A 144,179-nucleotide genomic window follows, 5' to 3' on the forward strand; every position below is an offset into this window, starting at 1 on the left:
AACAATTATAAATGTCTATGCGCCGAATAATGGAGCCCCCAAATATATAAAACAATTACTCATAAACATAAGGAACCTTATTGATAAGAATGTGGTCATTGCATGGAACTTTAACACTCCACTTACAGAAATGGATAGATCATATAGACACACAGTCAATAAAGAAACAAGGGCCCTGAATGATACATTGGATCAGATGGACTTAACAGATCTATTTAGAACTCTGCATCCCAAAGCAACAGAATATACTTCCTTCTCGAGTGCACATGGAACATTCTCCAAGATAGATCATATACTGCGTCACGAAACAGCCCTTCATAAGTATACAAGAAATGAAATTATACCATGCATACTTTCAGACCACAATGCTTGAAATCAACCACAGGAAAAAGTCTGGAAAACCCCCAAAAGCATGGAGGTTAAAGAACACCCTACTAAAGAATGAGTGGGTCAACCAGGCAATTAGAGAAGAAATTAAAAAATATATGGAAATAAACGAAAATGAAAATACAACAATCCGAACGCTTTGGGATGCAGCGAAGGCAGTCCTGAGAGGAAAATATGTTGCAATCCAGGCCTATCTCAAGAAACAAGAAAAATCCCAAATACAAAATCTAACAGCACACCTAAAGGAAATAGAAGCAGAACAGAAAAGGCAGCCTATACCCAGCAGAAGAAGAGAAATAATAAAGATCAGAGCAGAAATAAACAATATAGAATCTAAAAAAACTGTAGAGCAGATCAACGAAACCAAGAGTTGGTTTTTTGAAAAAATAAACAAAATTGACAAACCTCTAGCCAGGTTTCTCAAAAAGAAAAGGGAGATGACCCAAATAGATAAAATCATGAATGAAAATGGAATGATTACAACCAATCCCTCAGAGATACAAACAATTTTCAGGGAATACTATGAAAAATTATATGCCAACAAATTGGACAACCTGGAAGAAATGGACAAATTCCTAAACACCCACACGCTTCCAAAACTCAGTCAGGGGGAAATAGAAAGCTTGAACAGACCCATAACCAGTGAAGAAATTGAATCGGTTATCAAAAATCTCCCAACAAATAAGAGTCCAGGACCAGATAGCTTCCCAGGGGAGTTCTACCAGACGTTTAAAGCAGAGATAATACCTATCCTTCTCAAGCTATTCCAAGAAATAGAAAGGGAAGGAAAACTTCCAGACTCATTCTATGAAGCCAGTATTACTTTGATTCCTAAACCAGACAGAGACCCAGTAAAAAAAGAGAACTACAGGCCAATATCCCTGATGAAAATGGATGCAAAAATTCTCAATAAGATACTAGCAAATCGAATTCAACAGCATATAAAAAGAATTATTCACCATGATCAAGTGGGATTTATTCCTGGGATGCAGGGCTGGTTCAACATTCGCAAATCAATCAACGTGATATATCACATTAATAAAAGAACAGAGAAGAACCATATGATCCTGTCAATCAATGCAGAAAAGGCCTTTGACAAAATCCAGCACCCTTTCTTAATAAAAACCCTTGAGAAAGTCGGGATAGAAGCAACATAGTTAAACATCATAAAAGCCATTTATGTAAAACCCACAGCTAACATCATCCTCAATGGCGAAAAACTGAGAGCTTTTTCCCTGACATCAGGAACACGACAGAGATGCCCACTCTCACCGCTGTTGTTTAACATAGTGTTGTAATTTCTAGCATCAGCAATCAGACAACAAAAGGAAATCAAAGGCATCAAAATTGGCAAAGATGAAGTCAAGCTTTCGCTTTTTGCAGATGACATGACATTATACATGGAAAATCCAATAGACTCCACCAAAAGTCTGCTAGAACTGATACATGAATTCAGCAAAGTTGCAGGATACAAAGTCAATGTACAGAAATCAGTTGCATTCCTATACACTAACAATGAAGCAACAGAAAGACAAATATAGAAACTGGTCCCATTCACAATTGCACCAAGAAGCATAAAATACCTAGGAATAAATCTAACCAAAGATGTGAAAGATCTGTATGCTGAAAACTATAGAAAGCTTATGAAGGTAATTGAAGAAGATATAAAGAAATGCAAAGACATTCCCTGCTCATGGATTGGAAGAATAAATATTGTCAAAATGTAAATACTACTCAAAGCTATCTACACATTCAATGCAATCCCAATCAAAATTGTACCAGCATTCTTCTCGAAACTAGAACAAGCAATTCTAAAATTCATATGGAACCACAAAATGCCCAGAATAGCCAAAGTAATTTTGAAAAAGAAGACCAAAGCAGGAGGCATCACAATCCCAGACTTTAGCCTCTACTACAAAGCTGTAATCATCAAGACAGCATGGGATTGGCACAACAACAGACACATAGACCAATGGAATAGAATAGAAACCCCAGAACTAGACCCACAAACGTATGGGCAACTCATCTTTGACAAAGCAGGAAAGAACATCCAATGGAAAAAAGACAGTCTCTTTAACAAATGGTGCTGGGAGAACTGGACAGCAACATGCAGTAGGTTGAAACTAGACCACTTTCTCACACCATTCACAAAAATAAACTCAAAATGGATAAAGGACCTGAATGTGAGACAGGAAACCATCCAAACCCTAGAGGAGAAAGCAGGAAAAGACCTCTCTGACCTCAGCCGTAGCAATCTCTTACTCGACACATCCCCAAAGGCAAGGGAATTAAAAGCAAAAATGAATTACTGGGACCTTATGAAGATTAAAAGCTTCTGCACAGCAAAGGAAACAACCAACAAAACTAAAAAGCAACCAACGGAATGGGAAAAGATATTTGCAAATGACATATCAGACAAAGGGCTAGTCTCCAAAATCTATAAAGAGCTCACCAAACTCCACACCCGAAAAACAAATAACCCAGTGAAGAAATGGGCAGAAAACATGAATAGACACTTCTCTAAAGAAGACATCCGGATGGCCAACAGGCACATGAAAAGATGCTCAACGTCGCTCCTCATCAGGGAAATACAAATCAAAACCACCCTCAGATATCACCTCACACCAGTCAGAGTGGCCAAAATGAAGAAATCAGGAGACTATAGATGCTGGCGAGGATGTGGAGAAACGGGAACCCTCTTGCACTGTTGGTGCGAATGCAAACTGGTGCAGGCACTCTGGAAAACAGTGTGGAGGTTCCTCAGAAAATTAAAACTAGGCCTACCCTATGACCCAGCAATAGCACTGCTAGGAATTTACCCAAGGGATACAGGAGTACTGATGCATAGGGGCACTTGTACCCCAGTGTTTATAGCAGCACTCTCAACAATAGCCAAATTATGCAAAGAGCCTAAATGTCCATCAACTGATGAATGGATAAAGAAATTGTGGTTTATATACACAATGGAGTACTACATGACAATCAGAAAAAATGAAATATGGCCTTTTGTAGCAACGTGGATGGAACTGGAGAGTGTGATGCTAAGTGAAATAAGCCATACAGAGAAAGACAGATACCATATGTTTTCACTCTTATGTGGATCCTGAGAAACTTAACAGAAACCCATGGGGGAGGGGAAGGAAGAAAAAAAAAGACGTTAGAGTGGGAGAGAGCCAAAGCATAAGAGACTCTTAAAAACTAAGAATAACCTGAGGGTTGATGGGGGGTGGGAGGGAAGGGAGGGTGGGTGATGGGTATTGAAGAGGGCACCTTTTGGGATGAGCACTGGGTGTTGTATGGAAACCAATTTGACAATAATTTTCATAATTGGAAAAAAAAATTAGAAACAGGCTTAATGCCATGAACATCAAGCTGGAAGAAGCAAAGGGACAAATTAGTGGCTCCGAAGACAAAGTAATGGGAAAAAATGCAGCTGAATAAAAGAGAGAAAAAAAGAATTATGCACAGGAGAATATACTTAGGGAACTCAGTGACCATCAATTGTAGTAACATTTGGATTATAGGAGTCTCAAGAAGAACAGAGAAAAGGGGGAAGAAAATTTGCTTGAGGAAATAATAGCTGGAAACTTCCCAGATCTGGGGAAGGAGACAGACATCCAGATCCAGGAGGCACAGAGAACTCCCATCAAAATCAACAAAGTCAGGCTAAGTCATATTCTAATTAGATTTCCAAGATATAGTGATAAAGAGAAAACCTTAAAGGCAGCAAGAAAAAGAGGTCCCTAACTCATGAGGGAAGACTCAAAGGAGAAACTTGGCAAACCAGAAGGAAGTATCATAATATATACAAAGTGCTGAATGAGAAAAATCTGCAGCCAAGAATATTGTCTACAGCATGGCTATCATTCAGAATATAAGGAGAGATAAAGAGTTTCCCAGACAAACAAAAATAAAGGATCTTGTAACCACCAAACCAGCCCATCAAGACAAAATATGTCCCCCTTTAATATAAAGGGGACTCTTTGAATGCAAAGGAGACACCCAGAGTGACAAAAACAAGAATAGATCAGAGAAAATATCCAGAAACAATGGCAAAACAGGTAATAAAATGGCAATAAATACATATCTATCAATAATTACCTTGAATGTAAATGGACAAAATGCTCCAATCAAAAGACATAGGGTGTCAGAATCGATTAAAAAAAAAAAAAACAAGATCCAAGTATATGCTGTCTATAAGAGACTCATTTGAGACCTAAATCCTAAAGTGATGGGATCGTGTAACATTTATCATGCAAATGGATGTCATAAGAAAGCCAGAGTAGCAATACTTATATCTGACAAAATAGACTTTAAAACGAAGACTAACAGAAGACAAAGAAGGACACTATATAATCATAAAAAGAACAATCCAACAAAAGATTAACAATTGTAACTATTTAATCACTCAACATGGTAGCACCCAAATACATAAAGCAATTAATAATAAATATAAAAGAACTAATTAATAATGTTAGAACTTTAAATCCCCACTTACATCAATAGATCATCTAAACAGAAATAATCAAGGAAATAATAGCTTTTAATGACACACTGGACCAAATTGACTTAACAAATACATTAAGAACATTCCATCCTTAAACAGCAAAATAAGCATTATTTTCAAGTGTACATGGTCACAAAACGGGACTCAACAAATACAAGATTGAAATCATACCAGGCACCTTTTCTGACTAAAACACTATGAAGCTAGAAGTCAACCACAAGAAAAACTCTGGAAAGACCACAAATATATGAAGGGAAAACAACATGCTACTGAACAATTAATAGGTCAATCAGGAAATCAAATAGGAAATGTGGGGCTACTGGGTGGCTCAGTCAGTTGAGCGTCTGACTTCAGCTCAGGTTGTGATCTCACGGTCTGTGAGTTTGAGCCCTGCATCAGGCTCTATGCTGACAGCTCAGAGCCTGGAGCCTGCTTCGGATTCTGCGTCTTCCTCTCTCTCTGCCCCTCCCCCACTCATGCTCTGTCTCTCTCTGTCTCAAAAATAAATAAAAATTTAAAAAAATATATTAAAAAAAGAAATAAAAATATATGGAAACAAATGAAAATTAAAACCGAACGGTCTGAATCATTTGGAATGCAGTGAATGCAGTCCTACGAGGGAAGTATATAGCAATATAGGCCTATACCAAAAAGCAAGAAAAATCTCAAACAACCTGATGTTATACCTAAGGGAGCTAGGAAAAGAACAACAAACAAAACCTAAAGCCAGCAGAAGGAAGGAAATAATAAAAATCACAACAGAAATAAGTTATATAGAAACAAACAGAAACCCCAAATATAACAGATCAGTGAAAGCAGGAGCTGTTTCTTTGAAAAAAAAAATTAATAAAATTGGTAAACCTCTAGCCAAACTTATCAAAAAGAAAAGAGAAAAGACCCAAATAAGGAGAATCACAAATGACAGAGGAGAAATAACAACCAACACTCAGAAATACAAACAGTTTTAAGAGAATATTATAAAAAACTATATGTCAATAAATTGGACAACCTAGAAGAAATGGATGAATTACTAGAAACATATTAATTACCAAAAGGAAACAGGAAGAAATAGAAAAATTGAACATACCAATAACCAGCAAATAAATTGAATCTTTAGTAAAAAATCTACCAACAGAATGAGAGAAGAATATTTGCAAATGGTATATCTGATAAAGGGTTAGTATTCAAAAAATATAGGTAATTTATAAAACACAACACTCAAAAAACAAATAATCCAGTTAAAAAATGGGCAGAAGACATGAATAGCCTTTTTTTCCAAAGACGGCATACAGATGGCCAACAGACAGATGAAAAGATGCTCAATATCACTCATCAATAAGGAAATACAAATCAAAACTACAATGAGACAGTATCTCACACTAGTCAGAATGGCTAAAATTAACAACACAAGAAACAACAGGTGTTGGTGAGGAGGTGGAGAAAGGGGAACCTTCTTGCACTGTTGGTGGGAATGCAAACTGGTGAAGCCACTCTGGGAAACAATATGGATATTCCTCAAATAGTTAAAAATAAAGCTACTTACAATCCAGCAATTGTACTAGTAGGTATTTACGGAAATAATTCAAAAGTACTTATTCAAAAGGATATATGCATCCCGATGTTTATGGCATTATTATAGCCAAATAATGTAACAGCCCATGTGTCTATTGACCGATTAGTGGATAAAGAAGATATGGTATATATACCAAATCGAATAATACTCATCCATAAAAAAGAATCAAATTTTCCCATTTGCAACAACATGGATGGAGCTGGATAGTATTATGTGAAATGAAATGAGTCAGTCAGAGAAAGACAAGTACCTTATAGTTTCACTCATATGTGGGATTTAAGAAACTAAACAGACAAAAGAGGAAAAAAGAGAGAAGCAAACCAAGAAACAAACTCATAACTTTAGAGAACAAAATGATGGTTATCAGAGGGGAGGCGAGTGGGGTGATAGGTTAAATAGGTGATGGGGACTAAGGAGGGCACTTGTGATGAGCACTGTGTGATAGATGGAAGTGTTGAATCACTAAATTGTTCCCCTGAACCTAATATTGCACTAATTATATACCAGAAACTAACCTGTATGTTAACTTGAATTTAATAAAAACTTAAAAAATAAACTTAAAACATTTTCATCACCATAAAAATAAACCCTGTGTATCTTATCAATCACTTCCCATTATTATTACAAAGATGGGTATGATATTGTCCCCACACTCAAAATATTAATTATCCTATGGGGAACATAATCATGAAAACAAATAATTAATGTCAATCTAGATTGCTGAGTGGAGGAGGCATGAACCATATCCCAGACTGGGGATAGAAGATGGTCAGGAAGATTTCCCAGTAAAGGTGTTCTTTAGCAAAACCCTTAGCTTAGCTAATCAAAGCAAAGAGAGGGGTGACATGGATGTATTTCAGGCAGAGAGTAAATACAGATTATGGTGGCCAGAATTTTAATATGGCTGTAGGCCAGGGATATAGAGGTGGAGAGAAGCCAGAGTCTGGGGAGAATGTGATAAGGGATGAAACAAGGACTTATATACTACAAAAAGGAGTTTAGAATTAACTTCATAGGCACTGAGAGCCATGTAAGCGCCAAGAGTAACATTTGGCCAGGTTGGAGAATTTCATGGTGCTCCACCTCTCAGGGATTCCTGCTCAGGCTTCTAGCAAAGACTGGCTACTTCCTGGGTCCCTGGTAGGCTGGCCATGCTCCCTTTTTAAGGGTTTCTTTTATAAAGAGCCTTTTACATATTAGATATATTTATAATTCCTCTCTAACCCATCACCAAACAAAGCCCAATAAGGCCATAAAAATTAATTACATCTCAGTTCTTATTAAGACAATAAAGTCATATTTCCATTTTTTAACTCTCTGCTTCAGTTTCCCCTGTTTTTCCCCAGGCTTCTCTGAAGCTTTCTTGCTCTCTCCTCTTATTCCTGCCCTAGTGAAATTCATAGAGCCTCATTTATACCAGGAGTCGTGTTCCCCTTAATGGTCCAACATTTCTTAAAGCGATTTGTAGTAATAGGAAATATTCTCACATTTGTAGTTTCTAATAGCTTATTCTTCTGCAAACCTCATGAGAACTCCAGTACAATGGGTAATAGTTCCATTTTATTAAGAAGGAAGCTGAGTTTCAGAAAGTTGAAGTCAGAACCCAAGGTCACATGGCATTTCAGGGGCAGAATTGGGCCTTAAATCTATGTGGTCCAATGCATTACCACCAGACCAGACACCCTTTATTCACCTTCTTGGACTAATATATTTGCTTTCTTCCCAGCTGGCCCTCACAACCCCCAAAAGAAGTTTGGCTAAAAAAAGTTTCTACTTCTTGTCCAGGACCCTGACAAAGAAGACAGAGAAGCGGCAGAAAGCCATTCAAACAGGCCCAGAAGGGCAGCATATCCCACCTTACCCTAATACCAAGAACCATGGTAGCAGGTTAGGTGAAGACCTTCAAGGCTGTAAATGATGAACATGTTCTAGTGTCCCTGCTCCTATGAAACTAAAAATAAAAATAATAAGCCATTGAAATCAGAGTAAAGAAGTTCATTAATATTCTGATATCTCTTAATATAACTTTTTATTTTATTTATTTATGTTTATGTTTATTTATTTTTAAGAGAGAGAGCATGAGTGGGGGAGGGCAGAGAGAAAGGGAGAGAGAGAATTCCAAGGAGGCCTTGTGCTGCCAGCACAGAGCCCCATGGGGGGGCTCGAACCCACAAACTGAACCGTGAGATCACAACCTGAGTGGAAATCAAGAGTCGGACGTTTAACTGACTGAGCCATCCAGGAGCCCCTGAAGTCTTTTTAAATATCAAATATAAGGGTGCCCAGATGGCTCACTCAGTTAAGCATCCAACTCTTGATTTTTCAGTTGGAGCCCTGCATTGGGCTCTGTGCTGAACCTGCTTGGGATTCTTTATCTCTCTCCCTCTCTCTGCCCCTCCCCTGCTCTCTCTCTCTCTCTCTCTCTCTCTCTCTCTCTCTCTCTCTCTGTTTAAAAATAAATAAACATTAAGCACTTGCTTGGAGGGTGACTATTTGTTGGCCTATCTTCAGTACATGGTGGGTGTGTGTCTGGTGACAGCACCATGCAAATATGAGGGTTGCTTGGGCTCAATGCCATACTTACCTTGGTCCTTGGTCAGGCCTCCAGGGGGCCCTGCCAGCTCCCACCCCTGAGGAATTGGGTTCAATAGGGGCTACCTCCAGGGCCCAATTCAGGCCTCATTCACAGGCTGTTGGCTTGATACAAAGGTTTAGGACAAAACAAGGAACTGAGGATCCCTCTCTTTTGTCTGGGTCCTACTGTCCCATTTCCTCTGCCTGTTTCTGATTCTATATATGTTTTACTTTTTCTTTTTGCTTTTTTCTTGCCCTCTGTATTTATTTCTATCTCTGAGTCTTTCTCCTTCTCTACTCCAATCTCAGACTCTGTTTCTCTTTTAATCTTATCCTTTCTGTTTCTCTTCTTATTCTCATTCCTTCTCTATTTTTTCATATCCCAGTGTCTCTTCCTTTGTTTCCTGACCTCTGTGAGCACGTGTCTTGGTTTCGTCTTTTCCCTGTCTTATTTTCTTTCCTATCCCAGAACCCACAGGGACTTCTAGAGAGCATAAACTTCTGTATTTTGAGCTTTCTTTCCAGGACAGTTAGGGATGGAGACTTAGGGCTAAATTTGAACTTTTTAGGCTTGGGTGGAGCCTCCAAAGAGACAGCTAAGGAATGAGGGAAAACTGACTTATTTAGTAAGAGGATGGAGCCTAGGGTGGGAACTTGGCAAAGACTGTGAGTTCCAATGTTCAGTTAGTGTCCTAGCCCTGCCTTCTCTGACTAAGGCCTTGAGGCTATTTTTAGATGCTTTCAAAATATCCCAGAAGGCTCCTACCCCTCCATTCAGCCTGAGATGCCAAAGGATTCATTCATGATAAAAGAACTGAGGCCTACTTTCTATTCTTCCTCAGCTCCTACCAGCCTTGATAAAACAATAGTAATACTGCCCCAGAGTGGGACATGGAGGGAGAGGGGAGAAGTGGCAACCGATGATGAGCCAGCCAGAAAGCAGGAAGGAGGTGAATAAAGCACCTCACATTCCAAGACCCCAAAGTGTCCCAGCTGGGGGGGATCCTAGAGGTCAGTTGGTCTTTCTCCCTCAATATGTGTATGTGGGGAATGCTGAAGAGGGTGCTATTAATATCTCTCAAAAGGAAGGGAGAAAGAAAGAATATCTTAGATCCATCTGCTTCACCTCTACCTCAGTTTTGTATTTCTGGCATGGATTCTGGACTCTCCCTGGGAAATCTAGTCTCTACTAGTTTCTCTACTGGCCAGAGAAAACTTTCATATTTTGGGGTGGGGGTAGGAGTGGAAATCCAGCTCTGACTGTGTCACTTCTGCTTAAAGAGTTCACTAGCTCTCCAGTACATATTGGATAAAATCCCAAACTCCTTAGCTTGACACAAAAGTCTAAACCTCATTGTGATTTAGTTCCCACTTATCTTTCCAAATTCTTCCCTTACTTGCAATGTTTCCCTTTGCAACCTTCAAAACTGACATTCTCCACATTCTCCTGACCTTACATTCTCTCTCTTTCTCTCTCAAACAAACAAAAAACAAACAAGCAAAAAACAATCCACGATAGTTAACACATGCCTACATGTAGAAATTCAAACAGCATAGTAAAATGAAAAGTAAAACCCCTCACTTTCCATGCCCTAATGCCATCCAAAGGCAACCATCTCTCCAACCTAATCCTTGTTATTCTATCCCTCTCTGATCCAGCGATAAGGGCCTCCTTGTTGTTCTAAGAGCACATGAGCTACCACCTCAGGACCTTTGCCCTTGCTAATCCCTCTGCCTGGAATGCTCTTTCCCCAGATATTTTGCTTGTCCCTTCAGTTCCTTCATGTTGCTACTTAACTGTGGCCGTCTCAGTGAGGCCTTCTCTGACCTCTTTATCTAAATTTAGTACTGCCCTCACATCCTTTATTTCCTCCCCTGCTTTATTATTTAGTACTTATTGCCATCTAATTTACTACCTATTAGACTGATTTATTTATTTGTCTGTCTCTCCCACTAGAATGTAATGGCATCATGGCAATGATTTTTCTACACAGCTGTATCCTCAGTACCTAATAGAGCACGTATCAAATCATAGGTCTTCAATAAATATTCATTGAATGAAATTCAACAGGTGATAAACATAAATTCTCTTATGCATTTGAGACTATGAATAAATTCTATGCTGACCAACTGAATTTTTGTTCTTTCTTTGGTACCAAAGTGTTTTAATTACTGCAGTTTTTATGGTTGATATATGCTTTCACACTTCTCACTTGTGTACTTGCTGTTCCTTCTGCCTGGCATGAGCTTCCCTCTCCCTGGTCTATGTGGAGAACTGCTGCTTACTCTTCAAGTCTCAGCTGAAGCTCCACATTTTTGTGAAACTTTTCTGCTTCTGCAAGGCTGGATTAGATGCCCTTCCTCCATTCTCCCATAATCTCTCTATCGTTTTATTTGTACCCTGTACCTTGGTCATCTATTTACATATCTGCCTCACCTACTAAACTATAAGCTCCCTGAGGAACTACGGCTTGATGATGATATCCTTAGTGCCCAGCACAGTGCCTACCATTCAGTAGGAACAGCTGTAATCAGATCTGAATTTAAATCCAACTGTGCCAATTTATTGCTGTGTGATCTTGGGGAACTTACTTAACCCTGCTGAGTCCCAGTTTCATGTCCTGTAATACAGGCATCTTGATACTCACCACATGGGGTCATGGTGAGGATGCAATGAAATAACTCTGCATGTATAAAGTGCTGTAACATATATGTGTACCTCTCATTAACTCGCTTGCTCTTTATGAGGGAAGTAGGGAAAGTATTATGAGCTCCATTTTCCAGAGACCCTGAGAAGTGGAAGTGAATTTTCCAAGGTTGCAGAATAAATAAGTGGCAGAGCCAAGACCCCCATATGAATCTCCCAGCTTGGAAGCTTGCTGTCTGTCTGGGAAGAAGGTTATGGGCTCCAGGGTTCCTGGATCCTAAGGAAGCATGTGAATATGGTGTGCTGCCCTCAGAAAAGACTGGCACATCCTTGGCAGCATGCTTTGCCCCACTGTGGCAAATAGAGAGTGGTCCCCTTTTGCCCCCAGATTTGTCTTAGCTTAGATGTTCTTGGCTATCTTCTTAATCAGGGAAAAGGAGGCCATTTTTTACTGTCTGAAATAGGAGGGGGTAGAAATATGAGTTTTTTCCCATGAGGGGCAGCTAAAGGCTGGGCCTGCTCTGGGAGGATTCTGAGAGGGAAGGAAACCACAAGAACCTACACAGTACCTACACAGAAACCTACACATTACCTACTATTTGCCAGCCACTTTTCCATGGATCCATTCATTCAAGTAATAAACATTTGCTGTGCACCTATTATCTGTCAGGTGCTGCACTGGATGCCGGGAGTTTAGTGGTAATGAGACCGGAAGGGGAGGATACAGATGACAAACAGGTAATAACTAAAAAGAACACATAGTAGCCTTATCATTTTATGGATGAAGAAATTCGGTCTCAGAGAGGGAATATAAATTGGCCACAACACACAGCTAGTGCTGGGATCCAAAATGCATAATTTTCTAACTTTAAACCTGGTACTATTTCCACTATACCACCTACATCCCTGAACCTGCTGCCTCCAAATCATTTCCTTCACCCATCTGTCTTAGTACTTAGAATGACACCATTAGAGAGGTATTCCTATGGGGTAACAGTTACTTCCAAGAATTTCTATCAACCTGTCTGGATAACATACCTGCAAGCCTGAGAACATATATGCACCTATTAGCATATCTCAGTTTATGAGTTTTAACCTAGCAGTCACCTAGCAGAAAGCAGAGGAGAGTAGATTCCAGGTGGTGAGTTCTGATGGTAAGGCAGAGGTGGGAGGAGGAAAAGTATAGTAGCTGGAATGAGGGTCTGAATGTATAAAAGTAAATATGGATTGTTATTTTTATAACCTTGGTAGTACAATACATAAATAACAAAATGAATATTGATAAAGTCTGGTGACCTAAAAATTAAGAAAATTGTGTTGCAAAAATTAAAATCAAAACACAAAGGACAAACTAGGGACAAATCGGCAAGATATTTGACATAAAAGGGATTGACATCCTTAAAATATAAAGAAATTTTATAGATCAATAACTAAAAGATAAAACCTCAGGAAAAGTTGAACAAATAATATGAATAAATAATTTATAAAAAAGAAATATAAATCACTAACTTAACATGAAAAGATGTTCAAATTCATTAGTAATTAGATAAATGAAAATCAAGATGAAAGAGATTGTTTTTCTTCTGGCATATTGGCAAATATTAAAATGACTAATACCCAGTATTGTTGGCATGTCAAGGTAAAAGTACTTGCATGCACTGTTTGTGGAAATGAGAGTCAGAACAATTTCTCTAAGGATTGTTTGGTGACATGTATTGAAATTTAAAATTTGCTTACCCTTTGACCAACTGAGGAATAAATGTGTACCAGTGTGCAGAAATATATGCATAATGTTGTTTGATCGTACACAACAGGAAACAGTCCAAGTGTCCTTTGATAGCAGAATTGTTAAATAGGCCATGGTATATCCATTCAATGACACCACTTAAAATGTTAAAATAGACTCATTTTAGTTGACATACCCAGATGCCCATGAAATACTGTTGAGTGTAAAAAGCAGATTATATATCAATATGTAGAGTGTAAATTATGGTGTGTGTGTGTGTGTGTGTGTGTGATACCCTGGACTATATTAATAGAAATATCATTTCTAGAAGAAGTTCATCTCTTTATTAGGCAGAATCCAGGTCCAGCTTGGGACATGGCATGTTAACAGGCACACAGACAAATGACAAATTGGATCCTGTCCAAGAAGGAAGTGGGCTAAGAAAGAGTGGACCTAACTCAGAGAAATAGTTGAAGGAATTGGAGCCAGAGGTTAAAAATTCCAGGGAAACCAATTTTGGCTTAAATAAAAGAAGCCCTAACTCTCTTGTGATCAAGTAGACTGTCCAACTAAGGATTGGAGTGAGTTTATCACCAATGAAGGTATGTAAAGAGAGGGTCACAGAGTCAGTTAGGTGGCCTCCAAGTCACTTTTCTTCTAGTTTTTGTGTCTCAGACTTGACAAATGCTGTGGGCCTACACTGCTGCCTGGGGCTGATGGGGAAGACAAGGGCAGGGGCCTAGCAGTGGGACCTGCAGTGAGTTAGAACAAAAAAACAGTCACCCTGGCTTTCCAGCGAGACCCTTGCAGAGATCCTTTTTTATCCTTGCCTGGCTTCCCTGCCCCACCAGCCCCTTCCTTTTCCTACAACATCTGACCTGTGAGAGCTTCTGGTAAGGAGACTGGAACTTCCACAGCTCTTTCTCCTACTGGGTCCTAATTTAAATTAGCTCCATTATTAGGCTGATAAGCAAGAGGTAACCTAGGTAGTGTGATTCCAAGGCCTGTTTTAAGAGACCTCCCCAGTGTCTAATTTTTCACCATTAGTGCTTTGTTGTTTGAGTCTTGAATGCTTTCCAAAATTCTTTTGCAAAAATGCCAATAATTTCAGGAGGGAGCCCACCGTAAGCTGCTAGGAAAAGGAGAGGGATGGGGAAGGGCTTCTGTATTCTGCAGAAGGCCTCTTGTGAGTGTCTAGAGGAAATTTTGTATGTTGGAAGGCTAGGAAATGAGAAGAGGGGAGAAGGCCTTTGGGGGAGAAATTTTTCCATCCAAAGACCTAATCTATTGTGTGGTTAAAACTTAGAACAGCTAGACACAGTAGTTCCTAGGCTTGACTGCACATTAGAATCACCCAGAGAGTTTATAAAAATACTGGTGAACAGACTTTATTCAAGCCAGAGGATTCTATCTAATTGATCTGGCTTGGGGTCCAAGCATAGTAATTTTTGCAAATCTCCCCAAGTTTTTCTAACATTCAGCCAATGCTGTGAACCACTAAGCTGTGAGAAGCCCAGTCAGATGTAATCCAGATTAGGGGAGAACAAACAGGGCTAGATTAGCCTCCTGGTCCTCAGTAGGGCAGGATCATAGGGGAGAGATGATACTACTCCACTGCTCCCCAACTACATCTGCTTACTTCAAGAATGATTAGGAGCAGGAGGGTTAGTTAATTGTATAGATAACCAAACTTTCTGGTTTGCCTGGACTTTTCTCATTTTAAAACTGAAAGTCTTACATCCCTAGCAAACTGGAAAGGTTGGTGACTCTACAAAGGGTGACTGCAAGTATTTAAACCTTAAGTCATTTGAGCACTGATTGGGACAACCACTTCTTTCTCTCTCTTAGTTTTCTCTTCGAAGGAACACCAACAGCTTTTAAATGCTTGTTATGCCTCTCTCACTGGCTGCTATAAAATGAAACAATGCAAGTGAAAGAACTCAGTGATCTGTAAAACAATGCATACAATACTGGAAAGAATGTTATAAATAATAAGCAGTACCTGCCAGGCTGGAAAGGTCACAGGATTATTGACAGTTAAATCTGTAATGTACCTTGTGATGATGGAATGGCTCTCATTTATCCTTTTCTTCTCTTCCATGAGTTAATTTATCTCTTCCTCTCTTTAAAAAATTCTAGGATATCAGAGCTGAAATTGACCACTGACATCTTTCAGTCCTATACCACAATCAAATGGAGAGATGGAGGCCTAGAGAGGTAAAATAACTGATAATACAGATAACAAGATAATGCAGCTCACTAGTGGCAGAGCTAAAACTCAAACTCAGCACACCTTGGTGCCTAGCTCCTTCATTCCAGAGTCACAAAACATTGTAAAATAATATTCTTGACTCCCATAAGCCCATATATCCTTTTGGAAGGCATCATATTTAATTTCTCCTACAAACACTGTCTGAGTTCAAAGAGAAAAAGAAGCCCAAGGAGCTGTGGGAGCTTAGGACAGGGGAACAAAATCCATTCTGGAGAAGTGGCTATAGTCAGGGAGGACATCTCAGATAAGGTGAACTGAGACTAAAAGAAAATTACTAGTTTTTTGGGTAAACAGGGGCAGTGGGGGAAGGAGGAAGCAGAAGGGGAAAGGTATTTTAGATAATGGGAACAGCATGCCCAATAGCTGAAAGGAGTCAGAAAATATGGCTTTTCAGTTCAGTCTCAGTTTTTTATGACTGGAGAGCAGGATGAAGGTTAAGTGGACAGATTAGGCTAGTCATATATGTCTTGCTAAGGAGTTTGGACTTTAGCTTGTAGGTGTCAGAATACCACTGAAAGTTTTTTGTTTTTTTTTTAACTTGAGTCAGATATTTAACTCTCTTGAACCCAGTTTTAACTCCAGGGCAAATAGAGAAGGATTAACAAAAATAATGCAAAAGTTAGTTATCCTGAATCTCAGAACAGCACTAACACTTTCCTGGCCCAAGCTACCACTAATGGAGCTGAAACTAAGCCATGACTGACTCATTTCTGTGATACTGGGCTGGGAGGAACCCAGCTCCTGTGTGAAGGTTTAGCCCCATCCTCCCCAATGTGGACAGAACCAGGAAGAGTCTGAGCCCAGGCTGGCTGACCTTCAGGTTGTCTCTCCCAGAGTATGTTTCCCAGGCTGCTCTGGGGGCAAGGTCCCAGAGCACCTGGCCCCTCTACCCTTGGCAGATACTGCTCCCTGGCAATGTGTCCCCATGGATCTCTTCTCTGGTCCTGGTCTCATCTGCACTGGGGGAATTTTCTCCATCTGTCTTCTGGGCTTTATGTAATGACCCCTCCTACTCTCAGGTCACCATAGCATGAGGTTCTCTTTTTTTCTTCTATGTGGAGTTTCCCTAAAGCATGTTCATTTAGTTGACAGTCTAATGGGGAATGACAGTCTAACGGGGAAGTCTAATGTACAATTACAGACAATTGTAATTAGAGGACAGTGGGCAAGTTTGGTGTCCAAAGCATAATGGGAGCACAGAAGCAGGAAGGGAGTTTCTGTGGGTCGTGGGGCAGCTTCCCAGTGAAAATGACTTTTGCCTTGGGTTAGCAAGGGTGAGTAGGAGTTGGCCAGGGAGAGAAGGATTATAAACCTGAGGGAACAATAGGCTCAAAGGAACAGAGCTGAGACCTACTCAGGGATGATTAGGTGCAGTTCCAACAGAGAGGAAACGAATGGTGGAGCAAGGGAGGGTAGGGAATGGGGGAGGAAATGTTGAGATGAGACAACTCAACTACTGTTGGGCCTCTTCACCTGGATGTTCATGGATACCTCAAGCTCACCATACCCAAAAACTTTATCATCTTTTCCTTACCCCACAAACTGGTTCTCTTCTAAGGTTTCTAATTACCTAGTCCTACCAGTTCTACCTCTTTAATCTCTCTCTAATTTATCCTCTTCTCTCCATTCTTAATACTACCTCCCTACTCAGAACTGAAGAATAATGCCTTTCTTTTTCTATAAGGAAAAGTATGTGGCTGATCACATCTCCCTTTCCACATGGATTCCAGAAAGCTCAGGGCTAAATTCATAGCTCAACTGTGTGAGCTCTAGTGGCTTCCATATCTTCCATATCTTATTAATTTCTTCTTCTCTTTTACCTTCATCAATAGGGTTCCTCAATTTTGACTTCCTGATTCTTACATTTTTCATTTTTATTTAAAAGTGTTATTTATTTTTATTATTATTATTATTATTATTTTAATGTTTATTTATTTTTGACAGAGAGAGACAGAGCATGAACGGGGGAAGGGCAGAGAGAGAGGGAGACACAGAATCCGAAGCAGTCTCCGGGCTCTGAGCTGTCAGCACAGAGCACGACGCGGGGCTCAAACTTACAGACCGTGAGATCATGACCTGAGCCAAAGTTGCACGTTCAACTGACTGAGCCACCCAGGCGCCCCAAATTGTTATTTATTTTTATAATTGTGTTGCTTTTCTGAGGTAAGTTGCCTCAGATCATTTGTGGAATGAGTGCAGAGATGGATAAATTGAGAGATGGTTGGCCTACAGGAGATAAAATAGCTCAGATCCTCATAATTTTTGTCTAAATTATTAAAGTGGCTTCCAAACTGAGTTCTATACCCCACACTCTATCTCATCCCCTCTTATCTGTCCTCCTGTCTTGGTAGGAAGACAAAGTTAGTATTGCTTTCTAACATAGTATTACTTTCATAAGCAAAGTTAGTATTGCTTTCTAACATTGCTTTAGAAAGCAATGTTATCCTTTCTAAAAGCAAAACTTTATTGCCACTCATGTGTTTTGAAAACATTAGCAGTTTCTCATCCTGAGAATAGCATTAAAAACCCTTATCATGAGGTTCAAGGCCCTTCGCAACCTTACCACCTCTCATTTATTTATACTTACCAAGTACCAACTATACCATGTGCCAAACACTGTGCTAGGCACTGGTATTCAATAGTGATTAAAAAATAGACACTGTTCCTGTTCTCATAGAATTTATACATTTCTTGGGGGAGGCAGATATTACTTAACACTCAAATAAATGTATACTTAAAAACTGTGGTTAAGTTATCTGGAGGAAGACTGGCTAGTTCTCTGAGGACATATGGCAGGGACCCTTACTAAGTTTTAGAAAGTTCCACAAGAAGTAATATTTTATCTAAAGGAAGGGTTGGGTTGGTGCTAACTAGGTAAGTTGTGAGAGTGGAGAAGCATGTGCCCCCTGCAGAATAAATAGCATGAAAAGATTTTTGTAGGGGATGGATTAGAGGAAGAATGATACATTTTAGAAACAGAAAGAAGGCCAGTGTGGCTGGGAGCCAAATAACAACAGGGAGAATTTTTTTTTCAATATATGAAATTTATTGTCAAATTGGTTTCCATACAACACACAGTGCTCATCCCAAAAGGTGACCTCCTCAATACCCATCACCCACCCTTCCCTCCCTCCCCCGCCCATCAACCCTCAGTTTGTTCTCAGTTTTTAAGAGTCTCTTATGCTTTGGCTCTCTCCCACTCTAACCTCTTTTTTTTTCCTTCTCCTCCCCCATGGGTTTCTGTTAAGTTTCTCCGGATCCACATAAGAGTGAAACCATATGGTATCTGTCTTTCTCTGTATGGCTAATTTCACTTAGCATCACACTCTCCAGTTCCATCCATGTGGCTACAAAGGGCCATATTTCATTCTTTCTCATTGCCATGTAGTACTCCATTGTGTGTATAAACCACAATTTCTTTATCCTTTCATCAGTTGATGGACATTTAGGCTCTTTCCATAATTTGGCTATTGTTGAGAGTGCTGCTATAAACATTGGGGTACAAGTGCCCCTAGGCATCAGTACTCCTGTATCCCTTGGGTAAATTCTTAGCAGTGCTATTGCTGGGTCATAGGGTAGGTCTATTTTTAATTTTTTGAGGAACCTCCACACTGTTTTCCAGAGTGGCTGCACCAATTTGCATTCCCACCAACAGTGCAAGAGGGTTCCCGTTTCTCCACATCCTCGCCAGCATCTATAGTCTCCTGATTTGTTCATTTTGGCCACTCTGACTGGCGTGAGGTCATATCTGAGTGTGGTTTTGATTTGTATTTCCCTGATGAGGAGCGACGTTGAGCATCTTCTCATGTGCCTGTTGGCCATCCGGATGTCTTCTTTAGAGAAGTGTCTATTCATGTTTTCTGCCCATTTCTTCACTGGGTTATTTGTTTTTCGGGTGTGGAGTTTGGTGAGCTGTTTATAGATTTTGGATACTAGTCCTTTGTCCGATATGCCATTTGAAAATATCTTTTCCCATTCCATTGCTTGCCTTTTAGTTTTGTTGGTTGTTTCCTTTGCTGTGCAGAAGCATTTTATCTTCATAATGTCCCGGTAGTTCAATTTTGCTTTTAATTCCCTTGCCTTTGGGGATGTGTCAAGTAACAAATTGCTACGGCTGAGGTCAGAGAGGTCTTTTCCTGCTTTCTCCTCTAGGGTTTGGATGGTTTCCTGTCTCACATTCAGGTCCTTTATCCATTTTGAGTTTATTTTTGTGAATGGTGTGAGAAAGTGGTCTAGTTTCAACCTTCTACATGTTGCTGTCCAGTTCTCCCAGCACCATTTGTTAAAGAGACTGTCTTTTTTCCATTGGATGTTCTTTCCTGCTTTGTCAAAGATGAGTTGGCCATACGTTTGTGGGTCTAGTTCTGGGGTTTCTATTCTATTCCATTGGTCTATGTGTCTGTTGTTGTGCCCATCCCATGCTGTCTTGAAGATTACAGCTTTGTAGTAGAGGCTAAAGTCTGGGATTCTGATGCCTCCTGCTTTGGTCTTCTTTTTCAAAATTACTTTGGCTATTCGGGGCCTTTTGTGGTTCCATATGAATTTTAGGGTTGCTTGTTCTAGTTTCGAGAAGAATGCTGGTGCAATTTTGATTGGGATTGCATTGAATGTGTAGATAGCTTTGGGTAGTATTGACATTTTGACAATATTTATTCTTCCAATCCATGAGCACGGAATGTTTTTCCATTTCTTTATGTCTTCTTCAATTTCCTTCATAAGCTTTCTATAGTTTTCAGCATACAGATGTTTTACATCTTCGGTTAGATTTATTCCTAGGTATTTTATGCTTCTTGGTGCAACAACAGGGAGAATTGATTGAGAGGTTAAAGAGCTAGGCAGGAACCAGACCACAAAGAGCTTTTAAAGACCATAACAAAGATTCTGTTCTTTGTCATAAGAGCAAAGAGAAGAAACCATTGAAGTCTTTTAAGCTGGAGAGTAACATGATAAGATTTTAATATTGAAAAGATTACTCTGACTGATTTGTGGAGAATAGATTAAAGGAAAGCCAGAAAGGATGTGGGGAGATCAGTTAGGAACCTGCTACAGCTATCCATTCAACTTGGCTGGGACCAAAGTAGCAACAGTGCAGATGGAAAGAAGTGGACAGATTTGAAAACTAGTTAGGAGGCCCTTTGATAGCACTTGGAAGTAGACTTAACTGGCATGGGGTAAGGAAGAAGGAGGTGTTAAGGATGACTCTTAGGTTTCTGAAGGAGAACGGGTTTGATAGGGAAGATAGGAAGGGTTTTTGGAAATGTTGAATTGGAGGCATCTATGAGGTGGAACCTGTTTGCCATATGACCTAATGCTCCAGCCTCATCCAGATCCAACTTGTAGATTTCTAAATTTCTGTGATCTCTTTTGTTCCTTGACTTTGTTGATTCTGTTCCTTCTATTTGATGCAACACTTTCCTTACTCCTCCCCTCCATTCCCACTTTCCAGGAGGAGGAGGAGCTACAGGAAAGTCTTTAAGGTGTGACTGTACAGGGTGTGTGCGTGTGTGTGTGTGTGTGTGTGTAGAATGAATATAGTAGCTAAAAGTGTGGGTCCTGCATAGAGCATCTGGGCTGATATCCTGTCATCTTCAGGTGCCAATGGCCTTGAGCAAGTTACTTAATCTCTCTCAGCTTCAACATCCTCATCTATAACATGCTGATAATAATACCTATGATTTGAGGTTGTGAGGATTAAATGAGATAATAATGCATGTCAAGTCCTTAGCAAAGGGCTTGACACATAATAAGCACTAAATAAATATTGACTGTTGTTGAGTGTTTGTGTGGGTGTGTGGTGGGGAACAGATCTGAACAATGAAGACATAAGCCTGACTAGAGAAATTCAGCTGCACTTAAAAAGAAATGCAGTTGTAAGTGAAAGGTGGGTCTTGGCTGTGGATGAGGAGAGAGTGCCAAATATCACTGTCATCAAGTGAGCACCAAACCTAGGCTGGGAGGCCAAACCCTGTGATCTTTCTACTCAGTGATATCTTTCACCGGGAGAAAATGGAGAAAAAGTAGTTGCTAAAATGCAGGGTGTATTACTTCCGCAAGGAGAAGGTTGGAATGCTCAGAATGTGGTATAAGGGAAGAGATAAGATAGGTTCAGTATATGAGTTGTGTTTAAGGGAGTGGTGGCAGTAGGTTGTAGTTAAAAATATAAAATTATTGGATTTAGTGTCTGGAGAACTGGATTCTAATCTGGCTTTTATACTCACTGGATTTATGGCCTTCAGGAGGGCTCATACCTTTGAGCCTTTTTATGAAAAGCCCTACTATGGTAGGGCTAGTAATCTACCTTGCCACGGCAAGGAGTAAATGAGACAATAAGATATAACACATGACAAACATACCACCACCACCACTGCAAATAACATATGAGTAAGCTTCCACCCTTGTACATGGCACATAGAAGGTGCTCTAGAAAATGTTCTTGGTTGAAAATCATCATCTGTATATATGAAAGTATGAAAAAGAATATCTGTCATTATAGTCTAATGGGGAGTGTAATAGTTTTCTATGACTATTGTAATCAATCACTATGAACTTAGTAGCTTAAAGCAACACTAATTTATTCTCTTACAGTTCTTGAGGTCAGATGTCTAAAACGGGTTAGTAAGGCTGCATTGCTTCTGTAGACTAGAGGAGAATCCATTTCCTTGTCTTTTCCAGTTTCTTGGTTGTGAATAATCTCTCCATATCAAGGTCAGCTAATCAGTAAACTTAATTCCATCTGCAATCTTAATTCCTCTTTATTATATAATATAACACATCTCCAGGTCCTGGGGATTAGGATGTGGACATATTTGTTGGGACCATTATTCTGTTATTCTGCCTACTGTAGGAAGGTAGATATTAAGTAAACACATAGATAAAATACATTATTACAAATGATAGTAACTGCTGTGAAGGAGACAAACATCTGGGATTGAGAATGAAGTGTTTTTTTTTTCTTGAAGGGGGGTAGAGGGCATTCTATTTTATAAAGAATGGTTAAAGAAAGGAGTTATATTTAAGCTGAGATCTAAATGAAGAGAAAGAGCCAGTCATGCAAATAGCCAGAGAAAGAGTGTCCCAGAAAATGTGTACCAGTCAGAAGGAACAGTACCTGCAGATACCCTAAAGTGGGAAAAGTATGATACTGAACAAGAAGTGGAAGTATCTCTAGTCCAGCCTTGCCTAGGGAGTGGGAGAACTCAGATAGGGTCAGAATACCTTCAAGAGGTAAATGAGATGATAAATGGGTAAATATGATGAGTGATTTCATTACTTCCATCTCCATTTTCCATATAATCTATGAGACCAGAGCCTTTAGGAATGAGAAGCAACCCCCCTAGACCATCAGGCAACCCTATGATCTCTAGGGTATACTGTGCTGATCCAGCTCCCTAGAAAATGGAAACAACCAGAGTGTGGAGCACCAGAGAACTGGTACACTTACAGCTCTGGGACATAGCCAGTCAGTGGGTGGATCCAGACAGAGGTCCCTTTGCTAAGGAAGCCAGGATTATTTCATTTCTATGACAAACATCATCAATCAGGAAAGCCTGGAGCTGTGCAAGTTTCTGGGAGATGAAAAGAGAATTAAAGCCACAACCTTTGATTTTAGGAGATTTTGTTGGAGATCTGTAACTCATTTTGCAAGGGGAACAAGACCTCCCCAGTTTTCGGATCAGTTGCTAGAAGTATTTTTCCTGGGTCTCAGATCCTGCCCTGAGTCATTGTAGATACTCTGTCCAGGTTTGCTCTCAGCAGAGACACTTAACAGTCAGTCTCTATTTTTATTTTCCTCCCTTCGAATTATTCAGCTTCTGTTTTTAAGAGATGTCTCCACAGCAACAGAAGTATAGGAACTTTTGTTTTTTAACTAACTGGATTAATCCTTACTGCTCTTGAATCTGGAGACCCAGCAGAAGAACATTCACATGGGAATCATGAGAGCTAGGTTTTCCCTGAACAAGTTCATTGGCTCCTCTTGGACTTAGTGTTCTTTATAAAATAGGGCATGCAGCCTAGCTAAAGGTGTGATATTCTAGGATTCTGATTTCCCTTTTCATCATTTCACAAGGATATGGAAGAGGTGGGGTTAGGCAATGATGAAAGATGAGGCTAGCTCTAAGATTCAGTGTTTCTATGAGTTAAACACAGAGTGCTCTCTCCAGGCTCTTTCTTCTCCTAAAAATTCTGACACAGAAAAATTGGCTGGATATTTTTGAGCCCAGTAATCTGGCAGCACATTTGAGGTTTTGTTGATCTGAGTAAAGTAGAGCCAGACCTCTCAGCTTCTAATCCCAAAGCTTTGGAGAAGAGGAGGCTGAGGGGGTTAGGTAGGGATATGTGTGTGAGAGGAAGTAGAGAACAGTTCTTCCTCTTCCCCTGAGGTATTACACCTGCCAGCAACACATCCTCTGGAGCCACTGAGGAGGTCCAGGGACACATGATGTGGCTGGTTCTGAGGGGCATGTCAAACTTGGCGGAGGGCTCTGCATTTTCCTCACTGAGACACATCTGGATATGACCTCTCATCTGCATGTATACACATGGCTGAGTTGATCATAAGCAAAGTGCCTTTGGGGGGATGGGAAGATGAAGAAGGGCTCTAAAAACATAGCTTGAAACCTGTGTTTCTCACAAACTGAGAGTTGATGGGGGGTGGGAGGGAGGGGAGTGTGGGTGATTGTTATTGAGGAGGGCACCTTTTGGGATGAGCACTGGGTGTCGTATGGAAACCAATTTGACAATAAACTTAATATATTGAAAAAAAATTCTGTGTTTCTCAGATAAAAGATATTAGAATGTTTTTTGGTCTGAGACTGGAGGTTAAGGAATGAGAAAATGTGTTTCTGAGGTGAATTTACGTATCAGCAACTGGAAAATACAATTTAGGCCCATCAACACACATACACTCAAAAGGACACATAAACAAGTATGGGAGCTATAGACATCACCCATATGGACAAACAGAGGCACATTTAAACCCCCGAAGACCTTGGAATTTACATTTCCATTCACATAGCTATGATCATCCATTTACCATATGTAAGCACTTCATGTTTTGCAAAAACGCTTCTCATGTTCAACTTTATATCTCCTTTGACAACAATCCTGGGAAGTATCAATTATTATTACCTCAGTTTTTACAGATGAGAAAACTGGGGGTTGGGGTTAATCAATTGATTTGCCTAAATTTTTGAACCAGTAAATGACATAACAGAGGCTAAAAATAGGTCTTCTGGTTCCAAATGCAGTGTTCTTTATGGTGTCTTGTCCAAGTGGCACTTTCTTTCCTTCTTATGCACATACAAAAAAAATCATGCAGATATCTTGCTGCATATACATATATGCATATGAATAAACCGTCTACAATTCTAGCCATCAGCAGAGGGTATTGGGAAGTATTATTAAGGAGGCCTTCAGTAATGGGGGCAAGAGTCTGCCCAAACCCTTGAGCCATTCTTCCTCTGTTCCTTGTCCATTTACCTACACTTTTTCAGAGCATTGGAAATGGTTTCAATTGGCTTTGCTGAAATGAAGACTTTGATCCCCATATCTCAACACTTAGGATGTGAGGAATGGTAGAAAGAACACAATATTTCCGTAATGTTTCTTGCCTGTCTCTTCCACCAGGCAGGGAGCTCTGTGAGAGTAGGGACTTCTGTCTTTTCATGTCTATATCGCTAGAGCCTAGTAGAGTGCATTGTGCATAGTAAGAATATACATACACATTTTCTGAATGAATAAAATGAGTGGCTGGATAATTAATAAAGTCAGATGGTTTAATTTCAGGTTCTTACTTATAGTATGATCATGACCAAGTGACATCACTTTTTTGAACCTCAGTTACCTTATCTGTCAAATAAAGATTAATACCTAATTTTCTACCTAAGATGTTCTTAGGAGTAAATGAGATAATGATTTGAAAGTGACTCTGTTACGCCACCATCTTCTCCATTTTTTCAAGTGGGTAAGAAAAAGAAAACACAAGAAAAATGGGAAATAACAAAAAAAAAGAAAGAGAATTTTTCATTTGAGGGTTTTTAGCATATTGTTTTTATAGACTCTCAGAGTATAAGAATCTCTTCTTCAACCTCCCAGAATGTGAGCTCCTCCAACCTTTGCTCACATATCTCCTATTGTGACTTCAGTACTTATTCAGTGACAGTCTTCAGTTTTAGACAGATATGATAAGAACATTCTTCCTTGAATCTCTTTATATCTTTTTGCCAGCTCTTCTCTTTGGGGCCATATAGAGACCCTTTTCTTAGGGTGACCACTTTGAAGTCCAAATACATAGACAACATCCCCCTGAATCTTTTCAGAGTCAAACAACCTCAAGTCCTCCAACTGTTTCTCATGAATCCTGGGTTCCAGGCCCTTGAGAGCTAGCTCACTCTCCTATGGATATATCCCAATGTATGTGTCTCCCCTTAGAGTGGGGGGACCACAACAGTATACACTTCTTCAAATGGGATCTGACCAGGGAAGAAAAAGGCAGAACTCTCTTTCCTTCTGGACCTTAGTCTTTTAGGTTTGAATTAACTCTCCTGGAAACCACAGCTCACTGCTAACATTTATGAAGTTTATTATCAAGTAAAACCTCAGAGGTCTTTTTTTCCAATATTTTATTTTATTTTATTTTATTTTATTTTATTTTATATAGAGTGTTATATTAGTTTCAGGTGTGCAATATAGTGATTCAACAATTCCATACATTGCTTCACAGGTCTTTTTAGCCATGCTTCTGCTAAGTCACATTTCCTCATCTTTACCTCTTGAGGTTGACTATTTGAACTCTACCACAAACCTTACATTTGTTCTACTTTTAAGCTTTACCATTATTTGTTCTCATCATAAACCTTTGGATTCTAATTCTATTACTTACATTCTCTCCCAGATTCTTCTTTTCATTCTTTTTTGTTCTCTTCTTCCCCTTTTCTTCCTCCTTCTAGTCATGTTTCTCTTTTTTTAAACAATTTTATATGATTAGAAAGTAATTCAGGCTCACTAAAAAAAAATAAATAATATAGAAATATATATACATTCTTAAAGAATTCTCTCTTCTCTAATCTCAGTTCTCTTTCTGGAGATAACAACTGATATGAGTTTTCTATGCATATTTCTCCTTTTCTGGGGACTTACAAACATATGTGTAAACACATGGATATTTTAATTCATGAATAGTATCATATTATTCATATTGTTCTTTAACCTCACAATATAGTAATAGTAGTTCTTTTCGTGCTAGTTTATGGTTTTAAAATGCTGAACAGCATCCTGTTAAATGAATATACCATTATACCATTATATATATATATATATATATATATATATATATATATATATATCCCTAGTGAGGGATATTAAAGTTGTTTCCTTTAATTATCATAGTATCACAGTTCTTGTTAATTCCTCTTCATGCACAGTAGAGTGTTTACCTAAGGTAGACTGGTAGCAGAGCTGGCACACACACACACACACACACACACATCTCACACACAAAAGGAAAAGAGTGTATTGTAAGTGGGGGAAGGAGTAATGGGGTAGGAATAGGAGACTGTGTTCCATTAGTTTTGTCTCCTAACAGGAGAATTTGAGACAGTGTAAGTGGAAACTTGGGACCTTCCAAATCTGGACATAATACAACTTGATAGGCCAACAGTGCTGGACATGAGAATGGTAGATCCCTCTCTTCCAATGGCTTAGCTGAGCAATTTGTCCTGAGCTCCAAAGATATGCCTGGAAGTGTGCTGAGCTCCTTCTGCATGGATCACAAAATTTTATCACTTTTCAGGAACAACTACAGCCAGCCTGGAATGGAGGAAAAGGGAAAAAAAAGGCAGCAGTTGACAAGACAAAGCAAGATGTGTGTGTGGTGGGGGGATACATGAGCACTGCAGACCTTGGGCACTGCAGGAGCTGGGGATAAGCAGAGAGCACAAGGAGGGCAGGAGAGATCAAGGGAGGGATTTGTACAGAGATAAGAGTGAGCATGCTCTACTGTGTACATGTAGTGGGAATAGCCTGGCTCCAGGGGAAGGGCTGTGCTGGGGAGCTGTGGGAGAAAGAGAAGGCTACAAAGGTTAAGTGTGCATGTTGGGCACAGGAGGTCACCTGACGACTGTATGCACAGGTGATGGCTTCACTTCTGAAGATCACCATGATGCCTGTGATCCACAGATCCTAGATGGCCATGTGGAAGATAGCGTAGGTGGGGCATCTTGAGGGCAGGGAGACCAGGGAGCCACTGAAGGTTGACCTAGGGCACTGAATGTGAAGATGACAGGGAGAGAAGCCATGAAAGACAGACAAAAATCAGGGTCTGGTGGCTGGATGGTAGGAGTTGGGCAGAGGGGAGTTAAAGATGATGACAGTGTGCACATAAAGGACGGTGCAAACTGCAAAACCATCAACAGACACAGAGCCAACAGAAAGGAGAGCTCCTGGAGAGAAAGAGGATCAATATCCCTTGTAGAGCCTCATATAGAACCAGGCACCTGGTCACTGCAGAAGGCATAGATGGAGTGGACAAATAGTTTCCTTCTAGGGGTATTTAGTTTGTGAACTGCGGGTCATTCATGGAGGTTGCCATATGTTCAGCAGGCTATTTGACCACATATGGTCTCTGGTCACTAGGGGTAGGACTGGGAGCTAGTGACTCTACTGGGAGACCCTTTCTGCAGGGCTAATTTCGTATTCCAAGAGGACACTGGCTCAAACTGAACTGATATTAGCTGGCTTGGAGAAGCTCTTAAAAAGTTTCCAGGCTTTTGGGGGGAAAGGCCAGAGAAAAACTTGCTATGGTCCTTTGATATGGTTAATAATAAATATTCCCAGGCACTTGATCTTGGCAAGATGCTGTATCATCACTGTTTATTATTGCCCACCTGCTATCTCAAGCTGTCTAGTCTGTCCACTGAAGTGCAGGGGTGAGATGAATCTTAAAATACATCTCCCTCCTCAAGTTTGCCTGGTCACAGGTCAGCTTGTGGAAAGGTTGTGGGAAGAATGTGGACTTTGGACTCACAAAACATGTGTCCAGATCCTTGTCCCATGATCAACAAACTGTGTGACTTTTGGATAAGTTGCTTCACTTCTCAAAGCTTCAAACTCTTCATTTGAACTTCTAAAGTTCCTTACTAGATATTGAAGTGCCCTCCCCACTGCTCAGCACTTGATAGGTACCTCATTAATGTTATCATGTCCCCTTTCACCTAGGTGCCTCATTAATGTTATTGTGTCCCCTTTCACCCAAATCCTAGCTTTTGCTTCCAAGAAGTGGGTAGAAGTTTAAGGATGATTAAAAGCAGTATTTCTCGACTGTGGAAGTTTGTATTCTCAGCCATATTGTACCAGAAGGACCTATTTTCTTTGGGGAGACAGGAGTATATTCTTTTGCTTATTCTGTATTTGTTTAAAGGGTACAGCTAGCCTAGTGCTTAGGCTACTGACTCAGCAGAAGGAAGAGAGAGAGAGAGAAGGCTCCAGAGTTTGTGGCTTCAAGCTAATGTTTGCTGTTGTCTCTGTCATATTTCTCTTCTATGAATAGGAGAGAAGATCAGCTTCAGAGGCTTAGTTAGTTACTTCCCTAACCATCAGCCAAGAGCAATTGCGCTGAGTGAAGCAGAAAAGATCTAATTTAGATGTAAAGAAGGACTTTCCAACAGTGATGAAAATGAAAAGCAGCCCTCAGAATGTTCTAAGTGATGGGGATCTTTCAACTATCCAATAAATGAGAGGGGGGGTTGCTTCTTTATTCAAAATATCACTGGATTCAGGACTCTTCCCTACCCAGTTCCTCTCTGGTATTGTCTCTCCTGCACTATTGTGTCTTCTGAAGGAGAAATACCATTTAGAGTGTAGGCTTCTTTATTGAAGTGAGTTTAAGTCTTGGGTAGGAGGTGATTGAAAGTCCAATCTCATTTTTCTCTTTAGCTTGGCATAGGCTTTCACACAAATCTGCATTATGCAATTCCTGCTTTCAGTTTCCTTGACTTTAGTATCCAGACTTGCCGCTACTCCAGAATGGTCTCGGCCTCTCAGGAATGCTGAGCCTTTCCATCTGGACCCCTTTCTGGCCCTAAGCCTCAGTCAAATTTTTCCCTTTGCATCTTTTATCCCTTGATTCAGATGCTCCCAGTTTCCTTGGACTCCAGCTCCAGAAATTTTCTGTGCCACCTTCTGTTCATACTAGCCCTTACCTACCTTTACTGTTTGAAAAATACTTCCCTATTCCTCACTGAACCTTTTGAATTCAGATTTTCTGAAAATTCAAGTGTCTTTATACCTTTTACTTTCCTCACCCAGGGTAACCAATATGTTAGCCCTTATTCACATGTCTTCTGTCTGCAAACAGTGGCATATGTCTCATCATATCTAAACCTAAGTGTGGAGATTACTCTGATCCCAGGAAGATTGAACTAACTCTCAATTCACATGGGATCATTACAGGGAATGGGGTGGGGGAGATCAGAAGTTCTGACCATATAGGTAAAAAGTGTTTTATAATGAGGTAAGAAACAAAGGTGTGTTTCTCTGACCATCTTGAAGAACAAGAGAGCACCTCAGCTGCCTCTACTTTGCTTTGGAGATGGGGGGATAGCTGAGCTGGGTCCCTTCTAGACATAGGGTTTTGAATGTAACCTTCAAGTATGTCCAGATGCTTGACCATAATCGCCATACCCAGCTTCTGTCTGGTGAAGGTGGAGGGGTGTGGTTGGGACTACTTCCCTTGTTCTAGCTTTCAAAATTTCTTGCTTGTATTATCACAACAGCTTAACTGAGCTCTTTGTCCTCCCTATTATCCCTGAATCTGTCCTCTATGCTTGTTGCCCAATCTTGGGTAAGTTCTTTCCTCTTTTTGATCCTCAGTTTCCTCAACATGCATTGGGGCTGAACTAAACAGTTTCTGATCATCTATGCTTTCCTCCCTTTCCCATCCTTCTCCTCCTTAGTTTCCCCACTCTCTGACCTCCCTTTTTCCATTTAGACTCCTGTGCCCCTTTTCCCTTTTAATAGTGTGTTCAGCTGCTTGACATTCCCCAACCAGATTTCTCTTGTGTATTACAGGGAGTGTTGACATGGGACATGGGGAATGACACACAGGGGGTTTCCACTCTCCAGAATGGATAATGAAAGTTGAAGTCTCCAATCAACTTCCCCTCCTTTTGGCACTTAGCCTAGTTCAAGGCCCTAGTGGGCTTTAGGAGAACATAAATGAGTGAGTCAGTGAGTTCCTTGAACTTCTGGGGGAAAAGAGGCATGGTAATGTCAAGGAATGTGATTGGCCATTATTGCTATCCCTGCTACTAAGGCTTTCTGGGAAGTGCTGCTCTTCCTTGGAGGGTCAACTGCTCAGCTCAAGGAAATAGTTTGAGTAGATAACTTTTTTTTTCAATTCTTTAATACATCTAAAATACTTTTATTTTTTTAATTTTATTTTAAATTCCAGTATAGTTAATGCACAGTGTTATATTACTTTCAGGTATACAATATAGTGATTCAACAATTCCATACATCACCCAGTGCTTCTCACAAGTGCACTGCTTAATCCTCATCACTTGTTTAACCCATCTCCTCCATCCCCCTTCTCTCTGGTAATTATCAGTGTGTTCTCTATAGTTATGAGTCTGTTTCATGGTATGACTCTTTTTTTTCACATATGATCATTTGTTTGTTTCTTCAATTCCACATATGCATGAAATTATATGGTATTTGACTTTCTCTGACTGACTTATTTCACTTAGCATTATACTTTCTAACTCCATCCATGTCACTGCAAATGGCAAGATTTAATTCCCTTTTATGAATGAATAATGTTCCATTGTGTATATATATATCACATCCTTTTTAACCATTCATCTATTGATGGACATGGGCTGCTTCCATAATTTGGCTATTGTAAATAATGCTGCTATAAATATAAGGGTGCATGTATCCCTTTTTTTAGTGTTTTTGTATTTTTTTTTTTTTTGGTAAACATACAGTAGTGCAATTACTGGATCATAGGGTAGTTGTATTTTTAACTTTTTGAGGAACCTTCATACTGTTTTCAAGAGTAGCTGCACGTTTGCATTCCCACCCCCAGTGCAAGAAGTTTCCTTTTTCTCCACATCTTCACCAGCACTTGTTGTTTATTGTGCTTTTCATTTTAGCCAATTTCTGACAGGTGTGAGGTGATATCTCCTTGTAGTTTTGATTTGCACTTCCCTGATGATGAGTTGGGCAGGGAACTTTGTATACCCTAGCACACATCAATGAATCTTGACAGCAGTGAGAGAAACTGAGGCACACTGATTCATTAACATTGGTGAGTTGGGAAAGCAGAGGAGCAGGGAATAGGACTGCTGATTCCTGATTGAAAATGCAAGGCCAGTCTTTATACAACCCTGCTAGATTCATCTATTGTCCTAGGGAATCTACTTCTTTTCTCATCCTTTTATAATGTCAGAGTGGGAAAGGAACTTGGAAGCCCAGAACCCAGTCATTTCTTGTTCCAGAAAAGAAAACTCAAGCTCAGATGGGGAAGGGAGTTACACAAGGCCATATAGTGATCACAGAGTGAATTAATGGCAAAGCTACAACTAGAGGCCAAGTGTCCTGACTACCCCTCTCAAATATCCATTCCACTGCTCCAAGTTGGCTCATCATCCTTGAGGTATGTGATGCTTTACTTTGTAAAAGATACTCAGACTATACTTTCACATGGTTGCCTATGGATAGGAGAAAAAATAATTATGATCAGTCACTTTCAAAGTAAAACTCAGACTTATCTAGATAACAGCTGTAGTCTTGAACTCTGTTGTCCTGGGATTCTGTGGCCTTAAGAAGTATAATGAGTGCTGGCAGACTGACACATCTCAAAGGAGTGGACTGGGGGTGCATCCAACTTGAGCAATGATAGCCTTATTAGAAAGTAAACACATAAATCATGAATATGTTGGGGGAGAGGATGAAGCATCAAGGCATTGATTTGAAGAAGGTGAAGGCTGGGATTTGAAGGAAGGAAAATGAGTAGGGGACAGATATAGAAAAGAAGCCCAATTCTGTTGAAAATGAGGATTGAACAAGAATGAGGAGGAAATATGATGGGAAAAAGGATATAGAAACCTACAGAAGAGAATGAATGAAGTGTAGGAGGAGCTGAGATAGTGTAGCCAAGAGAAGAGAAGTTTGGGAGGGTGGCATGTAATCTTCAGACGTCTAAGGAATTATTAAGGACAGTAGATGATTTGTGTGGCCACAGGGAGCAAAGCTGAGATCCACAGGAGAAAAGGAGTTCGACTACACACAAGGACTTTCTGAGAATCAGAGCTGTCCTCAGAGGGCACAGACAGTTTTGGTAGGTAGTAAGCTCCCCATTAGTGGACACTTACTGTCAAGGGCTCTAAGCCTCTGCCAAGATTCAGCCCAGGGCCAGTCTCTGCTTGGGGGTGGGGCCAGATGGCCTGGATTCAAAGAGGTAGGGGCTGTGAAAGGGACGGGAGAAAGAGTGGGGCTGGGTCAGGGGTAGGAATCCCCTTTGGAGCTCCCAGGCCCAGCCTGAGCCCCACGTGGCTGCTGTGACCAGGCTGGGTTGGGCTGGGCTGGGCGGGGCCAGCGGCCGGCGAGAAGGCGGGCGCGAGGGCGGGGAGCATCACGGAAGCCCGGCCACAGAAAGAAGCGGGCGACGCGACAGGGGCGGCTCTTTCCTGGGTGGGGTTTCTGAAGTCGTGGCCCGTTAGCAGGAAGCCGAGCAGTTGCCCTGACGCTAGCGAGGGACCCAATCCGAAACCCCAGTCCCGAGTCCGTGCTGTGTGTACTGTGTGCTCAGCGCTGCCCGACAGCTCCTAGCCGAACTTCCATCAACTCTGCCACTTTTGCAGCCACCATGCCTAAGACGGTGAGTCCTGAGGATGTATGCTGCCACCTTGGGGGCTCTAGCTGACTCTAGTAGCCCCTTGCTGGTGGCTAGGAGCTTGGCCAGCCAACCGCCCACTCAGAACGCCGAGCCCTCCGCCAAGACCTGGGTTAGGGAGGGGCGAGAATGGAGTCCTGGTCTGGTGCGTCCTGGGGTGTGAGTGGGTGCTGGGCAAGAAGTGTGGACTAGGTGGGACCTGCCTCTTTCTCAGATTACAGTTTCCTCCGTGTGGGATGAGGCAGTAAGGAGGGTTCCTTGGGAGCCCGAGGTCTCTTCTTGCCCCTGATGTGCTATGGGGGCAGGGGAAAGGAACACTTTTCTCCAGTTCATGAATTGGTGCCTTTCTGAGGGGCAAAGCTGCCATGGTCCAGGAGGGGTCAGGGGAACTGAGAAAGAAGGAGGGGGTAGGGAGCTGCAATGGGCTGATCCCCCACCCCCACTCACCTTTCTCATAGCTTCCCCTGGCAGCTCCAGCTGTTTCTCACTAGTAGGGGAAGAAAGAGTTGGTGGAGGAGAGAGTTGTGGAGGGACACATCAGAAACTGTTTGCTTTTACCCAGGATCACTAATACTTAACTGGGCACCAGTCTGAGGAGAGGTCTGCTTTACTTCTAGGGTAGAAGTCTGGTTTCTTCCTCCTCTCCACCGACAGATCCTTGCCCTTCCCATTGCTTAATGGGTCTCTATCTCCCCCTATCCCCTCCAGACTTTTCTGTGAGGTGTGGATTCTCCCTTGTGGGGCTGCACCTTTCTAAAATGGTGGTAGCTTCTAGGATTTGGTCTCCACCCCGCTGGCTGTTATGAGAAGAGCAGAAGCGTCCTGGGAGTGGGGCCTAGGGAGGCCGGATGCCCAGAAGGGAGGGGTAGGGGAGGGGTGTGCCTGAATAATGAGTCCTGCTTGCTTTTGTGCAAGTCATGCCAAAAAGCTACTAGGGCCCTTTTCTTGTTCAGGAAGGCCTGGTGACCACACTGACAAGCAGCTTGTTGTGCTTACAGACCCCTCTCCTTAGAGGACTGTCTGAGCCTTGTAGAGCTGACATAGTGACTAGTAGCCTTGAGAAGGGCCAAGGGTCCCTGGAGGAGAGGAGTGGGGTGCCTGGTTCTTCGGGTGTATGCTGAATTTGGTTGCCACGTTGCTGTATTCCAGCCTTTCTGTCAAGTCATTCTTGCCTTTCCAGAACGCTGTCCATCAAAACCACCACGTTTTCAACAAGTATGTCCTTTTACCTTCTCTCCTTTAAGTTGCTGTGGTGGTTTTATGACACGGGGTTTTCCCACACTTGGCTTCCCTTCCCCAACACACATAAAGTGAGAGAGAATGGTTTTGAAAAGAAAAACATGGAAAAAAAGCCCACTGTCTCTGCCAACACAGAGGATTATAAAGATCCTTTCAGGAGCCTCTTCTTGAGTTTAGCTCTCTGTGGGTGTTTTTACCTAAATAGATGGGTGGATCTCTGGGAACAGACTTTACCCTATGACCTCTCTTCACTAGTGGCATATTTCATAGTCAGTTCTAAGGTAGCTCACCTTTAAATGTAACTCGATGGGCCTAGAAATTGCCTCAGAGTTGCCTTAACCATCCCATCTCAGTCAGAAATGGCAAAGAAGATAGCGTGGTGATCCTTTTCCTGGGCATGGAGAGAGACTGGAGAATGAGCTGTTTGAGGTCCAGGCTAGGGTACTGAAGTTACCTAATACTGAAGGTATTTTTATGCAGATTGACAGAAACTTAAATCAGATTGGAAGAAGAGGGCTGAATTTTGATAGCCTGAAAACTTTGGAGAATTTTCCATGTTGTTCTGTTCAAGTAATGGTCAAATTTAGGAGAAACAACTATATCATGCTTATTAAGACCATAGAATCTTGACCTGAAAGGGACCTCTGAGACTGTCTAGTACAACTTTCTCCCCCTCCCCACCCAAATATTTCTTTTTTTAACTAATGAGGATATTAGGCTAACAGAAAGGAACCTACCTAAGGGCACATGGTGACAAAACCAAGATTGGGGTCCAAGGTTTTTGATGCTTATCCCATTGACCCTCTGTTCTGACTCAGTGATTGGGTTCTTGAAATTGAATCCCCTCTCCTGCCCAAAGCAAACTGGCCTCTGTTCTTAGGACTTCCTGGTCCTCAGATAAAAGAAAGTGGATAATTTAGGCAAAGTAACACTGGAATTTGTGTGTTCTCCTGGTGAGAGTTGAGGGTTTCACAAGGTGCCTCCTGTTACTTTTCTCATTCCTCATCACAATTCTGAGGCATCCAGGGACTTACACTAGTTCACTGCATGCCAGCTAGTAACTTTAGTGAAGGGAGAAAATTCCCTGTTTTCTGCTCCTTCTTTACTAGTTAGGCTATTAGGCTATTTCTGGAGTATGACAGATAGGAAAGGGTAATGGAAAAATCAAATCTGTTCATTCATATGAACCATGTCTGCAGTCTGTCAAGGCTGGGTTTCATTTTTACAGCCAATTGTCTCCCTTAGCCCAACTTCCGTTAAATCTGTTAAAACATGCTCCTCTGTATCCTCTTTCTTCCAATTCTTGGATTATGCTTCTAGTTGCCAGTTTCCTAAGTCTGCTTTAGCAGCCAGAATGAAGAAGCTTATTAACTTGCTATCTACACTTTCTGCTGATAAGACAGTTGTAAAAACAAAGTCTTTCTCCTTCCCTGCCCTCTTTAAATTTTTTTTTGGTCACAAAGTCTTTAGGACTCCCTAAAAAGAGATTGTTTTTAATTTTCAAGGTTTTCTTGAGTTTTTGGTTTGTTAGAGTTGAAAAGGCTCTTCACAACTATCAAGTCTAACCCTTCTCATTGTATATATGGGAAAACTGAGACCACAGATAGGGAGGGGCTGACCTAGAATGATGTAGCATGTCAGTAGTAAAGCCAGGACTTGAATCTAGGTCTTGAACCAGTCTTGGTAAAACCTTTTTATTTTGCTGGATTTTTAGCCCTAGCTCAATAGGTCAGGGGAAAGGTGATCAAGTGGTCATTAATGTGACCATCCATGTGAGCAGATACAGAGTCCAGCTTCTTGAAGTATTTGAAGGCTTCTGGATCTGCATTCAGCTAAACTTTAACAGGGACTGTGTGGACTATTTATTCTTCTGCCATTCCTAGCATTGCTTGAGCCACTCGAGTGGCACTAAAATGGTACTTCATGAATAGGAGGCAGAATGTCAGTTTTTCAACCATTGAACCAGCCCTGCATACAGACTTTAGGGAAAGGAAAGGGATCAGGAATGGAAGTTATACATGAGAGAAGGTGATTCTTTGGATCCTGCATCTCTCCACTTCTTTATTTCCCCAGTTTACTCTACCATTTGTAAAAGTGTAGATGATAGAGCAGGAACTATCTTGGGGATTTCCTTTAGGCTTCTCCTTGAATAGCTTTCTGGACAGAGAGGGGCTGGTTAGGCAAGAGGATCCTTGAAGGCAACAAATAATCTGTACTTAGGCTTGGAGCGGGGAAGGTTGTTCTGTGAGTGGGTTGACAGAGGTGGTATTGACCACTAGTCTGCTAACTCTCCATTATTCTCTAGCTTCCCATAATAGTAGCTTGTTTTAAGGGTGTTATTTTTACTTTTCCTTCTTTCTGCTCTCAAGAGAATGCTTTACTGGTTGCTGAAGGGATATTTAGAGGTCATCTGGTCTATCTCTCTAGCTCCACATCCAATTCTATGGATGAGATAAGATGACAGCTACATTTATTCTGAACTCTGTTCTAATAGTGTTGCTTGGCAACTGTCTGTCTAGGTTCCTTTGTGTCTTCCTTGGAGTCCCCCTTACTTGAATTTTCAGAGTCAAGATCCCCAGAGGGGAGAATATCTGGTTACCAACATGACCATGGTTGGGCCTTTATGGCTAGAAGTTGCTGGAAATTGGCATTATTACAGGTTGGGAACAGTGTGTTTCTGATTTTTCAGAGATACAATTGAATTTATCATGTACATCTTTCCTAATTCACAATCTTTTCTTGCTGCTACCATACCCACTCTTCTGCCCCAAAAGAAAAAAACAAAAAACAAAAAACAAAAACAGAGTACAAAGATGGTCTCCTTTGGGACAGTTTAGTGGTCAAGTAGAGAGGTGGTCTTATCATGACTGGCTGGCTTTGCTGTTCATCCTTCCCATTTCATGCTTGATAGAGCTGAAAAACTTTTCAATTCCAGGTTCTGATTTGTGTCATAGGAGCAGTCACTTGAAGGGTAGCTCAGGACTCCATTGGTTTGGAAAGTGGCAAGTAACACTAACCGGAGAATTTTTCTTCTCTTTTCATGTAAGAAAAACATCTTCCCTGTCCTTAATTAAGTGATCCAAATGAAGTGAATAGTTAGGCAAGTCCTTTATTCAGTCTCTCAGTCTCTCCAATTTGTCATGAGGGTACTGCATTAGTAATAAATACACTCTAGGGATCTTGATGTCCTTGAGAGCCTTGATGATACAGCTTAAAGCCTCCCATTTATATGTTTTTTTTTTCCTTAAGACATTTTTTCCCTCAAAATTTGAGTGCCTTCTTTGTACCAGGCAGTGTGCTAGAATTTTCTGGATGTAAAAAGTTCAGCAGCACTTGCTAAAATGTACTTTTTTGTCCCCTTACACCTCTGGGGGGAATGCGTTTTCCTGGGTACTGAGTTCAGAATGGAGAATTTTTAGCTTGGGAGTTGGTTTGTTTCATTAGTAGCTCTGACAAGAACACTGGTATGAGTGTTCTTGGCTGCTTCTTCTTAAGTCTATGGAGGGAAAAGGACTATGTCTTTCCTTACGGAGGAACAAGAAACCAAATGACACTATATTGTGAAGGCTATGAGTTGACTGAAAAGCCTCAGACAAACACTGAAAATTGCATGGGTTTCCTTCTCACTGGCTGCCAGTAGCATATACTCCCTGTAGTTCTGCTGAAATGCCAGGAAGCTGTTAGGTCATGTTTCAAATATACTTTTAACCTTATGAGTGTGGTAGTTAGATATTGGTAAACTTTGAGGAACTGGTGGGCATAAACTAACCTCTCAAGATAACTACCACCAGTGAGCTGAGGGCTAGCTGTTGTGGGGTACAACATTTCAAATGCATCTCTATTTAGGATGACTCAGAGCTTCCTCATCCTTAACCTTCACTTCAGCTGATTGTTCTGGATTGTCTGGGTTTCTCACAGGAGTGTTTTAAACCACAGAGCAAATGACCTCATCTTAAACTTTTTAGTTCTACCTTTATGTTTTGGATGAGGATAGCAAAGTCCAGAAAAGGGAAGTGATATGAGTGAACTGATAATAAGGCTGGGACTAAACCAAAATTGCCTAGCCCCAGTGTAGAGGAGGAACTTTTGTCTGCCTTCTAAATGGCACTTGGTGCAGGGTACTCAGTGTTTTCTCCCTCTGTGCTGGGGTGACTTGACCATAGTGTTATTATGGTCATGGGAAGAGCAAGTCCTTCTGAATGTGTAGAACTGACCTCTGAGGTTACTTTATTTGGAGATGATTAAGGCTCTGACAGTGGCTTTGGGACTCTGTAGCACTTCCCAGGAAGGTAAATGTTTTTTGTTTTGTCTGCAAAGGGTGGTAGAAAACAGATACATGTGTGTTGAAGGGAGGTAAAGAAAGGAAACTAGCCATATTTTCCTGCTTGAGATTGGGCCTCAACTGTACTAAGAGTTTTTATGGACCAGAATTATTTTCTGTACTCATAACTAGAGGAGTTATCCAGCTTGCTCAGGGTCACATAAAGTTGATAATAGTATTGAATGGAGAACTTGGCTTTCTTGATTACCAAGTTAGTGGTCTCTCACTGGACTTTCCTATCTTGGAAGAATGACTCTTTTCACCAAGGGGACACAGACTTCCAGAGAATTGGCTCTGTGGTGATTACATTAACAAGATGGCTGCAGTGGAGTTCCCCTAAATAGCTTCTGCTGTAGCAGATTTCAGTCAGTGGGCGACTCAGTTCTTCTGGGGCACCAGAATGACGTTTCTCTCTTCCTGCCCCCCTTCACCCAAATCCCTGCTTTCACTTTGCCTTTTTAAATTTATGACCTAGCAATAGTACTGCTAGGAATTTACCCAAGGGATACAGGAGTGCTGATGCACAGGAGCACTTGTACCCCAATGTTTATAGCAGCACTTTCAACAATAGTCAGATTATGGAAAGAGACTAAATGTCCATCAACTGACGAAGGGATAAAGAAGATGTGGTTTATATACACAATGGAATACTACTTGTCAATGAGAAAGAATGAAATCTGGCCATTTGCAGCAACATGGATAGAACTGGAGGGTATCATGCTAAGTGAAATAAGTCAGGCAGAGAAAGATACCATATGTTTTCACTCATATGAGGATCCTGAGAATCTTAACAGAAGGTCATGGGGGAGGGGAAGGGGGAAAAAGTTACAGAGAGGGAGGGAGACAAGCCATAAGAGACTCTTAAATACTGAGAACAAACTGAGGGTTGATGGGGGTGGGGGAGAGGGGAAAGTGGGTGATGGGCATTGAAAGGCACCTGTCGGGATGAGCACCGGGTGTTATATGGAAACCAGTTTAACAATAAATTATATTTAATATAAAAAAACTAGAGTGTACTAAATTTAAAAAAATAATAAATTTTGAGTTCTTCTCTTTCTGTATCTGACTCAGCCCTCAAGCTTGACCCGTTCCTTGAGATAGGGGAACGTTATGGTATTTTCATTAGTATTTTGGTGGAAGTATTGCTGTTGTCACAACCATTTGAATTCAGAATAGTCTCTTGGCCTCAACCCTCACTACTCACTTATAATTGTTGCAGGCCAAACCTGGGGCAGGTGGATAACCGAAACCAAACCAAACCAAACCAAAAGACTTTTAAGGCCTTCATAGAAAGCTAACATAGAACAGTGGGGAAACGCACAGACTCTGGAACCAGACTGCTTGGGCTCAAATCCTAGCTCTGTGACCAATTATTTGTATACCCTTGGGCAAGTTACTTAACTTCTGTGTCTCATTTTCTTCAACTGTAAAGTGAAGACAATAATAGTACCCATCTCATAGGGTTGTTTGAGGACTGAATGGGCCAATTTGTGTAAAGTGCTTAGAACTGTGCCTAGCATCTAATAAGTTAGATGCAAATGTCAGTTATTATAACTACTTATGGAACTGAACTACTATATGCCCAACCCTGTGCTAGGTAAAATGGTAAGAAAGAAGGCAGGCAGTTACATTCTCACCATTTATTGAGTGGTTACTAAGTACTCTTTACTATAAGGGATAGAAATAAATGAACTAAGTATATAGTTCCTGCATTTATAGATGTCCCATTTAATTGGAGATTTAGAGCTAACTCACTTAAAAACATTTTAAGAAAAAGAAATACTTTACATGACATTCTCTATAGATTTTGAGACGAAGGGGGTTTAATGAACAGAACTTTGAAGGAAGTGTACACTTGGGAGCAGTAGCTGTTCTCGGTGGGTGAGTGACATGCTTTTGGTACATGGGCATAAACCCTAAGCCAGTGCTCTCTTGAAAGTGAGTTTGTCTAAAATGAAGGAAGCCTTGAGGTGCTAATTGTTTCAGGGGGAGCCACAAAGTACATGTGAGCATAGACCAAGTTACTCTTTCTAGGGTCAGTGACAGCCAATAGTCCTGTCTCAAATGCCAAATGTTCTGAAGTTTGTTGGGGAAGAACTGAACCTTGGGTTTTATATAATTGGGTTAGTTAACTGAAATAAATTTTACTGTCTTTGTTGCCCATGTAGGTATGTAAGAGACTTCTTCCTTCACATTTCCATATGAACTAAATCAAGGAATGGAGCTTAGTAATTACTTTTTAGGCCAGCAGCCTACAAACAGCTTTCAGTTTTCCCAATGGCTTTACTATGAGATAGGTATTTGGGAAAGATGGAAATGAGGGGATAATTTTTTAGTGTGTGATTGGAATAGGTTAAGGAGCATGTTATTTTCTGGCTAGGCCCAGCTGCAGCATTTGGGCCTTAAACTTCAAGGAAAGACTTTTTGGGTGACTTTTAAAGCACAGTTCTTTGTGCCTGATGACAAAACCAGATCTGATGTTCCTTTCAGTGGACTTTTTGTGGCATAAGGTAAGTGTTAACATAACTCCTAGACCACAGGTATGGTCATTTACCACTGAGCATGCTTAGTAGTAATGTTTTGTCAGGTAGGTCCTATAATTGGTGACTTTAATTTTTTTAACATTTATTCATTTTTGAGGGACATAGAGAGACAGAGCATGAGTGGGGGGAGGGGAGGAGAGTGAGGGAGACACAGAATCTGAAGTAGGCTTCAGCCTCTGAGCTGTCAGCACAGAGCCTGACTTGGGGTTTGAAACCATGAACTGTGAGATCATGACCTGAGCTGAAGCCGGACGCTCAACCGACTGAACCACCCAGGCGCCCCTATAACTGGTGACTTTAAAGGCCAAATATTCTTTCTGTGTTTGGTGACCCTTCTACTTTGTGAGAATTTGGTATTTTGTGTGGCAGAGTATCAAGCAGGTCCTAGTGATAGAGAAAAGTTGAGGTGTGGGCATTTGGTCTCACAAAACAAGGAATAATCCAAAGAAATCCTTTCTTGGATATGTATTTGGGAGGTGACAGGGGTCAGGGCCTAGTAGGGGGAACAATACATACCTATCAGGCTTGGTCAGCATTTCCTTCCCTCTCTTTTAGTCTGGGACTCCCTTAAATAACTGGGAAGGATCAGGCTTTATTTTTCTCCAGTGTAGTGTGTTTAAATAAGATTCCTGATTTTGCTGTCTTGGTCTAATCTGCCCCCTACCACTCCCTGCCACACTCCCCAACTCCTTGTCCTTTTTCAGACATCTCAGCCTGCAGGTTGGATGAAGTACACCAAGATGTTCTTACCTGTTGCAATCTTTGACTGTGGTTGACTATTCTGTGGAATGAAGGTGTAGGGTAGGGGTCAAGGTAATAGCCAATTTGAGTGTCATCAGTTAAGTTGTACAAATATTTGCTGTTTTCAAGGGTTTTAAATGAGCAAAACTCCTCTCCAAACATCCTTGCTGATCTCTTGGGAGATTAATAACTCAGAAATTCCCTTGCTGAGAACAAAAGCCACTTAGCCTGTTTGCCTTTGAAATTTTCTTTCTTCTAACATGAAACTATCAGCAATATCAGAAATATGTAACCAGAGTAGATCAAATCTGTCTTCCCCAGGTTTCTTACTCCTTCTGGAACCTGGGCAATGGTGTGTCTAGCATATGCTTAGTGAGAACATCTGACATTTTTCCTCAGAATTACACTATACCTCTCTGCTGGTACTTGGAGAGCTGTTCCAGCAGAGCCTGCGTTGGGCCTGGGGAAAATGTCTTTTGGTTGTCTTTCTGTCTGCCATAGCCTGGGCATTTTCCTAAGGTTGGGAGTTTGTCTCCTGGCCTTAGGCCAGTTGCCAGGGGAAACCAATGACTAAAAGCTTCCTCCCTCTGACGTCAGCTTTGGGAACCTTTCCTGATGATTCCCTACCAGTCAAGTATGCCTTATTTGGCTATTTTCTCCCCCCTCAAATGCCCTTTACCACCTCAACTAGTTCCCTGTTCTTCTTTTGGTACAGGGAACACATTTCTCAAGTTTATATAGTGCTACCTGCAAATTTTTCTTTTTTCCTAGTATTGGGCTTGCTTAGAACAGGTGGTGAGGCTCTTTGATAGAGGTGGGGAGAAGTGGGAGAGGAGAGAGAAAGATGCAAATGCTCTGGAATTACCATAGTTTCTCCATCCTTCTTTCATTTCTCCTCCTTCTTTCTTTTTTTTTAAAGTTTTTAAATGTTTATTTATTTATTTTTGAGAGATACAGAGACAGAATGCGAGTGGGTTAGGGACAGAGAGAGAGGGAGACCAGAATCTGAAGCAGGCTCCAGGCTCCAAGCTGTCAGCACAGAGCCCGATGCGGGGCTTGAACTCACGAGTTATGAGATCATGACCTGAGCCGAAGTCGGATGCTCAGCCGACTGAGCCACCCAGGCACCCCACTCTCTCTCTTCTCTCTTATCTCTCCTTGCCCTCTTGACTCAGCCTGGCCACCCCCCTCTAGCTTCTTACTTAGATCTCTGATAACCTAGGGGTAGTCTTGCTTGACCTAAAAAGGCTCAGAGTGTGGGGGTGGGCAAGGTGGTGCTGGGGCTTTCAACATCTTAAACTATTCCTTTGGAGTAAGTAAAACACTCCAGTTGGTAAATTCTTTGTGTGTGCCTTTTGTATGCCTAAACTTCTCACTTGGCTTTCCTGAATGGAATTGGTCCAATGTCTGTCTGCTTCCAATCCTCAGTCCTGAGCTGTCTAGCCCTAGCTTAGAAGAGCTGAGCTTTTTAACATTTAAAGCTTGAAGCACCTGCCTGGATGTTTTTTTTTTTTTTTCCTAATGCATTTTAATAGAAATGATGCAATGAAAAGAATAATGTACTTAATCAGGATATCTGGTTATTTAGTCTCTGCCTGTGTGACCTTGGGCAAGTAATTTCTATGGGCCTTAACTTTAATATCTATAAAATGAGAACATTGGCTTTTTCTGTTATTATGATTTTTTTATTCCTATTCTTTAAGAAGATAGTAAGGGCTTCTTAGAAAGAGTGTAACAGAACAGAGAGTAGCAACTATTTGGAGAAGTTACCCTTTCTTTGCAATGGCATTGGGAGCATTTTTTCTCCCCCCAGCTATCCATGTATAATTAGCCCTCTTTATTTCAGTGAGTTCTTCTTAGAGATATTGGATCCACCTAACACAGAGATCACTGTGGGCATCCTGGCTTGGAGAGACAACTGTTGACTGAGTGCCTTGGGTGGGGCCTTGGAGTCCAGCCTGCAAACCACAATTGCTGGTTATTTTGGGTCATTGGTGACTACAGGAAGAATAGAAGACCCTGAATTGGTCATTGTTCCAGCAGGGAAGGGGAAGACTAAGAAATAAACCAAAACTGAATGCGAATGAGATTTGACTTCCTTTACCACCTTCCTCTACAACTTAGCTACCTTAAGCCTGTGAAGTTGCTTTTGGCCAAGTCTTAAATTGCTAATGTCCCCTTCCTCTTCCTCTGTTTGAGTCACTGATGTCTATGTTGCTCTTGGATGGGGAGAGCTAGGTGATGTGGGCTTGGAATAAAGGGGAGGAATTTCCAGTGAGAAAGATTGCCACATGCCTAGTGTTAAGCCTTCAACTGATTTTGCATTTTGTGAATATGGCTTCCTTTGGTGTTAGACCTGCAGATCAAAGGAGAGTGATTTCTGAATTTCCTGTCAAGGCCTAATAGGGTGATGGGGGCACAAGCAGGTTTCTAGAAATTATGTGCTCTTGGCTGGATCTGTTTTCACGCATCTTCTTCTTCCTCTTTACTGACATTGTGTAGTTCTACTTGTGAATCAAGGATCCCAGGCTGTATTTCAGCCACCTAGGAGTTGGCCATGAGTTTGATCTTCAACTGCCCTGAGCCCTCTTGAGGGAGGGCATGTTATAAGTATTCTTAGTATCTGTCTTCCTTCCTTTGGGAACAAGTTCTTATGGCAGTTTAACCAGAGAAGGCTTAGTTGGGTAGAGATGGGCAGTGCTTTTGGGTAGAAGATTCTTCCCCAACATCGGGCTAGAATAGCCTCTGGGCCATGTAAGAACTTGCTGCTGGGTGCAGACACCTTGCTGGCAGTCTTTCCCTCCTATGGGCCTCGCATGTGTTGTTAAGGATTCCAGCTGAAGGTGGTATATTAGAATGACTGTTGGTGAGGGAGGGTAAGTAAGCAAGTGGATGAGTGAAAAGGGGAGAAGGAAAGAAGAGTAGTAGTTATTTTTGTATTTCCCCTTTTTATAAAACCCAACATGGCATCATATGGCAAAGTTTAGTAAATAGAGGGAGAAATCTTTCATAAATCCACCATTTTAATAGAGCAATTCTTATTTATGTATATTTCTTGTCATAGCTCATATGTGTATTATAATTTTCCATTGTGCATAGTGTACATAGTGTACTACATAGTAATAGTGTACTACTTCTTTTTTAAAAAAATAATGTGTATTTATTTATTTTTGAGAGAATGAGAGAGAGAGAGTAAGTGGGAGGGGCAAGGAGAGAGAGGGAGAGAGAGAATCTCAAGCAGGCTCTGCACTGTCAACACGGAGCCTGATGTGGGGCTCGAACTCACAAACCATGAGATCATGACCTGAGTCAAAACCAAGAGTCAGACACTTAACTGACTGAGCCACCCAGGTGCCCCCAAAAAAGTCCTAGTTCTTTATCCTTACTTAATATATCACTAAATCTTAGGTAGATGCTTTTTAGTTTTTAAAATGAACACTTTAATGGCTTTATAAAATTCCATCCAATGGCTGTGCCGTAATTTACCATTAACCTTTTGAGAGTCATTTAGATTACTCCCAGCATTTGCCAGTATTTATAACACTGCAGTAAATATGAAGAGGAGAAAATCTAAACTCCTTAGCATGGTATATAGAGAGAGCCCTTTGATACCTGGCTTCTAGCTCACTTTCCAGACATAGCTCCCTACATGTATGCCATACTGTGGCTTTGTGGGATCAAAGTTTTCCAAGTAAACCATACCTTTTATATCTTTCAGCTCTAGCATGTCTTTTCTTTCAGTTTGAAATGTCAAGGGTGTCTTTTTCACCTCTCCCCACTCCATGTTACCTCCACTGGAAACTTTCTTTAATACTCCTAGGTAGTATTAGTTGCACCATCTTCTATGTGCTGACTGTACTTCTCTCATAGGAATTTCTGTTATGATACTTACCACGTGATGTTGCAACTGTCTGGGCTCCAAGACTTTCTCCTTCATTAGACTTGTTGTCTTGAAAGTTTATAATCCCCTTTGCTTCAAGAAGGGTCTCTTGTTCATGCAGACGTGGTTAGGGATGGGTAGGTCTTTGAAGAATGCATAGTCAGTGACAGACATGGAGGGGGGAAAAGCAGCAGTAATGTATGCAAGTGATTCAACAGTGTTGGATTAACACCTGGTGGGATATACTAGGTGCTAGTAATAGAGAAAATATACTTTGGAGTAGGAAAAGGGGCATTAGCACCTGTAGGGATAAGAGGCCCCTGAGAGAGAGTCTTGTTGGTCTTGGCCCACCAGTGTAAGCTTCTTAAATCATTTCAGATATCAGTTTCCTATCTGTAGTATGGAAAGAATGATAACACCCTACTTCTTAGGGTTATGGTAAACATTCAGGCACTAATGCATCTGGAAGTCCTCTGAGAGGTATGGAGCACAAGAGAGGGAGGGTAGGCCCAGGACTCTCCAGAATTTTTCTAGTTGTTCTATTAAAGTTCTTTCCTATGTGTGTTTCCTATTAAGCCTGTAAGCCCAGAATGCCAGATGCTATAGTTTCCCTGAGCAAGTCCCACAGCTTGGTGTTTTAGTGGAAGGTATGCAGGTAAGTCCCATCTCCCTACTCACCTGAGCAGCGTCGCTCCAGGTAGCCTTCTTACAGCCTTACTCAAGAATGGCCCCAAATGGCTAGAAAGGGAAGTGGCACCTTCCCCTCCCAGCTATTTAGCATCAAATGAATGGTACTAGAGTAGAGGGTTTCCTAACAACCCTTCAGCTAGAAGCGGAAGTATTTATTTATTTATTTATTTATTTATTTAAAAGTTTATGCATTTATTTTTGAGAGAGAGAGAGAAAGCACAAGTAGGGGAGAGGTGGAGAGAGAGAGAATCCCAAACAGGCTCTGTGCTGTTAGTGAGGAAGTCCATCACAGGGCTCAAACTCATGAACCATAAGATCATGACCTGAGGGAGATCATAACCTGAGCTGAAATCAAAAGTAGGACATTTGGCCGACTCAGCCAACCAGGCACCTTGGGAGGTAGAAGTATTTATATAAACTGCAGTGAAACTGGGTATCTTTCAGGCCTTGTGGTTAGAAGGACAAGCCTGCCATGGTTAGAAGGACAGGTCTCTGTGTCTGTCACTGACTATATGTTCTTTAGAGACTTGCCCATCCCACCTGTCTTGGGCAATTAGCTCATGGGGAACCATGAACCATGGCCAGATTTAAAGTCTTTGGATGGATATTTTCCTTCATCTAGTGTGCTTTTTGTTTTCTCCCCATACCACAATGGCTTCTTGATGCTGTCCTGGCCATTTGAAAACCCCTAAGCCACCCCAGGATTTTATGTTTTATAAGGGAAGCAAATGGTATGAATCTATGGAATATCCATTAACTATAAAACACAACAAGGAGAATGGACTTGCTCAAGATCCCATAATGAGTCAGGGACAGAATCAAGTCTTAAAACCATGACTCTCAGGAATATGTTCTTTCCATCCTATCAGCCTATCCCACTAGGAATGTAAACTTCATGAGGACAGGGAAAGTTTCCCACTACCCATTATATCCCCAGTACCTAGCACAGTATCTAACATAGAGGAGATACTCAACAAATATATGTTGAATAGATACAGTAATAGCTACTGTTGTCAATTTGGATTGTCTTTCATAGACTTCTTTAGCTAAGTCTACTGGAAAGCCAAACAAAATTCCAGTGGCCCACTGTAAATTAGCTAATGTAGACCCAGCTGGACCCTGGCAGAATGGAGCTGTGTAGTGCCAAGGAATGGGGAGGAGTTGTCCCTCTTGTGTACCTTGGAGAGTTTGTTTACCTGTGAGTGGCCAGCTTGTTCACAGCCAATTTCCACTCCCTTTTTCCATGTCTTCACACAATGTAGTAGCATTCACACAAAGGGAGAATGTTTGAATCAAAATTTTTAGTGAATTATAACAGGCATTTCTATCTGCCTTTGTGAAGCAACTCACACTTTGGCCATAGAGTACATATTTGAAACATTACCCAGTTTTTAAATTTATTTTTTTATGTGTGCTGGTAACACAGGTAGGGCTACATGGTGCAATCTAATCCTGAGAGGTATGTGCTCCTGAGGTTTAGGAATTGAGTTGACTCCTATGCTCAGGGATGGGCATGGCCAGGCAGAGATCAGGGAGGACAGCAGGGAATAATGTTTGGGAACTCAGCAGCTGTGTTCTTCTACTGTTGCCACTGTTGCCACCACCACTGCCACCACCATCATCCAAGCTGCTTTAAGGCCCAGAGATGCATATCTTTGCAGATTTGGGCAAGTGTTAATCAAGGTAGGCTATGTTGGGAAACAAGAGAAGGTCTTTTTTCTACACATTCCCAAGAATGGTGTGTGACCAGTATTTTGGAAGTATAGATTGAAGCCTACTAGATAGAGTTGGGTGCTCCAAAATAGCTAAGCACCTCTGAAGGTCATCATGTTTTTATAAGGAATTGAGAAGCTACAGTTTTTTTTTTTTTTTTTCAACGTTTTTTTTTTTTTTTTTTTTTTTTTTTTTTTATTTTTTTTGGGACAGAGAGAGACAGAGCATGAACGGGGGAGGGGCAGAGAGAGAGGGAGACACAGAATCGGAAACAGGCTCCAGGCTCCGAGCTATCAGCCCAGAGCCCGACGCGGGGCTCGAACTCACAGACCGCGAGATCGTGACCTGGCTGAAGTCGGACGCCTAACCGACTGCGCCACCCAGGCGCCCCTCATCATGTTTTTAAATGCCTTCTCTATCTGTTTCTATACTGCTGAGCTAGACAGCATATAGGGTATATTAACAGTCTGTGCTGTTTGGTAGGGCAGGCTTAAAGAAAGATTAATTTATTTTACAATTTGTGATTTGTTTTCTTCATTATGAAACTAAGACATATTTGCTGTAAGAAATGAAACAGTACTGAAAAATATAAAATTTTATGTCTTCTGCCCCTGACTATTCTTCAGAGAGAACCACCATTTACCAGTTATATTAACTTAGACTCCGTTATAAGTACATTTATACACATATATTTTTTTTATTTCTCTAAAAAACATTTAATGTTTATTTTTGAGACAGAGAGAGGGAGACAGAGTGTGGGTGGGGGAGGGGCAGAGAGAGAGGGAGACAGAGAATCCAAAGCAGGCTCCAGGTTCCCAGCTGTCAGCACAGAGCCTGATGTGGGGCTGGAAGTCATGAACTGTGAGGTCATGACCTAAGCTGAAGTCGGACGCTTAACTGTCTGAGCCACCCAGGTGCCCCTACACATATAATTTTAAACACACACATAAAACAAATCCATACTGTTCTTCACCTTTTTTTTAACTTATTTTGTGATGACCATCTTCTCATGTCAAATCAGATTTTAATGTCTGTATGGGCTCATTAATAAGCAAGTTATCAAATGGGTGGAACACTTAAAATCTATACAAATGAAAAGGGCCCATATTCTTTTCTGAGTGGAAAATAAAGAAGACATTGTAAGTATTTGCCTTCCTGAGAGAGAAAGGCTTTATGGAGAAGGTGGGAATTGTGGACCCTTTTGTTAGCATGAAGGAAAACTATTTCCTTCATGAAGCATGAAGGGAAAACTATTTCCCTTTTCAAGTCCCACATCTAGAGATTGCTATTATTTCACCAGTGTCTAAATGATGTCAGTGGGATGATTGGCAGTAGGTAAACCACTTTCCTTTGCTTAATATGGACACTTCTCTCTCCTGTGGTTTTGCCAGTTTGGGGTAGCTTGATTCCAAACTGAGAGCCCTGTTCACCAGAAGACCTCTGCTACCATAGATGTTTGAGGTTAAGAAAAGAAGCTGGTGTGTGCGTGCGTGTGTGTGTGTGTGTGTGTGTGTGTGTATGTGTGTTTGTGTTGGTGGTAGTGATGGGCATATGCTTTTCCAGTCTTCTCCAGAGACGAGCAGTGAAGCTGGATTAGAATCCTCATCCACTATCCATACATATCAGGGATCTTGTCCAGGTGACGGGAAAGTGGAATTTTGTAGACTACTCAGCTGTAATTAAGCCATCCAGTTAAAGAGTCGAGGAGGATAGTGATTTGTGAAATACAAACAAATATACAATATATTTTGAAAAAAAAATATCCTAGTAGCTTCTCCTGGTCTTAGAAACTTGCTAGCTTGAAGATATTGATCATGTTGAAAGGAACCAGGTCCAATGAAGACAAGTAGAATTATCAGAAATGGAGGATTTCTTCTGCCCACTCATGGCATGCCCCTCTCTTCTTGTGTCTCTTAGTTCCCAGACTTTCACAGTGGATGGGACAGAGCTTCTGCTTACTCAGTCTTTAATCCTGGAGCCTCTGCCACCAGAGATTGACCTTGATTGGGCCAGGCCTATAGGCCACTGCAGGCATTATTGCCTTCCTCTTTAGACAAACAGGAAACTGCCTGCAGATTATAAGTAATTGGAGCTTTCTGAATCTTGTAGGGCAAGGAGAGCAAGGCTCTGAGATCAGACTCCAAAAAAGGAAGGGGAATTACATTTTGGGATACTTTAGACTTTGGGCTGCTTGGATCCAAAGTATCTTCAGGCACTTATTTAGGCCAAGTTTTCAGGAAGAACTGTGTTTTAGCATATTGGCTGTGTGACCTTATGGGAAGTCCTTTAACCTCCCTGAGCCTCCTGTTCTTCACTGGTAAAGTGAAGATGATAACGCTAGCCTGAGTTGGTGGGAAACTTGAATAAGATAACACTGAAAAATCCTCAAATGTGAGTTCTGTAGAAAATGAACATACAGGCTTCAGGTGCTCAGAGAAGCTTAAGTCATGTTTTAACAGCCTCTGTCAACAAAGGCAGTAGAAAGTGCCAGTGGATAAAAGACTTTCACTTCATCATTAAGAATGGTTATGATCCTGGGTACCTGGGTGGCTCAGTCTGTTGAGTGTCTGACTCGTGGTTTCAGCTTGGGTCATGATTTCACAGTTTGTGAATTCTAGCCCCACATCAGGCTCCACAATGCTGGTGTGGAGCCTGCTTGGGATTCTCTCTCTCTCTCCCTCTCTCTCTGCCCCTCGTGTGTGCTTTCTCTCTCTTTCTCTTAAGAATAAACAAATGAGGGGCGCCTGGGTGGCGCAGTCGGTTAAGCGTCTGACTTCAGCCAGGTCACGATCTCGCGGTCTGTGAGTTCGAGCCCCGCGTCAGGCTCTGGGCTGATGGCTCGGAGCCTGGAGCCTGTTTCCGATTCTGTGTCTCCCTCTCTCTCTGCCCCTCCCCCATTCATGCTCTGTCTCTCTCTGTCCCAAAAATAAATAAAAAACGTTGGAAAAAAAATTAAAAAAAAAAAAAAAAAAGAATAAACAAATGAACTTAAAAAAAAAAAAAAAAAAGAATGGTTATGTTCCTTAAAAGGATAAGCCTCAGGGGTGCCTGGGTGGCTCAGTTGGTTAGGCGTCCGACTTCAGCTCAGGTCATGATCTCATGGTTTGTGGGTTTGAGCCCCGCATTGGGCTCTGTGCTGACAGCTCAAAGCCTGGAGCCTGCTTCGGGTTCTGTGCCTCCCTCTCTCTCTGCCCCTCCCCCACTCCCACTTTGTCTCACTTTGTCTCTCAAAAATAAATAAATGTAATAATTTTTTTTAAATGATAAGCCTCAGTTATTAGGAAACGTTCACTTCTGTGGAATAGCTCATTTATAGACCATTTGGGATCAGTGATGCATTGCCATATAGTTAGCTCTCAACTATCCATAACAACAGTTTCTTCTTCCAGTTACCTGTGTACTGCCTTTCCTAAGCCATCTGAGCCCAGGGAATGCAAATTATCTTGGCTCTTCTGACAGCCCAAACAAGAATAATTAGGGACATATTTTCTAAAAAAAAATCCCAGACATAAAGTGGTTAGAGTGCTACTGCTGAGTTATCCATAAGGTATTACTCTTATGTTGATGTGGATAACTGACCTTAACTACAAGGAAAACAGTGAACTTTGGCTTTTGGAGCAAGGAAATAAATAGGCTTCTACTTCCCTGGTCAGAAAAGATGGTCAGTACCATCTTTTCAAGCTGTGAACTCAGGTAGTGGTGACAAATTTATGAGACTGGGATTGAAAGGGAGTCAAGCCTTCAAAGAGTGAAGGGAGGAGAGACCATGTATGAGATCATCCTACATAGACTGTTATTCTAACGGAGGGTTTGACAAGTTATCCCTCCCCCAATGTACTGGGATTTAGCCTTTGTTAGGAAGAGCCAAGACTAAAGAAATATTAAAAGAGCTCTTAGAGGCCCCTCTAGGCAATTTCCCCTGGAGCTTCTAAGCTGTTGAGAAGCCCAGAAAATGGAATACTAGGGTTGGGAAGCTGGGAGGGAGTTATAAATTTAGGGGATAGCTTCCTGCTTTCCAAGTAATTCCCTGTTTAAAACAACCTTGAGATATGTGAATTTAAGGAATCCCTTTAGAGGATGGCTGGCATTGTCTTGCAGTCATTTTCCATTGTTCCTAGCTTTCCTTATCCCTTGGCTGGACAAAAAAACAAACCAAACAAAAAAGTCTCCAACACAAATACTAATAATTCGATATGTTTGTGATATGCATCCTAGCTGTCAGAGCCCTTTCAAACACTATTATGATGTCATTTAATATTCATTAGCTCTCTCCAGTTGGCAGGTTAGGAATTATTATCCCCATATTTGCATATGGGGAAACTGAGGCCCAAAGAGGTTAAGAGACTCTACAAAAATTACTCAGTGAATGAATAAGGGAGACAGGAGTTGAATGGAAAACAGATGTGACTTCAGTTTTAGACTCTGGAGTATTGGAAGGGGAGATGAATGTTGTTTCACAAAGGCTTAGACTTAAGCTCTAGTCATGGTTAAGCCACATTGGAAGTGGTCAACTATCTGGTTTTTGGATGGGAGGACTTCATAGAAAGTCCTGGGAATGTTCAGGAGCATAACTGGGTGGAGAGAAAGGCAGGAAGGGTGGCAAGAGTCAGTCTAGGCCTGATATGGGTGAAGAGGGAAGAGGTGCTTTGAAAGGGTAATTCATAGGGAGCCCACCAGAAACAGGTTATAGAATGACATCATGAGGTAGATGGTTTAGTATAATCCCTGGCCAGATAGTCCCTGGTCACAAATAGTTGGTAAGCCCTCAGGAATGTGACACTATCACATGGGAATGTGTCACTAGAGCAGCCAAAGCCTGTGGAAGCAAGGAGAGCAGATCTCCCTTGTCACCATCCCTTCTATGTAGGGTGTGAGCTCCTTAAAGATGGGCCATAGAGACCAGATGTGGCAAATGGAAAAACCTAGTTGATAATGGCAGATAGGCCTGGTCCTTTAGAAGGAAAAGTCATGTTTGCTTGATTTTGAAGCATGTGACATTGAATTTATCAGTTCTAATACATTTGTATGTATTAGATGTATGTATGTATGTATTTATACATGTGTATGTATACACATACACATACATGTGTATGTATGTATGTATGTATGTATTTATTTATTTATTTATTTATTTTTATTTATTTTTTTCTTTACAGATCTGAAGCAGAGTTGGGAAAAGGGGGAAATTTGAACTCCTGACTCTAGTAGCTCTAGGGGCCAGAATGAAGGTGGAGTTCAACTGTTAAAGTCGCTGTTCTTATAGTTGGTGACTGAGTTTTACATGGGACCAGCTAGGTTCCTTACCTTCTGATACACTGGGAAAGTCTAGCTTGCCTGTGCAGTTGGTCTTGGCCAGCTTGGGGAAGCACATGTAGACTGATTTATTGTTCTGGCTTAGGACTTTGGGTGTCAGTATTTTTTTGTAATTTTTTTTTTTGTAATTTTTTTTTCCAACTTTTTTTTTATTTATTTTTGGGACAGAGAGAGACAGAGCATGAACGGGGGAGGAGCAGAGAGAGAGGGAGACACAGAATCGGAAACAGGCTCCAGGCTCCGAGCCATCAGCCCAGAGCCCAACGCGGGGCTCGAACTCACGGACCGCGAGATCGTGACCTGGCTGAAGTCGGACGCTTAACCGACTGCGCCACCCAGGCGCCCCTGTAATTTTTAAATATTTATTTATTTTTAACAGAGAGAGACAGAGCATGAGCAGGGGAAGGGCAGAGAGAGAGGGAGACATAGAACCCAAAGCAGACTCCAGGATCTGAGCTGTCAGCACAGAACCTGACATGGGACTCAAACCCATGAACAGTGAGATAATGAATGGAGCTGAAGTTGGACACTTAACCGACTGGGCCACCTAGATGCCCCAGGCATCAGTATTTTTTAAGAGTTCTTCTATTTTAATGTTGGGCTAGGGTTGATAACTCATACCTAATCAAAGCCTCTTCATTTTACATCCATAAAAAAGGATTCTGACAAAGGGGAGGCCTATGTCCATGCCCACACAGCGTGAATAGAGCTGAACTGAGTTGTGATTTGTCCAGGGCTCTTTTCACTTCACTCTTGTAGCTGGAGGTAAAAGGTGGCCCTGATAGCTCAATTAGGCTGTCCTTAAACTTGGTCCCTGGGCCTGGATGAGATGGAAATTATGTGACCCCCAAGTGCTGGAGGAAAGAGTGGGATTCAAAGTAACTAAGTGGGGGTATCTTGGTGATGCAGTCAGTTAAGTGTCAGACTCTTGATTTTGTCTCAGGTCATAATCCCAGGGTCATGGGATTGAGCCCAGCATTGGGCTCCATACTGAGCATGGAGCCTGCTTGGGATTCTCTCTCTCTCTCTCTCTCTCTCTCTCTCTCTCTCTCTTTCTCTGCCCCTCTCTCCCACTCTCTCTCTAAACAAAAACAAAAACAAAAAACAAAACAAACAAACAAAACCCCACAAAACAACTAACTGGGCCCAAGGGAAGTAAACAACTCTCTTTAGAGCAGGAATGTGCAGATCAGTTGTGGTAGGGGAGAAAGGACAGGACAGGATGGGAAGTGAATAATGCTGTGGGCTCTAAGGCATTCAGTTAGTGGGAACATCATAGGGAGTTGGTGTGTAAGAGCCCAAGGACCCTGTGAATTCATTTTTCAGTGCCATTATAGAAGTGCTGGGCTGGGACCCTGCCCTGTGTCCACAGCAAGGTACTTGGGAACTGGAGACTGCTTGTTGTCTGTTTCCTGCTTCAGCTACATGGCCTTTAGACCTGACTAGGCCCCAGCCTCTGCTGCTTCTATACTTTTAGAGTACATGAAGTTCTCCCGCAAGGCCTGGTACCATATCACAGTGTGCTCTTTAATTATGTTTTTAACAGTTTTATATGTGGCATCCCAATTTGAATTGAGCTTTAGCATAAGCTTCTTCTATGGTAGGAAAAGGGTTTTTATTCTAAGACTTCCCTGGGGCACAAGAGAGTGTTTGATGTGGAGAACCAGGCAATTCCAGGAGGATATCTTGATTTCTTTTCAGCCATCAGCCTCCAAAGAAACTTTTTATTTGGAGAGAAAGGTGACTGGGAGCTTTAGGGTAGATATAGCACATACTGCATTCTGTGGGACCCAATAATTACATCTTTTCACTACTAGATGGGAAACCCTTTGAAGTAAGGGCTTATGATAATCTTTGTATGTTTAGTGCCCAATACCCTGTCCCACACTTTTCAGGTACTCAATAGGTGCTGAATTTTCTTCTCTTGCTTCCTCCTCTGAGTCAGACTAGATTCTTCCCTTCCTGAGGGAAGAATCTGGAAGCTAACTGGGAGAAAAGGGCCACATCTGAGCATTGGCCATCAGTGGCATCCCTGTTTCTAGAAGTCCACAGTTCTTAACAGTAGTTGAATTTTAGGGTACACATGCTTTCACACATACATATCTTTATTTTCTTTCTTTCTTTTCTTTTTTATTTTTTTTCTACAAGAGAGGTAAATGTGAGGAGTCAGGGCATGGAGTGGGAGGTCAGAAGGTGGGCACTCCTGAATGGTTGTTTTTTTTTTTTTTTCTCACCACTTCTTTATGAGAGAAGTGCTAACTGGACTCTGAGGATCCTAGACCTAGTCCAGAGGAGTGTTGACCACTAATGGAGATCTTTAGTGTTGGAGATTTGTGGTTGGCACTAATTTCATTCTTAACTCTCCTTCCCACTGAGTTTGGCATCTCTGACTTTATTTCTTTTTATTATCCACACCTTTTCTAAATACATAAGGAGAGAAGTAAGCTATAGATGCCCCTTTGTTTCTTGAGCCCTTCATAGGCCAGCTGGGAAGGTCGTGTTCTTTTTTCTTCTTCATACATGCCTCTTGTTCTTCAAGGCCTGGGGTTTGAGCCAGAAGCCTAGGCGATAGGCACTCCATGGCTTAGCTCCTGGACTGGAGCATACTACTGAGGGGGGTCAGCATGACCCAGGGCCTTTCTGGTATGTGAATGAGCCTGTGGGAAGATGGCAAGTGCTCTAAACTTATTGCTTATTTTTTCCCAGTGCTTTTACTCAGGAAAGGAGTAGCCTACTGTTTAGGCCAGTTATCTTTAGCTAACTTTTGGATCAGACCCTTGCTGTCCATCTTCAATGGAAATTAGAATGTGAAGAGAGGTGTTAGACCAGATTTGAGGCCTTGTTGATAGTGGAGTGACTAACTTGACAATATTTGGCCTAGTCTGGCAGTTGACAAACTTGCTTTTGAGTCCTATGTTAGTAAATATGAAGTTAGACTTCACATTAATTTTTTTAAGTTTATTTATTTTGAGAGAGACAGAGAGAGCACAAGCAGGGGAGGGGCAGAGAGAGAGGGGGACACAGAATCCGAAGCAGGCTCTGTGCTGACAGCAGAAAGCCTGATATGGGGTCGAACCCATGAACCATGAGATCACGACCTGAACTGAAGTCAGACACTCAACTGACTGAGCCACTCAGGTGCACCTGATTTCACATTTCAAAAAACATTGTTAAAAAGAAAAATGGGATAATATGCAACAGAGACCTTATGGGCCTCACAGAAACAGATTCCCAATCTTTAATAGTCTATTCTCTATACTACCAATTTATTATATACCAATTTCTTATAAACTCATGACACCTCTTTCCTGAGCTATGCACATGGTAGACCTCTGAATTCTGATTTGTGATAAGGCTGTTTGTAGCCAGCCCTTTCTATGTTAGTTACTAACTAACCAAACCTCTCTGTCTCCTTCTGGGGTACACTTGGGGTCTCAGTCGCTGGGGTTAAAATTAAAATCGTATCCTTCTTGGAGTAAAAAGAACCTGGTAGATGATGATTTTCTTCCAGCTCACTGTTCCTATATAAGACTTAACTTTTCATCTCAGATGGCCCCAAATCTTGTAAGTACACAGTTGCTTTTGATCATAATTAAGGAGATTTGAAAATGAAAACACAAAAGTCCAAAGCTACATTCAATAGGGGATTCCAGAGCTGGGGTTCTTCCTTCTTCCTCTTCCTCCCCCCACACTTTATCCTTGGCTTTGCTGAGTCTTCTAAAATCAAGCCTGACTTTTTGAGAAGGTAACTCCTTTGTGTTCTTGCGAGACCATGCCTAAACAGAGGGGATCTTGGTATTTTTGGAGTATGACACCGTAACTGGAGTTATGGGATGGTACTACAATGTAGCTCTAGTGATAGGCTTACCCAGACAGGGAAACATTCAGCTCTATCTGTAGCCATTACATCCAGTGTTCTGAGGGTTTCTACTATGTTAGCTGTTGTGTGTTTTTCTGGGTACGTGCCTATTCAGGCACCTATGCCCATTCATGATAAGTCTTTGGGAATCCTGGAATGGAGAGAGTGTGGTGTCAAGACTGAGTCACTCTTCTGGAAAGGTCAGAGTTCTAAGAGGAGTTGTATCAGATTTTCTAGGGACTTCTCCCTTCTGCTGTGACTACCCTTCCCCAAACACACCTAGGCTTGCAGATACACACCCAATTCCAGACTACTTGGGAGACTCAATCACTGACCTTCCTGACCAGAGGTGACCAGGATACAAGGAGGTAAACAGCACTCACCAGAGCTGCTCCTATTATCCCCTTCCCTAATGTCCTTAATGCCTTGCCTCTAACCCAACAATGTAGAAGACTTTGTGGAATATGCAAAGATGTTTCTGCCTTTAATGGCTGAACCGTATTTGTGAATAGTCAGCGAGTAAGATTAGCTTAAATGGTTTTAATGTGATGATTAATAGTGAACATTCCAAGTAGAGTTGCCTCAGGTTTTTCCATGACTTTTTTGGGTGGGGGTCTCATCAGCATTGTTCAAGGTAACTTGAGACAAAGGATGGGTCTCAGCCAGAAGGTAAATAAAGTAGGTCAATTATGTGGCATCATTATCAGCTACTATTTATAGTTGTATGACCTTAGGTAAGGCATTTAACCTTTCTGAACCTTAGTTTTCAATTTTTGAAATGTGGATAATGATACCCACTTCCTTCAGATTTATGAGAGAGAAAATAGCTCACACGTGTAAAAGTACATCTAGAAGGGGACCTGACACATTGAAAGTGCTTGATAAATGCCTGTTTCTCTTAATTTCTTTCATGGTATTTTACTCTCTTTAAATAGTAATTTTAGGACCCTAGTTAGGCTTTGCTTGTAATTTGTAAGTGTGCTCCCTATGATAGTGTAATAACACTATATCTGTATGATTTTTTTTAATAAGGAAACTGATATTTGAAACAATGATGCCTAATTTGAAACAATTACTGGCCTACTTTGTGGTGAACCACGCTGTGCCTTCCACTGCAGCATATTGAGGGCGTGGTGAGAATCTGTGTGGGTGTATATTACTTTGTGAAGAGGAATCCCAGCTCTGGGGAGCCTTGAAAATCCCAGAATGAGGGAGTGGGGTAAAAGAGACCCGGGTTATACTTGATGGGTATGGGGTGGGAAGAAGATAGGATGTGCAGAGAAGAAAATGATGAGAGGAACCCTTACTCAAGAGGGCACAACAGTTTGTGAAATCAGTGGGTCCCCACCTCTTTGCAGAAGCCAGGCAGCTGTGGCTGAGGCCCATCCCAAGCCCTTGCTGTGCTGGTAGCTTTCACTTCCTCTTTGTGAGTGTGTGTGTGTGTGTGTGTGTGTGTGTGTGTGTGGTGGGGTGTGAGTGCAGTGGAAATCTCATTCTAGTTGCCTTTCCAGGTCTATTTGTAGGTAGACAAGTTTTCCATATGGACTGAAAGTGGGTTGTGGTAGGCTTCCTTGAGGTCTGCAGAGTGGTTCCTCCCAGGTTTGTGGGAGCTAGGGTAGAGACTATTCATTAGGCTAAGCTGGTGCCTCAGTGGGGCTCTGTGGAACAGAGCCAGCTTCCTATCTATATCTTGTATATTAAGCCATCTTGTCTGGCTTTGTCTTCAGGAATTTCTCTCTCTGCCAGTGGAACACCTCTCCCCCAGATCTGGTGATCTGGTGCCTAATTCTGTGGTGGTGAAATGGTCTGTAATTTATTCTCTTCTGATAGATTCTGGGAGAAGAGTCTTGGAACTGGGATAGGAGGGCTTGATCCTTTGTATCTTAGGGATAGTTTTCACATGTTGGATATTTCACTGCAGCATTTGGAGGACATACATTGTGATTCTTGCCTCTGTGTCCTCATACATGCTATTTCTCTATCCAGAACACCATGAGCTTTCTTTTCCATTTAACATCTTTTTCCTGTGACAGTCTTCTATATCTCAGGACATGTCAGCCCTTCCTCTAAAAACCTTCTGCTTTCCTACTTCCTCCATTATGGCCTGAGTGTCCCTTTATGTTTCCACAGTTCCCTTTGATTACCTCTATTACTGTTCTTGCTGTGTACAGAATGGTAATTACCCACTCACTTGTCTGCAGATCACTGCCTACCTTCACCCCAAATCTCTCACATGCTCATTCACTCACTTTCACACACACATGTGCAAACATTAAAATCATCTCAAGACCTGGTCCATATTGGGCATCTAATAAGTTGGTATATGGAACGAGCATGTATGTCTATGTGACTGTATCAGGAGTGCAGATCCTTTCTAAAACACCTAAGGTAGGTAAGAGGTGGCCTCATTTGCTTTTCTAACACTTACTAGCATTGTAGGTACAATTTTAAGGTTTACTTTGGATTATGGAATAAGGTCTATTGCCTGGGCCATTAGGGGGGCTGCTGGGTAATTACTGTATAAGTTCTGGTAGGCCTCTTTCCTGCTGCTGCTATCTGAACAAACTAGACCAAAATTAGGGTAGTGGGGAAGGGGACTTCTTACTCTACCCAAAGAACTCGTGTGTGTGTGTGTGTGTGTGTGTGTGTGTGTGTGTGTGTGTAGGGTGAGTGGTTTCGTGCATGCTCACTTCAGCATTAGGGGCTACAAAGGTTGTATGTTTGTGGTGGAAGGGGTGCTAAAAACCCTAGTGTTGGCCAAATAGGTTAAACAGTTTTTACCAGTCTCAGTAATTTGATAGCTGAGCTTGTAGTTTGAAAGGCAAGATGTGGCTTTATTAACTGAAAAAAAAAAAATACAAAGCCAGCTTTTAGAGAAGTTATATCAATCTACATAGGGACCAAAACTAATAAGATGGATGTCATGTCCCTGTTTTCTTACTGACCACCCCTGCTCTGCAACTTCTCCAAAACAATCAGATCCATAGAGCTTGAGGGCATTATTTGGGCTCTTTATACCTCTGCTTCCAGGAAGATGACCATGACAAAAATGAAGACTAAGCTATGGCAACAAACAGAGATACCTAGGGCAGGTATGACACTACTCTTCAGCCTTCAGCACATCCACTGGAGGCAGGTTCTGAGAAGTCGGTATTTTCTTAAGGTCTGTGTGATAAACCTTGTTCCTTGATAGGGACAAGAGTCAGATTGGGCTGTAAGATTAGGTGTGGGTAAGTAGCAGGCTGGGTGGGACTGAGGACATCCTGCTTAGGGGCGGTCAGCCAAGGTCCCTCATACAAGCCTGGACAAGGATCATGTTGCACTGAAGGTCTGCACTTAGTAAGGCAGTTCTGTTAATGGTGAAGCCTCCTGACTTCATGCTGATGAATGAGGAGGTTCTCCCTGAATATTCAGATGGAATGTTCAGCCACATTCTTTGCTACTTATAGTTTGGGAAGTGAAGACAAGGGCGAGCCAGGGAGTCAGTTGATCAGAGAGGAGTGAAGGAAAATTGAACAATTAGTGGGTTCAGGCTCTGGTACCCTCTTTCCATCCCTTCCTTTGAGTGTGTTTGGGGAGCTCTTTCTTATGGGTCTGCAGTCATTTTCTTTTTCCTAGTGGCCAAAGCCACTCTAGGCCCATTAAGACTGCCAGCAGATCAAACTACTTTAGCAGAAATGTTGATACATCTAAAACCCAGGTATAGTGACTTGAGTAATGTTTGGGATACTTTTTGAAAAATAAGTTTATTGTATTTTTGCAGCTCCTAGTTCATTAATCAAGGAATAGCATTAGTATGTTGCATTCTAGTTTCCAAATGTAGGAAAAGTTGCCAATTTGTGTTTTTCCAGAAAATTCATTTTTCCAGAAGTACTTTGGATCATCACCATCTGTCTCTAGCATGGATCCTGTAATGTGGAAGGTGCTTTCAGTGTTAGCTTGTCACCTTCCAGTCCCTGTCGGTAAAACTGGGAGATTTACTGCAGATTACTCAGCCTGATCAGGCAAAGAACTCCAGTTCCCTCCCCAGTCAACCAAAGCCTCCTCCAGGGAGGGGAAGTGTGGTAATGACATTATCTTTCCCCAGGCAGCCACGTGTTCTCTGAGAACAGGATGTGGGGAAGGCTGGGCCCCAGTTACAGGGTTTGGGGAGGGCACAGGAAAGTGGGCTGGTGGTGTGGCCATGCGGGTTGGTACCTGCCTCCTTGGCTCCTCAGAGCCCCTGTATTCTTACAGGTTCACTTATGTGTACTTATGTGTATAGTTATGCATGCACATCTGTGTTTTTACTATAAGAAAGAACTGTAATAGCCTATGAATGAGGCCCAACTCTTCAGGCTGGAGAAACTCAGTTGGTAAGGAGTGGGTGGGCCTACGCTTGCCTTGTAACTCCTGCAGCCATATACCATTTTGGCATGGTTTTGTTGGGGAAGCTGGGCCCCAGTAGAGAATGGGGCTGTTTTGTTGCTCTTTCCTGGGGCCCTAGTCACCCCCCCCCAGATGGCTCCCTAGCACACTGTGGCGATTTGCATGTTCAGTTTCCTTTCAAACCTCATCCTCTTCTCCCTGCCCCCACTACTTCTTTGGGGGACCTTTGGAGATGTGCTGCCTGGGGTGGGGAAAAGAGGATGTAGCTAGCTTCCTGTGCAAGGGAGGGTGGGGTGCATGCCTTCCTGCCTGTCTGTCCACCCGCCCTGTTGCCATTTACCCAGTGCTTGAGGAACTAATTGAAGAGTTCACAGTCACCAGAGGCTGAGGGGCTTTCCAGGGCAAAGGGATGGGGCTTTGCTTTTGTTGGTCTCTCTTCACAGTTCATCACCATGGGGATTGATGGGCTTTCTTTTCCTGAATCCCAATGCTGAAAGGGCCTTTAGAGGCCAATTGGTCCAGCTACCTTAGATGGGGAAACTGAGGCCAAGAGAGTCTTTTAAGTCTTATAAAGAATAGTGGCAGAGTTGAGTGAAATTCTAGAAAGTTATACCTGGAGCTCTCTCACTTTCCCTAAGGTGGTAGTCCAGTGGTTTGTATTTGGTTGAACTGCCTGGGAAGCTGCAGTCCCCCTTTAGCTAGAAAAATTCTACTTTTATGTACTTCAAATTTTGAAGTTTCATGTGGTTTTCTATCTGGAAGTGTGAAGAGGCAAGAAGCTGCTAAAAATAAAATAAAATTGAAAACCACTGAGCAAGACTTATGCAGTACAGTTTGGGACACTCTACCTAGAGGGGTAAGGGATTATCCCAAGGTTACTGGGACAGACCCAGAACCAATTTCTGGCCCACTGTTCTTGGCTGGTTTCTCCTAGATAATGGTGTAGTATCCTCTACCACAAGAAGACTGTTCCTACTCCATTGCTGCCTTGATTTTCTCCCATCTCATGGACAGTTCCTCTCATAGCAATCTGAGACAGAGCCAGAGACCAGAGACCAGAGGCCACTAGATTTCTTGGATGAATTAAATGGCAATAAGTAAGCCATTGGACTCTCTTGTAACCTTGAATAGGATAAACTTGTAAGGGTAAAGAACAGTGTACTAGTAGCTGGGGACACCTGGGTTTTAGTCCTCTCTCCTTCACACTTGAGCAAATTGCTGTTTACTTCACTGAGCTTCCATTTCTCCCTGATGTAAAATGGGGCTTGTCTATGCCCTGCCTTTCATATAGAGTTGAATTCAGTGAAAGAATGCATATGAACAAGTGTCTTTTAAGCTGTAAGGCACTGTGTATGTGGGATGGGATTATTATTGTTAAGGTGAACCAGGCACCCTGGAAGAATCTGGATTGAATAATGAGGCTGCAGAAGAAAAAGAATTAAAATTTATCAAATTTAATTTAATACATACATTTAATACATGCTAAATGTCAAGCCAGGTTCTTTCCTATAAGTAAAGATGATGGTGGTCCTCACAACAATCCTGTGAAGTAGGCATTATTATTCCCATTTTACTTGTAGGGAAACTGAGGATTCAAGAGGTCTAGAAAGTTGCAGTGTCCCAGGCCCCCCTGCCAGAGACCACACTGTTGGATATTTGTGAAGAGACTCTTAGAATGTGCTGCATTTGTGAAGAGACTCTTAGAAAGCCTTAGAAGCACTAGGGCTTTCTAACCCATTTCCTGCCTTATTCCAGTCTCTCTCCTTTGGTAGTGATGGGACTGTTTCTTGTTGCTTTCACATCTCAGTCTTGGGTATTTACCCACAACTTTCCTTGGCACCAGGCATATTTAGGTGTCCTTGTTTGGCCTTTAGATGATGGAGGAGCCTTTTGGGTCAGCCACCTTTTTGCTGACAAGAAGGCTTTCCTGCTCCCTTAGGGTGCTGGTAGGTAGAGCCAGGAATTTGTTGCTAGTCAGACAGACTAGTTCTTGGGTATGGTGATGCAGCTTGAAGACAGCAGTTGTTTCCCTTCATTGGGACTTTGTTTCTTCATTTGGAAAATGGGGCTAAACATGCTTACCTAACGTGTATAATGTACTGGTAAATATTTAAAAACAAACTTCCTGGTGAAGTCAAGCTTTATACTGTTTAGTGATCCCTGTGGTGTAAATACTCTCACCATGGCTGATTACAAGGTACCAATATGAGGTCCTTGAGGGAGGAATTGTAAAGAGATGCACATGATCAGGTCTAGTGTAAGCTGGTTCCAGTGCACCGTTATTAATGACATCTATCTTAGACTCTCATTCTCATGTCTCCCACCTTCTCACATCTCTATGCAAATGTAGGACCCCCTCACCATATCTCTTCTGTTCTTCCAAGTTCTCAGAACATCTAAGAACGGGAAAATATTATTTAAGGTCTGCTCCTTGCCTGAAAGCTCTCCTGGGGAAGAGTGAATATAGAGTGTTTAAGGGACAGAGAACTCAAGAAGGCTTTGATTAGGACTGCAGTTAGAACATTTTGATCCGTGTGTTTTGGCTGGTGAGGTATCTGCATTGACTATTTCCTCCCACTGTCTGATTCTTAACTAGATGGTAGGATGGTGGAAAGCTCTGGACAATGACCTGAATATTTGTTCATTCCAGAAAGCATTTAGCTTTCTGTTTGGAATTCCAAAGTCTCTCCCTCTACTGCCTGCAGAGCCTGCTCTGCTGGGTCCTAACCTCAAGTTCCCTGTCATGAGGATATCTGAGCCAGACAGCAGTTTGGAAGACCAGACCTCTCTGATCTAATCCTCAATCTCCTCTCAACGGTGTCTGTGCCAGGTGATGGTTCTTAAAATTTCCTAGGGAAAAGAATCAGCTGGGGCCAAAATGACTAATTCCCAAGATCCTCCTCTGGAGAGTCTATTTCAGTAAGTTTTGAGTAGGGTCCAGAAATCTGAGTTTTTAAATTAGTGCCTCAAATGATTCTTATGATCAATTAAGTTTGGGAAACACCACATTAGTACTGCATAACATTCTGCCAGGTTGGCATAATTATGCCCATTTTACAGGTAGAAAGATCAAGAGCTCATAGATTATTATTGGTAGAGTTGGATCTTGCACTTAGGCTTTCAGAATACAAAGTTATGTTCTTTCTACAACAGAGACATTGTTTTAGTGCACAATAATGTTTGTGGTGGTGGGGAGTGATGATACTAGGTAGCGAGGGCCAAGGATAATCCCTGCTCTATTTTACAAATAGGGAGACCAGGTTGCAGAGGGGTTTGGAGGCAGTGGCAGGACTGATTGCATCTCTCATCTTTAGTGGAGGTGGGCTGCATTCAACTCTGGAGAGCCGTTCACCAGGCCCAGCCTAAATGTCTCCACAGTTTTTTGTTTTTTTTTTTTTTTTTTTTACCTGTTGTGTTTCCCTTCCTTCAAGCATCATTCTAGCCATAATAACACCAGCACATGAGAGGCTGGTTGGTTCAGGGAACCGTATTCCATGTCAGAAGTTCCCAAATCTGGCTGGGCCTTAGAATTATCTAAAGCTCCTAACTTCAGATGTCCAGGTTCTTCTTCTTATATAGTAAATCTGTGAGTGGGTTTAGGGAATCTGTATTAAAAAAAAAATTTCCCCAGGTGATTCTGATGAGCCAGTTTTCAGCCGAGTTTGTGATTTGGAGGTCCCAGTGAGTTTTGTTTATGGGGTGGAGGTTTGTGTATTATGGTGAAATATGATTGGAGAAAATGGCAAGGCAGAGCCAAGATTAGGAAAGATCAGGCAGTCTCTGAAAAGGACAAAGTAGCATGTGTGCTCTGTTGTGTTCTACCTCCCTTCAGAGCACTGCTTTTTGGGGAAAATCCCCATCCTTCCAAGAGAGAAAGCATTTATAATAATGCATGTAAGGATATCTGTATGTCTACCTGATGTGCATGGCTTCATATTGTATAACCAACTAGAAATCTAATCACATTTTAGAGTTTGTTCCCAAAGTGATAGTCCTTTATGCTAGAAAGACTCTCTGGAGATCTTCTTGGGTAGCCCCAAGATCTCTACAGTTGAACACATTTTCATTTTAAATCATTCCTGAGAGGTAGGATATTTGTAATACTATGACTAAAAAAGGGGGGGTTAGGAGTCCTCACATTCTACTTATGATGTGCTATGTATTTCCATGTCTATTATTTTAACTTAAAGCTCCCAATAACCCTGTTGTGAAGTTGATATTATTAGACCTATTTTTTTAGATTAGGAAATTGAGTTTCACAAAAAGGAAGGTCAAAGAAGCTCCAAAGCTTTTTTCTAATATACCATGCTCCACTCCTCTAAAGCTGAGATAATTATTTCTGGGATGAAGACTCCAATTTTGTGGGTTACCTAGATATGGGTTTAGCTGTTGACTTACCAGTAAGGTTGGCAGGCAGGAAGCTGACCCTAGCCTAGCTCTGGGGTTAAAAACAACTTTTTGACTTGGCATGGAAGCCCCCTCCTGCAGCTGCAGAGTTAACTGATCCTAGCTTCAGCAATTTTTAACACCCAGAAGTGCAAGACAGGATAGAAATCCCATGAGCATTGGATAGAACTCAAGCTGAAGCTTGGATCATCTCCAGTGTGCTTCAGAGCTGTGATGCTGGAGGTTGCTGGGGTGTGTTTCTGAGCAGAGAAAGTAAAGCCCTTATCTGGTGCTCTGGTGCCTGGCATCTCCAGGCAGCTGCAAATGGTCTGTGTTTCCAGTCTACATTCTTGTGAAACTTGTAGGCAGGAAACTGGGTCAAGCAGGAAACTGATGTGAGAGAATGAAGTCCAGCTGGGTGTAGCCCCAGAGAGGGGCTTTGCCCATTTATAAGACTTACTTTATTAATGATGGATCCTGTCCCCTTTTGTTCCAGAAGAATCAAAGTTTTATGAGAATTAAAGAATCTGTTCTTCTTGGCTACTTAGATATAAATCTGTTCCTCAAATTCCCTGCCTCTTTCCCTACTGCATCTCACCCTCTCCCCACCAACCTCCAGCTTGGTTCTTGCCTGTGTCTTTTATCATGGAACTTCCCAATGAATTGCTATCCAAGTTTGTGCAAAAGAAGCTATCTTAGAAACAAGGGATCTTTGAATTTTCTTGTATGATGTGTTATAAAAGGTTTAGTCTCCCTAGAATGAGTGTTGATGAATGTCTCAGAGCCTGAAAGTTAGGCCTGCCCTCTGTTGAAACCTAGACTTCCAAGTCATGCCAGCTTGGAGTTTTTCACGGAGACAAGGTGGTCCAGCCTCCTCCACATAGTCTTTTCAGCAGTGGTTCACTTGAGGTGTCTACTGTTTCTAAGAGTCAGGGTTGTTCTATAGTTTATTAAATAGTGGATCAAGAGCCAGGTTTTCAATCCCTGATCTCATTCTGCCTAACAGCTGCATGACTCTGGGACAGTGTCTCTCCTTTCCCGGACCTCAGCTTCCCCAGCTGTATGTTGCAGAATTTGAATCAAATTGTCTCTAAGGTTCCTTTCATCTCTGACAGTTTAGGGTTCTGAACTGTTTATTCTCTTGAAGAAGAGGGATGAGAAGTTCATAAGGATGTTATTCTGGAGGAGCCAGATGAGATTCTAGGTTTGAAATCTTGAGGAATTGTAAAAAGGCTATGGTAAGGAGCTAGTGGGCAGCCCCTGTAGCTAAGGAGAGATGAACTGGGGTGGGGGTAGAGAAGTATGTGTTGTTTTATTCTGGAATATGGTTTGGCTGAGCTGAATTTGAGAGTAACTCCTGGAGATAAGTGCAAATAGGGAGGAGCTAGTTTCCTTCCTGACTTTCATGTGTTGGGCGGGAGGTGGGGGGGGGGACTCTGCCTCAGCCTGAGGTTGATGTAATTAAGTCTGGGTTAATGGGGAAGCTGCAGCTTGGTAAGGTAGCCTTACTGTTCCTGACCTTTTCAGCTTTAGCCTCTGCTCTGAATTCTCATTCCCATAGTGGCAAGTTAGCTATGTTCTCATTGCTAAGAAAGATTAGTTACATGTGGAGGTTACTTTTCCAAATATATGGTGACTGGGGGAATAACACCCCATTTCCAACATGCCCTTGTCTCCCAGTGCTTCTTGGGGAACTTTTGGAGGGCAGGACTGGGCCAAAGAAAGTAAAAGGGGAGCCTTGTTTCCCATGGCATTTGAAGCAATTGGAATGATTGAAGAACTACTGCTGACCCATTAAGATACGGGTGTCCGTGGGGTTGGATGTGGCTCTCCCTTCTAGAAACTACTGGAAAAAAAGACACAGGCATAGGAAGGGTTAACCCCAGGCAGGTCTTTCTGGATGTGTTAAGGGTATGGAGATGGGGAGGAAGAGGTCAGAACAGATAACTAACTGTTCCAGGTACAATGTCCAAGTCAATAGGGAAATGGCTGAGTTGCTGGGAAGTGAGTGAGTCAGTGGAGGAGGAGGAGGGGGAGATGGAGAATGCCTCCTAGGCTGGAGATTCAAAGCAACCCTTGTTTTTCCCCTTATGGAAAACAGCTGCTTGAGGCAGTGCTGTCATCCCAAGAGGCAAGACAGACCAGGCTTTGCCCTGCCCTGCCCTGCCCTTGCCTCAGTTCTGGCAGCAGGAAATGGTGGGTGCTGGAGCCTAAATAATGGAGATTAGGTAGTTTAAGTAACACTCTGGTGACTGTTCTTTGTCCAGGGGAGAGACTAAAGTTTTGGAGTTGCCCTGGTAAGGCTTGTCCTGCCTTTGTCCCCCTCCCTGACTTGCCTTTGTCTTCTTCATACCAGCAGTTCCACTGGAAGGATGGAGCATGTGGACTTTTGAGGAGAATGGGGAGGTGGCAGGTGGGGGTGAGGTCACTGAGCTCAGACCCAACTGGGCTGACTTGCAAGCTCTGCCCCTGCGAGGGGGCCTTCCCAAGAACTGCTTCCCAGATGTGCTCAGGCTTTCAATGCCAGAGTGTTTGGGCCTTGGCCAAAATAGTTGTCAAGGCAGTGTCTGAAGACAACAGTGAAATCAGCATGACCAGAGAGGTAGGTGGAGTCATGATAGGAGCTCCGGCAATGTCTAGAAGACCAGTCTCCCCCCACTTGGAGATGACTAAATTTGGTTTCAGTGATGTTAAGTGAGACTATGGGTGAAAGGGCTTGGCACATATTTGGTATTCAGTAAGCATTCATTTCCATCTGTTTGTCACGTGCTTCTATGTACTTCAGTTTTGTCATCCATGAAGTGGGACCAGTAATTTTAATTCTTTCTGGCTTACATGTCCATGCTTCAGGGAAATTATTTGTTGTTATTTGACTCTTTCTCCCCTGTCTCCTCCAAACTCCTCTCCAGGAAGGGCCATCTTGTAGTTCAGTGATATGGGGCAAGTGATGGGAAACATTGTCCTGATCTCCTTGCTGTGGTCTGGCTATTGCCCACCTGTATGTTCTTAGCTCTAGGAAAAGAGAGGGCCAGTCCCTTCTTGGAAGCTGACCAGTCCCAGAGTCCAAAGTACCCCAGCTGCTACAGCCACGGTAGCATCTGGCCTGGTTATTTTTGTTTTCTAGGCCAGCCAACTGGAGATCCCAGTTTGTTGAGGACTTTGGTTGGCAGACCACTGAGATAAGTTTGTTAGTGTCCAGTGAAGAGCATTGGTGTGGGAAGTGTCTTGTGTCAATTGTTCAATAAATAACAGTGTATTTGTTGTTCTTGGGCTAGAGGTGGGAGGGCTAGTGTATATGAGAGGGTGATACCATCCCCACCACACCCAGACTTTTTTTGTTCCCTAAAGCCTTAGTGGTCTCCAGAGACCCAATCTTTGACCTCAGCCTGTGCCTAGATCTGCAGGGACAGGGTTTGGAAGGGAATTAATTCTCTAAGTATGAAATGCTACCCTACATAGGCCAGTTTCCTCCACTCTTGCCAAGCTGAGGGGCTTCCTGGGAACTTTCTGCTGACTTTGGAGGTTTTATTTTCAGGTTCTTGCCTCCCAAACTAGACCACCCTCTTCTCATTGAAATTGCAGATGTCATTCCTAAAAGGAAGCCAGTGGGTGAACCTTCAGTGAAGCTAGGGTGAGCATCCAGTGGGCCCTGTGAGCATCCACTGTGTGGAAGTGGGTCTGATCCTGCAGTTCATCTTGCACACTAGTGTTCCAGAGAACAAGGGATCTTCTTTGATCAAGAATCCTACTCTACCTATAACCTTAAGGCCCCAGCTATATTTTTATCCTAATTTGCCCCTAACTCCAACATGCAGAAAACAGGAGAATACCAGACCTATGACCCTTGTCATCATGACTCACATTTTCTTCTGAGTTAAGTGGTGGCAAGAATAGAAGTTCCCTTTTGTTTGCTTTCCTTTCTAATTATTTTAAACCTAAAAGTATTTGTCTTCACAGTGAAGTTCAAGAGATATCAGGCTATATTCCCTGAAGAAACAGCCACTGTGGAAATGGCAGAAACTCTGAGCAGGGTTTCTGGAGAAGTAGGTTCCAGTTTGGTTTCAGCTGGACATCTTTGGATTTTAGGAGAGCCCTTGTTCTGGGGTGATGGTCTATTTAGGAGGAAGGAAGCATGGACAACAGTATTCTTAACCCAGCCTTCTCTACTAGTTGATTTTTTTAGCTTGCCTTACTTCTTTTTTTTTTTTAATTTTAATTTTAATTTTTTAAAATTTACATCCAAATTAGTTAGCATATAGTGCAACAATGATTTCAGGGGTAGATTCCTTAATGCCCCTTACCCATTTAGCCCCGCCCCCCTTCCACAACCCTTCCAGTAACCCTCAGTTTGTTCTCCATATTTATGAGTCTCAAAAGAGAAGTTTTATCCCCCTCCTTGTTTTTATGTTATTTTTGTTTCCCTTCCCTTATGTTCATCTGTTTTGTCTCTTAAAGTCCTCATATGAGTGAAGTCATATGATTTTTGTCTTTCTTTGACTAATTTCACTTAGCATAATACCCTCCAGTTCCATCCACATAATTGCAAATGGCAAGATTTCATTCTTTTTGATTGCCGACTAATACTTCAATATATATATATATATATATATATATATATATATATATATATATATACATATATACCACTTCTTCTTTATCCATTCATCCATCGATGGACATTTGGGCTTTTTCCATACTTTGGCTATTGTTGATAGTGCTGCTATAAACATGGGGGTGCATGTGTCCCTTCGAAACAGCACACCTGTATCCCATGGATAAATGCCTAGTAGTGCAATTGCTGGGTCGTAAGGTAGTTCTATTTTTACTTTTTTGAGGAACCTCCATACTGTTTTCCAGAGTGGCTGCACCAGCTTGCATTACCATCTACTAGTTGATTTTATTCAAGAAACATTTATTTAACAAATATTTGACTTAAATATTTGGGCCTATGAGCTAGGCCCTGAAGATACTACATTGACATGGCCTGTGATTGACATGATCTGTGATTGCCACTGGCTTATTTATTCTGAAGTTCTTCCCAATAGTGGAAATTAAAGGGAAATCTTAGGCTGTGGAATGTTTCCCTGGAGTCCCACCTCTTTTGTCAGTTTCCTCCCTGGGCACTTTCTTCCAAAAAGCCCTATTCTGATTCTGCCCCACTCTGCTCAGAATTTCAAGGCTCTCTGGCTACTGCTAACAGGATAAGGCCCAGCTTTCTAGCATAGCCTTTAAGGCCCTCCACCTACCTTTTAGACCTCCCTGCCTGTTTTTCACTATGCAGGCCTCATTCACACTGGAGTAGACCTGCATATTTGCAGGTCTTAATGAACCATCTCCATCCCTGTTTCATTCTGGGCCATTGCACATATTGATTTCTCTACCTGAGACATTTGGGTGTTCTTACCTCCAACTCCTGCAGTATCCCTTCTTTTAAAATGAAGTTTATCCTCAGGGACCAGTGCAAATATCACTTTGAACTGTGGTTCCTTATTTCCACAAAAGGTTTCTTTTGTTCTGCTATGGCATTTCTCATGGTCTTCTTTGTATTCCTTGTATATTATAGTTTTTTTTATTATTCAATAAGTGCCTTGGGATCAGGGACTGGTACGATAGCTCTACTCTAACTATAGTTCCTTAAATATTGTGTTCCATTGATATTGGGTGAATTGAAATAAATTATAGGAAGCTCTTTAACCCGGAATCCTTAGGCCTCCATGAGGGTCCTTGGATATAATCTGAAGTGAGAACGATCCATGAACTTGGATTGGGAAAAATTACATATTTGTTTTTACTGATCTCTCATTGAGATTTAGCTCCTCCTTCAATTATGAATATAGGCCAAAAAAAAAAAAAGGAAGTGGTAATAATGGCAGTACCTGTGACTTTGTCACTAGTAGAAATCTACAAAAGTTGTATATCACAATTTTTTGGTGATGTTTACTTTTTATTTTATTTATTTAAAAAATTTATTATTGAAGTATAGTTGATATACAATGTTATGTTTCAGGTGTACAACATAATAATTTGACAGCTCTATATATTACTCAATTCTCTAGTTATTGTAGATTTCTCAAAGTATCACTATGCTCAACACAATGTTGAAATTACAGTAGAAATAACTAATAAGATACGGTGCTAGACATTTACTTAATATCATAAAAAGCACATATTTTTATAACTATTTCAATATAATTGGTTTACTTATATCATTTTATTTCATGTATTTATAAAAATTCCGAAAAGGGGTCCATAGACTTTACTAGACTGCCAGAAGGGTCCATGGCACAGTAAAAAGGTGACCTTATATCCCCATGCTTAGAAGTGCTCATTTAACCAACATCCTTTGAGTACCTACTGAGTCTTTGGTATTGGGAAGTAAATCTAAGTAAGACAGAAACCTTGAGGTGATAATGAAGTCCAGTGTACTAAAAGGCCCACTGTCTCTTTTTCACCCTGTCCTATCTCCTCAAGTCATTGGTGATTTGATGTCTCCCTTGACCCACTTCAAGGGTGATTTGAGGCCAGATGTTGAAGCCATATTCTAGCCCATTGGGCTTCATTACCCCTATCTTATGAGGGCCCATTCTACAGAGGTCACTGGATTGGCAGGAAGCCTAGGATAACACCAAGTCAAGGTGGCTAATCTTGCCTATTGTCTCCCACTGGGGTAACTTGCCTTACTTGTTCCTGCCTTCAGGGCCTTTCCTGTCCCATTGTCAATCTTGAAATAGATTTCCTCCCTGACTCCCTGACTTCCCCAGGCCTGGTCCTCATCAGAATTGTTTAGCTGGCAAAATGGCTGTTTGACCCCCTCTTCCCCGCTAACTGACCCCTATGGTCAGGAAAGACCCAGAGGTGTCAAAGACTGATAAGACTTAATGTCTTACCCACTCCATGGGGATTTGCATTTTTGATAATTCTATTTTTAGTCTCCCACTCAATAGTACAAGTAGTATGTAAGCATCTTAGAAAATGTGGATTAGTGGGTCTTTTTTTTTAATTTAAAGAAGAGGGAACACACTCATCACCACCCTAAAACCAAGCCTGACTAACACTTAGGCATGATTCCAATTATTATCTCTCTGTGCATACTTTTTATGGAATTGAGCTCATGCACTCTTGTTGCTTTCCCTTCCTTACTTAATATTACTGAACTATTTTACTTGGGAATGAAATAGTTTTCAGAATATTTTATATGACCTTATAACAAACCATCTTGTGGCTGTACCATATAGATTACTTAAGCAAAATGTCCTATAATTTAAAGAATTAATCCATCATTTATTTTCATGGGAGATATTTTGTACTTTGATGTATGAAGGGCTTAATGTATCAGTTTAAATTATGAGGTTTGGATTTAGATCAGAATTCAAACCCTATCTTCCCTACATCCTAGTGATATGACTTTAGATAACATTTATTTCTTTATCTTCATTATTTATTCAATATGGAGATAACATTATCTACTTCACAAAGTGATTGTTTATATTAAATGGGCTAGTGCACACGAATCGCCTTGTGCGTACCAAGTTTCCATACATGAAAACTACTGCATATTGCTACTAATATTACCATCAGTACCAAATTTTCAGCCAAAGTAAAAAATCTGTACTGATGAAACTTCAGCTATCATTGACCTGAGATGGGGGATCTACTCATAAAAGTGGAAGGTATTTTATTCCAGTGCCTATAAAATCATATATGTAACTACCTGTTGTTTTCATCAGTGCCTGTTTCTGTCCCTTATCCCTCTGCTGACTTGGCTTTGGTAACACTTCTGTGCAATGAACAACTACCTTTGCTGAGGCCCCTTTCCACTTTTGTTCTTAGGGAGACCAATAATTCAGGAGGTACTAACAATGCAAGTCAGTATATAGAAACATAGACAGTGGAACTGAAATGGTCATCACCTAGTGTAATTGACTTCTTTCCTTGCATTACTACTGTTGTACAGATGAGGTGAACTAAGGCCCAGGAAGGAGATAAGCCAGTATATTGAGCCAGGTACAGTGCTAGGCTTGGAACCCAGTGTTCTTTATCTTGCCCTTAACTTGCGTCTGCAAAGACCAGTGCTGTAGATAATTCAGGCTGTGGATCAGAGGTGGGAAGAGAATGGTGTGGGTTTACAGCTGGCTGATATAGGTGGGGAAGGCTTCCTGGAAGAAGTACAATCAACAGTTGCTTCCTCTTGATAGTAGGCTGATTTGCATTTATCTGTTTGCCCCTTGGTAAGCATTGCTCTGTGGCTATGTTTTTTTCTCTTCAGTAAGCTGCTTGGGAGCCAAGGCTGAGTTATTGTTTGTTTGTCTAAACATTCTCCTTTCCTTCCAACCAATATCTAAGTTGCTCCGATTCTTAGCATACTACTAGTTCCCTCTTCTTGGTTGAACAGATACACTTGTCCCAGGCTCTGCTAAGCACAGACCCAGACAACTAACTTGCCTCCTTTGATCTCATTCTAGATCAATGTGCGTGTGACCACCATGGATGCAGAGCTGGAGTTTGCTATCCAGCCCAACACCACTGGGAAACAGCTGTTTGATCAAGTAAGAGAGGGACTATTTGTTTCTTACCCTTTTCCACTTCTCCTAATAATTCCCACCACAATGCCCACTTCTTGGGAATCTCTTCTCCTACGTGCTCCTCTAAGATAGGTCAAAAGAAAGGCTGACCCATGCCTTAATAATAAAGGCAAAGTTTAACTTTGGCAGCCTGCTCCTTGGATGTCCCCGATTAATCCTATCCTTGGTCCTGAACATGGAAGAAAAGAGAAGCAAGCAGGGTCTGACTGCTAGGTGCTCTAAAAATGTTAACACATGGAGCCTTCCTCTCAAGTTGGAAAGATATAAGTGATCTCTTCCCCCATTTTAATGACGAGACTCAGAAATTAAGTAGCTTTTTGTATCTAGCTGGTATTTGGCTGGGATTTTAATGCTACATTCTAGTCACTGCACCCCATGGCCCCTGTCACATATTTTTGTTTTTGTTTTGCTTCCTAGTAGAAGGAAACCAAGTTATTCTCCTTGAGGTAGTATGCCCTCAAAAGAATATTGGAACTTAGGATACCACTGGGAGTGATGAATACATTATGAGGGTACTTCATAACCTGCAGTCATGCCATGGAGTTAATGTTGAAGTCTCATTCCCATCTCTAACTCAAGGGGTGTCCCTTCACTATTATCATAAGGGATGTGTTATATAATGTAAAAGCCAGGTGGGGGCCATAGAATCTTTCAGCATTCAAAGACTCTCCAAGGGCCAAGGGAATGTGCCATCTGTGACCAGACTTCCAGGAGTGAAATTGTATTTCCATTTCCAGAGGCTGAGATCCCTTTAGATGGGCCATTACCCCATTTCTCCTCCACTTTCTGGTGAGGTGGGGTCTGATATTGTCCAGGATGTTGGCACCACATCCTTGATGGATTTTCTAGGCCCTCTTGCTTCGCTTTCTCTTTTTCCCTCTGAGTTCCTCTATTGTCTAAGAACTTCCCCAGAGCTGGGGAGGGAAAGGAAGAAAGTCTCCTTTGGACTTTTCTCAGACTTCTTCCCAGATCCCTGGATCTACACATCACCCTTTTCAAGCCAAATGATGCCATCTCCTGATGTCAACATTGGGGGCTTTGTTAATTTGCTTTGGAGGGGTATAACTGTAGAGGGAGGGTGAAGAAGGCATAACTTAGACCCTAGGGCAGAAAAAAATTCTTGAACAAAGAATTAACTTATTAACTTATTAACTTCAGAAAGCCAAAAGGCATGGGAATTCTTTGTTAGTGTTGGTTTGATTTGTGTACCGTGGGTGTTGTTCTGTAGGAAGCCCAGATGGTGGGGAACCCTAGCCAGATGGTATGATAGTTGTGAAAGCTACTACTTCCCAAACAAAACCTTTGACAGACTTGAATCTTTCATACTGGCTGGGGAGAGGAAAGGGAGAAAACCAGGAAATTCATGACTTCTCATTGGGAAAATCAGTGTTGTTTTGAGAAATATCATTTATTGAGCACTTACTATGGACTAGCCTTGGCTAAGTGCTTTAATCCTTACAATGATCCTGCCTATGAGAGATATAATATACTCTAGATTATGCAGTTTAGTAAGCTATAACATGGAGTTTTAGATACAAATCTGACTAAAAAACTAGTTTTCCCACTGCAATATTCTGCAGGGTGAATGAGGCTGTTTGGGTTGAGAAGACTCAAGAGAAGATGTGTTTTCTGCTTTGAGACCTCTGAAGGACTGTCATAGGAAGGAGGAAACAGTAATGTTCTGTGAGGTCAGATGGGGAAGAGCTGGGATCCCATGGGTGAAAAGGGGAAAAATATTTGAACTCAGACAAGAAGTTGAACATCTGGAACTCTTGGGGTTAGTGCAGGTCTGGATGGGGATCCACAGAGGTATGTTTCCACACGCTATTGGGGGATATGATCTTTTCCTTCTAACTTGATGAGTCATAAGGGAAGGCGTCCATTCCATCTGGGCTTTGAGACCCATTATTCAAGGAGGCCCTCCTGGTGGAATTGGGGCCTCAGAGGAAGGAGCTGGGAGGAATTTCTTGGGAGGAATTTACCAAAGCTCTGGGGCCATCTTGGAACCCAGAAGTTGTCTGGCCAGTGACTAGAGAGGAAGCTAATTAGAGAGGAAGCACCCTCTTTGGCACCAGTAATACATAACATGCAACAATGGGAAGTCATAGCTTGAGGAGACAGAAGACCTGATTGGAAAGGGAAGTGTAGCCCCTAGTTCCTCCGTTTACTTTTGTTTCTTCTTGTGAGTGTGCACAAGAGTTTGGGCAATTCTGTCACCTACCACCACTTCTAAAGCCTGAGATTCTTCCAAGGGCTCTTTTTTAAAGTTTGTTTGTTTGTTTGTTTGTTTGTTTGTTTGTTTAGAGAGACAGAGAAAGGCAGAGAGAGGGAGCATGAGCAGGGGAGAGGCAGAGAGAGAAGGAGAGAGAATCTCAAGCAGGCTTCACACTGTCAGCACAGATGTGGGGCTCAAAACCATGAACTATGAGATCATGACCTGAGCCAAGATCAAGAGATGGATACTCAACTGACTGATCCATCCTGGTGCACATCCAGAAAGGCTCTTGATTATGTAGGTGCCACTAAGGGGCAGTGATGTGACCATGAGTTCCACTTTGAGAACCCTTTGCTGGCTCCACCCCAGCCAGGGCCTCTAGCTTAACCAGCCCCTTCTCTTTAAGATTTTGATCTCTACAATAAAGGTGAAATCTCAGAGCATTAATTTTTAATTGACTGATTTACTATTGACTGAAAGTCTACTGTGTCTCAAGAAAAATCTCTAAACCTATCAAACACCATCTCTGTCTTTAAGGAACTTGGAGTTCTTTGCCTATAGAAACAGAGAAAAGTAAATGCAACTTTCTTCCCAGATAGAACAAAACACGCTTGAGGTTAAGGTTGTGTATAGAGGTGGTGCACAGTGTATAAAGCATGGGATTTGGTGTCAGCCTTGGGTTCAAATTCTGTCCTGCTTGAATGGCTCATTTAGCCTCTTAGGACTTTACTCTTTTCAGTAAAGTTGTAATCAAACTAATTTCACAAATTTTGTGGTCTTATTTAATCCTCAAATAAGTAAAGTGTCTGGCATACAGCAGACATTTGAGTGTTGGTTGTTCTTATTAAGGGCTAAGTAAGTAGTAGAAATTGCCCTGGGAGTTCAGATAAAGAGCCATTAAATCAGGAAGATTTTCTGGCTCAGTAAATTCCTTAGGGTTTGTGGACTCTGCATTGAAGGCAACAACATTTTCTTCTCTTCCTTCCATTTTTATTTTATAAAATAACTAACATTTATTATTATAATACTAATATCTCCATCTTATAGATGAGGGGCAGAGGCTTAGAGCAGGGGGGAAGACCTATTTAAGGTCAGATAGCTAGGAAGTGATATAGTGGCTTGAATCAAGGCATATATCTTTTCCAGTTTTCCCAGTGCTTTTTGTCAGCTATATCCTCTGAGACCTCCCCTTTCTTTACCTGTTCCTATTCTAAGTGGAGGAAATTTGTCCCTAAACTTAGAATCCTAGCTAAGTGTGGTCTATCCACTTGAACTGCCACTTGAACACCGGCAGTGTAGGGCAGCAGAAACAGCATTGGTAGCAACCCCTACTAGAACTTTTCAGTTTGTATGTTGATTTGCTTTCAGATGGGTGGTTGATAGAGCTTCTGCCAAGCCTATAATGGGATCTCAGTGGGCCTCAGGTGTTTGGGCATTGACAGAATTTTGCACATAATTTTTCATGCAGTTTTCCTTTTGAAGCTCCAGTCTTGCTTCCCAATCCTGATCTGGGATTCTGAAGTGGCTGATTACATCACTTGTTGGTTTTCTCAGATAGATGCATGGGGGTTATGGAAAGGAGGGTTCTGGGCTCCAGAATTTACCTGATCTCCCCTCCCATCCATAGACCTCAGATGTAAGCAGCATTCACATGCAGAGGAGTGACAAAAGAGGGTTCTTTCTTACATTCAGATGCTCCTAGAAATTAGTGAGGATTTTCTCAGAGGCAAATCTCTTCTCCTCACTGGACCTCAGTTTTCTAGTTTATGAGGCTTGGACTCTATAATGCTGCACAGTCTGTTGTGGGAGTTTGTGTTGTGTGGCTCAATAGAATTCACAGTCAGTGTATATATAAGTGTATATAACTGGTTTTAGGAGGTACACAGAGTTGTGGGATGAATTTGATTTAGTATCTTGGAGCATCAATTTTACTTGTAGATGTTATCTATATCATTATTAAAGCATTTAAGGAGTAGATGTAAAATGTGCACATGTGATTAAGATTAAACCTGAGGCTACAAAGAAATTCTGGCTTGAAGCCATCTACTTACATCCCCTGGGATATACTACCCTTTTGTGTCCTCTGAGTATATGTATTTATTATTTTCTGCTGTTTATATATTTATTCCATGGCAGATTTGATAAATGTTAGCTCAGGCCAGGTAAGTTGGCAGTCTGGGGTCAAAGGGAACCGAGAAAGATTTTTTTTTTTTTATCAGAAATGGAACCATTTCTCAGAGTGGAATGGTAAGGACCCTAGTCACTGCAGCAGCAGATGTTGTTCCTGGAACCATAACCTAGATACTCTTTCCCACTAGAAGATGGGGTTTCCATTTTGTCTGGAGTGGAAGTCTCAGCTGGAAGCAAAGCTGGAAGCAAGGGAAGCTTGGCCTCATTTGGAGACAAGAGTTGCCTGAACAAATGATTCCCAGTACCCTGTGGACCTTAATTGGAGACTTCCTTATAGCCTGTAGTCTAGGGGTCATCTGTTTTATCCTTTGTTCTTTTTCAGTCTCAATTCTGACCTTAGATCACATTTCCTTCCCTCCACACCCTCATTTCCTCACTTTGGGACATCATTGGAAGCCGAGAGATATTGCTCATTTCTCCAAAGCCTTGGAGCCTAAGGAAATGGAAAATTTATATGCATCTGATTTCTCCGTGTTTGAAAAGGAAAAAGCAGAGCTCAGAGAGATTAAAATTCCTTACTGATCCTGAAATCTTTTTTTGTTTTTGTTTTTGTTTTTTGACATCACCTTAGCTGTTATTTGTCCAACTTCTCCTCAGAGATATCTCAGATCCTAGAACTATTTTGAGTCCTGTGGTCTTCCTCTTATTACACTCCTACCCATCCTTCTAGTAAAACAAACAATGTGGTACAAAACAAGGCTAAGGAGTTCACTCCTGGGACCTCTACAACTGGCTATGTTGTCTGTACCTGCCTTACTCCCTTTTAATTCTGGTGTCTCTGAACCTCTACAGTTGGTAGACGCAACTTGCTGCCCTACCAGTTCTGTCCCAGTCTGCCACTCCATGACCTAGCATCCTGGCCCTAATCTTCTGCATCTTCAGTGTGTCTCTCTCTCTCTCTCTCCTGGGGCTGACCTACTTCTTCCCACCAATTGCATCTGGACCCACTATCATTCTGCAACCCTGTGAAAATCATCAGAACTGTTAATTGGGCTCTATCTTAGATGTAGGATTAGATAATAGTGCTTTAAATAATCTTTTCTGTCCATGCCCCGCCTCTATCCTCCACAAAAGATGCCAATATCACATTTCAACATGAGCATTTTGTATTCTACATCTAAAACCTATAGGGAATTCCTTTTCACTGTTAACTTAGACTCAGGGACTCACCTTGCCTTTGAATCCTGGAAGTCTTTTTATCTTTTCTCATCCCATGCCCCCCACAACTTATCTTTTCTAAACATGTTCATAGTTACCCAAGTCAGCAAGAGGTAGGTGGGAAATGGGACAGTAATTCTTAGTCATTTAAAAATAAACCTAATTAGTAGACTGAACTTGAGGTAAGAAAGAGACTAGTCAAGCCATATGAGTTGTAGTAGGTGGAAAAGCTTGATAGATGAAGAAGCTAAGTCTCAGAGAGGGAAATGTGCTGCATAAAGATCACACACCAAATCAGAGACAGGTGAGACTTTCACTCAGGTTTATTCATGCCTTATTCAAGCTGTGAAAGGGAAGGTTGATCACCATGCATGCCCCAGTGAGCAATGAAATTTGATGACTGGGGGATATATATGGTTTCTCTCCAAAGTGGTTGCTGACTGAACCTAGTGGGAAAGCCAGGAACCATATCTAGCTGCAGAGATGGTCAAAGCTCATTACCTTGCTTGGATATGTGGACAAAAGAGAGACAAGGCAGTTAGTCATTTGGGAACCCCAGGGATCCTAAGCCCCTATGATTTCTTGTAATTAAAAGAGAGCATGCTAGAAAAGAAAGGGTTTTAGAGTCATGCACATCAGGATTCTAGTCTAGGCCTTATGGTTGTAGGCAGGTTGCCCCCTAAGCTTTTGTTTCTTCATTTATAAAATGGAGATAATAGCTATCTCAGGGTTTTTCAGTGTTCAGTACCTGGTACATAATAGTTACTTAATAGATATGAGATCCTTTTCCTTGGAGCCTCTGAAGTTCTAGATTGTAAGCTTTGGGAGTGACTATGGGGCCTGGCTTTGGGTGCCTAGTAGAAACTTTGTGGATATAGTGGAGGTGTGTACGTGTTTGTGTGTGTGTGTGTGTGTGTGTGTTTTGAGGGAATATATGATTTGTTCACAAGGAAGGGTATTAGAAATATTGGGTTTTTCTTTCCTGTTTCTATCTCCAGGTACATTTCTTCACCTCACTCTCCTATCTCCCCTCACATGCCTCAAGGTAGTCAGCATAACCAATTAGGGTGTGGCTCAACTTTATTGCCTCCATCTCCAGCGATGGGCATTCTGGGTTCAGCTGCCAGCTAGAACCATTAACATGCTAATGTCAGGGACTGGAAAACAAACCCCATCTCCTGGCTGCTCTCCCTTTCCTACCCATTTCTCAGCCACAAGGCCCACAACACAAGGGGCCCCTTAGCCACTATACATACTGAGGTACTCACCATGTTTCTACCCTCTTTCCCACTCTCAACCTGTGTGAGTGGTAAGGGGAGTCATGAATAGCCTCAAATCAGGGCTGGAAAGAAGCATCTCAGCGCCCAGACACAGCACATCTTTGGAATATATAGATACCACAATACCTGTTATGTCTCCCCAAACATTATTTCTTGGGCATTGTAAATGGGACTCTGTTAAAAGAGTGTGTGCATATTCGTACTTGCTAAAGATAAAGGAACAATCCAGCAGAACAAGATATAGGAGTTAAACCAACAATTTCTACTTCCAGCCTTTAATTCATCCTGGGAGTGGGAAGGCACATGACATCATAGAGGGAAGAAATGGCAGAAAGCACTGGATTTGAATGTGTTTGGAGTCAAACAGACCTGATTCTGCTACTCACCAACTGAACTTTCACTTCTTGCAACCTTATTTTCACTATAAATTTGGGCTAATTGTAAATATATCACAGGGCTTGTGAAAATCAAAGAAGATAATGGATATAACGTTTTTGATGTGTGGTAGTGGTTATAAGTAATAGGCCTGTTCCCTACCTCAGCGGAAGTATCTTGTGCAAAAGAGATGCTGACATCATTTCTTGACTGCTGCCCAAGTGTATTTCCTTGCCAGACCCTGGACACCTTATGTACTTTAAAATCAGGGACCAGGGGCGCCTGAGTGGCTCAGTTGGTTAAGTGTCTGACACTTTGTTTTTGCTCAGGACATGATCTCATGGATTCATGAGTTCGAGCACCATGTCAGGCTCTGTGCTGACAGTGTAGAGCCTGCTTGTGATTCTCTGTCTCCCTCTCTTTCTCCCCCTCCCCCACTTGTACTGTCTCTCTCAAATAAACATTTTTTTTAATTAAAAAAAAAATAAAGTCAGGGACCAATCAACTGATGAATGGATAAAGAAGATATGATATATATGTATGTATGTGTATATATATATATATATATATATATATATATATAATATATAGTGGAACATACATATACATATATATGTATATACATATACATATATATAGTGGAATATTACTCAGCCATGAAAAATGAAATATTGCCATTTGTAGTGATGTGGATGGAACTAGAATGTATTATGCTAAGCAAAATAAGTCAGTCACAAAAAGACAAATACCATATGATTTCACTCATATGTGGAATTTAAGAAACAAACAGATGAACATGGGGGAAGGGAAGGAAAAATAAAATAAGAGAAAAACAGAGAGGGAGGCAAATGATAAGAGACTCTTAACTATAGAGAACAAACTGAGGGTTGCTAGGGGGGAGGTGGGAGGGGGACAGGTTAAATGGGTGATGGGCATTAGGAAGCACTTGTGATAAGCCCTGGGTGTTACTGTGTAAGTGATAAATCACTAAACTCTACTCCTGAAACCAATATCACATGGTATGTTAACTAACTTGAATTTAAATAAAAACTTGGAAAAAAAATAAATTCAGGGACCATGTTGGACTTTTGTATCCTCTGTCTCTGGCACAAAGTATGTATTCAATCAGTTGTTGCTTTTTATTTTCTTTTCTAGGTGGTAAAAACTATTGGACTGAGGGAAGTTTGGTTCTTTGGTCTGCAGTACCAGGACACTAAAAGTTTCTCTACTTGGCTGAAACTCAATAAAAAGGTAACTGTTTACCCCATTGTTGGGTTTGGAATTCATTTCTCCATTACATCTTATTCATGGGGTAATATGTGCTAGCTGGAAAATTCTGGGCTGTGTTTTTCACTGGGTGGTCCATTGACCACTGGATCAGAATAAAGGCAGAGGACCTCAGCCAAGGCAGAGCTCCTCCTCTATCTCCACTTCGACTTCTAACAGTGAGAATGGCCAACGTCCAAGGATGGAGAGACCCTTTCTTTTTTCCTGGGAGCTCTGTCTTAAACTTTGACTTGTTTTAGACCACAGCCATTAATGCTTTTTCAAGAGGGGATTAGCATCCTATTTTTTCTTGCCAAACTCAAGGGCTTTAGGAGGATTTTTTAAAAGAGAATCACTGACTCTTGAACTAGAAAGAATCTTGAGGGTCTCCTAATCTTATTTTGTCTCTGCTCCACCTGTCGACTCATACCTAACTTCCATACAGATGCTTCCCTCTTTCTTGATTTTCTATTTTTCCTCTATAGGTGTCTACACATAAGTTTATTAGCACATATTTTTTCCTCCAAGTTCTTAAATTGCAGCTAGTTAACATACAGTGTAATATTATTTCCAGGTGAAGAATTTAGTGATTCATTATTTACATACAACATCTGGTGCTCATCACAAGTACCCTCCATAATACCCGTCATCTATTTAACCCATTCTTTCTTCATTTTCTATCTCAGTCGAACTCCAAATGAGATGATTTGAGTATATGTCCACTCAAGCTCATCACCTCCATGCAGTATCTCTGCAGGAACACGGTAGTCCTCCATCTCAGTATCCTCAAACTTCCCAACTTTGTCTTTGGGGATTTCCAATGTCCTGTGGCTTGTGTTTCTGATTGTGTCTAGGGGATAGGTGCCCCACCCTCTGCTGGCAAAGTCTTCTTTTCCAGAGGAGTGGAGACATTTGCTGGGCAAATGTGGAGCTCTCAAGAGCCAACTTCAGGTTTTAAAAAGCATTCTAGTTTGTTATCTTGCCTAGCCAATTCCCAGGGCTCAATGATACATACTGGTTTTTACTTTGCTAACTTACAGTGTTGGGGGAGACTTAAAAGAGGAGCTTTCTTAAGCCTAACCTCAAAATTTGGGGGCAGTTGGATATATTGTCAGATGGTGGGATCTTAAAGGCTTATGATCATTAGTGGGTCTTAGGTCATTTCAGGAAGGAATCTCTGAAGGGAAGCAATTAGGGACATGAGATTGGGTCTCCAAGTGAAAGTAATGTGTCTCCTTTCTGAATTACCAAAACAATTGCCCCCTGGCTCTTTGGGATTAGCCAAATTGATGACCTTTCAGTGTTTCTCCCCATCCTACAGCCAAAATATTTTTTTGAGAGCCCATAACCTCTTATTACTCCCAGGTGACTGCCCAGGATGTGAGGAAGGAAAGCCCCCTACTCTTCAAGTTCCGAGCTAAGTTCTACCCTGAGGATGTATCTGAGGAATTGATCCAGGACATCACCCAGCGCCTGTTCTTCCTGCAAGTGAAGGAGGGCATTCTCAATGATGATATTTACTGCCCACCTGAGACTGCTGTGCTGCTGGCCTCCTATGCTGTCCAGTCTAAATATGGTGACTTCAATAAGGAAGTCCACAAGTCTGGCTACTTGGCTGGGGACAAGTTGCTGCCACAGAGGTAAGGTGGTGCCTTTGGCGGGAGGGGGCTGCAGTCCATGGCTGACCAATCTCTATTACACAGGAACTGCCAGATCTGTTCCTTTCCACTAGGGTTTGTCTGAGGACCATCTTATGTTGCTCAGAGAGACATATTTGCATATGGCGCCATACCCTATTGTCTCTCTGACTCTCAAAATAAAAAGTTTTTTTTTTCCCTCTCTGCCTGATTACAGAACTTCTTTACACTGGAAACAGGTGCTTGCATGGATTACCAGAGATGGCTTGACATATCCTATCCTGGTTCCATTTTCTCAATCCTTTTCACTGATTTAGACCTCTTGTATCAGAGGTTCATAGAGGAGAGAGAGCAATACCCAAGCCAGGATGTGGGGGAGTTCCAACAGTCTTTTAATATTGACAGCCAGTGTATAGAGATTTCTGCTTTTATAAACGTCAAAGCTGAATGCTCTCAAACATTCATTATTTTTGTTTTAGCATCGCGACAACACATAAAATGAATAAGGCAGGCTTTATACTTATTTCCTGGCTAAGGAAATAGAGCAGGGGCACTCACTATGAAATGCCAGATCTCTCACAGCTCATTTGAAACAGAATCAGACCTGGAGCCCCAGTCTTTTGAATTTTTAACCCTGTTTTCTTCCCTACTGCATCCAGTGGCCATTTTCATAAGCTTTTGGATAGAAGGGAAAGTTCTTGATTCTGGGATCCTCAGTCCCATTGGAGCTGTGGCATATGCACAACTTACCTGAAAGTGTTAGGGATAGTGGTTGTTCCCTGGAACTCTACCTGATCACTGCTTTGATGTCTGAGATGGCATATTTAAAACAAGTCTTGGGGGACCGGGGTGGCTCAGTCGGTTTAAGCACCTGACTTCAGCTCAGGTTATGATCTTGCAGTTTGTTGGTTTGTTGTTGCATCAGGCTCTGTGCTGACAGCTCAGAACCTGGAGCCTGCTTCTGATTCTGTGTGTCTCCCTCTCTCTCTGCCTCTCTCTCTCTCTCTCTCTCTCTCTCTCCCAAATAAATAAACATCAAAAAAGTTAATACAAGTCTTGTTTATGATGTAGTAGATCTGGGAGGTTGAGACTGTTAGTTTCTTCCAAAGCTATTTGGGCTCAGTTCTCTGATCACACGGGCTGTGATCTCATCCCTGAGCAATTTTCTCATAAACACAAACTATTGGTCCCACAGGGATCTAGGAGAGAGTGTCCTGACTCTTAGCCTCTCAATTCAGCACAGACTCTTGATACATTACTGCCCTACTTGGAGACCACAACATATTATTGTGTGTGTGTGTGTGTGTGTGTGTGTGTGTGTGTGTGTTTGAGGGAGAGAGAGAGAGAGAGAGAGAGAGAGAGAGAGAGAAGCAGGCAGAGGGGGATGGAGAGAGAGGATCTTAAGCAGGCTCCACTCCCAGCATGGAGCCTGACACAGGGCTCAATCTTACAATGTGAGTTTATGACCTGAGCTGAAATCAAGAGTTGGACACTTAACCAACTGAGCCACCCAGGTACCCCCTTAGTATTGGATTTTTTGGTTAAAACTACAAAGGAAGGTGTTTCCATTGTCTTTCTTTTCCACCAATTATTGTAACCCTCCTACATCCCTATGTCTAATTAATACCTCCTGCTGTAATTTCCATCTACTTCCAATATGACTTCAGTGGGCTGACTTCCATATTTTCTTTGCATCAACCCTTCAGAGAGCTAAGTGAGCTCCCTTTTACTCCTTCATTTGGGTTTTGTGCTTGAAACTACTATCTGTTGTGTTTCCAGGGTGCTGGAGCAGCATAAACTCAACAAGGACCAGTGGGAGGAGCGGATCCAGGTGTGGCATGAGGAGCACCGGGGCATGCTTAGGTAAGCCTGCCCTGGAAACTATGGGTTCTACTGCTTTTTTTTTTTTTAAGGGAGAATGAGAGTAGGTTCTGGGGGAAAAGAGGCAAAAGACTAAAGACACTGGAGATGTTGGAGATAAAAGGACAGGAATGCAATTTATAGGGGAAAGTAGAGATAGAAGGCAAATCAGGATTATTTTTGTGAATGATGGCAACTGTTAGCCCAAACAGTTTTGACTGTAAAGAAATGAAAGAGACCTCAGTATCTCTAGAGAACTTCTGGGGTACCAAGGGCTTCTTCCCAACAAAGAAATGGGGAAGGAGCTCTCTAAACATGGTAAATCATTTAGGTGTTGTCTAGTTCAGGAATAAATCTTCTCATTTTGCCATCACCACGCTATCTAGGCTCTGCTAAGAACATTCTTGTCAGAAGTGCAGAACAGGGATGCTGTCTTCCTGGGTCTAATTCATAGGCTCCCCTCTGTAACACCTCCATATCTGTCATTTAGGGAAGATGCTGTCCTAGAGTATCTGAAGATTGCCCAGGACCTGGAGATGTATGGTGTGAACTACTTCAGCATCAAGAACAAGAAAGGCTCAGAGCTGTGGCTGGGGGTGGATGCTCTAGGTCTCAACATCTATGAGCAGAATGACAGGTATAGCTCAGAGGTCTCTTAGTTTATTTGGGCCACTCTGACACCTAGGGCTCATCATGAAGTAGGACTGTACCTCCTGGGTCCCACATGGGTCCCACCTTTTTCTACTTAGTTTAGATCAGCCCAAATGTTTGCACAACCTCCCAGGCCTCTAGATCTTGCATTGACTAGATTTGCAGTGTCCACTACAGTAGTCACTGGCCACATGTGGCTATTAAGCACTTTGAAATGTGGCTACTCTTGAATTAAGATATGTTGTAAGTATAAACTATACACCAGACTTTAGAGACTTAGTGTGAAATACAGAATGTAGAATGTCTCATTAATATTTTTTAATATTAATCTACATGTTCAAATGATAGTATTTTGGATATACTGGGTTAAATGAACTGTTATTATATTTAATTCCACCCTACTTCTTTTTACTTATTTTCATATAGCTATTAGAAAATTTAAAATTACATGTGTGGTTCTCATTATATTTCCATTGGACAGCACTATCCTAGAGCCTACCTTGTGAGGGTTTATAATTAATCCCATTCCCATATGACGATTAAATACCTTTTGGCCTATAATCCCTCTTGCTACAGACATATCTCACTTGCTTATTTTTTCCCTTTTGTCTGCCCTTGGTGAGGATGGATATAATAAATTATTGTTCCATGTAATTTCTGAATCTTAGAGCTCATTGTTTACATTCTCCCAGCTGTTACAACCTCGAGAGGAAGAGTCCCAATAAAATAGGGCTGGAGATTCTTGTGAGAGATTTTTATAAGGTCCATGCCTCAATAAAAAATACAAAAAAAAAAAACCTCAAAGACTGGGACAAGGAATAATATGTTGGTTGTAGTATCAGGAGGTCTTTTGTGCACCCTCAATACTGGCATCTGACCTCATGGCATAGGATAACACTGGATCTACCTCCTTAAGGAAGAAGTTGGGCACGTGGAGGGCAAACCACCAACCCTATATGTCCTTCTTGTCTTTCCCTTGTCCTGATGTTCTTGTTCTCTACAGACTGACTCCCAAGATAGGCTTTCCCTGGAGTGAAATCAGAAACATTTCTTTCAATGACAAGAAATTTGTCATCAAGCCCATTGACAAAAAAGCCCCGGTAAGTGATTCCTCCTACTGGCCAAGACAGGTACTTACCAAGACCTGGATAATGCTAGGAGCAATCATACCATCTTGCTCTCATTTTTCTGGCTTTTTTTTTTTTTTTTTTTGTAGGGGGGAGGAGGCACAAAAGGAGATTGGCACCGGAAGGGGATTTTGATGCCAAGACATGGCTAAGAGGCATCCTGTAGCTGGTGCCGCCCTGCTACCTGTGTCTCAGGAGAAGCATGGATGAGGGAGAGCCATAGGCAGTCTAAATGCTGCCTCTTAGCCACTGTCTTCTGCTGCCCTGATGCTCTAGGGGTGGAAACAGAGAATGTATCTGTTTTTTAAAGCATCTAGGCTCCAGAAAGTTAAACTGTTCATGTACTTTGGCCTATTTTTAATTGTAAAGAATAGAGTCAGAAGTTCAGATCCAAAGATGATCCTCCAAACTTGTTTTTTGGTGTTACTTTGCTGCTGTCCTCTCAAGACTTATCGCCACAACAACCCAAGAACAAGAAAGGGCTTTGGGTCCATTCATTCCTTTAATATCCTCACTATACTTTTCACCCTTTCAGTTGCCTGTGGCTAATAAGACTGGAAAGCTGGTGATTGGGAGTAGGATAGAAAACAAAAAAACAAAAAAGAGTCTCCTCTTTTGGTGTACCTCATGTGCAACAAGGGTCAATGGCCATGCCCAGCCAGACCATTCTCATGAGGCCTCAACCATTCTTCTCCAGCCCTGAGGCCTGAGGTCTCTGAACTTCTGCTGCTAGGCACTTTATATATATATATATATATATATATATATATATATATATATAATCTCATTTAACCCCCAACAGCATTGTCAGGTAGTAGCATACCAATTTTATAATTGATTAAACTGAGTTTCAGAGAGATGGAGTGATTTGCCCAAGATCACACAACTAAAATGGTAAATCTGGGATTTATACCTAAGTTATTTGACTTCTAGAGCCTGTGCTCCTTCCACTGCACACTAAGCTATATAGTAGCTTATACGGTAGTAGTTTGGGTTCAGTGGCAGAGGAGCTAGTAGTTAATCCATTATCTGATAATCTTGGTCCAGTGGTATCTGTAATAACAAACTCAGACTCACACAATTTGTGTGTGTGTGTGTGTGTGTGTGTGTGTGTGTTTATTGAAACTGCTGCTGTGTTCAACTTTCATAAGAAAAAGGTAAGTAATAAAGCCAGCTGAGATCAAGGGCTTCTTTTAAAAAAAAGACAGCTAGGACAGTCAATGTTAAGGAGATTTAGGTATTCACGTATGTATTTACAATTTGCCTTATTCCAAAAATAATTTAAGGGGCTGTGTCTGGGATGTGCTTTTAGGAGATTACAGAAACAGTCCAGCCACCCATATTGCACTCACCAGTGTGTTATGTAGGGGTTATTGGGTCTCTAAAAGAGGCTCCTGAGATTCAGCAGGATCTTTGATTAGCAAATGTAGTCAGTTCCTATCTTTCAATTAGATTGAGGGTATTTTAGGATGCTTTCATAAGCACAAGTTGCAAGAAATTGTAGTTTGGTAGTTTTCAGAGACAAAAAACCTGGGTTCTAGTCCTGGGTCTGTTGCTAGCTTGCTATGTCACTTCAACACTCTGATAATTAATTTTCCTATTTCTAACATGAGAAAATCGGGCTAAAAAACCTTTCCTGTGCTTTTGGACTTAGCTTTTCAAAAAGCAAAATCTTACCTTCATCTGTCCCTTAAAATTCATTTTTATTATTGGTTTCCCATCAGGACTTTGTCTTTTATGCTCCCCGGCTGCGGATTAACAAGCGTATCTTGGCCCTGTGCATGGGGAACCATGAACTATACATGCGCCGCCGCAAGCCTGACACCATTGAGGTGCAGCAGATGAAGGCACAGGCCCGGGAGGAGAAGCACCAGAAACAGATGGAACGGTAGGTTCTGTGGAACTGGAGTGGAGTGGAGGCTGGGGCTGGGGAAAAGAAACTTCTCAAAGGTGTCAAATTATAAAAAACAAAAACAAAAAACAAAGATATGAAGCCATCCTTGGATAGGTAGAGAGAGGGAGCTGTACAGGGCTGACACTTTCTCAAGTCTCAGGCATCCCTTTACCCAGGAAGCAGGCATTAGAAGCCTAGGATTTCAGAGGCTCATGAAGGATTTCATAGTTCCACATTGTCTTTAACCTTAATGTCGCTGCTCTTCTATGCAGACTCTGGGTTGCTCCAGATTATCTGACCAGTGTGGTGGCATTAGCAGAAACTTTCATGCACATTTAAACATGGATTCTGTAGGGATTTTTGAGTGGAATTAGGAAGAGCTACCAGAATTTTCCTTATGAAGCCCCTGTACTCTCTCTGTAACCCCTTTGTTATTGAAAGTGTAACAAGGCTCAGTAACATCAACATCTACTTGGGAACTTATTAGAAAGTCAGAATCTGAGACCCTACCCCAGATCTATTGACTCAGAATCTGCATCTTAAGATGCTAGGTGATCAGTTCTCCAAAGAAGCCACCAGGCACATGAAAACATCCTTAGTCTATTAGGAAAATGCAAATCAAAACTACAATGAGGTAGCACTTGATAACTCACTAATATAGAATAAGTAAATAAATCAATACAGAAAATAAGAGCATTGTCAAGCATGTGGAGAAATTGAAATTCATGTAAATTACTGGTAGAAATGTAAAATGTTTCAGCTACCGTGGAAAATAGTTTGGTGGTTTCTCAAAAAGTGTAACATAGAATTACCACATGAGGGGCACCTGGGTCGCTCAGTCGGTTGACTCTCTGACCTCTGCTCAGGTCATGATCTTGCAGTTCATGGGTTCAAGCCCTGCATTGGATTCTGTGCTGACAGTTCAGAGCCTGGATCCTGCCTCAGATTCTGTATCTCCTTCTCTCTCTCTACCCCTCCTGTGCTAACAATATGTCTCTCTCCCTCTCAAAAATAAATATTTAAAAAAATTAAAAAATAAACAGAATTATCATGTGATCCCACAACTCCACTACTAGGTATATACTCAAAAGTGTTGAAAAGAGTACATGTGGGTCGCCAGGGTGGCTCAGTCAGGTAAGCATCTGACTCTACACTAAGAGCGTGGAGCCTCCTTGGGATTCTCCCTCTCTCCCTCTCTCTCTGCCCCTCCCCTACTCACACTTTCTCTCTCTCTCCCTCAAAAGTAAATAAACTTAAAGAGTACATGTACACAAGTGTTCATATCCAAAAGGTAGAAACAGTCCAAATGCCAAACCAATGAATGGATACACAAATCATACAACCATACAATGGAATATTATTCAGCTCTAAAAAGGAATGAAGTATTGATACATATTGCAATGTTTATGAACCTCTGTAACATTATGCTAAGTGAAAGAAACCAGACACAAAGTTCACATACTGTATGATCCCATTTATATGAAATATCTAGAATAGATAAATCTGTAGAGGCAGAATGCAAGTTGGTGGTTATTAGGGGCTATGGGGAGGAGAGATAGGAAGAGACTTGGTTAATGGGTATAGGCTTTTGTTTTGGAGTGATGAAAATGTTTTTGAACTAGATAAAGTGGCAAATATACAACATTGTGAATGTACTAAATGCCACCAAATTGTTTGCTTTATAATGGTTACTATTATATGAATTTCACCTCAATAGGTTTATTTAAAAAATGAGATCCCAGGTGATTGCTATACATTTCAAGGTTTGAGAGCACTGCTCTAGTAGGTACTCTGTCATAAAGAGTTTGGAACCTCAAGAAGCTTCTAATATAAATGAGTTCATGTCTGAGATGTTAGACACCATGGTTCTTATTCAAAAAAATTTTACTGAGATTGGGGGCAGTTCACAGAGCTGGATCTGACAGTAACCTTCCCTCAAGGACCTTATATATAGTCTTGTAGGATAAAGAGAAAAAAAAACAGTATGTACATAACTGTTGAAGGTACAAAGGCTGGGTCATCTTTTCAGTCAATAATTATTGAGCAGTGAAAAAAAAAACAAAAATCTCTGCTCTCAGGAAGCTGATATTCTAGTGGGAAGAGGCAGAACAAATAAGCAAATTAAACAGTATGTGAGATGGTAAGAAGTGATGTGGAGAAAAATAATAAAGAGGAAAGATGGGGAGAAGGATAGGACAAGTATTCTGAGGGCCCAGAAAAAGAAAAGACATCTAGGCTAGAGTGAGAAGGCAACCTCTTTAAAGAGGTATTGGGACAAGAAAAAGTGAATACTTGTTCTAGATTTGCAACACATTCTGGGGAAAAAAAGAGCCTAGAGCTGGGCTTCAGAGGGCAAGCAGAGTTAGGCCTAAGGACTGATACCCTAGCCATAGAGATTATTGGACTTGAAGCACAGTATCCTAGCAGAGTCAAAACTTGACTCCCTATGAGGTAGACAAGGCAGGACAAATAGGCCATTTTACAGATGGGATACTGAGAACAAGAACAAAGAAGTGACATAGCTAAGGTTACCCACTGGTTACCCATTGGTTACTAGTAGAGCTGAGAGTCCAGGTTGGATCTCCTGACTCAGGGACAAACTGACAGGGTCCTGAGTATACTGGCCCACATGGGGCTATGATGTGAAGACAAAAATGTGGAGATAAGGCAATGTGTTCCCAACTCACAAGCCCTAAGTGTGGTAGGGGCTGAGGGTCAAGAACAAGGGAGACTTGGGGCCTTTCCATGTAACCTTGATATACTATTCCATCCTTTCTCTGTTCTTAGTGCTTTGCTGGAAAATGAGAAGAAGAAGCGTGAGATGGCAGAAAAGGAGAAGGAGAAGATCGAACGGGAAAAGGAGGAACTGATGGAGAGACTGAAGCAGATTGAGGAACAGACTAAGAAGGCTCAGCATGGTGAGGCTTAGAGTCATTTTTGAGACTGGGTTTTCCTAGAGCCTGACTTTATGAGCTGGAGACCCTTCTGCCTGAGCTGCAGACTCAGGCTGTATAATCCATATATGGCTACAGATAGATGAAAGATTGGGCAAGAGGAAGAGTGCCTAGAACTTTCTGCCAGCTGTGCTCTAGGGTGAAGCATCTCCAGAAAGGAAACTAGGTATTTCTTCTTCATATCTGCACTCTTCACCACTTTTCCCCCTTCTTCTCTTTCCAGAACTGGAAGAACAGACCCGCAGGGCTCTGGAGCTTGAGCAGGAGCGGAAGCGTGCCCAGAGTGAGGCTGAAAAACTAGCCAAAGAACGTCAAGAAGCTGAAGAGGCCAAGGAAGCCCTGTTGCAGGCCTCTCAGGATCAGAAGAAGACCCAGGAACAGCTGGTAAAGCTACCAAATGGGCCAGGATTGTGGTACCTGAATTTTCTTCTCTGCCTACCTATTCACAGTTACCCTTGCCTGCAGGCTGGCTTCTTCCAGCAGGGTGCCAGTGTATGGACCCCCAGCAGATGGCTTATTCAGAAGCAAGATGCAAAGTCATTGGTGTGGCCCAGAAATCTTTGCAAACTGTCTTCCGTAACTCTTACTTTTATTCTACTTTCTTCTTAGCCCTTGGGTATCTGAGCTGATGACCTGACAAAGGAAAGGGAGGGAGGAAGGAAGCAAAGGGATTTACACTTAATTGACTGCCTGTGTGTTACAAGCTATGTTCGTGACTTTTCCTTTCCCCTTATTTTCTTATTTCCTCTCCAATAACCCTATGAGGTTAACCCATATGGATACTATGCCCAGATAAGGAAATTAGGGCTCAGGGAGGTTTAAGAGACTTGTCAAGGGTCACACAATGTCACTGAATAAGGATGAGAACCCATTTTTGCCTCTCTTTGAAGGGTTTGCTCTCTAAATCATATGTAAGACTATGTGTCTATGCATTTATCAGGGAGGAGGGTTAGCATCCTTACTTTTATCATGTTTCCAAGGGTTCTGTGACTCAGAAATTAAGAACCTGTGGCCCAAATTCCTTGATATATGTTCTTCCCTTGTACTGTTTGGAGTGAGAGTACAGGAACTAAGACCTAGTTAGCAGAGGGAAGTTTCCTCTAGGATATCTGTCCAAGGTATGAGGGTGTGCATAAGCTTTTTCCCTTGTTCAGATCGTCTTGTGACACTACAGTGTCTTTCCTATACTTGTCCTGGGAGGAGTCTTAGTGGAAACCCTGAGCATTCTAGGAAAACAGGAAAGGTTCTGGTACTTTAGGTAGTGACACAGCGATCTCCAAAGCTTTATGGAGGCCCTAACTATGCAGTGGGCAGTAGTGTATGTAAGAGAGATTGAGAGGGAGAGGGATAGAGGGAAGGAGGGAGAGGGGGAGAGAGGAAAGAGAGAGAGAGAGAGAGAAAGAGATAGATGAGGAAGAGAGAAATGACATGTTTGTCTTTAAGAGGTCTATAGTCTAGATGGGGATCTCTGACTTATATGGAAATGATTTGGAGTTAAAGAATAGTAGATCTGAGAATAGGAGTGGTCTTCCAGGCTTCCTGGAGGAGGTGTGGTAAAAAGAGTCTCCAGAACAGCAAGCAAGTGGAACAGCAGGTTCCCTATTTGTTCCCCAGGGGAACTGGTGTTGAAGATACCTGGGGCCTGAGGACCAGAAGGCTCAGCTCTCACAACCTTCCAATTTATCCATAGGCCTTGGAAATGGCAGAGTTGACAGCTCGAATCTCCCAGCTGGAGATGGCCCGACAGAAGAAGGAAAGTGAAGCTGTGGAATGGCAGCAGAAGGTGAGACACAGTGCCCAGAGCAAAGCATTATGGGAAAGAGTACTATATGAATAAGTTTCAGTTCCTTAGATTCCTCAGATTTGGGCTCCTTACCCCTTCCATCCCTCCTTGACAGCAGGCATCATGGGAGAAAGAGCTCGAGGCTTTCTCAAATACTTCCCAGAATTCTCTAATACACCAGGACGTTAGTAAATTGCTCCTTATTATACAGCTGCTGAAATTAAAGACAGACAAAATGACTTGGGCTACCTGGTACCTGCCTCCTTCTGGGCCATTCTATGCACATGTAGGATGCCACAAGTTAGCCTGGTCTGACTGCTGGTCTTTCTTTCCCTCTGTTACTGGACAGGCTCAGATGGTACAAGAAGATTTGGAGAAGACCCGTGCTGAGTTGAAGACTGCTATGAGTACACCTCATGTAGCCGAGCCTGCTGAGAATGAGCAGGATGAGCAGGATGAGAATGGGGCAGAGGCCAGTGCTGACCTGCGGGCTGATGCCATGGCCAAGGACCGCAGTGAGGAGGAACGTACCACTGAGGCAGAGAAGAATGAGCGTGTGCAGAAGCATCTGAAGGTATCTAGGCAGGGCCAAAGGGCCAAAGATACCATGTGTATTCTCTAGACCATCTTGGGAGTTAGGTAGAGGAGCCTGTCTCAGTGGAGTGTGGGAGGCTGAGCCTTTCTCTAACAAGAGCTTTAAGGGTAGGCACCCATCACTTAGTCATCAGACCTGGCCCCCTATTCCTTGTTTTTTTCTTTTTGCCCCATACTCCATTTAACTTTTGTATTCAGAAAATACCCTGACCCGATTTCTACCATTATTCTACTCTTAGAGAATACCTGCCATCAATCAATTGGTCCCCTAAGTTTGTGGGGGATTTGTTTTATTTTTGCTCCACTGCAGTCCCAACAGGGCTGAAAATGGTCCTCAACAAATGTGTGTGTGTGTGTGTGTGTGTGTGTGTGTGTATGTGTTAGTGTATATAGAAAGAGAGGGGTGAATGTGTGTGGAGGGGGGTTAGAGAGAGAGAATCTGCTTAAGGGCAGGTAAAGTTAGATCAAGCCATTAACCCCTCATCCCCTTACACCTGCACAGGCCCTCACTTCAGAACTGGCCAATGCCCGCGATGAGTCCAAGAAGACTGCCAATGACATGATACATGCTGAAAACATGCGACTTGGCCGAGACAAATACAAGACCTTGCGTCAGATCCGGCAGGGCAATACCAAGCAGCGCATCGATGAATTTGAGTCGATGTAATGGTCACCCCAACTGTAGGGACCCCTCCTCCCTTCTTCCTTGCCCCCACACTCTTTTACTCTTGCCTAACTCACACTGTGCTGAAGCCACTAACTAGAACAGCCCTGGAGTCATGCCAAGCATTCAGTGTAGCCATGGGACCAAACCTAGCCCCTCAGCTCCCACTCACTTCCTTGGACAAGTAAATGGCCCACAATGGTGCCAATTGGACCCTCTTTCCCTCTGTCCCATTTAATATAGCTTACAGGAAAAGACCACTTCCTTAGCTCAGAGGCACTTCGCCCTTGATTTGGGAAATACCCCCTCATTTACTGTTGTTCTGTAGGGGTGAAGTGTGGTATTGGTTGAAAAATAACCCCCACATCCCTGCCACAGACTGCCTTCCTTTTCAGGGTCCTGTGATTTGCAGAAAATCACATGGTTTAGGAAAAGAGGCACGGCCCTAGGATGTCAAATGACCTAAGATTAGCCCTTCCAATTCCCATTTCTTCTAGAGTTATTTAGGCTTTATAATGATTGGAAGCTAAAAAGATGTTCAGTCATTCTTCTCTATGCCTTCCAGATGGGGCCCGTTACAAACTCAGTTCTAGTAAGTTTTATCCCTGAGTTTAGGAATTCAGTTTCTCCCCATGGTGAGATGGCAGGAGACAGTACCTTCAAGAGACTTCACCAATGTCTTAGAAGGCTGTTGGCCATTCACTTCAGGCAAGGCTGGATAGGAGAGCCTACCCTAATGTTTTATAGGAGCCTAGGCTTGTTTCAAGTGAGCTTTATGGGCGGAAAATGTATTCTGAGTTCCTTCCTTCATGGGATCTGCCCCTCCCCACTCCAACCCCCAAATTCCCTCCAGCTAGAATGGTAGGGATGGTTACCCAAAAACCTAGCCAGTTCCATCCAACACTCTTGCCAAAGGGAGGAAATGTTCACACTGGGCTTCAGTATTTTTTCTTCCAGGGTTCTAAGGTCACTTCTTTCATCAGAGCTTCCATCAGAGCTATGTGGGCCAACACTCCTGCTTCAGGGCCATCCATGCCTTAGTATGGTGAGCTCTGGAGCTTGATGCCAGTTGGTTCAATTGGTGAGTGGGTAGAAGATGCTGAGTGTGGTGAGAAAAGCCTTCAGCCTGGATCCCACTGTTTACTTGACCCCCTGAGATCCCTAATAGCTCCTTTCCCTCACCCCCTCCAAGGTGATGAATGGGCCCTGCTTCTGTTTAACAAACCTCTACCCAAGTCTTGCCCCAGCTGTGCTTCCCCTTGAAGTTGTAAACCAGAGAGCTGTTGGGGGCTCTGGTCTGGTCCCTTCTACACTCCAACCTCTTTCTTTCAACCCAGGATTAACCTCCCCTTCCTCTATGTTTATTGTGTGCTCTTTTTTTTTTACAAGTATTATATATTCTAGTGGCATCTAATTCAATATTGATTTCTGTGTTTCTTGCTAATGCACTCTTAGAAGATATTAGTCTTGAGGCAGGATCATTTTGGCCTCATTCCCTTACCATCTCCACACCTGGGAAGCATCTATTATATTATTAAAGAATATTTTGCCAGAAACATTATTGCAAGAAGCTTTCAGTATTAGTGATGTCACCTGTCACTATAGGTCCTAAAGTCCCTTCTTAAAATACTTGGTATTTGTTTCATTATTTTTATTTTGCCTTCTCCCAAGAGTTCAGTTCCCAAGGGGTTATACTGTCCTTCCATGCAATGCCCCTAGCCCAGAGCCCTTGGCTTTGATCCCTCCCTGACTTCATTCTGACTGACCTTGGGGAGTCATGTGCATTTCTGTGAATTATATTGACACTCTCTTGGTGATATGCCCTATACTAGCTAAATTCAAACCTGAAATTGTAGGGCAGTTTAGCTGCCTTAAGGGCAATAACCCATTCACAGGGAGGCTGGGAAGAAAGGTTAGATTTTGTATTTAGGTTTTTGTGTGTATGTGTATTTTGGGGGGTTTAAAAAAATATTTGGAGGGGTTTATGCTCAACTCATGTTCTGTTTCAGTGCCAATAAAAGTTAGGAAGACTTCTCTGTGACTTGATATTTTGTTGTAGTATGTATGAGTGGGTGGTTGTAAGATACTTTACTGTAATTTACATTCTGTATTCCACCTTCCAATCCTGGTCTCATTTCATACTCATTTCAGTCCTATGGAGAGTGGATATTACCATCCTCATTTTAGGAGGGAAGCAATGGACTTGAAAAAACACTACCCAAGTGACAAGACTGTCTGACTTAATTGCCTACACAGTTTCCAGGACTACAGGTCTTTTCCAGTGTAGGTGGGCCCTGAATTGATCATGGGATGCTCCTGGGCTCACTTGGACTTGGGGCTTTGGAATTTCTTGTGAAGGGTCGCTAGACTCCTCCTGGGATAGTCAGGCCCTGTCCTGCTTCCTTACTGGGAAGTACTCCAGGCTTGCCAATTTCCTACTACTTATTGCAGTTCCAATAAAGGTCAGAGAAATTACCTTGAACCCTGTTGCAAAAGGCAGTGAGGAGTGGAGTGTGAAGTGAAGATGGAGTGTATATATGTACAAAAGCTGTTGGGAAGTACTTTGTTGCTTATGAAACATGTCAATTTTATAACCTAAATGTAGTTATGCTAGTTTTACAGATGAGGAAACAGACCCAGGTAAGACTTCCAGGCTGTCTTGAACCTAGCACACTGTTTCATTTACCAGTCTCCTTCTTGGTGAACCACACTTGCACAGAAAAGTAAACCATGTATTATGTGGGCTTTAAATCCTTCACAAGAAAACTTTCAGCCAGTGGTGCCTAAATTGGTCTGCACATTGGATCCTGAGAAACGTAACAGAAACCCATGGGGGAGGGGAAGGGAAAAAAAAAAAAAGAGGTTAGAGTGGGAGAGAGCCAAAGCATAAGAGACTGTTAAAAACTGAGAACAAACTGAGGGTTGATGGGGGGTGGGAGGGAGGGCAGGGTGGGTGATGGGTATTGAGGAGGGCACCTTTTGGGATGAGCACTGGGTGTTGTATGGAAACCAATTTGACAGTAAATTTCATATATTAAAAAATAAAAATAAAAAAAAATAAAAAAAAAAATAAAAAAAAATAAAAGACCAGACCTCATCCTCAGATAAAATTACAATCTCTAGTAGTGGGATACAGACATCAGTGTATTTGATGATTCCAATGAGTAGCCAGACTTGGGAACCACTGCTCTGAGGACATACTATTTTTTAACTTTTTTTTTTATTTTTAAATTTTATTTTAATTCCAGTATAGTTAACATACAGTTATATTAGTTTCAGGTGTACCATACAGTGATTCAACAATTCCATACATAACCCAGTAGTCATCACAGCAAGTGCACTCTTTATCAACATCACCAATTTCACCCATCTTCCCTTTGCAATGTTATTGCAAATGGAAAAATTTCATTCCTTTTTATTGCTGAATAATATTCCATTATACGGTAGGAAACACAAAAGCAGCGAAAATGAATATTTATCTAAAAAATCAATGATCTCAAAATAAAAGGATATAAAATATGACAGTATACACCCAAAATGTAGGGAGGAGAGGAATAAAGAATGAGTTCAAACTTAACCATCAACTTAATATAGACTGCTATATGCAGAAGAATTTACACACAAACCTAATGGTAACCATATATCAAAAATGCAAAGAATAAAGAGAATGAAATCCAAATATATTACCAAAGAAAACCAGGAAACTGAAGAGAAAGACAAGAAATAATCAGAGAAAATCTTCAACCACAAAAGAAATAACAATATAATAATAAATACATATGTATCAATAATATTGAAAACAAGTGAACTAAATGCTCCAATAAAAAGACATAGGATGACAGAATATATATATATATATATATATATATATATATATATAAAACAAGCTCTATATGCCACCTACAAAAGACTCATTTTACATCAAAAAACATCTGAAGATTCAAAGTGAGGGGGTTGAGAAACATCTTGCTAATGGAGGTCGAATAAAAGCTGTAGTAACAATACTTATAATGAACTTAGATTAAAAAAAATTAATGTTTATTTGTTTTTGAGACTGTGAACAAGAGAGGGGCAGAGAGGGAAACACAGAATCTGAAACAGGCTCCAGGCTCTGAGCTATCAGCACAGAGCCTGACGTGGGGCTCGAACCCACAAACTGTGAGATCATGACCTGAGCTGAAGTCAGACGCTTAACCAAGCCTGAGCCACCCAGGCGCCCCTGAACATAGTAGATTTTAAAACAAAGTAACAAGAGATAAAGAAGGGCACTATGTCATAATTATTAGGACAATTCAAGCAGATATAACAAATGTAAATACTTATGCACCCAACATGGAGGCACCCAAATACATAAAACAGTTAATAAACATAAAAGAATGAATTGATAATGACACCATAATAGTAGGGGACTTTAACATCCCAATTACATCAATAGAGCCTCTAAGAATATAAACAAGAAAACAGTGGATTTGAATGACTGGACCAGGTGGACTTAACATATATCTAAAACAGTTCATCTGAAAACAGCAGAATACACATTCTTTTCAAGTGCACACAGAACACTCTCCAGACTATATCACATATTAGACCACAAAACAAGCTTCAACAAACTCAAGAAGATTGTAGTCATACCATACACCTATTCTGATCAAAATACTACGAAACTAAAAGTCAACCACAAGAAAACATCAGGAAATCCCACAAATACATGGAGGTTAAATAACACGCTACTAAACAATGAATGGGTCAACCAGGAAATGATATAAAAATTACATAGAAACAAATGAAAATGAAAAAACAATGGTCCAAAACTATTGGAATGCAGCAAGTGTGGTCTAATATGGAAGTTTTTAGTAATACAGGCAAACCTCAAGAAGAAAGAAAAATCTCAAATAACTTACCTAAGCTTACACCTAAAGGAACTAGAGAAAGAACAACAAACAAAAGGTAAAAACAGTAGAATTAAGGAAATAATAAATTTTGGAACATAAATAAATGATATAGAAAGTAAAAATACAGAGAGAAGATGGCGGCATAGGAGAACGCTGGGCTCACCACGCGTCCTGCTGATCACTTAGATTCCACCTACACCTGCCTAAATAACCTAGAAAACCGGCAGAGGATAAGCAGAAAGGAGTCTCCAGAGCCAAGCGCAGACGAGAGGCCCACGGAAGAGGGTAGGAAGGGCGGAAAGGCGGTGCAGGCTACACGGACTGGCGGGAGGGAGCCGGGGCAGAGGGGCAGCCTGCCGGCCAAGCAGAGCCCCCTAGTCTGGCTTGCAAAAGCAGAGGGGCCGGATGGAGTGTGTTCCGACAGCAAGCGGGACTTGACATCTGTAAGGTTATAAGCTAACAGCTCTGCTCAGAAAGCGGGAGGCTGGGGGACAAAGGAAGGGAGAGGTGTTGAGCCCTGGGACGACAGAGGTCAGCTTGGCGGGGAACAAAGGCGCCATCTCTCTCGCCCATCCCCCAGCCAAAATCCCAAAGGGAACCAGTTCCTGCCAGGGAACTTTCTTGCTCCACGCAAACACCCAACGCTGTGCTTCTGCGGAGCCAACCCTCTGGCAGCCGGTCTGACTCCCTCCCGCTGCCACACGGCCCCTCCTGAAGTGGACCACCTAAGGAGAAGCGAGCTAAGCCTGCCCCTCCTGCCCCCGTGCACCTTGCCTACCCACCCCAGCTAATATGCCAGATCCCCAGCACCACAAGCCTGGCAGTGTGCAAGTAGCCCAGACGGGCCACCCCACCCCACAGTGAATCCCGCCCCTAGGAGAGGGGAAGAGAAGGCACACACCAGTCTGACTGTGGCCCCAGCGGTGGGCTGGGGGCAGACATCAGGTCAGACTGCGGCTCCGCCCACCAACTCCAGTTATACACCACAGCACGGGGGAAGTGCCCTGCAGGTCCTCACCACTCCAGGGACTATCCAAAATGACCAAACGGAAGAATTCCCCTCAGAAGAATCTCCAGGAAATAACAACAGACAATGAACTGATCAAAAAGGATTTAAATAATATAACAGAAAGTGAATTTAGAATAATAGTCATAAAATTAATCGCTGGGCTTGAAAACAGTATAGAGGACAGCAGAGAATCTCTTGCCACAGAGATCAAGGGACTAAGGAACAGTCACGAGGAGCTGAAAAGCACTTTAAACGAAATGCAAAACAAAATGGAAATGACGACAGCTAGGATTGAGAGGCAGAGGAGAGAATAGGTGAACTAGAAGATAAAGTTATGGAAAAAGAGGAAGCTGAGAGAAAGAGAGATAAAAAAAATCCAGGAGTATGAGGGGAAAATTAGAGAACTAAGTGATACACTAAAAAGAAATAATATACGCATAATTGGTATCCCAGAGGAGGAAGAGAGAGGGAAAGGTGCTGAAGGGGTACTTGAAGAAATTATAGCTGAGAACTTCCTTGAACTGGGGAAGGAAAAAGGCATTGAAATCCAAGAGGCACAGAGAACTCCCTTCAGACGTAACTTGAATCGATCTTCTGCACGACATATCATAGTGAAACTGGCAAAATACAAGGATAAAGAGAAAATTTTGGAAGCAGCAAGGGATAAACATGCCCTCACATATAAAGGGAGACCTATAAGACTCGTGACTGATCTCTCTTTTGAAACTTGGCAGGCCAGAAAGGCTTGGCACGATACCTTCAGTGTGCTAAACAGAAAAAATATGCAGCCGAGAATCCTTTATCCAGCAAGTCTGTCATTTAGAATAGAAGGAGAGATAAAGGTCTTCCCAAACAAACAAAAACTGAACGAATTTGTCACCACGAAACCAGCCCTACAAGAGATCCTAAGGGGGACCCTGTGAGACAAAGTACCAGAGACATCGCTACAAGCATAAATCATACAAACATCACAATGACTCTAAACCCGTATCTTTCTATAATAACACTGAATGTAAATGGATTAAATGCGCCAACCAAAAGACATAGGGTATCAGAATGGATAAAAAAAACAAGACCCATCTATTTGCTGTCTACAAGAGACTCATTTTAGATCTGAGGACACCTTTAGATTGAGAGTGAGGGGATGGAGAACTATTTATCATGCTACTGGAAGCCAAAGAAAGCTGGAGTAGTCATACTTCTATCAGACAAACTAGACTTTAAATTAAAGGCTGTAACAAGAGATGAAGAAGGGCATTATATAATAATTACAGGGTCTATCCATCAGGAAGAGCTAACAATTATAAATGTCTTTTCACCGAATACCGGAGCCCCCAAATATATAAAACAATTACTCATAAACATAAGCAACCTTATTGATCAGAATGTGGTCATTGCAAGGGACTTTAACACTCCACTTACAGAAATGGATAGATCATCTAGACACACGGTCAGTAAACAAGGGCCCTGAATGATACATTGGATCAGATGGACTTGACAGATCTATTTAGAACTCTGCATCCCAAAGCAACAGAATATACTTTCTTCTCGAGTGCACATGGAACATTCTCCAACATAGACAACATACTGGGTCACAAAACAGCCCTTCGTAAGTATACAAGAATTGAAATTATACCATGCATACTTTCAGACCACAATGCTATGAAGCTTGAAATCAACCACAGGAAAAAGTCTGGAAAACCTCCAAAAGCATGGAGGTTAAAGAACGCCCTACTAAAGAATGAGTGGGTCAACCAGGCAATTAGAGAAGAAATTAAAAAATATATGGAAACAAAAATGAAAATACAAGAATCGAAACGCTTTGGGATGCAGCAAAGGCAGTCCTGAGAGGAAAATACATTGCAATCCAGGCCTAGCTCAAGAAACAAGAAAAATCCCAAATACAAAATCTAACAGCACACCTAAAGGAAATAGAAGCAGAACAGCAAAGGCAGCCTAAACCCAGCAGAAGAAGAGAAATCATAAAGATCAGAGCAGAAATAAACAATATAGAATCTAAAAAAACTGTAGAGCAGATCAACGAAACCAAGAGTTGGTTTTTTGAAAAAATAAACAAAACTGACAAACCTCTAGCCAGGCTTCTCAAAAAGAAAAGGGAGATGACCCAAATAGATAAAATCATGAATGAAAATGGAATGATTACAACCAATCCCTCAGAGATACAAACAATTATCAGGGAATACTATGAAAAATTATATGCCAACAAATTGGACAACCTGGAAGAAATGGACAAATTCCTAAACACCCACACTCTTCCAAAGCTCAATCAGGAGGAAATAGAAAGCTTGAACAGACCCATAACCAGCGAAGAGATTGAATCGTTATCAAAAATCTCCCAACAAATAAGAGTCCAGGACCAGATGGCTTCCCAGGGGAGTTCTACCAGACGTTTAAAGCAGAGATAATACCTATCCTTCTCAAGCTATTCCAAGAAATAGAAAGGGAAGGAAAACTTCCAGACTCATTCTATGAAGCCAGTATTACTTTGATTCCTAAACCAGACAGAGACCCAGTAAAAAAAGAGAACTACAGGCCAATATCCCTGATGAATATGGATACAAAAATTCTCAATAAGATACAAGCAAATCGAATTCAACAGCATATAAAAAGAATTATTCATCATGATCAAGTGGGATTCATTCCTGGGATGCAGGGCTAGTTCAACATCCGCAAATCACTCAATGTGATACATCACTTTAATAAAAGAAAAGATAAGAACCATATGATCCTGTCAATCGATGCAGAAAAGGCCTTTGACAAAATCCAGCAGCCTTTCTTAATCAAAACCCTCGAGAAATTTGGGATAGAAAGAACATACTTAAAGATCATAAAAGCCATTTGTGAAAAGGCAACAGCTAACATCATCCTCAATGGGCAAAAACTGAGAGCTTTTTCCCTGAGATCAGGAACACGACAGGGATGCCCACTCTCACGGCTGTTGTTTAACATAGTGTTGGAATTTCTAGCATCAGCAATCAGACAACAAAAGGAAATCAAAGGCATCCAAATTGGCAAAAATGAAGTCAAGCTTTCACTTTTTGCAGATGACATGATATTATACATGGAAAATCCGATAGACTCCACCAAAAGTCTGCTAGAACTGATACATGGATTCAGCAAAGTTGCAGGATACAAAATCAATGTACAGAAATCAGTTGCATTCTTATACACTAACAATGAAGCAACAGAAAGACAAATAAAGAAACTGATCCCATTCACAATTGCACCAAGAAGCATAAAATACCTAGGAATAAATCTAACCAAAGATATAAAAGATCTGTATGCTGAAAACTATAGAAAGCTTATGCAGGTAATTGAAGAAGATATAAAGAAATGGAAAGACATTCCCTGCTCATGGATTGGAAGAATAAATATTGTCAAAATGTCAATACTACCCAAAGCTATCTACACATTCAATGCAATCCCAGTCAAAATTGCACCAGCATTCTTCTCGAAACTAGAACAAGCAATTCTAAAATTCATATGGAACCACAAAAGGCCCCGCATAGCCAAAGTAATTTTGAAGAAGAAGACCAAAGCAGGAGGCATCACAATCCCAGACTTTAGCCTCTACTACAAAGCTGTAATCATCAAGACAGCATGGTATTGGCATAAAAACAGACACATAGACCAATGGAATAGAATAGAAACCCCAGAAGTAGACCCACAAAAGTATGGCCAACTCATCTTTGACAAAGCAGGAAAGAACATCCAATGGAAAAAAGACAGTCTCTTTAACAAATGGTGCTGGGAGAACTGGACAGCAACATGCAGAAGATGGAAACTAGATCACTTTCTCACACCATTCACAAAAATAAACTCAAAATGGATAAAGGACCTGAATGTGAGACAGGAAACCATCAAAACCCTAGAGGAGAAAGTAGGAAACGACCTCTCTGACCTCAGCCGTAGCAATCTCTTACTCAACACATCCCCAAAGGCAAGGGAATTAAAAGCAAAAATGAATTACTGGGACCTTATGAAGATTAAAAGCTTCTGCACAGCAAAGGAAACAACCAACAAAACTAAAAGGCAAACAACAGAATCGGAAAAGATATTTGCAAATGACATATCAGACAAAGGGCTAGTATCCAAAATCTATAAAGAGCTCACCAAACTCCACACCCGAAAAACAAATAACCCAGTGAAGAAATGGGCAGAAAACATGAATAGACACTTCTCTAAAGAAGACATCCGGATGGCCAACAGGCACATGAAGAGATGCTCAACGTCGCTCCTCATCAGGGAAATACAAATCAAAACCACACTCAGATATCACCTCACGCCAGTCAGAGTGGCCAAAATGAACAAATCAGGAGACTATAGATGCTGGAGAGGATCTGGAGAAACGGGAACCCTCTTGCACTGTTGGTGGGAATGCAAATTGGTGCAGTCACTCTGGAAAGCAGTGTGGAGGTTCCTCAGAAAATTAAAAATAGACCTACCCTATGACCCAGCAATAGCACTGCTAGGAATTTACCCAAGGGATACAGGAGTACTGATGCATAGGGGCACTTGTACCCCAGTGTTTATAGCAGCACTCTCAACCTTAGCCAAATTATACAAAGAGCCTAAATGTCCATCAACTGATGAATGGATAAAGAAATTGTGGTTTATATACACAATGGAGTACTACATGGCAATCAGAAAGAATGAAATATGGCCCTTTGTAGCAACGTGGATGGAACTGGAGAGTGTGATGCTAAGTGAAATAAGCCATACAGAGAAAGACAGATACAATATGTTTTCACTCTTATGTGGATCCTGAGAAACTTAACAGAAACCCATGGAGGAGGGGAAGGAAAAAAAAAAAGACGTTAGAGTGGGAGAGAGCCAAAGCATAAGAGACTGTTAAAAACTGAAAACAAACTGAGGGTTGATGGGGGGTGGGAGGGAGGGGAGGGTGGGTGATGGGTATTGAGGAGGGCACCTTTTGGGATGAGCACTGGGTGTTGTATGGAAACCAATTTGACAATAAATTTCATTAAAATAAAGAAAGTAAAAATACAATAGATGGGATCAATGAAATCAGGAGGTGGTTCTTTGAAAACATCAATAAAATTTTTTGAAAATTTTATTTATTTTTGAGAGAGTGTAAGTGGGGTATGGGTATCGAGAGAGGGAGACAGAGGATCTAAAGCAGGCTGACAGTAGAGAACCCAATGTTGGTATCTGAGCTCACGAACTATGAATTCATGACCTGACATGAAGTCGGATGATTAACCAATTGAACAACCCAAGTGCCCCCCCAATCAATAAAATTGATAAACCTCTCACCAGACATCAAGATAAAAGAGAAAAGACTCAAATAAAGAAAATCATAAATGAGAGAGGAGAAATAAAAACCAACACCAAGGAAATACAACAAATTAGAGAATATGATGAAAAACTGCATGCCAACAAATTGGACAACCAGGTAGAAATGGATAAATTCCGAGAAACAAATAAATTACAAAAACTGAAACAGGAGGAAATTAAAAATGTGAATAGACCAATAGCCAGCAAATAAACTGAATTAGTAATAAAAAAAAAACGCCCAACAAACAAAAGTCCAGTGCCAGATGGCTTCACAGACAGAATCTAGCAAACATTTACAGAAAAGTTGATACCTATTCTGCTCAAATTATTCCAGAAACTGGAAAGGGAAGAAAAACTTCCAAATTCATTCTATGAGGCCAGCATTACCCTGATACAAAAGCAAATCAAAGCACCACTAAAAACAAGGACTATAGGCCAATATTCTTGATGAACATTGATGCAAAAATCCTCAACAAATTACTAGCAAACCAATTCCAACAATACATATTAAAAAATCATGAATCACGAGCAAATGATATTTATTCCTGGGTTGCAAGTGTTGTTCAGTATTCACAAATCAATCAACATGATACAGCACATCAAGAATCAGAAAGGATTAAAAAACGTATGATCATTTCAATAGACACAATAAAAGCATTTGACAAAGCACAGCATCCATTCATAATGAAAACCTTCAAAAAAGTAGGTTTAGAGGGAATTCATCTCAATATAATAAAGGCCATATATTAAAAACACACAGTTAACGTCATTCTTAGTGGAGAAAAGCTGTGAGATTTTTCCCTAATTTCAGAACAAAGACATGGATATCCACTCTTACCACCTTTAGTGAACATAGTACTGGAAATCCCAGCCACAGCAGTCAGAAACAAAAAGAAATAAAGGCATCCAAATTGGTAAGGAAGAAGTAAAACTGTCACTATTGCAGATGACTTGATACTCTTTATAGAAAACGCAAAAGACTCCACCAAAACACTATTAGAACTGATAAGCAAATTCGGTAATATTTCAGGATACAAAATCAATGCACAGTAATCTGTTACATTTCTATTCGCCAACAATGAAGCACAGGAAGAGAAATTAGGGAATCAATCACATTTAAAATTGCACCAAAAGTGGTAAAATACCTAGGAATAAACCTAACCAAATAAGTGGAAAACCTGTACTCTTAAAAGTATAAAACACTGATGAAAGATATTAAAAATGACACAAAGATTGAAGCATACTTCTTGCTCATGGATTGGAAGAACAAATATTGTTAAAATGTCTATACTATCCAAAACAATATACACATTTAATGCAATTTTTATCAAAATACTAATAGTATTTTTCACAGAGCTAGAAAAATCCAAAATTTGTAATCAACCACAAAAGAACCTGAGTAGACTAAGCAATTTTGAAAAAGAAAACCAATGATGGACATAATCCAATTCCAACTTCAAGTTATATTGCAAAGCTCTAGTGATGAAAACGCTTTGGTACTGCCACAAAAATAGACACATAGATCCAAAGAAACAGAATAGAAAACCCAGAAATAAACCCACAAGTATATGGTCAATTAATCTTCAACAATACAGGAAAGAATATCCAATAGGAAAAAAACAGTCTTTTTAATAAATGGGGTTGGGAAAACTGGACAGCAACATGCAAAAGAATGAAATAAACTTACACCATACACGAAAATAAATTCTAAGTGGACTCAAGACTTAAAGTAATACATAAAACCATAAAAATCTTAGAAAAGAACAAAGGCAGTAACTTCTTTGACATTGATTGTATGTAGCAAGTTTTTTCTATATATGTCTCCGAAGGCAAGGAAAACAAAAGCAAAAATAAACTATTGAGACTACATCAAAATAAAAAGCTTCTGCACAGCAAAGGAAACAATCAACAAACTAAAAATCAATCTTCAGAATGTGAGAAGATATTTGCAAATGACATATCTGATAAAGGGTTAGTATCCAAAATATTAAGTAACATATAAAAATCAACACCCAAAAGACAAACAGTCCAATTAAAAAATATGCAAAGGACATGAACAGACATTTCTCCAAAGACATCCAGATGGCTCACAGACACATGAAAATATGTTCATTATCTCTTATGATCACAACTACAATGAGATATCACCTCATACCTGTCAAAATGACTAAAATCAAAAATATAAGAAAAAAATATATAAGAAACAGTGGGTGTTGGCAAGGATGTGGAGAAAAAGGAACATTCGTGCATTGTTGATGGGAATGTAAACCGGTACAGTCACCGTGGAAAGCAGTAAGGAAGTTCCTCAAGAAATTAAAAATAGAACTACCCTATGATCCAGGAATTGCACTATTGGGTATATACCCAACAAATACAAAAACACTAATTCAAAGGGATATTAGCACCTCTATGTTTACAGCAGCATTAATTACAATAGCCGAACTATGGAAGCAGAAGCAGTCCAAGTGTCCATCAATAGATGAATTAGGATGAGTAGATAAAGAACTGGTACACACAACACACACACACACACACACACACACACACACACACACAAGAATATTGTTCAGCCATCAAAAACCATGAAATATTACCATTTGCAATGACGTGAATGGAGATAGAGACTATAATGCTAAATGAAATAAGTCAGAGGACAAATACCATATGATTTCACTCATCTGGCAATTTAAGAAACAAAATAAACAAGCAAATGGGAAAAAAAGAGGGAGAGTCAAACCAAGAAACAAATTCTTAACTGTAGAGAAAAAACTAAGGGTTACCAGAGGGGAGCCAGGTGGGAAAATGGGTTAAATAGGTGATGAGATTCAGGAAGACACTTGGCCATGTTGAGCACTGGGTGTTGCACGGAATTGTTGAATCAGTATATTGTACACTGGACACTAAAGTAACACTATACACTAACTAACTGAAAACAACATAAAAACTTAAAAAAAATAAGAAAGCAATTAACAAAACAATAAATGCATTCCTATCAATAATTGCTTTAAATGTAAATGAACTAAATGCTGCAATCAAAAGAGATAGGATAACTGAATGGATAAACACCACCACCAACAGCAATAACAAATGAGATCCATCGATATGCTACTTACAAGTGTTGCCTCAGACCTAAAGACACATTTAGACTGTAAGTGAAGGTACAGAAAAAGATGTACCATGCAAATAAAAGTGGAAAAAAACAGTCAAGATAGCAATACTCATATTAGACAAAATAGACTTTAAAACAAAGATTGAAGATTATGAAGTAAAATGGTGATGTAGAAAGACCCTGAACTCCTCTTCCATGGAGCACATCAAATTACACCTATTTATAAACCAATTCCTCCTGAAGAAGATCTGAGGGCTGACTGAACTGCTTCTGCACAAGAAAAGGTAGGAAAGAATGGTGAAAGAAAACAGTTAAGTGAGACAGAGACACAGTAATGAAGGAAGCTCCTATCCCTGATGCTACAATCTTCAGTGGGGAGGGATAGTACTGAAGGACCAGGAGCAGATTCCTCTGTCCTTGGGCACAGAAAAAGGTGGCAATTTAAAAGCAACCAGCATATAAAGGAGCCAGCCCTAGAATTCTGCCAAACAGTGGGAGGGCTGCTGGAACTCTCTTTTGGTCACAGGGACCAGAGAATGGCATGGTTTATATCCTCCCCTCCACCTCGGAAGTGCAGACCAGAACAGGGTCCAGATTCCAAAATTGCGTGCCACCTCAGCAAACACCTGGTCCCTTAACCCACACCAGTCTTGGACACCCTGTCACATAAAAAAAAAAAAAGGCATGGATTAAAAGAAAAACTATGCATCAGCACTCCTGTATCCCTTGGGTAAATTCTTAGTAGTGTTATTGCTGGGTCATAGGGTAGTTCTATTTTTTAATTTTTTGAGGAGGGCACTTGGGATGAGCACTGGGTATTGTATGTAAGCGAATTTGACAATAAATTATATTTAAAAAAGAAAAACTAGCATATAAAAAAGTCACTACCACAACTCCACCAAATTACCAGGAGGCTGCTAGAAATCTCTCCTGATGGAAGAAACTGAGAAACACAGTCTATACTCCTCCTCTACCTAAAAAAGCACAGACCAGTGCATATTTTGAGTGCCTAACTAGCCTCAGTGAGCCCTGGGCCCATAGCCTATAATATCTCCAGCCATCTTACCAAAATGGCCACAAAGTGGTGCACAATGAGACACCACTGTTTAGTGCCCACTACAGCTCCAGCCTTTGCATTAAGGTGACACCAGCATGAATCACCCTTGAACATGCCACCCTTGCATACAGCTCAGCTTCAGCTTTCCTTCCCATTCACCCTCAATGTGGAGAGTCCCAGAACAAGACAGCTTGTAACCACTTTAGCATCCATTGTCCTGCTAGAACACGTTTTGCATGGAGAGCCCAGGGAACAACACCAGTGCATTCCATATTAACTTTAGGCACCCCCTTCATGGAATGCCCCAGAACCCTGTAACTTGTATCCCACCTCAGCTTCTGTCACTCCTCCAGGCATACTTCGCCCTGTATGAAGAATCTTAGAAAACCCTGGCTTGTACCTACACTGGGGGCACCTTCTGCAAAATGAGTCCAGTCCTACACACTGCCTTAGCTCCAGCCACCCTGCCAAAGCAACCCCTGCACAGAGCACCCTAGGACACACAGGCTTTCACCCATTAGAACTTTAACTCTCCTCCAAGTTCTGCACAGTAAGGACACCTCAGCCTACACCCACTTCAGCTTTAGTTGTCCTGATAGACTGCCTGCTACACAGAAAGGCCCATGACCAGGGATGACTAGGGAAGATGGTGGCAGAGTAGGAGGGCCCTAGGCCCATCTTGTCTCACTAACACAACTCAATAACGGTCAAATCATCCTAAATACCATAGAAATTGACATGAAGACTGACAGAACAAACTCCACAACTAAAGGGAAAGAAGAGGCCACATTGAAGAAGGTAGGAAGTGTGGAGGCATGGTTTAGGGAAGAAATAGATCATGGGTGCTGTGGAGAAGAGGGAGCTATGGTGATGGAGAAGGGATGGAGAGAGGGAGGAGTACATAGGAGAATGCACAAGGAGAACATTTCCCCCAAAGCCATTGGCTTGGAAAATGAGAAGGGCTGAATTTCATAATTTCTTACAACCAGCAGGGCTTGAAGACAGGAGTTTTAAGGTCAGTGGGCTTGACTGGGATACCACCTGAAAAGCACTGCAATACTAGATAGAGGCAGGCAAACAAGCAGGAAAGGGGGAGCAGACAGCATGGAAACAGTGATCTGAAAAAATGCTTGGGGCAGAGTGGGGAGATTATTCAGTCTTCTTGGAGAAAATCCCTGAGAGACAGCATTCAAAGGGATACCTCACTGGGAACAAAGGAGTTGGCTGGAGCCCATTTACCTCCCACACCCATCAGCATAAACACAGTCACTTGACTTGTTGACACTGGCTGACTAAATTGCTTACACAAAACTCCATGTCCCTGTGCTCTGATGAGACTGCCTTTCTCAGTCAAAGTTGCCTTAGTCCCAGCATGGCAGGCCCTTCCCCCAGAAGACCAGCACAAACCGCATCCTACACCACGTCTCTAAATCCTGGAGTTGTAAAGGTCAACAAGCTTGACTGGGATAGAGCCAGGAAAGCACTGCACTGTTCCTGGAGAGAAGGCAGGCAAAAAGCCCTGAGACAGATAGGGTGCAAACTTCAATTTGAAGAACACCTGGGGACCGCAGGAGACTATTCTTTATTCCAGAAGCACTTCCCTGTCTCTGAAAGCCTTCAATAGACACCTCTCTAGGAACAAAGGAGCTGGCTAGCAACATTTCCCTCCCCCATCCCTAAGATAAACACAGAGTCACCTGGGGGAAGCAGCTCAGTGCAGACATAAGCTGCCTAACTTGCTTACATGAAACCACATAGCCCTGTGTTCTGTGGGACTACCCTTCTCAGTCAAGCTCAGTCACAGCACATTAGGCCCTTACCTCAGAAAACTAGCACAAACTTTTCCCCACACCACATCTCCAGAACAGAATGTTCTGCAAAGCCTCAGTTCTGTTGGAGTTGATGTCAGGTCTCATTTCACAAGCAGATAAGAGTACACTTAGTTAAAACATACCACATTAAGGCCATGAACCACACATTGCCCACAACAGGCAAGGAGACAACTGCAGACAACTGGTCTGAAGGATAGAGCAGCCACAACACAACGTGTGAGTACACACAGCACAAACCAGAGACACTCCCTGAAGCACCAGGCACTGGACACTACACGACCTTTTCTTCATAAAGCCATTATGTTCAGAACCAGGACACATAACTGGACTTTATAATGCAGAGAAGAAAGCTGAGACTTAGACAAAATGCCAATATGGAGAAATTTATTCCAAATTAAAGAACAAGATGAGGCTACAGTGAGAGATCTAAGGGGAATAGTTATAAATAACATGCTCAAGGAAGAATATAAAGCAAAAATAATAAAAATCATAAAATAATCACTGGGCTCGAGAAAAGAAAAGAACACATCAGGTACACTTTTACCACAGTGATAAAAGAGTTAAAAAAGAATCAATTGGAAATGAAGAACACAATAAATGAGTTTAGAAACAGACTCAATGCAATCAGTAGCAGGCTAGAAGAAGCATAAGAATGACTTAGTGACCTAGAAGACAAAATAATGGGAAAAAAATGAAGCTGAACAAAAGAGAGATAGAAGAATTAGGCAACATAAGAATAGACTTAGGGAACTCAGCGACTCCATCAAACATAACATTTGTATTATAGGACTCCCATTGGAAGAAGAGAGAAAACAGGGGTGAACGGGGAGGACCTGGGTGGCTCAGTTGACCGGGCATCTGACTTTGGCTCAGGTCATGATCTCATGGTCCACAAGTTCCAGCCCCATTGGGATCTGGGTTGACAGCTCAGAGCCTGAAGCCTGCTTTGGATTCTGTCTCCCTTTCTCTCTGCCCCCCCTCCCTCCACTCTCTCATTCTCTCTCTCTCTCTCTCTCTCTCTCTCTCTCTCTCTCTCTCAAAGGTAAATACACATTTAAAAATTTAAAAAAAGAGAGAATTTTATGAAAAACCATATGCCAACAACTTGGACAACCTGGAAGAAATGGATAAATTCTTAGAAATATATAAACTACCAAAACTGAAACAGGAATAAATATAAAACATGAACAGACTGAACATGAGTAAAGAAATAGAATAAGTAATAAAAAGTCTTCCAACAAACAAAATTCCAGGGCCAGATGGTTTCACAGCCACATTCTACCAAACATTTAAAGAAGAGTTAACACCTATTCTTCCCAAACTATTCCAAAAAGATAAAAAAATGTAGGGAAAACTCCCAAATTCTTTTTATGAGGCCAGCATTGCACTGATTCCAAAACCAGAGAAAAAAGTCCACTAGAAAAGAAACCACAGCCTAATATTCCTGATGAACATGGATGCATAAAATCTCAACAAAATATTAGCAAACGAAACCCAAAAGTAAATTAAAGGAATAATTCACCATGATCAAGTAGAAGATTTATTCCTGGGCTGCAAGTGGTTCAATATTCACAGATCAATTAATGTGATACATATTAATAAAATAACATATAAGAACCACATGATCCTCTCAATGGGATGCAGAAAAAGCCTTTGACAAAATACAACATCTATTCATTATAAAAACCCTCCACAAAGTAGAGATAGAGGGAACATACTTCAACATAATAAAACTAATATACAAAAAAAAAACAGCTAATATCATCCTCAGGAATAAGACAGGGATGACCACCCCTGCCATTTTTTATTTAACATAGTACTGGAAGGCCTACCCTCAGCAATCAGACAACAAAAATAAACAAAAGGCATCCAAATCAACAAAGAAGTAAAACTTCACTATTTGCAGTTGACATGATACTCTATATAGAAATCCTGAAAGGCTTCACCAAAAACATGGTAGACCTGATACACAAATTCAGTAAAGTCGCAGGATACAAAATCAACGTACAGAAACCTGTTGCGTTTCTGTACACCAACAATGAAGCAGCACAAAGGGAAATATAGGATTCAATCTCATTACAATTACATTAAGAACAATAATATACTTAGGAAAAAACCTACCCAAAGAGGTGAAAGACCTGTACTCTGAAAACTATAAAACACTGATTACAGAAATTGAAGATGATGCAATGAAATGGAAAAACATTCCATGCTCATGAATTGGAAGAACAAATATAACAAATATTGTTAATACGTGTATACTAACCAAACAATCTTCACATCTAATGCAATCCTTATCAAAATACCAACAGCATTTTTCACAGAACTAGAACAATCCTTAAATTTGTATGGCACCACAAATGACCACATATAGCCAAAGCATCCTTGAAAAAGAAAAGAAAACCTGCAGGCATAACAGTTCCAGACTTCATGTTATAGTACAAATCTGTAGTCATCAAAACATTATGGTACTGGCACAAACATAGACACATAAGTAAATTGAACAGAATAGAAAACCCAGAAGTTAACCAACAACTGTATGGTCAATTAATCTTTGACAAAGAAGGAAACAATATCCGATAGAAAAATAACAGTGTCCTCAACAAATGTTATTGGGAAAACTGGAAAGCAACATGCAAAAGACTGAAACTGGGCCACTTGCTTACACCATATTCAAAAATAAATTAAAAATAGGTTAAATACCTAAATGTGAGACAGGAAACCATAAAATCCTAGCAGAGAACAAAGGCCATAACCTCTTTGACATTAGTCATAGACTTTTTCCTACATATGTCTCTTGAGGCAAGGGAAATAAAAGCAAATGCAAAGTATTGGGACTTCATCAAAATCAAAATCTTTTGCACAGCAAAGGAAATAATCAACAAAACTAAAAGGCAACTTTTGAAATGTAAGAAGATATTTGCAATGACATATCTGATAAAGGGTTAGTATCTAAAATATATAAAGAACTTAAAAAACTCAACACCCCAATATTTAATAATCCAATTAATAAATGGACAGTAGACATGAATAGAAATTTTTCAAGAAGACATAAACGTGGTCAACAGGTATACAAAAGATGATCAACATCATTGATGATCAAGGATATACACATCAAAACTACAATGAACTACCACCTCACAATCGTCAGAATGGCTAAAATAAACCACATAAGAAAGAAGAGATCTTGTCGAGAATGTGGAGAAGGGGAACCCTTTTACATTGTTGGTGGGAATGCAGACTGGTGCAGCCACTCTGGAAAACAGTATGGAGAGTTCTCTAAAATTTAAAAATAAAACTGTCTTACAATTCAGCAACTGTATTACTAGGTATTTACCAAAGAATAAAAATGCTGATTTGAAGAGATACATGCACCTCAGTGTTTATAGCAGCATTATCAATAATAGTCAAATTATGGAAGCAGTCTAGGTGTCCATCAACTTATGAATGGATAAAGAAGAGTTGGTACACACACACACACACACACACACTCACACACACACACACACACAGTATTCCTCAGCCACAAAAAAAGAATTAAATCTTGTCATTTGCAATGATGTGGATGGAGCTAGAGAATATTATGCTAAGTGAAATAAGTCAGTCAGAGCAAGACAAAAACCATATAATTTCACTTAATATGTGGAATTTAGGAATAAAACAAAAAAATCACAACATGAAAAGAGAGAGGCAGGGTGGGGGGGACCAGGAAACAGAGTATTAACTGTAGAAAACAAACTGATGATTACCAGAGGGGAATGGGTGGGAGAACCAGTTGATTAGGTGATTGGTTTAAGGAGTGCACTTATGATGAGCACCAGTTGATTTATGGAAGTGTTGAATCATTATATTATACACTTGAAACTAATATTACACTATATGAACTAACTGGAATTTATATAAAACTTTAAAAAAGTCCCATAACCTCTCAGCTTGCATTACACCTCAAGCCCAGAAGCTGTCCCAGGGCACCTTCTCTGTGGAGAGCCTGGGGACACCCTGGATAATACCCTTCAGCTTCAGCTACCTTGGCAAAGTATCTTCTCTGTGTAGAGTCTTGGGACATCCTGACTTGCCACCATTTTATCCTTGGTTGTCCTGCCAGGGCATCAGCTGTGTGAAGAACCCAGAAACCACACGGATATTCACACACTTCAGCTTTAGCTGTCCTTACAGGGACACTGTGTGGAGGGCCCCAGAACCCACAGCTCATGCCAGCCACTACTATTATCAGACAACAAAAGTAAGCAAGAACACAGTCTATATAGAGGGTGGTAATACACAAGACCATTACTTCAAGCTTAAAAGGAGTAGCTGTTTAAAAAAAAGTGAAGTTTTCTCACCTAAGTGAAGTTGTTTCACCTAATCCTTAGAAACAAGCACAGAAAGTCAAGCAAAACGTGGAGACAGAGGTATATGCTCAAAAAGTAAGAATAAGAAAAAAAAACTCAGAAAAGCGACTAAATGAAACAGATAACAAATATGCTTGAGAGAGGATTTAAAGTAGTGATCATAAAAATATTCACCAGGTTGGAGAGAAGAGTGAAAAAACTCAATAAGACCTTCAATAAAGAGATAGCAAACATGAAAAAGAACTAATCGGAGCTGAAGAATACAATAATTAAAATTTAAAAAAAAGAGCACTAGGGAATATCAACAACATTAGCAGATGGCAAAGAATGTATCAGAAATCAAGAAGACAAGGTAATGGAAAGCACCCAAGCTGAATGACCAAAAGAGAAAAAAAAAGCTTCAAAAAAGGATAAATTAAGGGATCACTTGGAAAGCATCAGTCAAACATTCACATTGTAGATATACCAGAAAAAAAAAAAAAGAAGAAGAAGAAGAGGCAGACAAAGGGGCAGAAAAGTTATTTAAGGAAATATTAGCTGAAGCCTCCCAGACCTAGGGAAGGAAATATATATCCAGGTTCAAGAAGCACAGAGAGTTCCAAATAAGATAAATATAAAGATATCCACAGCATGACACAAAATAATTAAAATGCCAAAGGTTAAAGATAAACAGAACGTATTAAAAGCAGTAAGAGGGAAAATTTAATTACAAAAGGTTAACTACAAGGAAAACCCTATAAGACTATCAGCTGATTTTTCAGAAGAAACTTTGCATGGCGGAAGGGAGAGGCATGATATACTCAAGGTTCTGAAAGGAAAACAACAACAACAACAACAACAAATACTCTAGCTGTCAAGGATATCATTTATATAGGAGGAGACATGAAGAGTTTATATCATTTATATAGAAGGAGAGATGAAGGGTTTCCCAAACAAACAACAGTTAAATGAAATTACCACCAACCAAGTCTTACAAGAAACGTTAAAGGGACTTTTTATAGGTAGAAAACCATGGCCATACTTAGATGTAACAAAATTATAAATAAAAATATGTCAACTATGACAACATATGCATAAAATGTTGATGAGGGAGTAAAGAAGAAGAAATAATTTTTGTTTAGAATGTGTTTGAACTTAATTGACCAGCAAGTTAATATAAACAGGTATATAATTTGGATATCATATATGAACCTCATGGTAACCATAAACCCAAAACCTATGATAGATACACAAATAATAAAAGGAAAGAAAGCCAAAAATAATACTGCATAAACTCATCAATAACAAAAAAAGGAGGAGAGAAGAACAAGGAAAAACTATAAAAAGAAACAATATAAGGGGCGCCTGGGTGGCGCAGTCGGTTAAGCGTCCGACTTCAGCCAGGTCACGATCTCGCGGTCTGTGAGTTCGAGCCCCACGTCAGGCTCTGGGCTGATGGCTCGGAGCCTGGAGCCTGTTTCCAATTCTGTGTCTCCCTCTCTCTCTGCCCCTCCCCGTTCATGCTCTGTCTCTCTCTGTCCCAAAAATAAATAAAAAACGTTGAAAAAATTTTAAAAAAAAGAAACAATATAAATAACAAAATATCAATAAGTACATACATATCAATAATTAGTTTAAATGTAAATGGCCTGAGTACTGCAGTTAAAAGACATACGGTGGTAGAATGGATAAAAACCAAGACTTATTTATATTCTAACTACAAGAGACTCATCTCAGACCTAAAGACACATCCAGACTTACAGTGAAGGGACAGAAAAACATTTACCATGCAAATAGAAGTGAAAAACAGCAGCCAGGGTAATAATATTTATACCAGACAAAACAGACTTTAAGAAAAGAGACTATAACAAGAGATAAAGAAATACATTCCATAATGATAAAAGGATCAATCAATCAAACAAGAGGATACAGCACCCAGCAGCAGAACACCCATACACATAAAGCAAATAATAAAAGAGATATAAAGAAAAATAGATGATAACACAATAATATTGGGGGCTTTAACACCTTACATGTATGGATGATCATCCAGGCAGAAAATCAATTAAAAAAAAAAGTGTTTTATGATGACACCTTAGAGCAGATTGACATACACATATATACAGAACATTCCATCCTATACCAGCAGAATATACATTGTTTTCAAGTGCACATGGAATATTATCCAGAATAGATGACATGTTATTAAAAAGAAAACAAGCTGCAATAAATTTAAGAATATTGAAATAATAACATGCTTCTTTCTTACCACAAGAGTATGAAATTAGAAATCAATCTGAAGAAAAAAACTGGAAACAACACAAACACATGGAGGCTAAACAACATGATACTAAACAACCAATGGGTCAGTAAAGTAATCAAATAAGAAGTTTTTAAAAATACATGTAAACAAATGAAAGTGAGAATCCAACAGTATAAAATCTTTAGGACACAACAAAAGCAGCTCAAGGAGGGATACAGGTCTACTTCAAGAAACAAGAAAAACAATCAAGTAAACAATCTAACCTTACTCTTAAACAAAATAGAAAAAGAAGAAGCCCAAGGTGAATAGAAGTAAAGAAATAATAAAGATCAGAACAGAAATAAAGACTAAATAATATTAAAAAAAATAATGTAACTAAGAGCTGGTTCCTTGAAAAGATAAATAAAATTCATAAACCCTCAACTATGAGAGAGACAAAGAGACAGAGACAGAGACAGAGAGAGAGACAGGCAGAAACAGAGAACCCAAATAAGTATAATCACAAACAACAGGGGAGAAGTAACAACTGAAACCACAGAAATACAAAGGATTATAAAAGATAGCTGTGAATGATTTTTTATGGCAACAAATCAACCTTGAAGAAACCAAAAAATTCCTAGAAACAATCTTACAAAAATGAATTAATAAAAAATAGAAAATCTAAATGAAGCAATTACTAGTAATGAAATTGAATCTGCAATCAAAAAAACTACCAAAAAAACAAAAATCCAGGACTAGATGGAGTCACAGGTGGATTCTGCCAAACACTTAGAGAAGAGTTAGTAACTGTTCTCCTCAAACTTTTCCAAAACATAGAAGAGAAATAAAATCTTCCGAATATATTCTATTAGGTCAACATTATACCACCCAAGCCAGACAATGACACTACAAAGAAAAAAAAAAAACTATAGGCTCATATCCCTAATAATCATAGATGCAAAAATTCTTAATAGAATATTAGCAAACAGAATTCAACAATACATTAAAAGGATTATTCACCATCATCCAGTGGAATTTATTCTGGTACTGCAAGGATGGTTTAATATTCACAAATTGATTAATGTGATACACTATAATAAAATGAAAAAATCATATGATCACTTCAACAGATGCAGAAAAAATATTTTATAAAATTCCGACATTCATTCATGATAAAAATTCTCAACAAAGTGGGCTTGTAAGGAACATACCTCAACAAAATAAAGACCATATATGAAAAACACATAGTTAACATCACAATCAATGGTGAAAAATGAAATTTGTTTCCTCTAAAACCAAGAACAAGACAAGAATGTCCACTCATACTCCTTTTATTAGACATATTAGTGGAAGTTTTAGCCACAGAAATCATGGGAAAAATGAGGCATCCATATTGGTAAAAATGTTAAATAGCCATTATTTGCAGATTAAATGACACTATACTTGGAAAATTCTAAACACTTTACCCCCTCCCCCAAAAAAACTACTAGAAGTAATAAATGAATTCAGTAAAGTTTTAGGGCACAAAATTAATACTAAAAAATCAGTAGCATTTTTGCACACTAATAATGAAGTAGCAGAAAGAGAAATTAAGAAAACAATTACAATCACTCTTGCACCAAAAGAATAAAATACCTAGGAATAAACTTAATTGAGGAAGTGAAAGTCCTCTGAACTCTTAAAAGTATAAGAAGCTGTTGAAAGAAATTGAAGGTGACCCAAACAAATGGAAAGATATTCTATAGTAATGGTTTGGAAAAATTAATATTGTTAAAATGTCCATACTACCCAAAGCAATCTACAGATTTAATGTAATCCCTATCATAATGTCAACAACATTTTTTTTACAGAACTAGAACAAATAATACTAAAGTGTGTATTGAACAACAAAAGACCCCGAATAGCCAAAGAAGTCTTAGGTTGAGAAAGAAGAATAAACCTGGAAGTATCACAACTCCAGATTTCAGGATATACTATAAAGCTAGTAATCAAAATAGTATGGTATTGGCACAAAAGTAGACACACAGATCAATGGAACAGAATAGCCCAGAAACAAACCCATCCTTATATACTCAATTAATGACAAAGAAGGCAAGGATATACAATGGTTGCCAAAAGACTGTCTCATTAATAATTGATGTTGGGAAAGCTGAATAGCTAAAATGAAAGAATGAGACTGGATCACTTTATAACACCATAAGCAAAAATAAACTCAAAATAAATTAAAGACCTAAATGTGAAACCTGAAACCATAAAAATCCTACAGAACAAGCAGTAATATCTCTGACATCAACCATAGCAACATTTTTCTAGATATGTCTCCTACATATGGGAAACAAAGCACAAAAATAAACTACTGAGACTACATCAATTAAAACACTTTTCACAGCTAAAGAAACCATGAACAAAATAAAAAGACAACCTACTGAATGGGAGAAAATATTTGTAAGTGATACATCCAATAAGGGGTTAATATCCAAAGTATATAAATAATGTATACAATTCAACACCAAAATAACCAAACAACCCAATTAAATGATGGGTGGATAACTTGAATAGACATTTTTTTTTAATTTTACTTTATTATTTTTTAAGTTTATTTATTTTTGAGAAAGAGAGATAACACAAGCAGGGGAAGTGCATTAAGAGAGGGAGAGAAAGAAAATCCCAGGCAGGCTCTGTGCTGTCCACACGGAGCCCAACATGGGCTTGAACTCACAAACCATGAGAACATGAACTGAGCTGAAATCAAGAGTCCGATGCTTAACTGACTGAGACATCCAGGTGCTTTGAATAGACTTTTTTTTTTTTTTTTTAGAAGAAGACATACAGACAGTCAACAGATGTGGAGGCTCATAGAGCTTGGCTGGCTAAGATTTAAGTAAAGAATGTTTGCAGCCTGGGAAACAGCTGGTTGAGAAGCAGCAAAGCAGACCAGGAAAACCAGGTCTCCTTTTAAATGTCAAGGCAGAAGACAGTCTTACCTTGATTGTGGATCAACATGTATTCCCACTCTGTAAACGCTTAAGCTAAAAGTAGTAAAATAACCGCGTTCCTGTGACGTATACACTATCCCTGTGACATATGCCTTCACATCACTACCCTGGTTGTACTGTTACTCTCATAATCTATGAGTATGCTTTGTTCCTGCTTTTGAAACCACACATTCCTTTCCTCTGCATCCCCTTGAAATATACTAATAAGATTCTCAATAAAAACTGTAGAAGAGCTTTGCTCTGGGCCATCACCACTAGAGCAGTTGCACCCTTGCCCTCTCCTTTCTCTGATTCAGGAATCTGGAGTAATCTGCCATCCACCGCCCCAAGGTTTGTTGGGGAAACAAACATATGAAAACATGTTCAAGATTACTAATCATCGGAGTTCCGGAAGATGGCGGCATAGGAGGACGCTGGGCTCACTGCGCGTCCTGCTGATCACTTAGATTCCACCTACACCTGCCTAAAGAACCCAGAAAACCGCCAGAGAATTAGCAGAACGGAGTCTCCAGAGCCAAGCTCAGACGAGAGGCCCACAGAAGAGGGTAAGAAGGGCGACGAGGCGGTGCGCGCTCCACGGACTGGCGGGAGGCAGCCGGGGTGGAGGGGCGGCTCGCCGGCCAAGCAGAGCCCCCCGAGGCTGGCTGGCAAAAGCAGAGGGGCCAGACGGACTGTGTTCCGACAGCAAGCCCGACTTAGCGTCTGAGAGGTCATAAGTTAACAGCTCTGCTCAGAAAGCGGGAAGGCTGGAGGACAAAGGCCGGGAGAGCTGCTGAGCCCCCGGACAGCAGAGCTCAGCTTGGCGGGGAACATCCCCCGCCCATCCCCCAGCCAAAATCCCAAAGGGAACCAGTTCCTGCCAGGGAACTTGCTCGTTCCGCGCAAACACCCAACTCTGTGCTTCTGCGGAGCCAAACCCCCGGCAGCGGATCTGACTCCCTCCGCTGCCACAGGGCCCCTCCTGAAGTGGATCACCTAAGGAGAAGTGAGCTAAGCCTGCCTCTCCTGCCCCCGTGCACCTTGCCTACCCACCCCAGCTAATACGCCAGATCCCCAGCACCACAAGCCTGGCAGTGTGCAAGTAGCCCAGACGGGCCACCCCACCCCACAGTGAATCCCGCCCCTAGGAGAGGGGAAGAGAAGGCACACACCAGTCTGACTGTGGCCCCAGCGGTGCGCTGGACGCAGACATCAGGTCGGACTGCGGCCCCGCCCACCAACTCCAGTTACACACCACAGCACAGGGGAAGTGCCCTGCAGGTCCTCACCACTCCAGGGACTATCCAAAATGACCAAACGGAAGAATTCCCCTCAGAAGAATCTCCAGGAAATAACAACAGACAATGAACTGATCAAAAAGGATTTAAATAATATAACAGAAAGTGAATTTAGAATAATAGTCATAAAATTAATCGCTGGGCTTGAAAACAGTATAGAGGACAGCAGAGAATCTCTTGCCACAGAGATCAAGGGACTAAGGAACAGTCACGAGGAGCTGAAAAACGCTTTAAACGAAATGCAAAACAAAATGGAAACCACGACGGCTCGGATTGAAGAGGCAGAGGAGAGAATAGGTGAACTAGAAGATAAAGTTATGGAGAAAGAGGAAGCTGAAAGAAAGAGAGATAAAAAAATCCAGGAGTATGAGGGGAAAATTAGAGAACTAAGTGATACACTAAACAGAAATAATATACGCATAATTGGTATCCCAGAGGAGGAAGAGAGAGGGAAAGGTGCTGAAGGGGTACTTGAAGAAATAATAGCTGAGAACTTCCCTGAACTGGGGAAGGAAAAAGGCATTGAAATCCAAGAGGCACAGAGAACTCCCTTCAGACGTAACTTGAATCAATCTTCTGCACGACATATCATAGTGAAACTGGCAAAATACAAGGATAAAGAGACAATTCTGAAAGCAGCAAGGGGTAAACGTGCCCTCACATATAAAGGGAGACCTATAAGACTCGTGACTGATCTCTCCTTTGAAACTTGGCAGGCCAGAAAGGCTTGGCACGATACCTTCAGTGTGCTAAACAGAAAAAATATGCAGCCGAGAATCCTTTATCCAGCAAGTCTGTCATTTAGAATAGAAGGAGAGATAAAGGTCTTCCCAAACAAACAAAAACTGAAGGAATTTGTCACCACGAAACCAGCCCTACAAGAGATCCTAAGGGGATCCTGTGAGACAAAGTCCGAGAGACATCACTACAAGCATAAAACATACAGACATCACAATGACTCTAAACCCGTATCTTTCTATAATAACACTGAATGTAAATGGATTAAATGCGCCAACCAAAAGACATAGGGTATCAGAATGGATAAAAAAACAAGGCCCATCTATTTGCTGTCTACAAGAGACTCATTTTAGATCTGAGGACACCTTGAGATTGAGAATGAGGGGATGGAGAACTATTTATCATGCTACTGGAAGCCAAAAGAAAGCTGGAGTAGCCATACTTCTATCAGACAAACTAGACTTTAAATTAAAGGCTGTAACAAGAGATGAAGAAGGGCATTATATAATAATTACAGGGTCTATCCATCAGGAAGAGCTAACAATTATAAATGTCTATGTGCCAAATACCGGAGCCCCCAGATATATAAAACAATTACTCATAAACATAAGCAAACTTATTGATAAGAGTGGGGTCATTGCAGGGGACTTTAACACCCCACATACAGAAATGGATAGATCATCTAGACACACAGTCAATAAAGAAACAAGGGCCCTGAATGATACATTGGATCCGATGGACTTGACAGATCTATTTAGAACTCTACATCCCAAAGCAACAGAATATACTTTCTTCTCAAGTTCACATGGAACATTCTCCAAGATAGATCATATACTGGGTCACAAAACAGCCCTTCTTAAGTTTACAAGAATTGAAATTATACCATGCATACTTTCAGACCACAATGCTATGAAGCTTGAAATCAACCACAGGAAAAAGTCTGGAAAACCTCCAAAAGCATGGAGGCTAAAGAACACCCTAGAACGAATGAGTGGGTCAACCAGGCAATTAGAGAAGAAATTAAAAAATATATGGAAACAAACGACAATGAAAATACAAGAATCGAAACGCTTTGGGATGCAGCAAAGGCAGTCCTGAGAGGAAAATACATTGCAATCCAGGCCTAGCTCAAGAAACAAGAAAAATCCCAAATACAAAATCTAACAGCACACCTAAAGGAAATAGAAGCAGAACAGCAAAGGCAGCCTAAACCCAGCAGAAGAAGAGAAATCATAAAGATCAGAGCAGAAATAAACAATATAGAATCTAAAAAAACTGTAGAGCAGATCAATGAAACCAAGAGTTGGTTTTTTGAAAAAATAAACAAAATTGACAAACCTCTAGCCAGGCTTCTCAAAAAGAAAAGGGAGATGACCCAAATAGATAAAATCATGAATGAAAATGGAATGATTACAACCAATCCCTCAGAGATACAAACAATTATCAGGGAATACTATGAAAAATTATATGCCAACAAATTGGACAACCTGGAAGAAATGGACAAATTCTTAAACACCCACACGCTTCCAAAACTCAATCAGGAGGAAATAGAAAGCTTGAACAGACCCATCACCAGCGAAGAGATTGAATTGGTTATCAAAAATCTCCCAACAAATAAGAGTCCAGGACCAGATGGCTTCCCAGGGGAGTTTTACCAGACGTTTAAAGCAGAGATAATACCTATCCTTCTCAAGCTATTCCAAGAAATAGAAAGGGAAGGAAAACTTCCAGACTCATTCTATGAAGCCAGTATTACTTTGATTCCTAAAGCAGACAGAGACCCAGTAAAAAAAGAGAACTACAGGCCAATATCCCTGATGAATATGGATGCAAAAATTCTCAATAAGATACTAGCAAATCGAATTCAACAGCATATAAAAAGAATTATTCACCATGATCAAGTGGGATTCATTCCTGGGATGCAGGGCTGGTTCAACATTCGCAAATCGATCAACGTGATACATCACATTAACAAAAAAAAAAGAGAAGAACCATATGATCCTGTCAATCGATGCAGAAAAGGCCTTTGACAAAATCCAGCACCTTTCTTAATAAAAACCCTGGAGAAAGTCGGGATAGAAGGAACATACTTAAAGATCATAAAAGCCATTTATGAAAAGCCCACAGCTAACATCATCCTCAACGGGGAAAAACTGAGAGCTTTTTCCCTGAGATCAGGAACACGACAGGGATGCCCACTCTCACCACTATTGTTTAACATAGTGCTGGGAGTTCTAGCTTCAGCAATCAGACAACAAAAGGAAATCAAAGGCATCAAAATTGGCAAAGATGAAGTCAAACTTTCGCTTTTTGCAGATGACATGACATTATACATGGAAAATCCGATAGACTCCACCAAAAGTCTGCTAGAACTGATACATGAATTCAGCAAAGTTGCAGGATACAAAATCAATGTACAGAAATCAGTTGCATTCTTATACACTAACAATGAAGCAACAGAAAGACAAATAAAGAAACTGATCCCATTCACAATTGCACCAAGAAGCATAAAATACCTAGGAATAAATCTAACCAAAGATGTGAAAGATCTGTATGCTGAAAACTATAGAAAGCTTATGCAGGTAATTGAAGAAGATATAAAGAAATGGAAAGACATTCCTTGCTCATGGATTAGAAGAATAAATATTGTCAAAATGTCAATACTACCCAAAGCTATCTACACATTCAATGCAATCCCAATCAAAATTGCACCAGCATTCTTCTCGAAACTAGAACAAGCAATCCTAAAATTCATATGGACCCACAAAAGGCCCCGCATAGCCAAAGTAATTTTGAAGAAGAAGACCAAAGCAGGAGGCATCACAATCCCAGACTTTAGCCTCTATTACAAAGCTGTAATCATCAAGACTGCATGGTATTGGCATAAAAACAGACACATAGACCAATGGAATAGAATAGAAACCCCAGAAGTAGACCCACAAAAGTATGGCCAACTCATCTTTGACAAAGCAGGAAAGAACATCCAATGGAAAAAAGACAGTCTCTTTAACCAATGGTGCTGGGAGAACTGGATAGCAACATGCAGAAGGTTGAAACTAGACCACTTTCTCACACCATTCACAAAAATAAACTCAAAATGGATAAAGGACCTGAATGTGAGACAGGAAACCATCAAAACCTTAGAGGAGAAAGCAGGAAAAGACCTCTCTGACCTCAGCCGTAGCAATCTCTTACTCGGCACATCCCCAAAGGCAAGGGAATTAAAAGCAAAAGTGAATTACTGGGACCTTATGAAGATAAAATGCTTCTGCACAGCAAAGGAAACAACCAACAAAACTAAAAGGCAACCAACGGAATGGGAAAAGATATTTACAAATGACACATCGGACAAAGGGCTAGTATCCAAAATCTATAAAGAGCTCACCAAACTCCACACCCGAAAAACAAATAACCCAGTGAAGAAATGGGCAGAAAACATGAATAGACACTTCTCTAAAGAAGACATCCGATGGCCAACAGGCACATGAAAAGATGTTCAACGTCGCTCCTTATCAGGGAAATACAAATCAAAACCACACTCAGATACCACCTCACGCCAGTCAGAGTGGCCAAAATGAAGAAATCAGGAGACTATAGATGCTGGAGAGGATGTGGAGAAACGGGAACCCTCTTGCACTGTTGGTGGGAATGCAAATTGGTGGAGCCGCTCTGGAAAGCAGTGTGGAGTTTCCTCACAAAATTAAAAATAGACCTACCCTATGACCCAGCAATAGCACTGCTAGGAATTTATCCAAGGGATACAGGAGTACTGATGCATAGGGGCACTTGTACCCCAATGTTTATAGCAGCACTCTCAACAATAGCCAAATTATGGAAAGAGCCTAAATGTCCATCAACTGATGAATGGATAAAGAAATTGTGGTTTATATACACAATGGAATACTACGTGGCAATGAGCAAAAATGAAATATGGCCTTTTGTAGCAACGTGGATGGAACTGGAGAGTGTGATGCTAAGTGAAATAAGCCATACAGAGAAAGACAGATACCATATGGTTTCACTCTTATGTGGATCCTGAGAAACGTAACAGAAACCCATGGGGGAGGGGAAGGAAAAAAAAAGAGGTTAGAGTGGGAGAGAGCCAAAGCATAAGAGACTGTTGAAAAACTGAGAACAAACTGAGGGCTGATGGGGGGTGGGAGGGAGGGCAGGGTGGGTGATGGGTATTGAGGAGGGCACCTTTTGGGATGAGCACTGGGTGTTGTATGGAAACCAATTTGACAGTAAATTTCATATATTAAAAAATAAAAAAAAAGATTACTAATCATCAGGGAAATACAAATCAAAACAATAATGCGATATCACTTTATACCTTTCTGAATGACTATAATAAAAAAGACAAATAACAAATGATGGAGAGGATGTGCAGAAAAAGGAACTCCTGTGCATTGTTGGTGGGGATAGAGATTGTTTCAGCAATTGTGGAAACAGCATGGAGGTTACTCAGAAATTTTACAATAGAAATGCCACATAATCCAATAATTCCAATACTGTGTATTTACCAAAAGAAGAGAAAATACTAATTTGAAAACACAAATGCACCCCTGCTTCTTGCAGCACTATTTACAAGAGTCAGGATATGAAAAGCAACCTAAGTGCCCATCAGTAGGTGAATGGATAAGGAAGATGTGGTATATATATATACATATATATATATACACACACATGTATGTATATATATATTTATAAATATAAATAAATTATTTATATATAAATAAAAATATATATATATATATACAATGGAATATTACTCAGCCTAAAAAACAGATGAGATCTTGCCATATGCAAGACAACGTGGATGGACTTAGAGGTTATTATACTAAGTTAAATAAGTCACCAGAGAAAGGCAAATACCACATGATTTCACATATAAGTAAAATATTAAAAAACAAATAAACTATAACAAAAACAACAACAACAAGAACAAAAGGGAGAGCCAGATCTATAAATACAGAGAAGAGACTGATGGTTTTGAGAGAAAAGGGGATTTTGGGGATAGGCAAAATGCATAAAGGGGAGTGGTGGATACAGGCTTCCAGTTGTTGAGTGAATAAGACATAGGAATAAAAGGCACAATGTAAGGAATATAGTAAATGATGCTGTAATAGTGTTGTATGATGACAAATTGTAAATTGAATCCATATGTTTTACACTTGAAGCTAATGTAACATTGTGTGCCAACTATGCTCAAATTTAAAGAATAAATAAAACACAGCTTGTAGCAAGAGAAAAATAAGGGCACTGCATAATTAAAAATGAATCAATCAAGAGGATATAACTATTTTAAATATCTATCTACCCAACATAGAGCAACTAAATACATAACAGCTTAAAAAAAAAGAATTATTCACCATGATCAAGTGGGATTCACTTCTGGGCTGCAGGGCTGGTTCAACATTTGCAAATCAACGTGACACATCACATTAATAAAAGAAAAGATAAGAACCATATGATCCTGTCAATCGATGTAGAAAAAGCATTTGAAAAAAATTCAGCATATTTCTTAATAAAAACCCTCAAGAAAGTCAGGATAGAAGGAACATACTTAAACATCATAACAGCCATTTATGAAAAGCCCACAGCTAATATCATCCTCAATGGGGAAAAACTGAGAACTTTCCCCCTGAGATCAGGAACACGACACGGATGTCCACTCCCACCGCTGTTGTTTACCATAGTTTTGGAAGTTGTAGCATCAGCAATCAGACAACAAAAGGAAATCAAAGGTATCAACACTGGCAATGATGAAGTCAAGCTTTCACTTTTTGCAGATGACATGATATTATACATGGAAAACCCGACAGACACCATGAAAAGTCTGCTAGAACTGATACATGAATTCAGCAAAGTCACAGGGTACAAAATCAATGTACAGAAATCAGTTGCATTCTTATACACTAATAATGAAGCAACAGAAAGACAAATAAAGAAACTGATCCCATTCACAATTGCACGAAGAAGCATAAAATACCTAGGAATAAACCTAACCAAAGATGTAAAAGATCTGTATGCTGAAGACTATAGAAAGCTTATGAAGAAAATTGAATAAGATATAAAGAAATGGAAAAACATCCCGTGCTCATGGATTGGAAGAATAAAAATTGTTAAAATGTCAATACTACCCAAAGCCATCTACACATTCAATGCAGTCCCAATCAAAATGGCACCAGCATTCTTCTCAAAGCTAGAACAAGCAATCCTAAAATTTTTATGGAACCACAAAAGACCCCGAATAGCCAAAGTAATTTTGAAGAAGAAGATTAAAGCGGGAGGCATCACAATCCCAGACTTTAGCCTCCATTACAAAGCTGTACTCATCAAGACAGCATGGTACAAGCACAAAAACAGACACATACACCAATGGAATAAAATAGAGACTCCATAATTGGACCCACAAAAGGATGGCCAACTAATCTTTGACAAAGCAGGAAAGAATATCCAATGGAAAAAAGACAGTCTCTTTAACAAGTGGTTCTGGGAGAACTGGACAGCAACATGCAGAAGGATGAAACTAGACCACTTTCTTACACCATTCACAAAAATAAATTCAAGATGGATGAAGGACCTGAATGTGAGACAGGAAACCATCAAAACCCCAGAGGATAAATCAGGAAAAAAAAAAAAAAAAAACCTCTCAGACCTCAGCCGCGGCAATTTCTTACCTGACACATCTCCAAAGACAATGGAATTAAAAGCAAAAAGGAACTATTGGGACCTCATGCAGATTAAAAGCTTCTGCATTATAAAGGAAACAATTAACAAAAATAGAAGGCAACCAATGGAATGGGAAAAGATATTTGCAAATGACATATCAGACAAAAGGCTAGTATCCAAAATCTATAAAGAACTCACCAAACTCCACACCTGAAAAATAAACAATCCAGGGAAGAAATGGGCAGAAAACATGAATAGACACTTCTGTAAAGAAGACATCCAGATAGCCAACAGGCACATGAAAAGATTCTCAACGTCGCTCCTCATCAAGGAAATACAAATCAAAACTACATTCAGATACCACCTCATGCCAGTCAGAGTGGTAAAATGAACAAATTAGGAGTCTATAGATGCTTGCAAGGATATGGAGAAATAGGAACCCTCTTGCACTGTTGGTAGGAATGCAAAGTGGTGCAGCCACTCTGGAAAACAGTGTGGAGGTTCTTCAAATAATTAAAAATTAATATACCCTATGTCCCAACGATAGCACTGCTAGGAATTTACCCAAGGGATACAGGAGTGCTGATGCATAGGGGCACTTGTACCCCAATGTTTATAGCAGCACTTTCAACAATAACCAAATTATGCAAAGAGCCTAAATGTCCATCAACTGATGAATGGATAAAGAAGTTGTGGTTTATATACACAATGGAATACTACTTGGCAATGAGAAAGAATGAAATATGCCCTTTTGTAACAACGTGGATGGAACCGGAGAGTGTGATTCTAAGTGAAATAAGTCATACAGAAAAAGACAGATACCATATGTTTTCACTCTTATGTGGATCCTGAGAAACTAAGCAGAAGAACATGGGGGAGGGGAAGGAAAAAAAAAGTTAGAAAGAGAGGGAGGGAAATGATAAGAGACTCCTAAAAACTGAGAATAAACTGAGGGTTGATGGGGGATGGGAGGGAGGGGAAAGTGGGTGATGGGCATTGAGGGGGGCACCTGTTGGGATGAGCACTGGGTGTTGTATGGAAACCAATTTGACAATAAATTTCATATTAAAAAAGCAAACATTAACAGTCATAAAAGTAGAAATTGACGGTAATACACTGGTAATATGAAGACTTTTAAGACCGAAATTACAGTAATGGATAGATTATCTAGACAGAAAATCAACAAGGAAACAGTGGAATTGGATGCTACATTATATCAGATGCACTTAATCGGTATATACAGAAAATTCTATCCAAAACCAGCAGAATACACATTCCTTTCAAGCACACATGGAACAATCTCTAGACTAGATTACACGTTAGGTGACAAAACATGTCTCAATAAATTTAAGACTGAAATCATATCAAGCATCTTTTCTGCTTACAACTATATGAAATCAATTACAAAAAAACTGAAAAAGCACATGGAGGCTAAACAACAAGCTACTAAGCAACTACTGATCAATGAAGAAATCAAAGAAAAAAATAAAAAATAATACATGGAGGCAAATAGGAATAAAAGCATAATGGTCTAAAATCTTTGGGATTCAGCAAAAGCAGTTCTAAGAGGGAAGTTTATATAGATAGAGGCCTACCTTCTAAAAAAAACAATAAAACATCAAAGAAACAGTCCAATCTTACACCGAAAGGATGTGAGAAAAGTAGAACAAAAAAGGGCCCAAACCTAGCAGGAAGAAGGCAATAATAAAATTAGGGCGAAAATAAATGAAATAGAGGCTAAAAAAAAAATAGAAAAGATCAATGAAACCAAGAGCTGATTCTTTGAAAAGGTAAACAAAATTGAAAAGCCTCTTACAGACTCAGTTAAAAAAGGAGAGTTTAAGTAAATAAGAAACGAAAGAGGAAAAATAACAACTGATGGCACAGATATTCAAAATATTTTAAGAGAATAATTTGAAAAGCTGTATTCGTTATTTGGACGACCTAGAAAAGATAATTAAATTTCTAGAAACATACAATATTCTAAAACTGAATAAGGAAGAAATAGAACATTTGAACAGATAAATCATAGTAATAAAATTGAATTGCTAGTCAAAAAATTCCCATAAAACAAAAGTTCAGTATCAGATGGTTTCAGAGGTAAATTATACCATTTGTGTGTTTACAGGAGTCAGTTCCTCTGTACTTTGCTTCTGGGGACACCTCATGTTCTCCTGTTTCTTGCACCTCTAGTTTACTGTAACTGGCCAATCTGGCCCATCAGCCCCTCTTTCTATGACTTGGTGTTATATCCACTGCACCTATGATGTTGAGAGAGACAGAAAGTATGAAGGAGATGCCTTGTGTATTTCCGTTGGTGACATGGAGTGAGCTATCGTGGGTCTGCAGGTTTTCCCTGGTGTCCTCAATCCAGAAATATCACAACACTATGTACTTGCCATACACAAAATAGGCTAGGCTAGAGAGTTCCTGCTCCTGTGAGTCCTCATGAAATTTGGTCTGAGATCTCAGGAGATTTGCTCCTAGATCACTGGAGTTCTGTCATCAGGGAAAGGTTTGCTGTTTTCTTTGGGGTCAGGACAGACACAGAATGTTCTGAAGGTTCCAAAGCATGGAAGGATAAATTTGAGCCTGTGTGTGTGTTCAGAGGAGTTGGATTCTGCATACATTTCTTCTCCCCACACCTCCTGACCACTGATTACTGTCACCTCTACTCAACCATGCATGATGGACCACCCAGCCAATTCATCCCTATTTCAGTGGTCCATTTTTACCTTCACTGTGCCTAGAAGGCTGGAAGTATGAGGGAGGCACCTTGTGTCATTTTCATGGTGGCATCTGGGACCATTTGTGGGACCCCATGTTTTCTCAGTTGTCCCCAGCCCAGAAACATCACAGCCTGCCTATTTACCCTGCACAGAAGAGTCTAAGCTAGGAAGTTCCCACTCCTGCCAAGTTCCAATGAGATTTGGCCCATTTCATGCAAGGTCTGCCAATAGGGTAGAGGTGGCTGTTTTCCTCAGGGGCAGATCAGACAGACTGCCCTGAGGTCCCAAAGCCTGAAAGGATCATTGGGAGCCTGCCTGTATGTTCAGAGGATCTGGCTCCTGTGAATTTGACTTTTTGCCATACCTCCTGACCTCTTGTTTCTATCACCTCTCAGGGTGAATAACTGGCCACTAGGTTCATTTGTCCCTATTGTAGTTCTCCATTGTTAACCCCACTGAACCCAGGATGCTGAGGGAGGCAGAAATTATGATGGGAACATGCAATTTTTCAGTGTTGTTGGCATCTGTGGGAGTTCATGGGACCCTAAGTTATCCCACCGTCCCCTATCCAGGATAGTACCAGCACTGCCTAATTACCCTTCGCAAAGGTGGCTAGGCTAAGGACTTCCTGCACCTGCCAAGTTCCTGTAAGATTCCACCTGAGTTATGAGACATGGCCTTAGATCTCATGAGATTTGTCAACAGGGAAGATGTGGCTCCATTTTAGGGGTCAGGACAAACACAGACTGCCCTGAAGTGTCCAACATCTGGAAAAACTCTCTGGGAGTCTCCTTGTGTATTCACAGGAGCCAATTCCTGTGCACATTGCTTATCTCCACACCTTCTGCCCTCCTGTTTCTTGCACCTATAGTTTACTGTGAACAACAGGCCAGTCTGGCCCATCAGTCTCTCTCTCTCTGTGGCTTGGTGTTTCAAAAACTGCACCCAGGATGCTGAGAAAGATGGGAAGTATAAAGGAGACATTTGTGTCTTTGTGCTGGTGACATGGAAGGTGCTATTTTGGGATTACAGATTTTCCCAGATGTCTCCAATCCAGAAATATCACAGCCCTACCTACTTACCCTGCCAAAAAGAGACTAGGCCAGGAATTTCCCATTCCTGCAAAGTTCCCATGAGATTTGACTCACATTCTCATGAGACTTGGCTTAGATCTCTAATGATTTGCCTTTATATCACCCGAGGTCTGTCAACAGGGAGGAAGTTGATGTTTTCTTTTGGGGCAGGACATAGACTGCCCTAAAGGTTCCATGGGCTGTAAGAATCAATGGGAGTCAGTCTGTGTGTTTAAAGGAGTCTGATTCTGTACACTTTTCTTCTTCCCACACTTCATGCCCTACTGTTTCTATCACATCTAGATTAGGGTGAATAACAGGCTACCCAGCCCATCCATCAATATTTCAGTGGTGTGTTGTTACCTCCTACTTTACCCAGGATTATGAGAGAGGCAGGAAGTATGAGCGAGACCCTTTGTGTCTTTGTGTTCATGCTGACTGCTGGCATTTGTGGAGCAGCAGGTATTCCTAGGTGTTTCCAATCCAGGGATTCCCCAGCCCTTCCTACTTTCCTTGCACAAAGGAGACTAGGCAAGGCAGCTCCTGCTAGAGCTGAGTTCCAATGAGATTTGGCCTTAGATGTTTTGAGATTTGTCCCTGGAGTACACGAGATTTGGCAATAGGAAAGATGTGGCTACTTCTTTGGGGACAGGAGATACATAGACTTCTCTGATGTGTCCAAAGCCTGAAAAAACTCCCAGGGAGTCTGTGGGTTCAGGTTCTCCCAGGTGTCTCCAGTCCAGGAATTTCCCAGCCCTACCTACTTACACTGCACAAAGAAGGCTAGGCTAGGGACGTCATTCTCCTGCAGAGTTCCTGCAAATTTTTCTTATGGTATTGTGAGATATGGCTTTAGGTCTAATGAGATTTGCCCCAAGATCAAGTGAGATCTGGTAAGAGGGAAGGGGTGGCTGCCTTTTGGGGTTGAAAGACACACACAGATAACCTTAAGGTGTAGAAAGCCTGAAAAAGCTGTCAAGGAGACTACCTGTATGTTCAGAGGAGCTGGCTTTTGTGCACATTGCTTCTCCATACACTATTCTTCTCATACTATTCCAAAGAAGAGAAGAAAAACTTCCAAATTTATTTTACAAGGTCAGAAATACTCTGATACCAAAATCAGACAAAGACACTACCAAAAATAAACAAACAACAACAAAACAAGCCAATATCCCTGATGAACATCAATGCAAATTTCACAACAAAATATTAGCAAACATAATTCAATAGTACAATAAAAGGATCCTTCTTCATAATCAAATTGAATTTATTTCAAGATTCAAGCATACTTCAATATTTGGAAATGAATCAATGTGATATATCACATTAATAAAAGAAGATTAAAAATCATATAATCATGTAAACAGATGCAGAAAAAACAATTGACTAAATACAATATCCATTCATGATAAAAACTCTCAGCAAAGTGGGTTTAGAGGGAATATACCTCAATATAATAAAGGCCATGTATGGAACACCCACAGCTAATATCATACTCAATGGTGAAAAACTTGAAGCTTCTCTTCTACGATCAGGAACAAGACTAGGATGTCTACCATCACCACTTTTATTCGACATAGTACTACCCATCCTAGCTGCAGTAATCAGACAAGAAAAAGAAATAAAAGACATGCAAATTAGAAAAGAAGTAAAACTATCATTATTTGCAGACATGATGCTATATGTGGAAAACCTCAAAGACTCCACCAAAAAAAAAGTATTAGAAGTAATAAATGAATTAATTAAATTTTAAAGAAACAAAACTAATATACAGAAGTCTGTTGTGCTTCTATGTACTAATAAAGTAACGTAAAGATAAATTAAGAATAAAAATTTCATTTACAATTATACAAAACAGAGTAAAATACCTGAGAATAAATTTAACCAAGGAGGTGAAAACTTATCCTCTGGAAACTATAAGGCATTGATGAAAGAAATTGAAGATGACACAAACAAATGGAGAAATATATCATGCTCATGGATTGGAAGAATTAATATTGTTAAAATGTCCATACAACCCAGAGTGATATACAGATTCAATGCAGTGCGTATCAAAATATCAAAAGCAATTTTCACAGAAGCAGAACACACAATCCTAAAATTTATATGGAACCACAAAGGACCTCAAATAGCTAAAGCAATCCTGAGAAGAAAGAAGAAAGGTGGTATTAAAATCCCAGATTTCGAGTTATAACACAAAGATATAGACATCAAAACAGTATTATACTGGTATAAAAATAGACTCCTAGACCTGTGGAATTGGCAGAGAGCCCAGAAAGAAACCCACATTTATATGGTCAATTAATCTATGAAACAGGGATATACAATGGGGAAAAGACAGTCTCTTCAATAAATAGTGTTGGGAAAACTGGATAGCTACACACAAAAGAATGAAACCAGAGCACTTTCTCACATTGTACACACAATAAAACTCAAAATTAATTAACAACATAAATGTGATACCTGAAATCATAACAATCCTACAAGATAACATAAGCAGTAATTTCTTTGATATCAGCCATAGCAATATGTTTTTACATGTATCTTCTCAGGTAAGGACAATGAAAGCAAAAATAAACTATTGGAAGTATGGACTATGCCAAAATAAAAAGCTTTTGAACAGCAAAAGAAACCATCAACAAAACAAAATGGCAACCTACTGAATGGGAGAACATATTTTCAAATGACATATCTAATAAGAGATTAATATCCAAAATGTATTAAGATCTTATACAACGCAACACCAAAACACCCCCAAAGAATTGGAAGTTAAAAATGGGCAAAGGACCTTAATAGATATTTTTCCAAAGAAGACATATAGATGGCCAACTGATATGTGAAAAGATGCTCAGCATCATTAATCATCAGGGAATGCAAATCAAAACCACAATGAGATATCTCCTCACACCTGTTGGAATGACTATTATTGAAAAGAGAAGAACTAACAAGTGTTGGTGAGGATGTGTAGAAAAAGGGAACCCTACTGTACTGTTTGTGAAAATTTAAATGGGTACAGCCACTCTGGAAAACAGTATGGAGGTTTTTCAAAAAAAAAATTAACAACTCAGGAATCACCAGTTGTTGCTGAGAATGAAGAGAAAGGGGAACGTTTTTGCACTATTGGTGGGAATGCAAAATGGAAAACATTATGGAGGTTCATAAAAAAGATAAAAATAGAACTACCCTATGACCCAGCAATTTCACTACTAAGCATTTATCCAAAGGATGCAAAAATGCTGATTCAAAGGGACATATGCACCCCAATGTTTATAGCAGCATTATCAACAATAGCCAAAGTGCAAAGAACCAAAATGTCTGTATGTCTATCAACTGATGAACGGATAAAGAAGATGTGGAATATATATATATATATAATACTACTTGGCAATCAAAGTGAAAGAAATATTGCCATCTGCAACAACGTGGATGGAACTAGAGGGTATTATTTATGCTAAGTGAAATAAGTCAGTCTAGAGAAATAAAATATAATATGATTTCACTAATGTGTGGAATTTAAGAAACAAAACAGAAGAACATAGGAGAATGGAAGGAAAAATAAGATAAAAACAGAGAGGGAGGCAAACCATAAGAAATTCTTAAATACAGAGAACAAACTCAGGGTTGCTGGAGGGGAGCTGTGTGGGGGATGTGTTAAATGGTTAATGGGTGTTACTGAGGGCACTTTTGAGATGAGCACTGGGCGTCATATGTAAGAGACTAAGATGTGGCATATATATACAATGGAATATTATTCAGCCATCAAAAGGAATGAAATCTTGCTATTTGCAACAGCATGGATGGACCTAGAGGTTATTATGCTAAGTGAAATAAGTCAAAGAAATACAAATACCATATAATGTCACTTATATGTGGAATATATAAATCAAAACAAATAAATAAACAAGCAGACTCAAATATAGAGAACTGGTAGATTGCAGAGAGGAGGTGGATGGAGAGATGGGTGAAATAGTAAAAGGGGATTAAGAGGTACACACTTACAGTTATAAATAAGTCAGAGATGAAAATTACAGCATAGAGAATATAGTCAATAATATTTTAATAATGTATGGTGACTACACTATTACGGTGAGCATTGAGTAATATGTAGAATTTTCATGTTAATATTTTGTAAACCTGAAGCTAATACAAGTTGTATGACAATTATACTTCAATAAAAAAGTAGGGACTTAGCCAGCAATGCTGATCAATTGTCACATGTGGCTGCCTGGTCAAAGGGGTTTTGTGGAGGACAAGAAAGACTTGTTGCCTCTCAAATTCCATCCACATCACATCAGAATATTAGTTATTGGTTTATGCTCTAATCTCTGTGGACTCCTCTCAGAAAATGCAAATCTTTAGAGGAAATGTACAGAAAGGGTTTATCTCTCAAACTTAGAGTAAATGTTTCAAAATCTCTATCACAAAAGAGAATGGATGCATGTTGGTGCTGAGAGCTAGAGGAATGTAAGGTATGGGATTGAGGCTGTTCTCTGGCTGGGAGGTCTCTTTGCATCTTATCCCATAAATCACCTGGAATCTGCTATTTCAAATTTTGACTCAATGAAGTCCAGTTCTAAAAGATTAACAGTATTTCAACCTACTCTTTTTACATAGAGGAGGGTGGCAGCTAGTTTTCTTTTCTACAGACACTGTTAGAAAAGAAATGAACTTTGAGGCACCTGGGTGGTTCAGATGGTTAAGCATTGGAATCTTGGTTTCAGCTCAGGTCATGATCTCACAGATCCTAAGTTGGAGCCCCACGTTGGACTCTGCACTGACAGCGCAGAGCCTACTTGGGATTCTCTCTCTTCCTCTCTCTCAGTCCCTATGTCCTTCTTAAAAATAAATAAACTTTTGGGGCTCTTAGGTGGCTCAGTCAGTTAAGTGTATGACTTTAGCTCAGGTCATAATCTCATGATTCATGGGTTAGAGCCCTGCATTGGGCTCTGTGGTGACGGTTCAGAACCTGGAGCCTGCTTCAGGTTCTGTGTCTTCCTCTCTTTCTGCTCCTACTCCGCTTGCACTCTGTATCTCTCTCTCCCAAAAAAAAAATAAATATTTAAATAAAAGTAAATAAATAAATGTTAAAAAAGGGAAAATAAATGAACTTCGACTAGAGTATGATACATTGAGTCAGACTTGAGGGTAAACATCCTGAACGTGAAGAATACTAAACTCTGCAGGAAGCTGTGACGTCATCTTTTCCAGAGACCCTAAAAGGCCATCATCCATTTCTCTTCTTTTAGTGCATCCAGGACTAACGAGCAGAGTAAGAAGTTGCAATGACTTTTCTGGCTTTGTAGTTGAAGATCTTATGAAACTATTTATTTATTTATTTATTTACTTATTTTAGTTTTTATTTTTTAATATAATTTATTGTCAAATTGGCTAACATACAGTGTGTAATGTGTGATCTTGGTTTTTGGGGTAGATTCCCATGGTTCATAGCTTACATACAACACTCAGTACTCATCCCAAGTGCCCTCCTCAATGCCCATCACCCATTTCACCATCTTTCCAAACCCCCATCAACCCTCAGTTTGTTCTATATATTTAAGGTCTCTTATGGTTTGCTTCCCTCCCTCTCTGTTACTATTATTTCCCCTTCCTTTCCCCCATGGTCTTCTGTTAAGTTTCTCAAGATCCACATATGAGTGAAAATATATGATATCTGTGATTCTCTGACTGACTTATTTCATTCAGAATAGTACCTTCCAGTTCCGTGCACGTTGCTGCAAATGGCATGACTTCATTCTTTATCATTGCCAAGTAGTATTCCATTTCAAATAATTAATGTGCCACTCAGAGGCCTTCATGAGAGGACAACTGGCCTGGCCAATCCCAGTCTAAGATCTACTAGAGGGAGGCACTGAGGTGGGAAGTGTGAGAACAAGGAACATCTTACCAACTCAGAACTGGAAACCAGTACTCTTTGGTTTCTGGAAAATAAATAACAGCAAAAACAAACAAACAATAAACAACAAAGAAACAATAACCCAGAATGATTATTTGGAAGGGGTAATGGAAATAGTCTTGAGTAACTCGTTTCTTTTGAGCTCATTCTTTCTTTATGAGCAAAGACATGGAGGGAATATTTGGGAAGGAGTGTGTGTGTGTGTGTGTGTGTGTGTGTGTGTGTGTGTTGAAGTAACTGTGTGAATGCATATGTTCATGGAAATATGTATGTGATAGAGAACTCATATGTGAGTGTGTATATAAGCATAGGTAGGTTTAGGTTTAGGTTTAGGTGATGTGATAAGAGGCATATATGAGTGTATGTCCATGGATATAGCTAGGGGCTAGAATGTAGCTGTGCTTATGAATAGAAGCGTGTGTGTTTGTGTGTGTGTGTGTGTGTGTGTGTGACAGAGAGAGAGAGAGAGAGAGAGAGAGAGAGAGAACATACGTGTGTGCCTGAGCTTGTATATGGGCATGAAATGTGAGTGTGTGAGCTTAAGTAGAGGGGTGTGTGGTGTGTATATGAGCATAAGGGTTTTATGTGTGATTGCATGTGCATGTTTGTGGAAATGTATGTGGATATTGATGCACACACATGTGTGTGGTGTGTTGTGGGAATGGTATGTGGTGGGAATAAAGTAGAAGCATAAGTGAAAGTGAGTATATAATGATAAAAGTGTAGGAACAGAGGTATGCACATCCAGAAATGTGTACATGTGAGAGCATATGTAAAGATAGATATATGTGCCATGCAAATGTGTGTGAGAAGGCATTGGAGTGGTTGTGCTATGTGAGATTGTTAAGCAGCAGCATATAGAGCAGGTCTTTGTGTTCCCGTGTGAGATGCATGTCTGAGTCTTTATCTTTTACTCTGTTTTGGTTTTTAACCTTCTAAAAGCATTCATTGAATATTCACTATGTAAACTGCCTTGGTGGGCACTCAGTAATCAAATGTGTGTGCGTGAAAGGGGGGAGATCTGTGTAGCCCTTAAAAACCTACTATTAGTGCATATTTTTGTCTCCTTTTCTTTATTTAGCCTGTCTTTTCTTTAAAAAAAAAAACATTATTTATTTAAATTTAAGTTAGTTAACAGACAGTGTAGTCTTGGTTTCAGGAATAGAACCCAGTGATTCATCACTTACATATGACACCCAGTACTCATCCCTACAAGTGTCCTCCTTAATGCCCATCACGTATTTAATCCATCCCCCACCCACTTCCCCTTCAGCAACCCTCAGTATTTAAGAGTCTCATGGTTTGCCTCTGTCTCTGTTTTTATCTTATTTTTTCCTTCATTTCCCTTATGTTCATCTGTTTTGTTACTTAAGTTCCACATATGTGTGAAATCATATATTTGTCTTTCTCTGCCTGCCTTATTTTGCTTAGAATAATACACTCTAGTTCCATCCACGACGTTGCAAATAGCCTGTCTTTTCTGATGCATGGAATTCCTAAAAGCTAGACATGGTGAGGCAGAATGTTCCATAGGTTTTCAGTTTATAATTATTCATTAAATTTCACATAATTTATACATTTTTGTATAAGGTAATATTTCATAATTGCGTAAATAAAAATATTTTTTAAGAATTTAAAAATAAAGAATAAAGAAGGTGTGGATGACAGAGAGGAAAAGGGGACACCCACATAGCTGCCTTCCAAGAAAGTGACAATAGTGTTGGCCATAGCCCAATAAATCATGAAGGAAGCGTGGCAAAAGTTTCCTTCATTGTCATTTTGTTCAGGCAGCAGGTAACTTACACCTTACTCAGACATACATGCTTCTTAAGTTTCAGGCTGTTGACAAGCCTAGGATTTATGCCCATGGCATTTCAGACTTGGGTCTGCCCAAAAGAATTTGCTTGTCATTACTGACCAAGCCTGGGGCAGACCTTGGGTGCTCAAGCTAAAGGATGGTTTTCTGCTGGATAACTTCCCTCTCCAATTCTGATGAATGCCTGGAATCTGTTTCTATTGCCTAAAGTTTGAGGCTTTCTTTCTGTATCTTCTCTACCTAAAATAAAACAGAATGGTGTCTCTATTCTAAGCATATTAGAGAGAGGGAATTGTATATATAATGAA

At 40.8% G+C, this 144,179-nt stretch overlaps 1 protein-coding gene across 1 annotated transcript; it reads left to right on the forward strand.

Annotated features, from left to right (window-relative positions):
* Window positions 1-33,348: 33,348 nt before the first annotated feature.
* MSN (moesin) lies at window positions 33,349-97,053 on the forward strand. Its single transcript, XM_058714542.1, has 13 exons — window positions 33,349-33,564; window positions 75,095-75,178; window positions 83,588-83,683; window positions 85,064-85,338; window positions 87,115-87,198; window positions 87,686-87,832; window positions 88,850-88,946; window positions 90,698-90,861; window positions 93,655-93,785; window positions 94,045-94,205; window positions 95,512-95,604; window positions 95,954-96,178; window positions 96,701-97,053. The coding sequence occupies exons 1-13, from the start codon at window positions 33,553-33,555 to the stop codon at window positions 96,863-96,865; spliced, it is 1,734 nt and encodes a 577-aa protein (XP_058570525.1). The 5' UTR covers window positions 33,349-33,552; the 3' UTR covers window positions 96,866-97,053.
* The last annotated feature ends 47,126 nt before the right edge of the window (window positions 97,054-144,179 follow it).

This window comes from Neofelis nebulosa, chromosome X (assembly GCF_028018385.1).
Source record: "Neofelis nebulosa isolate mNeoNeb1 chromosome X, mNeoNeb1.pri, whole genome shotgun sequence".
In the NCBI taxonomy this organism is placed as follows: Eukaryota; Metazoa; Chordata; class Mammalia; order Carnivora; family Felidae; genus Neofelis; species Neofelis nebulosa.

Bases quoted from the DNA above. Each gene is read 5' to 3' on its own strand.
- MSN (XM_058714542.1), top strand. The intron at 75,179-83,587 runs GTAAGAGAGGGA...TTTCTTTTCTAG, and splicing joins GGAAACAGCTGTTTGATCAA to GTGGTAAAAACTATTGGACT. The intron at 95,605-95,953 runs GTGAGACACAGT...GTTACTGGACAG, and splicing joins CTGTGGAATGGCAGCAGAAG to GCTCAGATGGTACAAGAAGA.